This window comes from Mustelus asterias, chromosome 2 (assembly GCF_964213995.1).
Source record: "Mustelus asterias chromosome 2, sMusAst1.hap1.1, whole genome shotgun sequence".
Taxonomy (NCBI): Eukaryota; Metazoa; Chordata; class Chondrichthyes; order Carcharhiniformes; family Triakidae; genus Mustelus; species Mustelus asterias.
In genome coordinates this window covers 50,311,343-50,415,813 of record NC_135802.1, presented here as the reverse complement: position 1 = coordinate 50,415,813, position 104,471 = coordinate 50,311,343, and the positions used below count along the sequence as shown (strand labels likewise).

The window sequence follows — 104,471 nt, the reverse complement described above, 5'->3', positions numbered from 1 at the left end:
CAATGAGTATAGTCCCAATCTACTCAGTCTCTCCTCATATAAGCCAACACTCTTAACTCTGGAATCAACCTAGTGAATCCACTCTGCATCCCCTCCAATGCCAGTACATCCTTTCTTAAGTAGAGACCAAAACTGTACATAGTACTCCAGGTTTGGCCTCACCAGCACCTTATACAGCTGCAACATAACCTCCTCCCTTTTTAAACTCCATCCCTCTGGCAATGAAGGACAAAACTCCATTTGCCATCTTAATTTTAAAGCAACGATAGCCAAATCTTTGAACAGTAAAGGAATTAAGGATTATGGTGAGCGGGCGGGTAAGTGGAGCTGAGTCCATGAAAAGATAGCCATGATCTTTTGAATGGCGCTGCAGTCTCGAGGAGCCTGACGGCCTCCTCCTGCTCCTAGTTATTAATTACCTGCATGACAGCATGTCTTTTCTTTCGGTAATTAAAAATTCACTTGCACCTGAAAGCACAGGTCCTAATATTAGTCTGCATTATTAGTGGCTAATAAGTGATTACATGCAACATATGAGTATGAGGCTGCTGTAAGAGTAGAGCACATTGAACAGCAAATACCTCGTTCCTGCATGTAACTGCCCACTTGTAGATGCCGCAAATGGCTGTCTGACCCTGTTCCTTAGGGTGGGCATTGACAGCCTCATCCTTATCACGAAGTCAACCTAACTTACGCAGCAGTTATTTTTGCTGCTTTGAGACTGCTGGCAGTTCAAAGATATAATGTAGCCTTTGTTTATGTAAGGGTGACATGGTGGCTAGCACTGCCACCTCAGTGCAGGACTCGGGTTCAATTCCAGCCTTGGGTGACTGTGTGGAGTTTGCATGCTCTCTGTGTCTGCGTGGGTTTCCCCCTGGGTACTCCGGTTTCTTCCCACAATCCAAAGATGTGCAGGTTAGGTGGATTGGCCATGCTAAATTGCCCACTAGTGTCCCAAGATGTGTAGGTTGGGTGAATTCGCCATGGTAAATGCACAGGGCTCCACAATTTTGACCCAGCATCAGTGAAGGAATGGCAATATATTTCCAAGTCAGGGTAGTGAGTGACTTGGAGGGGATCTCCAGGTGGTAGTGTTCTCAGCTAGCTTCTGCCCTTGTCCTTCTCGATCAGGGGTCTCCAAACTACGGCCCGCGGGCCACATCCGGCCTGCAGCGGGCTACATCTGGCCCGCAGCCAGTGGGGCGGGACGGGATTCCCACTGCCGAAAACACTCCTGCGTCCAGAACCCCGCCGCTGACTCAGGATCCGGACGCGGGGACGGAAGCCACAGGCCGGACATTTGCTGCCGCTCCGCGCGGTGTCTGATGGACCCATGGGAATCCCCGCCCTCTTTACCGGCCTATTGTCCAATCAGAGCTGCCGTCCTGTGACAGTTCATCAAACGATTCAGCAATTGAGACATCTGTTATCCAATTGCCGTTCTGCATTGACTAAGTGACAGCTGCTTTATCCAATCCGTAAGCTCCATCTGTCTGAAATGAGCGAGAACAATGACAATGATGGCGGCAATTCAGTTATGGAAGGAAAAAAGAAAAGAAAAGTGGACAGTGAGTGCTGCCTGTTCAGTGAAGAATGGGGTGTAAAGTACTTCTTTGTACAAGCAGGTGCTAAAGCCTTGTGTGTCATATGCAATGAAACTGTTGCAGTTTTGAAGGAGTACAATGTACGTTGGCACTGAGACCAAACATGAACCAAGTTATTCCCAATTCACAGGAACACGGCATTCGGAAAAATTTGAATCAATGCAACGCAGGTTGCTTTCCCAACAAGCTTTTTTTACGCAGAAGATAACTGAAAATGAAGCTTTAACCAGGGCCAGTTGCAAACTAGCTTATGTGCTGGCTAAAAGAGGAAAGCCATTCGCCTATGGAGATCTCATCAAAGAGTGTATAATGGAAGCAGTGGTAGAGTTATGTCCAGAAAAAGCAAATCTGTTCAAAATCATCAGTCTTGTGCCAAATACTGTTGCTCGTAGAATTGAGGATATAGGGAGCAATATATTTAATCAAATTGCAGACAAAGCAAGAAATTTTCAGTTGTATTCTCTCGCACTTGATTAATCGACTGATGTACGTGACGCATCACAACTTCTAGTATTCATCCGTGGCGTCGACAGTGAATTTAATGAGACACAAGAATTAGCATCAGTGCATAGCATGCACAGCACAGTAACTGGAGAAGACATCTTCAAAGAATTACAAAAAACTGTGTTAGAATATAACCTGGAGTGGAATAAACTGCAATGTATGACAATTGATGGAGGAAAGAAAATGTCTGGGGTGAAGAAAGGTTTAGTTGGACAAATCACAAAAGCTTGTGAGGTTGGTCGATTCTCAAAGCCCATGTTTCTGCACTGCATTATCCATCAACAAGCATTGTGCGGAAAATATGTGGATATGTCTTGCATTCTGAAACCTGTTGTTTCAACAGTGAATTTCATTTGATCTCACGGGCTTAATCATCGCCAGTTTCGTGATTTTCTGAAAGAAACTGATTCTGAGTTCGGTGACTTACCTTTATTATACAGCAGTTTGATGGCTTAGTTGTGGAAAGGTTCTATCATGGTTCTTTCAGCTCAGAGAGGAAATTGATTCCTTTCTCACAACGAGTCAACCCGAACCACTTTTATCAAATAGACTGGCTTTGGAAATTGGCATCTTTTGCAGACGTGACAGGCTATATGAATCAATTGAATAGGACTCTTAAATTGGCCTCGCGGGTAGAGGTCGTTAAGAAGGCGTATGGTGTGCTGGCCTTCATCAATTGAGGGATTGAGTTTAGGAGTCGGGAGATAATGATGCAGCTTTATAAGACCCTCGTCAGACCCCACTGGAGTACTGTGCTCAGTTCTGATCGCCTCATTACAGGAGGGATGTGGAAATGATTGAAAGGGTGCGGAGAAGATTTACAAGGATGTTGCCTGGATTGGTTGGCATACCTTATGAGGATAGGTTGAGGGAGCTCGGTCTTTTCTCCTTGGAGAGACGAAGGATGAGAGGTGACCTGATAGAGGTGTACAAGATGTTGAGAGTTATAGATCGGGTGGATTCTCGGAGGCTTTTTCCCAGGGCTGAAATGGCTGCTACGAGAGGACACAGGTTTAAGGTGCTGGGAAGTAGGTACAGAGGAGATTCACTCGGGGTGGTGGGTGAGTGGAATCGGCTGCTGTCAGTGGTGGTGGAGACAAACTCGATAGGGTCATTTAAGAGACTTCTGGATGAGTACACGGGACTTAAAAGGATTGAGGGTTATAGGTAAGCCTATATATAAGCCTAGGTAGGTAGGGACATGACCGGCGCAACTTGTGGGCCGAAGGGCCTGTTTGTGTTGTATTTTTTCTATGTTCTATGAATCTGAAGTTGCAAGGTGAAACAAATTTGATTTGTGATCTATCCACGCATGTCAAGGCATTCAGGGCAAAACTGATGCTATTTCAAGGACAGCTGAAAGTTCATAACTTGGTTCATTTTCCATGTTGTGAAAAATTTCATGAAGAAAGTGAAGCAGAATTTCCTCCTTCATTTGCAACAGAAATCATTAAGGACTTGCAAAAACAATTTCAGGAACGATTTTCTGATCTTGATGGAAACACAGATGAAATAAAGCTGTTTCAAAATCCATTTGGCTGCAATGTTGAAACACTCCCAAGTCAGTTTCAAATGGAAATTATTGATCTCCAATCAGATGACATGCTGAAAGACAAGTATAAAGAAGGAAATCTGATCCAATTTTATAAATCTTTGCAGCCTGAGCAGTTTCCAAATTTGAAGCGATTTGCATCAGTTTTTGGTACAACGTACCTGTGTGAACAAACATTTTCAAAAATGAAGTATGTCAAGTCCAAATATCGAGCAAATTTATCTGATGAGCGTTTGAAGTCCATTCCAATAATTGGCTCCTCAAGCTTGAAACCTCAGTTCAGCAATATTTTGAAATTAAAAAAGCAGTTCCATCATTCCCATTAATCTTGTTGGTTACGATTGAAAACTCCAATTGCCAGAATTGTATAGAAAGGTGCAGACTGAATTTATTTTTGTTCGACCTTTATTAATGGTTCAAGTTTATTTTGAATTTCTTTGCTTTGTTTTACTGAAGTTCTTTCTTGGGGCGTGTTTATTTTTCTTATTGTGTGCCACAAAATTGGACAAATTCTCATTTCAAGTAAACATTTGTAAATTTTCAGTAAATAAAATTAATTTAAAAATGAATAGCCTGCTTTTCTCATCTGCAGTTAAGTAATTGATTATTTTCAGAGCATTTGCTAATGTTCGACATTTTTACTCATTATATATCATTTCTCAGTGTAAGCACGGCACTGTTTCTTTGTAATTGTCACATTTCTCTTTTGTTCTGAATCATATCATGCTGATTACAAAGATGATCCAAATAAAACTTATTCATTTAAATTTTATTCATTCATTTATAAAACTAATTTTTTTTCTTTGGCCCCCGAAAATGTGTAAAATATACGATGTGGCCCTCGTACTTAAAAGTTTGGAGACCCCTGTTCTAGATCGTAGTTCCATAAACATAGCCAAGCTGTCCCTGCCTTAAACTGTGCATTTTCCCAGCTTTCAAAATATAAAACTAGCAGAAATTATTCAAATTTCCTAGATTTCTCTGATACTTTCATGTCATCACTTTTTCCTGATAAATGCAGTGCCTTCTGTCTCATTCTTATCAAATTATGAATTATCAACAGAGTTCCTTTAGGATAGAAAGGTCAGAAAATTCACTTGGCTGAAAACATTTTTGATCATATCTGCTTCCTAAGTTCACAGGGCATTGGTATTCAATCTATAAATTACTAATTTGTTTAAAGTCTTTTAAAAATTAGCAAACTACATGGAAACCAATGTTTCAAGTTTGTGTAAAAATGGTCAAAAGCAGATCAGTTGCCTGTTAAATGCTTGGCCCTAATGGTACAGATGCAAGTGTGAAGTTAAGTTCTCCTGTTTACCCATAATGAGGAAAACTCATCATATTTCATTAGCAATTGTAATTATTCTAGTTGATCTGCATCTTAAGGCAGGATTTCCTCCATCTGTTAAAATGAGGTTAAATGACATCTCATTAGAAAGCAGGAGGGAGTAAGCCACTTCCTTGATTTGAACGACATGCCTGTCTGTTTTAACTGGGTGGCTTGGGTGAAAAATTAAGCCTTGGGTTTAAGCTGCGTTTATTTGTTACTTTGGCAGTAAAGCTACTTTTGTTATACCATAGATTCAGAATAGCGAGTGGAAATGAATAGTTTATTGATTTTAGATCATCATGTGGGCCCGGACTGCTTCAGTATCTGATTAGTTCTGAATGGTATACATCCCTATTTCTGGCCTTTGAGGAAGGTCACTGATGAGGCAGCTGAAGATGATTGGACCTTGGACACCTGAGGAATTCCCGCAGTGATGTCCTGAGACTGAGATAATTGGTCTCCAACAACCAGAATCATTATATTTTTGTACTAGGTGACTCCAACCAGTGTAAAGGTTTCCTCCTGATTCTCAATGACTTAATTTTTGCAGGACTCCTTGATGCCATGCTTGATCAAATACTGCCTTGATTTCAAAAGCACTGATTCCTCACTTCTAGAATTTGGCTGTTTCGTGCATGTTTGGACCAAGACTGTAATGAGATCTGAAACTGAGTGACCCTGGCACAACCTCACTGAGCTGCCATGAGCCGTTTATTGCTGAGTAAGTATTAACTAAGCACTGTCAACTAAATCTTCCATCGCTTATTTCATATATAAATTTTTCCTTTTCATATTCCAGTTCGCAGCAGGATACCAACTCCATTAAGACTGGGTGATATACCTTCCAAAGCATTGCTGCAGGCATTCAAACCTCTTTAAAATTGCAGGTAAATTCTTGTCATAGTTATTAGAATTATCACTTCAGGTTGATTTCAGCTAACAAATATTAGAAACAGGAGAGGACAAGTAACTTTTCCCATCTCCTCACTGACAACTCACTACTCTTCCCAGTCTACAAATTTTACACACTAATAATTGCTCTTTTAACTAGAATGAACTGCTTTTAGGAAGAAGGGAGACAATCACTTGAGTAGAAATGAAAGGATAAAAATTAATGAATTACTGAGACAAATATTTAAATTTGTATGTCACTAGGACCAAAAAATCTGTTCAGGTGTGCAGTGTTCATTTATTTAAAAAAGATAGTTATCAGAAACAAAAAAAATCACATTTTGTAACAAATTTCCACAAATTAATATTTACTGGACTCTGTTTCAGAAAATAATCTTCTTTGCTTATAAATTGTTCAATGAACAAACCACAACAATCTCACCAGACCATGAAATCTGCTGTTCTGGCAGCCGATTCATGGTCTACGTATAGTTAAGTAGTAGGATGGGTAATTTTCTATGTTAGTATTGCACTTTTTTCTACAGATGCATTTGAAACATCTGATTATGACAAAATACAACTTTAATATCCATTTCTTACCTCCCTTGGTTGTGAATCTTCATTGACAAATTTCCAATACTAAATAGGTAAATTGTTCCTATTGCTTTTCCTTCACATATCTTATTATTTCTATAGCTTTCACATCATTTTGGCTGGATCTTGGAATTTGAGTCACAATGGCAAACAAATTTTACAGCGACTTTATAAACAGTGGAAACAGAGTCAGACAAAGTTCTACAAAAAAAATCCTGTCCATTCATGAAATGTTTAATGTTCCAAGGTCTCTCCCGTATATAATGATGAGTAAGCCACGTTTGAAGTTTTCGTCTATTTGGCAAGAAATGAGTCTCCACATTTGATTTGTTCTTCAAACTCAGGTTGTATGAATTTTCTCAGCTGATGTCTGATTTCCAGCTTGCCTTCAGCTCCTGCTCTCGATTTATTTTACGAAAAAAGGATTTGCCATATTCATAGGAACTGATCATAATAGCACAAGCCGGTACTACCTTCATTAATCGAGGCAACAAACCTGGAGGAAGATAGATATTAGTTACTATTTTATGCACAGCCTTATGAAATAAATCTTTACTAAATTAGTTTAAATATTTATTTGCTGCTACAATTTCAATCAGGCTAATAAAAACAATACATTTTCAAATTTACATGACAGAATTTTGAAGACATTGATGATTAGAAAATACAAGTGCTGATTGTATTCAGTTGATTCTTCTTACTAGTACATGAGAGTTTGAGCACTTGCTATTTTTAACCAGATCAACCTTTTTGGGACTGTGATGAGAATGAAGAAAGATGACTTTCATCCTGCTTCATGGTTTGCAAAGACTACAATGGTAATAGGGATGCTTAGAACATATGTTCCACTATGCTAGAGGAAGATGGGACTTGAGGAAATTATTACTGAAAAATTATATCAAGAAGCTGGAAAGTGTTGGGGAAGGAGGTCAGAGACTCCAAGCTATATTATGAAGTTTGCATAGACCCCACTTTATTTGATTTTGGCATTAGTGCGAACACAGGATGTTTTGCTCCTGCTGTTTGTTTTATTCATTCATGGGACATGGGCGTTGCTGGCTGGCCAGCATTTATTGCCCATCCCTAGTTGTCCGAGGGCAGTTAAGAGTCAACGACATTGCTGTGGCTCTGAAGTCACCTGTTGGCCAGACCAGGTAAAGACGACAGATTTCCTTCCCTAAAAGGACATTAGTGAAGCAGATCGTTTTTTCCAACAATGGACAATAGTTTCATGGTCATAAGTAGATTCTTAATTCCAGGTTTTTATTGAATCCAAATTCTATATAATGAAGGACTTTGGTAGCAGCTATTGTGGGTGATTCTACTGACCTACTAAAGTTTTTATTAAAACAAACTTTATTTAACAACACGGTAAAAGTTATGTTGATTCTTTTTGTTATATTTTAACTCATTGAAATACTTAAACATGACTAGATATTATTCTTAATTGCTAGCTGTCTCTGTAGTTTCAATTTTTGAGTATAGTTTCAAAGACATACCTCTGCAAAATCAGTTAGCATAAAACATATAGGCTTATGTGGGTGCTAGGCCTCCAGCCTTTTAACACTTATGGACAGAAATACAGAAAGACTGCTGTCTTCTGACTCCCATACAGCAGCCTCCAGAGAAAGATCTATCTTCAAACAGCAGAACTGAAGAGAAAGAGACCTATTTTCTGGCAGGTCCCAGACTCCAATCTCCACAGGGAGACAGAGAGAGCTTCCTCTCTCTAAGTATGCCAAGCAGCAATCTCTTTGAGCTTAGGTCCACAAAGTCACATGATTTTTCCTGTCAATCAACATAATCAAACCTCACTCTGGAAAAACCCCAGGGTAAATACTAAAATAACCAAACTGCATTAACCCAGATTGAAACAAGCATTCAGGATTAATTATGCTTCTTCAGCAACATGTGGACTATGTTATAAGCAAAGCAGCATGGGGTAAATAGAACGGACTTCTAAAAAAAAATCCAGCACAAGAAACATGACAAATACATTTCTTAAAGGCATAGTATCATCACAATATCCAAATATGAATTTTGTGCCCAGTTTGATTGGGTTGCAGGGAGGCAAACACAAGCTGCTGGAAACTATAAAAAATGCATAACGTTATCAAATGAGTCTGGTTCAAGTTTTTGCACAAAACTGACAGCATATAAAAATGACTCCTCATGTGAAAACATTACGGACAATTAGAAGTCATTCTCCTATCAAAAATAAAATATACCGGGAATTTGTCTTCTAATGCTGAAATTAACCACAAAGCCAGACTGCAGTCTGATATTTCATCAATACAAAATTCTAGTTTGTGTGCTAAGTTTGTAGATACTTACCAACAAATAAACCTCCAAAACCAGATTCACGAACAACTCTTCTCATTATTTTCCAGGTAGAGGTTAAGGTTTTTCGTGACTCTGGAAAAGAAAATTTATCATGGAAACTCTCGATTCTGCCTTCATCAATTTGACGATTTTTCCTTGCTACAGGATACACATTTGATAGTTTGGAAAATTATGATGTCCATATTAGAAGGCAATAGAAACTAAGCATTAATGGTTTTCTGAAAGCCATTTGTAAACTCTGATATGGAGGTCTCCATATACAAGGTTGAAGAATTTAGCTAATAAGCACATTAACTTGAATTAGTTCATAGTGCACCATCAGTTTGATGACAGTAAAGAATGTGACTCCTGTGAATTCATGCAGGAGGCCTCCATACTCTAAAGCCTCTTGGCTAGAAAGTAGCAAGAAACAGGAATTGTTCAAGAAACAATCTATAGAGCTTTACATGCACCGTTCTGGCAAAGAACCAGCACAGGCACAATGGGCTGCAAGTCCACCTTCTGTGTTATATTATTCCATGATTCATAAAGTGGGGAAGACTGTCAGGAACGGCGGCAGGGTGACACAGTGGTTAACACTGCTGCCTCACAGCACCAGAGACCTGGGTTCAATTCCAGCCTTTGGTGACTGTGTGGAATTTGCATGTTCTCCTGTATTTGCACATCTTCAAAGATGTGCAGTTTAGGTTGACTGGCCATGTTAAATTGCCCCTCAGTGTCAGGGGCATTAGTGGGGATGAGGCCTGGGTGGGATTGTTGTTGGTGCAGACTCGATGGACCAAATGGCCTCCTTCTGCACTGTAGGGATTCTGTGAAGTCTAGCCTTTGACATGAAATGTAGAAGTCTGCTTAGCACATACACTCATAATTTAGGATCACTGTACAGTTAGAGTCATAGAGGTTTACGGCATGGAAACAGGCCCTTCGGCCCAACTTGTCCATGCCGCCCTTTTTTAAAAAACCCCTAAACTAATCCCAATTGCCCGCATTTGGCCCATATCCCTCTATACCCATCTTATCCATGTAACTATCTAAATGCTTTTTAAAAAACAACATTGTACCCACCTCTATTACTACCTCTGGCAGCTTGTTTCAGACACTCACCACCCTCTGTGTGAACAAATTGCCCCTCTGGACACTTTTATATCTCTCCCCTCTCACCTTAAACCTATGCCCTCTAATTTTAGACTCCCCTAATTTTGGGAAAAGATATTGACTATCTAGCTGATCTGTGCCCCTCATTATTTTCTAGACCTCTATAAAATCACCCTTCAGCCTCCTATGCTCCAGAGAAAAAAGTCCCAGTCTATCCAGCCTCTCCTATAACCCAAAGTCCCGGTAGCATTCTAGTAAATCTTTTCTGCACTTTTTCTAGTTTAATAATATCATTTCTGTAATAGGGTGACCAGAACTATGGTATCAGAGTTTACAAATGGCTTTCAGAAAACCATTAATGCTTAGTTTCTATTGCCTTCTAATATGGCCGTACCAATGTCTTGTATAACTTCAACAAGATGTCCCAACTCCTGTATTCAATGTTCTGACCGATGAAACCAAGCATGCCGAATGCCTTCTTCACCACTCTGTCTACCTGTGACTCCACTTTCAAGGAGCTATGAACATGTACCCCTAGATGTCTTTGTTCTGTAACTCTCCCCATGCCCTACCATTAACTGAGTAAGTCCTACCCCGGTTCAATCTACCAAAATGTATCACTACCAAAATGTATCACCTCGCATTTGTCTAAATTAAACTCCATCTGCCGTTCGTCAGCCCACTGGCCCAATTGATCAAGATCCCGTTGCAATCGAAGATAACTTTCTTCACTATCCACTATGCCACCAATCTTGGTGTCATCTGCAAACGTACTAACCATGCCTCCTATATTCTCATCCAAATCATTAATATAAATGACAAATAACAGTAGATCCAACATTGATCCCCGAGACGCACCGCGGGTCACAGGCCTCCAGTTTGAAAAACAACCCTCTACTACCACCCTCTGGCTTCTGTCAAGAAGCCAATTTTGTATCCATTTAGATACCTCACCCTGGATCCCGTGAGATTTAACCTTATGCAACAACCTACCATGCAGTACCTTGTCAAAGGCCTTGCTAAAGTCCACGTAGACAACGTCAACTGCACTGCCTTCATCTACCTTCTTGATTACCCCTTCAAAAAACTCAATCAAATTTGTGAGACATGAGTTTCAAACAAAACTTTAAAAAATGACATACGTGACATGCTCAGCTCTCCAAGTTCAATCTGTCTGCGAGTTTTCACCACATCAAATGGCAAGGTCAATACAGCTGCAATCTGAAAGAAATGGTCAAGTATTGGCAGCATACAATTGTACTCATTTCTATTTTCATACAGTTCAAGTAATGTTTGAACTATTTTGATGAGGAAAAGACACCAGATTGTGATTGGTTGTCTCTTATTACTCATAGATGATGAACAAAAATGTGCTGAAAATACATCATCTGCTGCAGATTATGGATATGTGTGGGGGTCACGGTAGTCGTCATGGGGGACTTTAACTTTCCAAATATTGATTGGAACCTTTGTAGGTCAAATAGTTTGGATGGGGCAGTTTTTGTGCAGTATGTGCAGGAGGGTTTCCTGACACAATATGTGGACAGGCCGACGAGGTGAGGCCACATTAGATTTGGTACTGGGAAATGAACGGGCCAAGTGTTAGATTTGGTTGTGGGAGAGCACTTTGGAGATAGTGACCACAATTCGGTGTCTTTTGTTATTGCAATGGAGAGGGATAGGGCCGTACGGCAGGGCAAGGTTTACAACTGGGGGAGAGGTAATTATGATGCGATTAGGCAGGAATTAGGGGGCAGAAGTTGGGAACAGAAACTGTCAGGGAAAGGCACTAATGAAAAGTGGAACTTTTTCAAGGAACAAATACTGGGTGTCCTTGATAGGTATGTCCCTGTCAGGCAGGGAGGAAATGGCCGAGTGAGGGAACCATGGTTCACGAAAGAGGTGGAATGTCTTGTGAAAAGGAAGAGGGAAGCTTATGTAGGGATGAGGAAACAAGGTTCAGATGGCTCGATTGAGGGTTACAAGTTAGCAAGGAATGAGCTGAAAAAGGGGCTTAGGAGAGCTAGGAGGGGACATGAGAAGTCCTTGGTGGGTCAGATCAAGGAAAACCCCAAGGCTTTTTACTCTTATGTGAGGAATAAAAGAATGACCAGGGTGAGGTTAGGGCCGGTCAAGGACAGTCGTGGGAACTTGTGTATGGAGTCAGTAGAGATAGGCGAGGTGATGAATGAATACTCTTCTTCAGTGTTCACCAAGGAGAGGGGCCATGTTTTTGAGGAAGAGAAGGTGTTACAGGCTAATAGGCTGGAGGAAATAGATGTTCGGAGGGAGGATGTCCTGGCAGTTTTGAATAAACTGAAGGTCGATAAGTCCCCTGGGCCTGATGCAATATATCCTAGGATTCTTTGGGAGGCAAGGGATGAGATTGCAGAGCCTTTGGCTTTGATCTTTGGGTCCTCACTGTCCATGGGGATGGTGCCAGAGGACTGGAGAGTGGCGAATGTTGTTCCTCTGTTTAAGAAAGGGAATAGAAATGACCCTGGTAATTATAGACCGGTTAGTCTTACTTCGGTGGTTGGTAAATTGATGGAAAGGGTCCTTAGGGATGGGATTTACGACCATTTAGAAAGATGCGGATTAATCCGAGATAGTCAGCACGGATTCGTGAAGGGCAAGTCGTGCCTCACAAACTTGATTGAATTTTTTGAGGAGGTAACTAAGTGTGTTGATGAAGGTAGGGCAGTTGATGTCATATACATGGATTTTAGTAAGGCGTTTGATAAGGTCCCCCATGGTCGGCTTATGATGAAAGTGAGGAGGTGTGGGATAGAGGGAAAGTTGGCCGATTGGATAGGCAACTGGCTGTCTGACCGAAGACAGAGGGTGGTGGTCGATGGAAAATTTTCGGATTGGAGGCAGGTTGCTAGCGGTGTGCCGCAGGGATCAGTGCTTGGTCCTCTGCTCTTTGTGATTTTTATTAATGACTTAGAGGAGGGGGCTGAAGGGTGGATCAGTAAATTTGCTGATGACACCAAGATTGGTGGAGTAGTGGATGAGGTGGAGGGCTGTTGTAGGCTGCAAAGAGACATAGATAGGATGCAAAGCTGGGCTGAAAAATGGCAAATGGAGTTTAACCCTGATAAATGTGAGGTGATTCATTTTGGTAGGACAAATTTAAATGTGGATTACAGGGTCAAAGGTAGGGTTCTGAAGACTGTGGAGGAACAGAGAGATCTTGGGGTCCATATCCACAGATCTCTAAAGGTTGCCAGTCAAGTGGATAGAGCTGTGAAGAAGGCCTATAGTGTGTTAGCTTTTATTAACAGGGGGTTGGAGTTTAAGAGCCGTGGGGTTATGCTGCAACTGTACAGGACCTTGGTGAGACCACATTTGGAATATTGTGTGCAGTTCTGGTCACCTCACTATAGGAAGGATGTGGAAGCGCTGGAAGGAGTGCAGAGGAGATTTACCAGGATGCTGCCTGGTTTGGAGGGTAGGTCATATGAGGAAAGGTTGAGGGAGCTAGGGCTGTTCTCTCTGGAGTGGAGGAGGCTGAGGGGAGACTTAATAGAGGTGTATAAAATGATGAAGGGGATAGATAGAGTGAACGTTCAAAGACTATTTCCTCGGGTGGATGGAGCTATTACAAGGGGGCATAACTATAGGGTTCGTGGTGGGAGATACAGGACGGATATCAGAGGTAGGTTCTTTACGCAGAGAGTGGTTGGGGTGTGGAATGGACTGCCTGCAGTGATAGTGGAGTCAGACACTTTAGAAACATTTAAGCGGTTATTGGATAGGCACATGGAGCACACCAGGATGATAGGGAGTGGGATAGCTTGATCTTGGTTTCAGATAAAGCTCGGCACAACATCGTGGGCCGAAGGGCCTGTTCTGTGCTGTACTGTTCTATGTTCTATTAGTGGAGTAGTGGATGAGGTGGAGGGCTGTTGTAGGCTGCAAAGAGACATAGATAGGATGCAAAGCTGGGCTGAAAAATGGCAAATGGAGTTTAACCCTGATAAATGTGAGGTGATTCATTTTGGTAGGACGAATTTAAATGTGGATTACAGGGTCAAAGGTAGGGTTCTGAAGACTGTGGAGGAACAGAGAGATCTTGGGGTCCATATCCACAGATCTCTAAAGGTTGCCAGTCAAGTGGATAGAGCTGTGAAGAAGGCCCATAGTGTGTTAGCTTTTATTAACAGGGGGTTGGAGTTTAAGAGCCGTGGGGTTATGCTGCAACTGTACAGGACCTTGGTGAGACCATATTTGGAATATTGTGTGCAGTTCTGGTCACCTCACTATAAGAAGGATGTGGAAGCGCTGGAAAGAGTGCAGAGGAGATTTACCAGGATGCTGCCTGGTTTGGAGGGTAGGTCTTATGAGGAAAGGTTGAGGGAGCTAGGGCTGTTCTCTCTGAAGCGGAGGAGGCTGAGGGGAGATTTAATAGAGGTTTATAAAATGATGAAGGGGATAGATAGAGTGAACGTTCAAAGACTATTTCCTCGGGTGGATGGTGCTATTACAAGGGGGCATAACTATAGGGTTCATGGTGGGAGATATAGGAAGGATATCAGTGGTAGGTTCTTTACGCAGAGAGTGGTTGGGGTGTGGAATGGACTGCCTGCAGTGATAGTGGAGTCAGACACTTTAGGAACATTTAAGCGGTTATTGGATAGGCACATGGAGCACACCAGGATGATGGGGAGTGGGATAGCTTGATCTTGGTTTCAGATAAAGCTCGGCACAACATCGTGGCCCGAAGGGCCTGTTCTGTGCTGTACTGCTCTATGTACTGTTCTATGCAAGGTGCAAACATCCAGCCTTCTAATACACCACTCTATAGCTAGCTGCTGAGAGATTCACTATTAGACACAGTAATAGCTTTCCTATGGCCTTTTCTGCCTTCATGAAGGCTTTATGCACAACTAAGGGGAATGGGTGTCCAATTTGCATTTCACCACCATTGTGAAGCATTATTGAGGCTCTGATTATTAGAAAATGGTTGCGCAGTTATACGAGTTTAACTGGCCACACATGCCTGGAGAATGCTCAGTTCCCAGGGGCATGCTGCATCAAATATTCATCTCCATTAACCTCTAGCAGGATTTCCTTAGCACCACCTGGTGAAGTAGGTGCCAATCCCAGCATAATCCTGAAAATAAGAAAGGAACACAAGAAGACGATGAACGTGGTGAATTGCAGGGTAGCTGTAGTCTGTCAAGAGACAGGTCTGTGTAGGTTTGGGGCTTGTAAAATGGTCCAGGCCAGAAAATACAAAAGGCATCTTTCCTCAAACATGTATCCCATTTGAGGTGTGCTATACTTAAGACATACATGGAGGAAAATTTACCACATTTCAGCACTGTAGATACCATACAACATAGGTTGTATGCGTAACTATATAGCGGTCCAATTTTAGAAATCGGATGGTAATCTCCAAATGTCCTATTTATGAATATTCTATTACATTCTGATCTACTGTGAAATGGTATCAGGCTTTGATTCATAGCTCCTTTGTAATGCACTAAGAGATAAGAAGTAGATTGAGACTGCTTGACCATTCAATTTGATCATGGCTGACATATCTCTCAATGTCACTTTCCAGCACAATCTCTATATCCTTTGATGTCATTGGTCTCCAGAAATCCATTGATTTCTGTTTTGAACATGCTCAATAAATGAGCTCCCATGGCCCTCTGGGGTAGGGAATTCCATGGATTCACCACACTCAATGAAGAAATTCCTCCTCAGCTCAGTCTTCAATGCCTACTGCTTATCCTGAGGTTTTGTCCCCTGGTTTTAGACTCACCAGCAAGGGGAAACATCTTATCTACAACCACCCTATAAGAATTGTATAAATTTCAAGGCCCAATCTCACCAATCTCTCCTCATACGACAATCCCAGGGATTAATCTGGTGAACCTCCATTGCACTCCTATGGCAAATATGCCCTTCCTTAGATAAGGGGGCCAAAACTGTGCATGAACTCGAGGCGAGGTCTCATTATAACTATATAAACTGCAACACGAGATGCTTCCTTCTGCACTCAAATCCCTTTGCAATGAAGGCCAATATACCATTTACCTTCCTAATTGGTTGTTGCTCTTGAATGCTTAGCTTTTAATGAAATAAGCAAAGAGCCATTTTTTAAGAAAACATCCCTTAGCACTGTTCTGAAGATACAGAAGTTAAAATACAGCATGCATACCTAAACCTACAGACCACTGCTCACTGTACAGCAATGTGACTTTTGAAGGGTTAAATTTGGTCAACTTTAAATTAGACTGCACCTTCTGATCTCAAATTGGTACAGGGGAAATGGTACAATGTAATATAAAGCACATAAACTCTTTAGAGTTAATTAAATGGCAACAAATGATATAGATTTTGAAAGCGTCTACATCTCAAGAATTAGAAGTAGGATCAATGGGTTGGATTTTATAGCCATCGGTAAAGTGGTGGCGCTCAGAGATGGCCTTGAGGAAAAGTGGCCATAATGGTCAAAAATCTCAGTGACATGGATTTTACTTGTCCTAATATTAAATTTGATTCTGGCATTAACTGTAGGAAACTTCTGGAGTCCAGTAATGATGTCATCAAGCAATCAATCACACTAAAGGATTCTCAGACAGCAACCAGGAAGAAAATGCACTGGTCATCCTTCATTTTTTAATCATTTTACAGTGAGAAATTAAGATGGCGACACATACATGGGATTAAGATAGTTCAAAATCATAAAAATAACATTAAAATCTTACAAAATTGGGGAATGATGGGGAAATTTGGCATTCCACAATAGAAAATTAAATTTTACAGGGCTAGAGAGGATATTCAGCAGTAATTATACCTTGGAACCCCATTAAAAATCCAGTTACACCTACTCAACCAGATGCAACATCTGGGGGGTTTTAGCAGCAAGATAAAGAGCATATAAGGTAGAGCTGTGTGTTGATTCAAGTGACTCCCATGTGCGGCGACTTCAATAGTATACCCTATGGAACAGCAGGGAATCACTGATAGCAACTTTTCGATTTCCATGTCAACTTCATAGCTAACAGTGGCAAATGCCAACTACAACTCCAAAATCCGGGCCAATTTATTTTTTAGATCTTGTATGTATAGATGGTGAGACCACATTTGTGAAACAGATTGTAATTTTGGATCTCCTAGTGTGGAATTTCCAATCTCCACTGTATCTTCAGCAGAAACACTGGAGAAAGAGTGTAAAAGGTTACTTCAGCCATTTCTCCAGAAGTTACAGCTATCATGGCACACAATCAAAAGAAATTTCATGAAAATTTCAGGTGCCTCTCGCTAGAGAGGCGTTAATTTCATTTGGCCATCAGGGTCAGGGGAGGAACCATAAAGGAGTGCAGCTTCAGAGAAATTTTGTATAACTTTCTCAGAACATGCCAGGCTTTCAATATTCATGGTAATGTTCAAAGTTAATAAAACTAATAGCATTTGAATACGAAAACAAATTGATTAGGCTATGAAGTACTAATGTAAAGGGGCATGTAAAATGTTTTAAATGATGAGTTATAATTTATTGTAATTAATTTTTTTTGATAGATAATAGTAATCTTGTTCTTGGTCAAATGTTTAACATTAACCACTTACTGTAAAAAAAAATCATTACGATTCAACATTTTAAAGATAAATTTAAAGATTTTGTCAACCGAGATTTAAGGAGAAAATGTTCTACCTAAAATTGCCTATTATACCTATGGGCAACGTTTATGTAACTAGAGTCAGACTTACTGCGCCTGATGATGCTCCTGAGGAAAAACTGATCGTTAATGTAGGTTCACTGACATTGTATCTCTTGCATAACTGGCTCTTCATCAGTTCATAATTAAACCAGTAAATTGCTGTGGGGACACATAGTTAAATTAAACATCTATTGCAAAACTCTCCCATTTGCAGGCAACACACCTTCTCATTACAGACCAATTATGCTTCTAATCAAAGTACAAATAGAATAATGTGCAAATCCACCAGTCATTTTCAATTCATTTTCAGGCAAATGCTCAGTATGATTTAATTGCTGAGGGGAAATTAAAACACCGGTGCGTTAAATCTTTTGTAAATGACTAACATTTAGTTACTTACACTACATTACTGGTCTAAATCAAACTATAACTTAGTGAACATCTGAGAACACAATCAATGCTGCCATTTCTCTTAGCAAAAATTAAGTTTAAGCCTTCCTGATGCAATCTGACAAATGTTCTTATTTTAAGAAGCTTTTGAGTTAGAGATCCCGAGTCATTTTTTAGATGAATCAAAGTTAGAGCATGAGAAATGAGACAAAGAAATTAGAAGATTCAGCACAGAGGTGTAAATAAGAAAATATACATTGTTCCATGTAACTTCAAGTGCCAGATCCTTGATGATAAATTAAATGTTCAAAAATACTGCTATCCCATTTTATTTGATCTACAAAAATCTGTTTTGGTGACACTGGTGATATATCTTTAAACTGTCCTGATGGAATGTAGCCATTAAGGTTTCATTTAAACAATTTCGCTGCAAAAGTTTCAAAAGAAGTAATATTTTTAGAAACTGAGTAAAATATATCAATTAATTTAAAATACCCACTTTCTTTTAAGTGGTTAATGTTGAGTATTTCTCCCAATGTGGCATCTTGCTTCGTCTCTTTCTGTTGGCGAAGTTCCGGAAGACTGGAGGGTGGCTAATGTTGTTCCGTTGTTTAAGAAGGGTAGCAAAGACAAGACGGGGAATTACAGGCCAGTGAGCCTGACATCAGTGGTGGGTAAGTTACTGGAGGGGATTCTGAGGAACAGGATCTACCAACATTTAGATAGTCAAGATCTGATTAGGGATAGTCAGCACAGCTTTGTGCGTGGGAAGTCATATCTGATGAATCTTTTAGAGTTTTTCAAAGAGATAACCAAAAGAATGGATGAGGACAGGGAAGTAGATGTTGTCTATATGAACTTTAGCAAGGCCTTTGACAAAGTCCCACATGGCAGGCTAGTTTGGAAGGTTGTTTCTCAGACTGGAGGCCTGTGACTAGTCGTGTGCCTCAGGTCGATGTTGGGACTCTAGTTATTGATTATTTATTTAAATGATTTGGATGTGAATTCTCAAGGCATGGTTAGTACGTTTGCAGATGATGCTAAATTAGGTGGTATCGCTGATAGTGAAGAAAGTTATCAAAAAATACAGGGGGATCTTGATCAGTTAGGGAGGTGGGCCGAGGATTGGCAAATGGATTTCAATACAGATAAGCGTGAGGTTGCATTTTGGAAGGTCAAACCACGGTAAGACTTATATAGTGAGTGGTAGGGCCCTGGGGTATGTTGAGGAACAGAAGGACCTAGGAATACAAGTACATAGTTCGTGGAAAGTGATGTCACAGGGAGACAGGGTGGTGAAGAAGACGTTTAGCACACTGGCCTTCATCAGTCAGGGCACGGAGTACAGGAATTGGGACATTATGTTACAGTTGTATAAATCGTTGGTGAGGCCGCACTGGAGTATTGTGTACCGTTTTGGTCACCCTGTTACAGTTCAAAGATTCACAAGGATGTTGCCAGGACTAGTGGGGTTGAGTTATAGGGAGAGGTTGGCTTGGCTAGGACTTTATTCCTTGGAACATAGGGGAATGAGGGGTGATCATTTTGAGGTGTATAAAATCATGAAGGGCATAGAAAGGATGAATGCAGTCTTTTTCCCAGGAAAGGGGATTTGAAAACTAGAGGGAATAGATTTAAGGTGAGAGGGGAAAGATTTGAAAGGAACATGAGGAGCAATTTCTTTACGTAGAGGGTGGTGCATATATGGAATGAGTTGCCAGAGAAAGTGGTTGAAGCAGGTACAATAGCAACATTTTAAAAATATTTGGATAACTACATGGATGGGAAAGGATTAGAGGAATATGGGCCAAACACAGGCAATTGGGACTAGTTCGGAGGGCACCATGGTCGGCGTGGACTGGTTGAGCCGAAGGGTCTGTTTCCATGCTGTATTACTCTATGACTCTATCTACCAGAAACGGTACGATGGAAGCCACCAGAGCTAGGATGATTGTGAGATGGTACGAACATCCTGAAGTTCTGCTTGATTACTTTTTTGGTGAAGTATTTATGATGTATTTTATATTAGGAAAATAAATAAATGGGATAGATTCTACCACAGGGAAGACTGGACAGAATGTAGAAGAATTAAGCCTGATAGACCACTAGCCTTTTCTCATCCCCCATGAAGTCTTGCATTCTTTATTTTTCAGTACTGCTACTTTTACCAAATAGCAGAAAAAAAGTTCTTTGGGGCAAAGAACATCATTTTACTTAAGGAACCAGAATTTATACCCATTATTCTCAATGGTTCCATGATTGCGTGAATTTCTTAGTTTACTTTGTTTGCTGTACATTTCTAGTAACAGAAAGTGAAAACTATTTCTAAAACAATAATTTAAAAAACCTCAATTTGAAAGATTAAAGATGTTTTGGTGGTCAAAAAAACAGGACGGCACAATGGTTAGCACTGTTGCCTCATAGCGCCAGGGGCTCGGTTTCAATTCTGGCCTCGGGTCACCGTCTGTGTGGAGTGTGCACGTTCTCTCTATGTCTGTGTAGGTTTCCTCCAGGTGCTCCAGTTTCTTCCCACAGTCCAAAGATGTGCGGGTTAGGTTAATTGGCCATGCTAAGTTTCCCCTTGGTCTCAGGGGGACTAGCAGGGTAAATGCTTGGGGTAGTGCTTGGGTGGGATTGTTGTCAGTGCAGGCTTGATGGGCCTAATGGCCTGCTTCAACACCGTAGGGCATCTGTGAATTCTGTGGAAGTGTTTTTGTTTTAATTACAGTTGTTTAAAGGACACAATCAATTTCCTACAATGCCTCACTTTTTATCAAAAGGACAAGAATATACTAAGAGGAATGGAAAAATTTAAACAGAAAGAAAACAGTTTTTTTTCCACACAACTGAATGTACTTTTAATTAGAGATCATTCGGATCTATCTCCGGAATCATTAGGTCTAAATAATAACAGCTTAACTTGAAACGCTGAAATAGTTTCATTGAGCAAATCTCTGTTTAAAACAAGTCTTCCTGTAGCAAATGAATTGAGCAGAACAATGGTATTGCTAAAGATTTCAATATTTGCCTTCACAAGTCACCACAGATTTGGATAAAAGCCAATTACTGTGGATGCTGGAATCTGAAAATAAAACAGGAAATACTAGAAAATCTCAGCAGGTTTGACAGGATCTGTGGAAAGAGAACAGAGCTAAAGTTTTGAGTCCGGATGACTCTTCATCAAATTCATAGATTTGGAATTTGACAATGGACAAATAATGCTAACTTTCCTTTCGACAGTTTTCTCTCCTTCTTCCTGCTCACCTGGAGTTGACTCTTGTTGGATAGTAACTCCATAAGCACCAGCTGCCCTCAACTATTTTCTTCATCTTTAATTACCATCAGAATGGCCAACCCAAGTATCACAGCAATAGTTTAGTTCAATTTTAATCTGATTACTTAGATGATACTTTAAACCAAGGTTCAATTGGATTCAAAAGATCCAATGACATGGTTAAAAAAAACAAGTTTTCCTGGTGACCTCATCAATATCCATTTCTGAACCAATATTACCAAATAGGTTTTCTGATCATTTATTTAATTTTGTTTGTGGAACTTTGCTGGAATTATTACTGTTAGATAAACTAGCTTGGAGTTGTTCTCTCGGTCTGGAATTAAGGTTCAAAACACAGTGTCTTTATTGTACATCATTTAAGAGGGAATGACACTTAAAGACAATATGCACAATGATACGAAGGTTGCAGAAGACCTCAAGTTACAGTTGCTGAAATTTTCTACTTCCAACCACTCTCCCTGGGTCTTCAATAACTTCCTTTTATGACTTCAACTACAGTCTCTGATCTAGTTTGCCTCGCCCCTGCTGCCAGCAAGAATGGAGAATTTGGCGCTCAGCCAAAGTGCCATTCACTGCTGTGGTACCGGAGAATCCCAGCCACAGGCGAAGTCAGAGGTTTCGTCAATAGAATCAACTCCACCATTGTTTTATAGCTAGCTTAAAGCACCAAGTCAGAATTTCAGAGAGTGGGGTTTAGAAATCATGTCAGACTTGAAAATGAGTGCACTAGGGTGTGGTGAGAAAAAAAAAACTTCCTTTGCAACTTCTATGCTGCCTGCTCATAATTTGGCCAGGCAGCCAACAAGGCTATACTATTCACTGTGCATCTATGTGGCAGAGGAGTCAAAGAACACTACCTAAGGTGAGCAAGCAAAGGAAGTAAATGGCTGAAGGAGGAACAAGGAAGGAGTCACCAAAGTTCTCTGATGCTGCACTAGAAGACTTGAAACAGGCAATGGAGATTGTTGAGTGAGTCAGTGACAGGAGAATCAAGAACATGGCTACAATACAAGGAAAGAAATTTAACGAATTAACTAAAGTTAAGGAAAGAAAACTGCTGACTTACTTTCTAAAGCTTCCAATCAATTACTTTATTACACAGATTTTCTCAGAAACGGTAATGCTCTGAGCACTTGATTTAAAAAAAAATTTTACACACGCACTCACGCACCTTTTACAAGACTAACCTGAGAATGGTACATCTCTAAGCACTGTTGGGGTCCAGCCCCTCCAGAGAGACAGCCAGCCATCTTGTGCTACTGCAACCCGAACAACGCTACCCAGCTCACTATATGTCAGCTTACGAGACTGACTCTTTGTTCTGATTAATTCCAAGGGGCTTATGACAGTAACTGCACCCACTGAAACACAAGAAAACACTGAAGGGTTATGAAAATGAAGTCTACTTGCTATACAAAATCAAGAGTAGTACCTTGGAACCATTTCAAATCTTCTTCAATTCCAAAGTTTTGATTATAATACAATTACTGTGAAATAATTTATCTACACTGCTTTTTATGTAAATCATACTCTATTACTTAAAATATAAACTCTCAGATCCTAGGCAACATTCCTACATAGGTATACAGAATTGTTGCGACTATAAACGCACATTTCATCAATTCAGCTGTGTGTTCCAATATTAAAACTTCCAAAAAAGCAAACAAACATAACTAAAATGACTGCAGACACCAGCAACATAGTACATATGTTAGAAACAGCATTATTAAAAAATACTATTCCTCACTGAAATATAGATCAAAAAACTACAGGCACCTGAATTTAGCAGCAAAAAAAAAAATCACACCAACTTAAAATGGTTCAATAATTTAAGTTTTGAACAATACAGTTCATTAAAGCAACAGAAGCTTTTGATGAAAGCAAATTACTGCAGATGCTGGAATCTGAAACAAAAACAGAATTTTGGAAAATCTCAGCAGGTCTAACAGCATCTGTGGAGAGAGGAGAGAGCCAATGTTTCAAGTCTGGATGACTCTTCAAAGCTTTTGATGCATCAGTTAGTTCTAACAATCTTCACTTTGTTGTGATGAAATGGTTTCAAAGCTTGTAAGTGTTTTTACCCCTAAATGAAAGAGAAACCAAATCCAGATTAAGTGGATTTCTAATAAATCAGCCTCTGGCTTAGGTTGTTAAGGAAATGGAAGCAGATTGGAAAAAAATACAAACACCAGGTTAGGAAGTCAAATTTCAGCCAGTGGTCCGAACAACTGTGAATACTGGGCGAGTAGTCCAGGCACACTGGATCTGGGTGCTTTTTTTAAAAAACAGAGGTAATCATATTTCTAGGGTATTACAGAGTGATTGGATGTGGGTGACTCTGGGGAAGCTATGCCTTTAGGACTGTCTTGAATCAAGTAAAGGAGGTTATGCAGAAGTGTGCCTTTTTGGTGATAATCTTTCCCGTGCAACTCAATGGAGTAAAGCTGTTGTCAGAGGCTAATTGGTGATCAAATCCTGGTGAAGAAGAGTGGACTGAGGAATAGTATTTTTTAAAATAATGGTATTATGTATTATGTTTCTGGTATCAACAGTAATTTTACTGTCTCATTCAGTTTGTTTATTTGTACTTTCAGTAGTTTTAATACTGAGATACTAAAGTCCTGAACTGATCTAATGTACGCTTATAGTTCAATAATTCTGTATATCTACATCAGAAAGTTGCCTAATAGCTGAGAATTTATGTTTTGAGAATAGGGTATGATTTAACTCAGATTCACAAAACAAGTGTGGAGAAAATATTTAATATTTATAGTAATTGCAATTACTCCACTGTATGTACGTAGTCCAAGTTTCTGAGCTGTACAGAAGAGGTGGGAGAACGACTGCCTTATACGTGTCAGCACGAATATTGCGGTCATCGAAGACTCTCATCCTGAGGCATCGCTCACAGACTGGATACGATATTGGGACTCCACATCGATATCAACCTTAGTTAAGAGGTGGTTTCCCAGATAGGGAAAATGTTCCATGTTTGGGAGGGTTGCTTCGATGATCTTGATGGATAGAGAGACCGGATCTTGCCCTGGACTTGAGTCTTGAGGTTGAAACCGAGACCGATTGTTTGGTATGCTTTCATGAGGGTGTCAAGCATGGCTTGAAGATTCTCTTCTGAGAGTGTGGAGATGGCGATGTCATCTACATAGTGAAGTTCCACAAGTGATATCAGTGATGTTTTCTTCTTGGATTTCAACCCTGATGAAATACCATCAATGCTGCCTGAGATGGATTCTTATCAGCTGGGACGACAGACGTGCTAACATCAGCATCCTTGAAGGAGCCAAGAGCACCAGCAACGAGGCCATGATCATCTGAAACCAACTCCGCTGGGCCGGCCATGTGCTTAGGATGTCAGAGTCCTGACTGCCAAAACAAATTTTCTTCGCACAGTTCAAGCAACGCTCCAGAACAAGAGGAGGACAAAGGAAACGCTTCAAAGATACCCTGAAGGCTTACCTCAAGAAATGCAACATGGATATCAATATCTGGACACCCTTGCTCAGAAGAGACCTAATTGGAGGAACCTTCTGACTGAAAGGACACAATTCTTCAAGGACACGCAATGTCAAAAGGAGGTCCGGAATAGGAGCCCGAGAAAGGAATACCAGTGATTGGAGTCTAGGTACCGAATCCACCTCCCAGAAACACCTACCAAGTGTGTGGTCTAAAATGCAGCTCTAGGATTGGCACGCAAGGACCCACAGGACCCATGACCAGTAGCACAGAGTTTCTTAAGTGGACAATCATATTTGTTAGCGAGTTATTGCCAAAGGAGAAGAAATTATTCCATTGGAGAAAGATAGATTTGTGAAGGAGTTTAGGGACTGCAAGTGGTGCCATAAGTGCTGGGGAAATGGCCAGTAAATCTGAGAGACTTATTTTTGTTGTGTCAGCTATTTATCGTGTAATTTATAGTTTCTATTGAATCCAATTTGCCTGTTAGTTCAAATTTAATTTTGGTTTAATTTGATTGTTACAGTAAAAGTAATTAAAGTGAAATCTTCTCCATCAGTTTCTTCACTGATTTCGTTTGGAAAGTTTGGTTCTTTTACACTATTGGTCTCCACTGGCACCATAGCACTTTTTAATTTAAAGCATGGTTAATTTTATAGTCAGGCCTCTACAATAAAAAGTCCAACTTCCTACTAGGAAAGTTTCCTAAGACATGTATGCTTTTAATAACCATTAAATAACTTCCAAAACTTTTAGATGAAAGTAACAAGTATTAATTTCTCAATTTTGGGGGGTGGATTTCAACTTTGAGTGATAGTCCAAAATGAGTGACAGTGAGTTGGCAGCCCATTTACTGACTACCAGTTTTACATTAGCATGAAGTTAATACTGCCACCCTGTGGCATTTTCATAACCAATGCCCAATTCATTTCTTTTAAGCCAAATCCTGGTCTCTCTGGTTCCCACACCAACTTTTTGGAGAACTACTTATAAAAAGTTCAGTTCAAACAATGTTCCAGCCCATCCCCATGGGAATAGGAAAATATCCTAGGGATTACTGTTCCCCCAGACTTCAAGCATACTGCATTAGGGAGGAACTTCATACTTTCAAGACATCATCTTTTTGTCAATGAGTTAACTGAATGCCATTTAACTTAGTTGTACACAAAATCCTTGCTTTATTTCTTTAAAAATAGCATTAAAACACATTAAGCTAATTATTAATTGCCTACCAACTGTCCTTGCCCTTCTTTGGAGGGTGGCAAATGTTGTGCCTTTGTTTAAAAAGGGCTGCAGGGAAAAGCCTGGGAACTACAGACAGTGAGCCTCACATCTGCGGTGGGTAAGCTGTTGGAAGGTATTTTGAGAGACAGGATCTACAGGCATATCGAGACGCAAAGACTGATTAGGGATAGTCAGCATGGCTTTCTGAGTGGAAAATCATGTCTCACAAATTTGATTGAGTTTTTTGAAGGGGTAACCAAGAAGGTAGATGAGGGCAGTGCAGTTGATGTTGTCTACATGGACTTTAGCAAGGCCTTTGACAAGGTACCACATGGTAGGTTGTTGCATAAGGTTAAATCTCACAAGATCCAGGGTGAGGTAGCCAAATGGATACAAAATTGGCTTGATGACAGAAGCCAGAGGGTGGTCGTAGAGGGTTGTTTTTCAAACTGGAGGCCTGTGACCAGCGGTGTGTCTCAGGGATCAGTGCTGGGTCCATTGTTTTTGTCATTTATATTAATGATTTGGATGAGAATATAGGAGGCATGGTTAGTACATTTGCAGATGACACCAAGATTGGTGGCATAGTGGACAGTGAAGAAGGTTATCTCGGATTGCAACGGTATCTTGATCAATTGGGCCAGTGGACTGACGAATGGCAGATGGAGTGTAATTTAGATAAATGTGAGGTGATGCATTTTGGTAGATTGAAGCAGGGCAGGACTTACTCAGTTAACGGTAGGGCATGGGGAGAGTTACAGAACAAAGAGATCTAGGGGTACAGGTTCATAGCTCCTTGAAAGTGGAGTCACAGGTGGACAGAGTGGTGAAGGCATTCAGCATGCTTGGTTTCATTGGTCAGAACATTGAATACAGGAGTTGGGATGTCTTGTTGAAGTTGTACAAGACATTGGTAAGGCCATACTTGGAATACTGTGTACCGTTCAGGTCACCCTATTGTAGAAAGGATATTATTAAACTAGAAAGAGTGCAGAAGGATGCTACCGGGACTTGATGGTTTGAGTTATAAGGAGAGGTTGGATAGACTGGGACTTTTTTCTCTGGAGCGTAGAAGGCTGAGGGGTGATCTTATAGAGGTCTATAAAATAATGAGGGGCATAGATCAGTTAGATAGTCAATATCTTTTACTAAAGGTAGGGGAGTCTAAAACTAAAGGGCATAGGTTTAAGATGAGAAGGGAGATACACAAAAGGGTCCAGAGGGGCAGTTTTTTCACACAGAGGGTGGAGAGTGTCTGGAACAAGCTGCCAGAGGTAGTAGTAGAGGCGGCTATAATTTTGTCTTTTACAAAGCGTTTAGACAGTTACATGGGTAAGATGGGTATAGAGGGATATGGGCCAAATGCGGGCAATTGGGACTAGCTTAGGCGTTTAAAAAAAAAAAGGGCTGAATGGACAAGTTGGGCCAAAGGGCCTGTTTCCATGCTGTAAAGCTCTATGGCTCTAGGTAGTGCTCCCATGCTTCTGTTGCCCTTGTCCTCCCAGGTGGTAGATGTCGCAGGGTTGGAACATAGGGCAACAAGTATCCCAATACAGCTCGTCAGCTCTAGGCTGGGAAAATGTTGGTTTGCAGCATCATTTCTGCTCTTCCTGGGCTCACAGTATAATTTTAATACTTACCTGTACAGGTCTCTTCTGGTATACTGACTGAAGCATCCACATCAGATCCTCGGTCATGTAGAGAGTTAAATTGGCAGTCAGGTCTTAAATATAATCAAAGAACAGGTGGCACGTTGGCACTGTGGTTGGCACTGTGGTTAGCACTGCTGCCTCACAGCATCAGAGACCCGGGTTTGATTCTCGGCTTGGGTCACTGACTGTGTGGAGTCTGCACGTTGTCCCCATGTCTGCGTGAGTTTCCTCTAGGTGCTCTGTTTCCTCCCACAGTCTGAAAGATGTGCTGGTTAGGTGCATTGGCCATCTAAATTCTCCCTCAGTGTACCTGAACAGTTGCTGGAATGTGGCAAATAAGTGGATTTTCACAGCAACTTCATTGCCGTGTTAAGGTAAGCCTACTTGTGACTAATAAATAAAGAACCTTAATTTGCATAGATAAACATCTGCCACCACCTTAATTTTATCTCCAGCTGTGGTACTATGAGAATCCACACACTTATGTTAGCATTTTACTTTAACTGTCTTTTGCAGAGTTGTAGTTAAATAATGCCAGGATTTCAAAATTAACAACAGTCTGCAATAAATAGACTTGATCCAAGATGGATCTTGGGTTGCAAAAGTACTGTTTTGTTTTTACAGCAATTAACAATGGTTTCATGGTCATCATTGGACTTTTAATTTCAAATGTCACCATCTGCCATAGTGGAATTTGAGCCTGGGTCACCAGATCATTGCCTTGGGCATCTGGATTATTAGTCCAGTGACGATAGATACCATTTTGCCACCACCTCCCCCGAGCCCATTATTAATTCTTGGCGGAGTTCCAAAAGCTGTTGAATGATTTATCTCAGAAAGGGGCTGTGTTCTCATTTGACAGTTTTAAGAGTTTATTAAAAGATTATCTGTATTTGATGTGGTAAGTGAATAAGTATTTATTTACTTTTGCAACAGACAGCAAAAATTTAAATTTTTTGAATGGTTTTAAATGAGTTCCTTTGCAGCACGAAATGTGTTTGAACAGCAGCACTATTAGTTTTTAATAAGTTCATTGTTTTCATCTCCATTTCAAAGACATTTTGATCTCTGGATGAGTGGTTATGGAGAATACACCAAGGGCACAGGGAATATGAGGTGGTATGAAGGGTTAAGAAGTTAGGTTCATGGAGCATTAGAACAATGTTGGGAGCTAGGCTGCTGTCTATGAGAAGCAAGAAGAATCTTCTAACCAGCCTGGTTCTGCACCCACATGACTTTCGCACTGCACAATGGCTTACAAAACCTGACCGCTCTCTGCCCACAAACCTGAGTGAAAAATATGGGGGAATGGTGTTTGATGGCGAGATGGCATTTTAAGTAGGCCTACAAAAAGATGCGAGAGATGTTGAATCTGCAACCTGTTGATTCATTTAGAACACAGCAATCACTGAGTCACTAGAAGAGATAGCTTGAAAGCTTACAGACTAATATTTATCCAGCTTCAGCAGAGTTGGGATGTTGAGGTCTGCCACATCAGCAGTTTTTTTTTTCTATTTATTCACTCACGGCATGTGGGCATTGTTGGCTAGGTCAACAATTTATTGCCCGTCTCTAATTGCCTTTGAAAAGGTGGTGATGAGCTACCTTCGGCAGACAAGGTGGTAAATGCATAATGGGTAGGTGCCATTTGTAACACGTATTAAATTAGACTTCCTTGCATAAGTTTTCTGAATATTAAACTATGGCATGAAGGTTCTATTCTGTACCAGATCACCACCAGAAACGTGCACAATACCATATTATTTCAGGCACTCTACAGGCTTTCCTGCTTTCAGTATAAAACAAGCATGATCACCCTTGAATAATGCTAGTAAGAGGTCTAATGCCTGTTTAGAATATCTTTCACAAATTAGTCACAAGGAATAGGCAGAGCTTGTATTATGAACTCTGATCAGTTTTTTCGGTTCTGCAGTGAACTTAAAAGGGGCTGCTGGAAACTAACAAACACTAGGCAAGTTTCAACCTTCAAACTTCATAAAACTTACTTGAATGTGGAGCCAAAAGAAACTCATTTAAAACCATTCAAAAAAATCTTCTGACCGCCTTCATCCAAGACCCACCTGAGGACCTGCCAACTTCACAACAACCTGAAATTCATCTGTGCTTCACTGCAAGAGACATGTTTATAGAAGGCATCCATAACTGTCCAGACTTAATGAAGATGTGGAGATGCCGGCGTTGGACTGGGGTAAACACAGTAAGAAGTTTAACAACACCAGGTTAAAGTCCAACAGGTTTATTTGATAGCAAAAGCCACACAAGCTTTCGGAGCTCCAAGCCCCTTCTTCAGGTGAGTGGTCCACTCACCTGAAGAAGGGGCTTGGAGCTCCGAAAGCTTGTGTGGCTTTTGCTACCAAATAAACCTGTTGGACTTTAACCTGGTGTTGTCAAACCTCTTACAGACTTAATGAAGCCAGATCCTTGTTATATTCACGAGACTTGAGCCGGGGTTGTGGTACAATTGTACAAAACTTTATTCAGCCTTCAACGTTACACGCTGGTATCATTTGTTGCTTTATTCTTCACAATACCTACAAATTTCACAACTTTTATAACTCCTCTCAGAGGCAGGGCTGAGGGAGTGTCAGTTCCTTACATGGATTGGTTGTAATATGCCACAGTGGGACGTTAACCCCACTGATTGGGTTTATATCTTAATCACATACAACCTATTATGTTTTCAGTGATGTCGGTTATTGAGTAACTGAACTAGTGTTGTTTTTCATGTATACTTTAACTTAGTTCCACAACACCACAGCAGTTGTCGACAATTAGCGGGATCCAGCAAGTCTCGTTGCAATGTGTTGAGACTCAAATCAAGTTTGAACATGTAGCTCAACAATTCTTTCACATCAGCAGTATAGCGCGCACACAGGTTTGGTTCCTCTTCTGATTGTTATATGCAAGCAGTTTTATACATTAATAACCATCTACTCCTACATACTCAATATCAATCATGCCTCAAGCCAACCTATTTTGAGGTAGAAATCATTCTATGCATCCAGTTCATATGGGGCAAGCACTGTGAATAGATTTCTACCCCATGAAATTTCTGACGAGAAAGAAAATACAGGAATCATGACCACTTCTGGACAAGGAAACATTTGGCACGTGGATTTGCAATTATCTGTTCAGCATTTGGTCAGGCATCGTGCAGGATTAAAAACACGTAATTTTGCTCTGTCCAGCAGAATTAATCCAAATGCCAGCTGATTTACAGAGCAACTTGGATATTGAAAGCAATGCTAGAGTCTAACCTATGCCTGTCACTAATTACTCTATTATCTTAGGTAGAGCATTGATAGAATTAACAAAAAGTTCAGTAATGTTCACATATAATTAAAACTTACCACGAGCTGAAGCTCCGGCTATCAATGGAATATAGATGCTATCATCTTCTAGCTGGTACTTCAGAAAGCCTCGTAATTGATCATAACAAGTGAAATAAATAACTGTTGCAGGCACCGCCATTATTCTGCAAGATAATTATAGTTTGCAAAAAATAATTAACCAGTCTGATGTTAAGAATGCCAATGTCATATTGCTATTCATTTTTCTTTATATTGTGATATTAACCCTTAACATTTGTCAAATATACAAGTATGGTATCTTAAAATAGCTATAAAAGCACAACGCTTTCAAGTTAGCGGCCACTAAAATTTTTGTACTGAGACAGCACTGTCAGATTCTAATATGAAGTAACCACTTGTTAATGAGAGATGCTAATAGGAGTCAACAGGTGAAAAAAGTAGCAAAGCACATCACAGAGAGAAAGATTCTCTCCCAAAGCAGTAAAGGAAATGAGATTTGTGGGCTCTACCTAAATGATTTTGACCCTGAATGGGAAAATAAGTAGAATATGCCTTTAACTTTAGTCGTGTTAAAGGTCGCAGCAACAGAACTGTTTGAAGGATGAGTTATTTTCATTTACATCAATTATCCTACCATGAATCGTGAGACACAAGCATAGAATATCTATGTAAAAAGCATTTTTAATTAGGAGCTTATAATCAAACTATTTAATTATACACAATTACAAACAGTTTCACTTGGTGAAACTTAATGCAACTGGAAATTAATGTGGGTTAGAAAACAGAAGTAGGAGTTATTCCTGGGACAGCAATAATACTGTTGCTACCTCTTAAAGTGGAACCAATGTACATGTTGAAAAATTATATATGCAAGGACACTAGGAAATGAGTGGATCTGTATTGCACTTGATATACCTCTTGCGGTTCCTGGATAAATGCATGGTTGTGATGTTTTGCAGAGTTCAATGGTTTCACCCTGAAGAATGACCTAATTACACGATAAAGGTTCATTGATGGAACCTGCTGGTTAGAATTTAACAGCAACAAAAAAAAATTTGAGGAAAAGGCACTGGGTATCTATCTGAGCTAAAAGTAAAGATTACTGCCCCTGCCTCCCGCCTCTGACTGAAACCTTATGATGGCTGTAAATTTTGACCATAAAATAATTATTTGTTTTGATTAAATCAGTAAATAAAAGATTACTTACAATTTGCTAAACTAATTATAAATGGTATAAAGGAGGTTACAGGTATTAGGAGTTCAATTTTGTTGGTAAAGCACAGCGTTGTTAACTCGTGTTCCTTGTTGTCCACATGGTAGCGATTGTAATATTGCTAATTAGTGTTTGGCAGGTTTGTAGATTAAAACTCCAGAATGAACAATTAAAAATGCTGTTTGAATCATAGGTGAAGGATCAAAAAGTGAGTTCTTCAGCCTTAAAGCACGAAATGTAGGATTAAGTTATTCTCATGATGAAAGTTTTTGCTTTCTTTTTATAGACAGCTAGAATAGCTATATTTTTTCTCTGCTGAACAGCAGAATGCATGATTTGTGCCTATTTTGCTGCTATATTGTGAAAAAAAAAGAAATTGAACACTGCGCCAAAATAATTAGTTGTACTCTTAAACAGATTGGCCATCTGAACGTTTTTGAAGACCTACCTCACTTCGCGTGGGGGAGGGGGGCCTTTAAAAAATTAGAGCTTCCCTTCATGAATTGTAGAGAGAATCAGGATTGGAAACATTAATGAAGGTTACCTCTCTACTCAGAGGGCAACTCTAGTCCACTAAAAATGCCCACTATTGTAGAATCATCCTGAATGCAAAGATAACCCAGGCTTCCTTTCTCAACTGCAGACCATTGTTCTAAATCTCTCTCCCCTGTTCCCTCCATACTCACCTTCAACAAATGATAGCAGCCCAGAGACTTCTTTGTCATGAAGATTTAGACAATCCAATCAGCTGCCTCCCTTCCACTTGCCCGCTTGGCCAAACTTTAATTCTCCTTGCTCCAGCCCTGAACTTGTAACTTTGTGGTTTTTTTCTATCTCCCTTATGCCCTCTCTGTGCTCATCTTGTTCATGAGATTCATCTATACTTCAACCAAACTGCTCATCATGCAACACCTCCTCCTGGCACACGTTAGCTGATATCACAAGTTCTCTCTTCAGGTGTTGTCCCTCTCTCCTTTAAATCAGCTGTCATCACACCCTCTCCCCATTTTAAAAAAAAATCAACATTGACCTCTCTGATCTTGTAATTTAGTGTCCCATCTCTAATTTCCCTTTCCTCTCCTTCAATGTGTTGACACCTCCCAAATATATTCCCAACTTTACTGGAACTCCATGTTTGAAACTCTCCAATCAGGCTAAATTATCATACTGTTCACCCAAAATCCAGTACGGGACGAGCAGAAATTTCCTCCAGTTGATCACTAGGAAGACTGGAGCCATTAATTTCAGTCTTCATTCCAGTCTCTGATCCCTAACTATAGACTCCATTCCTTTTCCTCACAGCAGTCCAAGATTATGCCAGTCTGTTGGGAATCTTGGGCCAGAATTTTACTGGCACGCATGCCCCGATTCTGGGGGTGGGCGAGGCTCGGAGAACAGCATTCTCTGTTGGCTTCGGGCGGGATCATACAAACCTCGGGCAGATGTGCCGGTAAAATCGCACCCTTGGTGTTAAATTTGATCCCGAGATGCTTCTGACCTCATATTCTCAATGTCTCTAAAACTGCCTATTTTTGTGTCAGTAATCCCTGCCTTCTCTCATCTGCTGGTGACACCCTCATCCATGCCTTAATTTCCTCTAGATCCATCAATTCCTTTATACTTCTGGCTGGTCTCTCACATACTACCCTCCCTAAACTTAAGGTCATCCATAACTTGGGTTGTAGCCATGTCTTCAGTTGTCCAGACTTCAAGCTCTGGAATTCCCGCTCTACAGCTCTCTTTCATACTTTAAAACAATTAGAACCACAGACATAGAAAATAGAAACTAGAAGCAGGGGCAGACCTGAGCGTGCTCCACCATTCATCTTGATCATCGAATTCAATATCCCAAACCACCCTTCCTCCCATATCCCTTAATCCCTTTAGCCCCAAGAGCTATATCTAATTTCTTCTTGAAATCAGACAATGTTTTGGCCTCAACTACATTTGGTGGTCATGAATTCCACACATTCACCACCCTCTGGGTAAATAAATTTCTCCTCACCTCAGTTCTAAAAGGTTTACCCCTTAAAATCTTCCTCTTTGACCAGGCTTTTAGTCATCTGATCTAATGGGCTGGCTTTTCACTGGGTCAGGATGGCTTGGGATGGGTTTTTTTATGAAAACGCATTCAAACTTTAAAAGGCTCTCAAGTATTTAATCTCTTATAAAACAAGCCAACTTGTATTCATAAGGCCACGTCAAAGACAGCTAATCCTTTAATATCATCTGAAATATCAATTAAACTATGAACTTACACGTCCCCTACTGGGATAATTGTAGGTTGAGGAAAGTAGCTGAGCGTTAATAATGATAAAATGATAATTCTTATGGTAATGTCTAACAGCCATTTTGTAAATGCTAGAACAGGTTATATTCAACACTCACTGACACAACAGGCTTTTTTCTAAAACGAAAAGGGCTGGGATTAAGTAACTTTATAGCTCGATAGTTCCACAGACCTTATCCAGTCTTCACATCTCCTTCATAAATGTGTGATTCTCACACCACAGCATACTATAATGAAAATGGGTTCTGCAGTTCAAATGGCCTGCCAAGTTTGGGTTTCCCTCATGTTGAGTCATGCCCCATCCCTTTCCTCTATCGGTGAAAATGGGATCAGTTGGAAATGATGGGATGGGGGCATCCAGATTTGGTCCTATCCACCATTTCTGAAGGTCTGTGGAGTGTTTAGGAGTGCGAAAATCCTGTGCATCAAAATTTTAATTTGCTTGACCAACGCAACATAGGCACCAGGAGTTGCAGTAATCACGAATTAAGCTGGAACTTAACTTTTTTTTCAAAAAGTCTTAATGTGCAATTTAAGAGGCAAGAAAATTCACTTTTTCAAAAAAGAGAGACAGAATGAATATAGGTTAAGTTTCAACAGGAAGAAAGGTAAACAAAGAAGAGGAGATTAAAAATAGTGGTGACACTGAAGATGATGGCAGAAACATTAGGTACAATCAGCAGTCTTTCCAGAATCCAGAGTGAGAATGAACCAATCAACAGTTTATGGTAGAGAAAAAAAAGGCTGAACAGAAAGTAATAGAAATAGGTCTTTATTAAAGCAATCAAAATTAGAATTAAAAGAGAAAAACCATCCAAAAATAACTTTGTCTTTAGAATTGTACAAATACTGTAGATCAGGAGAGGTAGAAATTAAGACAGACACTTTGGCTAGCAATCAGACACATATGTTGGAGAAGAAGACAACCTTTCTCAATAAGGTTATTTTTGCCAGCTCTGATGATGGATATACACAGATTACGTGGGAATACAGTTAACCCAAATGTCTTAAGATTGATTTAAGCAGTAGGCTTGAACACCAGAACATGGTAAAATTGACCCAAGATATAACAAACTTTTTTTTGATGTAAACGCAATAAAACTACCAACCAAGGTCAAGTACTTGACTTGATAGAATCACAGAATAGTACAGCACAGAAGGACACATTCAGCCTATTGAGTCTGCTCTGGCAGTTTTGAAAGTCAATCTAGCTAGTCATGTTCTTCCATCTCTTTGACTATGTCTTTTTTCCCCTTCATGTATTTATCCAATTCTCTTTTGAAAGTGACTAATACATCTATTTTTGCCGAACTATCAGGCGGTGCATTCTAAATCCAAACTACTGATTGCAAAATAAAATGTTGTTTTTCCTCATGTTGCCTCTGGTCCTTTTGCCAATCATCCTAAATCTGTTAACATTTGGTTATTGACTCTTCAGCCACTGGAAACAATTTCTCCATGTAAACCCTTCATGATCTTAAACAATTTGATTAAATTTCCTCCTAGTCTTCACTGCTCCAAGCACAAAATCCCCAGTTTCTCCAGTCCAAGTAACTGTAATCCCTCATCCCTGGAATTATTCAAGTAAAATCTATTTGCTCTGCCTCCAATGTCTTCATATCCTTTCTGTATCATGGTGCCTAGAATAGGGCACGATACTCCAGCTAAGGTCAAATTAGTTTTTTCTGCAAATTTAGCAATTCTTCCTTGCTTTTGTACACTCTGGGTGGAATTTAGTTTTGGAGAACCAATGGGAGCCCATGTTGTCTTTCCACAGGAGGCCTGATGCTATTTCAGTGCAGCATCAGGCCTCCAAACTGAATGATGGTTGAAGCAATGTGGAAACCCCTCTCCTGAGAGCTTCCAGCTAATCAGAAGTCAGTAACTCTGCAGAACTGGCAGTGCAAGCCACTGTCAGTATTGCACTGGGTCCTATGCAGAGAATTGGCAATGGATGCTCTGCAGTCAGCTAAATTGAACAAGATGGGTTTCCATGGAGGGTGGCACTGGATTGGGGGTGGATGAGGTCAACCAAAACTGACAGGGGATGGTTTCCTGTGAGAAAGCTCTTCACTTCCCGATGCTAGGTTCTTAAATAACGCACAGAATGCCTGAGAATTGAAGGACACCTCCTCAAGCCACCCAGGATGTAGGGACCCTGTGGTCGAATACCAGCAGTGGTAGGACGAGTTCGTTAAAAGTCCTCAGCTAGAGGCCGAAAGGCTGCCTGCAAGTCTTCCAATCCCAGACTTTATCAGAAGGATGGCAGTAGGTACTATACCTCATTGTTCCCACATCCATCATGTCCACTCTTCCACCTTTAAACTCACCTTCTTGGGGGAGGGCATTAAAGTCTGGCAATATCTCCAATTAAAATGCCCACATCGCTATATTAACTGCTTTATTAATCTGTAATGTACTACACCTCATTGTTCCCACATCCATCATGTCCACTCTTCCACCTTTAAACTCACCTTCTTGGGGGAGGGCATTAAAGTCTGGCAATAGCTCCAATTAAAATGCCCACATCGCTATATTAATCTGTAATGTTGCCATGTCTTTTGTTGTTTTTTAATAAAGTTATACCACTAAGCTTTATTCTACCTACCAAAATGTCTGATCTTATACTTTCCAGCGTTGATTTTTATCTGCCACATGTCTTACATTTACACAAGCCCCCTATTCTTTTGAAATCTATTACTAACTTTCCAAAATAATCCCAAACCAAAGTCACTCGAACTTCAGTCATTGAGCCCCAGCATGCAGATGATGTGTGTGAGGGTGCTCACTCACGAAACTGAGGTAGAGATTATTGTCAACACTTGCTCCGAAGCACATGAGAAACAACCACAGTTCCACAGCACAACACTTCCCAATGGCGAGATCCTAGAAAATGTGGACCATTTTCCAATTCTTGGGAGCATAAGACCATAAGACATAGGAGCAGAATTAGGCCACTCAGCCTGTCGATTCTGCTCTGCCATTCGATCATGGCTGATATTTCTCATCCCTATTCTCCTGCCTTTTCCCCATAACCGCTGATCCCCTTATTAATCAAGCATCCTCTTGACAAAGGCAGATACAAATTACAAAACACATCACCTCCAATGTGACAGTTCAGGCTTCAACCAACTGAGGAAAAGACCATTTTTCTCTTATCTTTTGTGGGATGTGAGCATCGATGGCATGGCCAACACTTGTTGCCCATCCCTAATTGCCCCTTGAACTGAGTACCTCGCTCGGCCATTTTAGAGTCAATTACATTGCTGTGGTCTGTACTCACATGTAGCCCAGACCAGGTAAAAATGCCAGATTTCCTTCCCTAAAAAGGTTGTTAGTGAAGCAGGTGGGATTGACAGCAATCAATGATGGCTATAATGGTCACTGTTACAGAGACTAGCTTTCAGTTCCAGGTTTATTAATTTAAATTCTACCTGCTGCTTCAGTGGGATTTGAACACATATCCCCAGAACATTATCCTGGCCTCTGGATTACTAGTCCAATGACATTACCACTATGCCACTATCTCCCCTTTGAGGGCTCGGCTATCAAACCCAAGATTGTCATGGTTTACTACTAGTCGGCAGTAATCCCCAACTCCTATATGCTTTAGAGACTTGGATAACCTATAGCAGACACCTCAAAGCACTGGAGAAGTGTTACCAGTTGTGCATTCCCAAGATCCTCCAAATCTGGTGGTAAAAAAGATAGTCCAACAGCAGCATCACCTTCCAAGTCAACATGCCCAATATCGAGGTGCTAATCACTTAAAACAAGCTTTGTTGGGCAGGGCAAGTTGTTCGTATACCTGACAACAGACCCAGAAGCAACTACTCTACTTGGACCAGAGAATTTTGTCTTTATCTTTGCTCTACTTGGAACTCGACAGTGACAGAAGACTCCCCAAAAGACAAATGGGATGTTTCAGGAATGTTTTGAGGACATCCCTAAAGAGGTCAAACATCCCTGGAATTCTCTGGTTTATGACCGGCCAAAGTTAAGATGGCTGATTCGGGAAGGCACAGAATATGTTGAGAGACTTCATTGGGAACATGCAACAGCAAAAATCAAGGCATCAGAGTGCGCACAAATAAGCAACTTATCTACTCGACCTTTCAAGTGCTACTTTCTCAGCACGTGGCAAAGTTTGCTGATCACATGTTGGACTTATCAGTCATCTGAGAACCTATTGAACTGGAGTGGAAGCAAGTCATTATGGATTCCAAGGGACTGCCTAAGACGTCTATCTTCCCACTGTTAAGTACACTTCCAAGTTTGTGTCACCTGTAAACTTGTGCCCTGTAGCCCAAGTCCAAGTCATTATTGTATAAAAAAACTGCTGTGGTCCTTGTTCTGAACCCTGAGGAACAACGTATAACTTCCTCCAGTCAAATTTCTCTTCCTTGCATCCAATTTGGTATCCATACTGCCCCTTTTATCCCATAGGCTTGTTGACAAAAAGTTAAAATCTATCAGGTAGCACTTCATCAAATACCATTTGTAAGTCTGTATACACAACAACTGATATACTTATGTAAGCTCTATACTACTTCATTAAAAATCAAGATGGTCAAACGATTCATCCTTAAAAATAATCAAAGTTGGCTTTCCCTTAGACAACCATTCTTGTTCAAGAAGCTGCTAACTTCCTCCCAGATAATTGTTTCTAAAGGCTTTTCTACCACCAGCATCAAACTGACTGGTCTGTAAGCATCAGGTTTAGCCAGATTTGTTGTTGCATACATTTGAAAATATTGCTATTTAAAGTGAGGTGGGCAAAGGCAGATTAGCATTATAGATGGAGGGTACTTCATTAGAGTACAAGTACCGTTACCGTCTGGTTGAGCTATTTCCCTTTTTAATGCTGGGGGACACCTGCTATACTTTATTCCACCTCATACCTTTTAAAGACAACTTATATGGCATCTTTAACAGAAGCATTATGAAATAAAATACGATACCAAGCCACAGAAAAAAAAATTAGGTCAGACGACCAGAAGTTTGGCCAAAAAGATAGGTTTTAAAGAGCACCATAAAAGGAGAAAGAGGCGTATACAGATGGAGGGAGGTTATTCAAGAGTTTGGGACCTCGGCAACTGAAGGCACTGCTGCCAATGGTGAAATCATTAAAATTGAAGATGCTCAAAAGGCTAGAATTAGAGGAACACAGATATCTTGGAGTGTTGTGGTGATGGAGAAGATTACCGAGGTTGGAAGGAGCATGGCCATGGAGGGATTTGGAAACAGATGAAAATTTTAAAAATCAAGATCTTGCTTGATCAGGAGTCAATGTAGGTCAGTGAGGACAGGGTGATAGGGAAACAGGACTTGCTGTGAGTAGATATGAGCAGCAAAGTTTTAGATGACTTCAACATTAGAGTAGAATGTAACCATTTTATTCAACTTTTATTATCATTGAAGTTGTGGCAGGTGTATAAAGAGTAGCTGTTCCAATACCACTGGTTTCATATTCCCCCGAAGCTTAAATTTTCAATGTTTTTATTCCACGACAGTTTCAATTTCATACTTGATCCACAGACTTTTCATGCTTTCATCTATTGCTTACATTTTCTTCTGGGATCTCAGGTCCTTATTATTCAATTTCTTCAATATTTATGTATTTTGCTTAATTGAAATTATGCAATATACTTTTCTGATTGTATTAATATGCCACTTATTTGCTCTTGAAGTCTTGAAGCATATCTCTCCAAAGATGCCAATTATATGTAGAGGTTAACGCAGAAACAGGTTGTACAGTCCAACCAGTGCATGTTGGTGATTACTCTCCGTTACTGAGGTAAGTGTGGATCACATTTATCTATTCTGTTCCCAAGCTCCTTCAACCACCTTTTCCCATCATTTATCTATCCAATTCAAACTGCAATGCCTTCAATATTTTGCCTTAATCATTAGCTCTGGACATTGATTCCACTCTCTGTAAAGAAGTTTACCTTCTATTCTAAATCCCTGCTATCCCTTCCTGTTATGATTTTCATTCCTTCTACAACATTGCCCCATAAACTGCACTGGTCTAAATGAAGACACAATTTTTGAAATTTTTCTTCATTTTTACATTTTTTCAGGTAAAATTCTACTCGACCTACATTTTACCCTCTCTAAAAGTCTTAATATCCCTACTATATGGTTTGGAGCTCAATATTGCATACAACAGTATTGAGCTGTCTGTGTGGAGTTTGCATGTTCTCCTTGTGTCTGCGTGGGTTTCCTCCGGGTGCTCCGGTTTCCTCCCACAGTCCAAAGATGTGCGGGTTAGGTTGATTGGCCAGGTTAAAAAATTGCCCCTTAGAATCCTAAAATGCGTAGGTTAGAGAGATTAGCGGGTAAATATGTGGGGGTAGGGCCTGGGTGGGATTGTGGTCGGTGCAGACTCGATGAGCCGAATGGCCTCCTTCTGCACTGTAGGGTTTCTATGATTCTAGCACTCTAACATATTAAGACTGTATAAAGAATTATTACCATTTAGCCATAATATTTTATTCTTCTCTAAATAAAACTTATTTACCCTCAAACCGATGACTCTGCCTTCTTCTCCTAACCAGTAACTGCTTATTGTTTCTAGTCTTTTCTGTTTTTGTTGTAGCCATTTTAAACGTTTGTTTTCAACAGACATTTGCCAAGGGTTTCCAAGGTAGAATGCAGTTCCTCACCAAATTAGTTCCTCACCAAATTGAAGCACAATTGAATGTTCCATTGCTTTTTAAAAAGGCAAGTTTGCAGGTAAAGTTTCTAATCTTATGACAGCATTATTTGAATAACCTTACAATGTTGGAGGAAGTCCACTCCAGAGTGACTTTATTCCCTCATTACGAACAATTTGAACAAATGCATCCTAGAACACAGAAATGGAAAAAAAAACTTGTTATGCCAAACAATGACTTAAAACGAAGCAAATTCAAGACAAATCTGTCACAACATCTGAAAGCATGCTGACTGCTTTTTCATTCATAAAAACTAAAACTAAAGTGGACATCTGGTGTAGTTGCTAAGGAATGCAGTAGCTACCAGACTTGACTCAGTGCTCCATTTGAAATGCCACATAAATAGTATGATGGAATGAAGTGTTACATGAAGTGTCAATCTGATAATAAATGTATACATATGCAAACAAATATCAGATATAATGGCTCATAATTTGTCACGGCAAAGAAATTGACAGTGTCTGCCATTACTTTGACTTGCCCTTTTTGGTTTAGGATTTTTAAACATTGTGTGGAACTTTGCCAAGAATGTAAGTTGAAAGATTAGATTGAGAGACCAAAAGGAAGAGTCAAAACAAAATTTAAATTTTACATATTAAACTCTAACAACAACTAAAACGCGAAGAAATGAGACACACATTTGTAGTAGCTAATTTTCACTGCCAGGGAAATAATTCACATCTACCACATGATTAATATACCAACCTGTCGGAAACAGATAAGACAACTTTCTATGTCAAATTAGCACATATCTACCATGCAAATAGAGCAAATTCTTGTCATTCAAAGCATTTCAGCAAGAAGCCACATTCATGAAGCCAACAGCAATTTTTGGATTGCCATGATAAACCAGACACCTATGCTCATCTGAAGTTACTGTAGCATTTCTCATAAATAATAGAGTATCATTAGCCTCATTGTTACTTTGACTGTAAATTATGGGCCACCATAAAATTTATATTTTTGTATAAAGTATTTATTATAAGTCCTACAGCATATTTGTATATCAACAATCTAAACAGTTTTTTTTAAACAAAAACAGAAAATGCTGGAAAATCTCAGCAGGTCTGACAGAGCCAACATTTGGAGTCTGGATGACTCTTCATCCTGACAGACTCAAAACATTGGCTCCATTCTTTTACCACAGATGCTGTCAGACCTGCTGAGATTTTTCAGCATTTTCTGCTTTTGTTTCAGATTCCAGCATCTGCAGTATTTTATCTTTATCTTAAAAGTTTTTAAGGTGACTATGGAGAAGGACAAAGAACAATTCGAAGTTAGAATAATTAACTGGGGAAAAGTCAACTTCAATAGGCTAAGAATAGAAGTGGGACAGATAAATTGGAATCAAAGGCTGTTAGGAAAAACAATAAGCTACAATTAAAGAGACAGTTTGTGCATGGTCAAGGAATATTTCCAAAAAAAGGGAAAGGTAGGGCAAACAAATCCAGTGCTCCTATGATGACAAAAGAGATGGAGATTAAGATGAAGAATAATTGTGCCTATGATAGATGTCAGGTGGATAGTACAACCAGAACCAGGCTGGATATAGATTAAACCTGGAAGTTAAAAAGCAAATAAGGGAAGTAACGGGAGAGCATGAAACGAGATCTGTAGCTAAAGTAATACGTTACCACAAGTGGAAGGATCAAGAATAAGTCACAGATTTAAAGTAATGGGCAAAAGAAGCAATGTAGACACGAGGAGAAACTTTTTCACAAAACTAGTAGTTTAAATCTGCAATGCACTGTCTTGAGTGAATCATAGAAACCCTACAGCACAGAAAGAGGCCATTCGGCCCATCGAGTCTGCACCGGCCACAATCCCACCCAGGCCCTATCCCATATCCCTACATATTTACCCACTAATCCCTCTAACTTACGCATCTCAGGACACTAAGGGGCAATTTTAGCATGGCCAATCAACCTAACCCACACATCTTTGGACTGTGGGAGGAAACCGGAGTACCCGGAGGAAACCCACGCAGACACGAGGAGAATGTGCAAACTCCACACAGTGTCTTCACACACACACACACACACACACACACACACACACACACACACACACACACACACACACACACACACACACAGAGTGTGGTGGAGACAAGTTCAATTGAGGCATTTAAGGAGGAATTGGATTATAAGAACATAAGAACTAGGAGCAGGAGTAGGCCATCTGGCCCCTCGAGCCTACCCTGCCATTCAATAAGATCATGGCTGGTCTTTTCATGGACTCAGCTCCACTTACCCGCCCTCTCACCGTAACCCTTAATTCCTTTACTGTTCAAAGATTTACCTATCCTTGCCTTAAAAACATTCAATGAGGTAGCCTCAACTGCTTCACTGGGCAGGGAATTCCACAGATTCACAACCCTTTGTGTGAAGAAGTTCCTCCTCAACTCAGTCCTAAATCTGTTTGACCTGAACCTTGGAGAGGCTACGAGGGCTCAAGAGTTAAGAAATCTTTTGTCTCTGCACTGTTCTCAAAGTTACCGTTCAGATATAGGTTATGATCAAAGATACTGAGGATGGGGAACTTGTTGGTAGTGGTGCCATCTTGGGGTTAGAGCTTTTGTCGAAGATTTTAGTATGTTGTCAGCCATTTATCAAGAAGGTAGAAATTAGGAACCACTGCTTGATAGAAGATTTTTAGAGAACTTCTGAATAAAATGCACTTTTAAATACAACTGGGGTAGGAGCAGAACAGAAGCCATGCAAAGGGATAAGGAAGCTCTACAGCATCACCTGGTGGTATGATAGGGCAATTGGGACAAGTAAATCTTTTTTATCATAGAAATCATAGAAACCCTACAGTACAGAAAGAGGCCATTCGGCCCATCGAGTCTGCATCGACCACAATCCCACCCAGGCCCTACCCCCATATCCCTACATATTTACCCACTAATCCCTCTAACCTACGCATCTCAGGACACTAAGGGCATTTTTTAGCACGGCCAATCAACCTAACCCACACATCTTTGGACTGTGGGAGGAAACCGGAGCACCCGGAGGAAACCCACGCAGACACGAGGAGAATATGCAAACTCCACACAGACAGTGACCCAAGCCGGGAATCGAACCCAGGTCCCTGGAGCTGTGAAGCAGCAGTGCTAACCACTGTGCTACCGTGCTCATTGGAATTCCCATGAAACTGTTTACAGAGAAGTTTACAATGTATTCCAGACAAGATTTTTAATAAATATTCCTTTTACCTCCCAGTATTAGTTTGCACCTTCCTTCCTTCCTTCAGTCTTGAATCTCTCCCTCCTTCCACACTATTGTTGACCTTCCTTTCTCCCGTTTCCACTGCCAACGCTTCTCCCCCCTTCCACACACGCACGCACCTTTCCTGCCTCTATGCTTGCTTGAAACCAGTTACATCTCTTAACTTTGTCCAGTTCTGATGAAAAGTCATTGACCTGAAATATTAACTTTCTCTTTTCACAAGATCTGCTGAGCATCTCCAGCATTATGTTTTTATTTCAGATTTCCCACATCTGCATTATTTTGGTTTTGTAGAAGACCAGGATTGGTCATTTACCATACCTACTCGAGATCCTAACGACTTCTGAGAAAAAAATAACATTGGTATAAAATTACTGTCTCTAATTATCCATACAGAATTACTCCTGTATTTGCAAGATATCTTAGACTTGCATTATAATGATTTACATGGAGGTGTGATACCAATTAGCAAATTCCTTTATGAGAATATTTTGTCATGAGTATTTGAATCTCGCTTGGGAGTGCATTCCATAAAGAAACTAGTATTCTTACCAATGTTCCTCTGAATTGCCCTGGTGCTTTATACCAAGCAGTCTTATTTCCATTTTCACAGATGCATACATGGTCCATCAGGCCATTGCAGTACAGAAAGCATTTCCCTATAATTATAAATATATACATTTAAAAATCAGGATAAATGTACAGGTTTCTGCCATATACAAAATGTTGATGTAAAAAAATCATGAAAAATACAAGGATTATACAATGCACTGGTAACACAGAATAAAATCAATTGTGCAACAAGTTTAATAGATTGGTAACCTGAAAGATGAATGAAATTCACTTCTGTCCATTTCAGTGGCACACATGTTACATTGGTAAACAACTCTAAATGCTCTAGTTTCAAACTACTTTTAGAAGTCTTGACAATTATTTTGGTAGATAAACAGCCCGAGACATGGTAATGCCCAATTACTCAATTAGGGAGATATGAAAAACTGTTATTCTAGTTTGCTTTTATTAAATATTTTCTTGTACTTCATTTAGCAATTACCTTTATGAAATGGAGTTATCTGTGCTTGCAGCCGTATTTTTATGACATCAAATGGAGTAACTGAAAAGAAAGAAAATTATTTTGAAGAGAATGTTCAAAATTATGGTCCATTATCAACAGATATCAAGCGCAACATTACATACAAAAATATGGCCTGATTCTCAAAGTCCCAATTATACACTGCATTTAAACAAGGCAGAAAACAGCTAAATTCAACAATCATTTGTGAGTGAATCCTGCTTATTCAACAACATACTTTGGCATTAAAAACAATTTCTAAAAACTAAAGTCTGTGATATAGAAATACTGTGTCCTACGTTAGCTTAAGGACAATGACATCTTCAATTCAAACTAAGCAAAGTTCATGAGGAAAAAGGGACAACTGACAATGTGCTATGACCATAAGAGCATATCATCCAAGCTTTTATCCAAGGAAGAGTACATACACATTGTAAGTTTTCTTGGAAATGGAAAAGGCTTTCAACAAAATTTGACAACATAATGTGATACAACATCCCTTACAAACTTTCATAATATTTGTTATACTCTACCTTTCTGTCATTTGGTTTCAATACTATACTCTCAATTTCCAAGTCCATACAGATACCATATTATAATTGAACTGAAATAAGTACAAATGCTTATACTTTAAACAAAAAAAAATCCCAAAAATATAAGTAAATGCACTTTCTTACCAATCAATGAAGTCATGAATGCACCAGAACATGAAGCTATCATTTGTTGGATCGGTGTGATTCCATTCGTACCAAGGTTTGACCGATGGGCAGCCATTTTGCCTTATTCTACTCTACAGAAAAAAAATGACATGAGATAGTGATTTTAAAATTTAAGAATAGTCCTGGCAATTCCAGATTTTTTACATTACTAGTAAAATTCTATTTAGTACTGGTCCCAGTCTCCACATCTTCTACTAGGTTTTTCATCACTTTTCCGAATACCTCCTTATGTCTCTTACTTTAAATTTCTATTCGATAACTGTATTGTGGAGTGCCTTGAGATATTTTGCTTTGTTAAAGAAGTGACACAACATCTCTTGCGAATTTGCCAGTCGTTGAAACTAAAATTTGTTTTACACAATGAGTTGACTGATTTGATCATCATAAAATCATTAGTTTAATCAAAGGGATCAATAGAGACTTGGGATGTTTAAAAATACCCATTAAGTGTTCTTGTGTCAATAAAAATGGTAAGTATTTATTTTATACTCAGCTATTAAATTATCTTCATCTGGAGCATATAGTCATTTGCCAGTTATTAGGAACATGCTCAGAAGGAACTGGATTGGGAATTTTCAAATTCATTTCCTGTAGGACCATTGCAGCTAACAGACATTAGGGAGTTTCATATCATCTGGGATGGATCTGAACCCTGGTCCCACAGCTGAAAGACCAATACTCATCCAATGAAAAACCCAGTTTCCAAATTCTTTCAATTAATTTTGTTGCAAAAACAAAATAGCCAATTGGAATATGACGCCACAGATCAGAGCAATATATGTCTTTTCCACAAAAAGCAGGGTAAATCCAAGCCCGTGTAGGTCTGCAAGCTCATGGGTGTAAGATGAACAGGACTTGTACACGACAACAAAGCAAAGTTTTGGATTATCTCAATTTTGTGAAAGATAAAAGGTGGGAGGTTGGCCAGGAGTTCTTTGGAATAATCAAATCTAAAAAAGGTAGCTGAGGCATGAATGAGGGCTGCACCAGCAAATATTCAGCCTCCAGTGACATTACAAAGGTGAAAATAAGCAGTCTGAGTGATGGCACAGATATGTTGCAAGTTGTTCATTTCAGGGTCAAATATGACACTCTCAGTACTTCTCTCACAGTTTTCAAACTTCCCCTTAAAACCTTCCTTCTCTAAAATTGATCCCTACACAAGCTTCTTTGCTGGTTCCAATTTTTTTGATGATGATGTGGTGAATGAGTGGCACATAAATCAAGAGATGGGAATGAGAGTAAAGCTCTTGGGTATGCCTTGAGTGACCATATGAAAGGAGAAGCTTTTGGCAGGAATGTAATATCTATTTTGTGACAGTTATAAGCCAAACCATGGGCAGCATGGTGACACAGTGGTTAGCACTGCTGTTTCACAGCGCCAGGGATCCAGGTCTGATTCTAGCCTTGGGGTGACTGACTTTGTGCAGTTTGCACAATCCCCCCTATCTATGCGGGTTTAGTTTCCTCCCACAGTCCAATGATGTGCAAGTTAGATGGATTGGCCATGGTGAATGCGCAGGGTTGCGGGAATAGGTGTGGTGGGAAAAAAGCATTGAAAGTGAAATTTTACCTACAAGAGAAAATCCACAGTTATATTAGGCATACTGATAGTATTTCATTCTTACTGTTGAAGCTTTCTGTTGTTTAAACAATTACAGATAAACAATTAAGTTTATCTGTACAGAAATCATAGATAGTCTCAATTGAAATGTTCAGTCCTACAAATAGGTCTCTGGATCACAGTTAATAACATGGCAATGTCATTGGACTAGTAATCCACAAGCTTCGGCTAATGCTTTGTGGATGTGGGTTCAAATCTCAACATGGCTGCTGGTGAAATTTAAATTCAATTAATAAATAAATCTGGAATTGAATTGGAATGGTAACCATAAAACCTTGTTTGTCTTCAAAACCCATCTGGTTCACTAAAATGCCGCCCTGACAAATTTCAATAGTCATGCGCATTCAACGAATAATACCTTTCAGCCAATGTCCTAGACTCCACTATCACTATCGCTGCTGTTCCGCAGCATAAACCCATACACAGTCAGGAGGGCCATGCCTGGGAATGCACAACCTTGATTCCAAACCCATGAAGTCTCATGGCATCTGGTCAACCAGTCAAGGAAACCCATCTGCTGATTACCACATACTACCCTCCCTCTGCTGATAGTCAGCACTATTCCATGTTGAACATCACTTGGGAAGAAATACTGAGGGTAGGGAGCAAGGGCACAATCATATTCTGGGCAGGAAGAATGCAATGATAATCGCCAAGAGTGGCTCAATAGCATCACTGATGATGTTGGCAAAGTCCCGATGGACTTCTTCACCAGACTGAGCCTGTGGCAGGTGGTGAGGGAACAAACAAGAGGGGGAAAAAAACAGCAGACCTTTGTCCTCACCAAGCTACTGATCACTGACACATCTGTCCATGACTGTACCGGTACGAGTGATCATCCCATTGTCCTTGTGATGACAAAGTCGTGCCTTCATATTGAAGATACTGTCCATCGTCTTGTGTGGCACCACCATTTAATAAATGGGATAGATTCAGAACAGATCCAGCAACTAAAAGCTGGGGATCCATGAAGCACTGTGGGCCATCAGAATTGTATTCAACCATAATCTACAGATTCTAGCTCAGTGACTGATGACCTTCCTCCCGCTACCACTGCCATCAAGTCTTGGGATCAACCCTGATTCCAAGAAGAGCGCAGGAGAGCAAGCCAGCAGCAGAACCTGACATCTAAAATGAGGTGTCAATCCGGTCAAACTACAACACAGGATTAGGAGCTGGCCATTCAGCCTCACGAACCTTCTCTGGCATTTGAAAACATCATTGTTGATTTGATTTCATCTGAAAGGGTTAATAATCACACAAGTTTAAAATCACATAAGCTGCTATGAGAGAAACCAGAGGTCTTTATTAAAGCTGACCCAGATAAGCATCAATGCCCTTAGTCTGAGAGAATTCATTAAATCAGACGTCTGGACATGGAAAGGGTGATTGATATCCACAAACACAGAACAGAAGCTGGAACATCAATGATAACTTGTAAAAAGAATGAATTAGGTCAGTTAACATGAATAAGTCTTCATGCTGATTGGATGTTATAATTAAGCAAACGCATGATGGTAGTGATTGGTGTTCAACATTTGTATCTTATGCATAATGTAACCTTAATCAATAGTTGAGTGGATAAAGATAACTCTTATACCTTTAATTGGGTAATATACTTGTAATCAAATCTGAAACTATATCTGCTTGGGTATTCCTGAATTCTGTACTCTGACTAACCATTAACTGGTTTCCCAGAGTCCTGTTGCTATAGAATAAACCACCATTGTGAAACACTCTGTGACTTTGTCTGGTTACTTGAAGGGAACAAAGTAGTAAATAAACCAACAGACGGAACATCAAAGAAAGCCCTGCAACAGTGTCCTCAACTCCACTTACCTGTTTGCCCAATATTCTTTGATTCCCTTATCGAATCAGCCTCCACTTACCTCTGAGGAAGAGCAACCCACAGACTAACTACCATGAGAGAAAATAAAATTCTCATCTCCATCTTAAATGGTAGATCCCTTATTTTTAAACTCGTCTACTAATTCTAATATTTCTCATGAGGGGAAACATCCTCTCAGCATTCACCTTGTCAAGTCCCCTCAAGATATTTTATGTTTCAATAAGATCACCTCTCATTCTTCTAAATTCCAATGGATGCAGGCCCAACATTTCCTAAGATAGCCCCTTCATACCAGGAATCAACTTTCTCTGAACTGCTTTTAATGCAATTATGTCCGTTCTTAAGTAAGGAGTCCAAAATTGTACACAGTATGTCAAGATATTTTCTCAATACCCTGCACAATGGTAGCAAAATTTCCCTACTTTTATATTCAATTGTCCTTGCAATAAAATACAACATTCAATTTGCCTTCCTAATCACTTGTTGTACCTGCATAAGAATTTTTTGTGATTCATGAACCAGGATACAAAGATCCCTCTGTACCTCAAAGTTCTGCAAGCTCTATTTAAATGATGTGCTACTTTTTTATTCTTCCTGACAAGTAGACAAATTCACATTTTCCCATATTATCCTTCACCTGCCCATTTTTTTGCCTACTCACTTAACCTATCTCTCTTTGTAGACTCTTTTATGTCCTCAAAATTTACTTTCCTATTGTTGTCTGTGTCATCAGCATATTTAGTGAACATAACTTCAGTCCTGTCATCTAAGTTACTAATATAGATTGTAGAGCTGAGGCCCCAACACTGATCCCTGTGGCACTCCACGAGTTACAACTTGCTAACCTAAAAATTGCCTTTTTATCCCAATGCTCTACTTCCTGTTAGCTAACCAATCCTCAATTCATGATAATATGTTACCCCCTACACCAGTGGTTCCCAAACATTTTCACTGGGCTGCACTTTTCGGAATAAACATTTGCTCGCGCCACGCCAAATTTTTTATTGATAAGAAATACATTCAAAAACAAAAAAAAAACAACTCCTAGCAGTGCTTGATTCATAACATAGAGCACAACTACTTTATAATATCATGGGACATCCAGAAAGTATAAAACAATGCTTGTTTAAACCATGTTTAAATGTTTGTTTGATTGTCCTTGAATCTTCCCACCACACTTGCCATCCTCTCTCGCCACACCAGTGTGGCGTGCCGCACCCTTTGGGAACCACTGCCCAACACCATGAGCTCGTTTTGTATAGTAACCTTTGATGTGGCACCTTATTAAACATCTTTTGGAAATCCAACTACACCACATCTACAGGTTCCCCTTTATCCACATTACCTATTACTATCTCAAAGAACTCTAATAAATTAGTCAAATACAATTCCTCTTTCACAAAACCATGTTGACTCTTCCAGATTGTATAAAGATTTTCTAAGTGTCCTGCTATAATCTTCTTAATAATAGATTCCAGCATATTCCCTATAGCAGATGTTACTCTAACTGGCCTGTTTGCTGTCTCCCTTCTTTATTAAATAGAGGAGTTACACTTGCTATTTTCCAATCTGACAGGATTTTCCGTCCCCGTCGTGGTGGGATCCGCAGCAGCAGATTCGACAGTTCAGTCAAAAGTCCACTGGCCTTCAGCTTGGGAGCAAACAATCCCAACGGCAGACAAGGCTGGAAAATCCCACCCTCTGAAAATCTAGAAAATTACAACCAACACATTTATTATCTCTGCAGCCACCTATTTTAGGACTCCAGTATGAAGTCTATCATGACCTCGAGACTTATCAAGCTTTAATTCTAATAGTTTTCTCAAGACCCTTTCTCTGGTGATTGTAATTGCATTAAGTTGCCACCTCCCTTTCATTTTGTGGTTTTCAAGTATTTCTGGGATGTTATTTGTCTTCCATAGAGAAGACAGACACAAATATCTGTTCAACAATTCCACCATTTCCTTATTTTCCATTTTTAATTCCCCAGACTAGAGGATCCAGTTAGTTACTTTTTCCTTTTTTAAATACTTCTGGAAATTTGTATAATCTGTTTTTATATTTCTAGCTCGCTTTGTCTCAGACTCTAATTTCTCTTTCCGTATCACTTTGTCAGTCATTCTTTGCTGCCAAACAGCAGAATCAGCATGCGATAAACAGAATTAAGCAATTCCACAAATGACGGATCAGATCAAAGTTCTGCAGCCCTGCCACATCCAGTCATGAATAGCAATGGACAGTTAAACAATTAAACAGATGAGGAAGCTCCACAAATATCCCCAACCTCAATGATGGAGGAGCCTAGCTTAGAACATCAGTGCATAAGACATGTCTGAAGCATTGCAACAATTTCAGCAGAAGTGCCAAGTGGATGATCAGTCCATGAAAATAATAATTTTTTTTTTTTTAAATCAGGTGAGTTGCAGCTACAGTCATTGCTGGGGCCTCAGGAACTGATGTGATAATCAACTATCCTGGAATGAAAGAGGTCAAATACTATTGTGTTTTGTGAGGGGTAAAACTGAGGAAAGCTGTTTACCAGATGATACAATATGAATCAGAACAAGATCAATATCTCAAAGTCACTTCCCAAGTCTCGCAGTCGAAGAAGAAATGTTTGTTGGCCAGAACAGATTCAAAATTCAAAAGGGATTAATCCCTTTTTATAACAACTGACTTATAATAGAGTAAAACTCTTGCTTAGTGCCAAAGTCAACATTCCTTCTAAAAGAGATCTTTCTTGAAAAAAAAACATATACAAATTCCTAATGAAAAACTGCCTGTATTTTGGTCAAAGATTAATTTACTTTGTGCTACATTGGAGTACATTCACAAACTTAAAAGTTGCCATACAGATAACATACAGTGGCTGGGAAAGATAAAAGAAAATCCACCTACTCCTGCATGAAAGGCGTGTCTTTTCGTTCAACAGTATGGTGTTGCTCTGCGTTTTATTTTTGCCACACAAACTGTAAAAGCAAATCAAGGTGACCTTGCCGATAGGAAACTATCTGTCTCATTCCATGTGTAAACTCTGAATGCCACCCAATGACTTTGTGATGCTATGGTAATTATTCACAGAATTGACGAGCGTGTTCTGTCAAAAAAACCCAACAAACTTGGCGTAGATTTTATGCTTACAGAACAGACTGCTTAAACGGGGCTACAGTTTACTTATTAGCTAGTCCCAGTTTGTGTGCCCTCTGATGACTCAGCAGATCAATCCTGGGACTATGGTCCTTGGGCCAAGAGTTATCTGAGAAAGCTGGGTTCTCAGCCAGGGCTCCACCCTCTCCCACCTTTCATATTCATTGCGTCTCAGTAGCAGAGTGTATGCAGTCAGTTTCCGACCATGGTGAGGATTGCTGGATGAGGTGTCTACCACACGGAAAGACAAATCATGAAGCCAGGGAGATGTTATTTTTGTTTCAAGGGACTAATGACAAGAATTCCTGGTTTAATAATCTTAAGAAAATGGCACTTAAAACATTGGCTTAGATTTTTTTTAAATTAAAACATTCAAGGAAAGCAATGTCAATATTGAGGAACTGAATATTTCAACACTTCCGGCACACATTATCAAAATCAGACATAGCACAATCTTGATTGGCAGACAGTAATGTCCCTGTACCCCAGTAATCATGCTGGGGCCAGCTCAGAGACAATGCAAACTGTGAAACAGAGCAGAAAAATATAGGATATAGGAATATAGGAAAATTAAATGCTTCAAAGTTAGATGCAATGTAAAATATAAGCTATTATACTTAGAACATGGTGGCAATGGTTAGCACTGCTGCTTCACAGCGCTAAGGACCCGAGTTCGATTCCCGGCCTGGGTCACTGTCTGTGTGAAGTCTGCACATTCGTCCCGTGGCTGCATGGGTTTCCTCCCACAGTCCAAAGGTGTGCGAATTAGGTGGATTGGCCGTGCTAAATTGCTCCTTAGTGTCAGGGGGACTAGCTAGGGTAAAGAACATAAGAACTAGGAGCAGGAGTAGGCAATCTGGCCCCTCGAATCTGCTCCGCCATTCAATAAGATCATGGCTGATCTTTTCGTGGAATCAGCTCCACTTACCCACCCGCTCACCATAACCCTTAATTCCTTTACTGTTCAAACATTTATCTAACCTTGCCTTAAAAACATTCAATGAAGTAGCTTCAACTGCTTCACTGGGTAGGGAATTCCAGAGATTCACAACCCTTTGTGTGAACAAGTTCCTCATCAACTCAGTCCCAAATCTGCTCCCCCTTATTTTGAGGCCATGCCCCCTAGCTCTACTTTCACCTGCCAGTGGAAACAACTTCCCTGCTTCTACCTTATCTATTCCCTTCATAATCTTATGTGTTTCTATGAGATCTCTCCTCATTCTTCTGGATTCCAATGAGTGTAGCCCCAGTCTACTCAGTCTTTCCTCATAAGCCAACCCTCTCAACTCCAGAATCAACCTAGTGAATCTTCTCTGCACTCCTTCCAGTGCCAGTATATCCTTTCTCAAGTAAGGAGACCAAAACTGTACACAGTACTCCAGGTGGCCTCATCAGCACCTTATACAGCTGCAACATAACCTCGCTGTTTTTAACTCCATCCCTCTAGCAATGAAGAACAAAATTCCATTCGCCTTTTTAATTACCTGCTGCACCTGCAAACCAACTTTTTATGATTCATGCACAAGGACACCCAGGTCCCTCTGCACAGCAGCATGCTGCAATTTTTTACCATTTAAATAATAGTCCATTTTGTTGTTATTCCTACCAAAATGGATGACCTCACATTTACCAACATTGTACTCCATCTGCCAAACCCTCGCCCACTCACTTAGACTATCTATATCCCTTTGCAGACTTGCAGCGTCCTCTGCACACTTTGCTCTGCCACTCATCTTAGTATCATCAGCGAATTTTGACACATTACGCTTGGTCCCCAACTCCAAATCATCTATGCAAATTGTAAACAATTGCGATCCCAACACTGATCCGAGGCACACCACTAGTCATTGATCACCAACCAGAAAAACACCGTTTACCCGCACTCTTTGCTTTCTTTTCGTTAACCAGTTCTCTATTCATGCTAATACATTACCCGTAACACTGCGCAACTTTATCTTATGCAGCAGCCTTTGGTGCGGCACTTTGTCAAATGCCTTCTGAAAATCCAGATACACCACATCCACAGGTTCCCCATTGTCCACTGCACATGTAATGTTCTCAAAAGAATTCCACCAAATTAGTCAAACATGACCTGCCTTTCATGAACACATGCTGTGTCTTCCCAATGGGACAATTTATATCCAGATGTCTCGCTATTTCTTCCTTGACGATAAATTCAAGCATTTTCCCTACTACAGAAGTTAAGCTAACCCATCTTTTGTCTACCCCTTTTTTTGTTTAAAGACGGTGGCGTCACATTTGCTGTTTTCTAATCTGCAGGAACCACCCCAGAGTCCAGTGAAGTTTGGTAAATTACCACTAATGCATTTGCTATTTCCCCCGCCATCTCATTTAGTACCCTGGGATGCATTCCATCAGGGCCAGGAGACTTGTCTACCTTTAGCCCCATTAGCTTACCCAATATTACCTCTTTCATGATGATAGTTTCTAGGTCCTCACCTGCCATAGCTTTCTTGTCATCAATTTTTGGCATATTATTTGTCTTCCACTGTGAAGAGCTAAACAAAATTCAATGTCTCAGCCATTTCCTCATTTCCAGTTATTGCATCCCCCTTCCCATCCTCTAAAGGAGCAATGTTTACTTTAGCCACTCTTTTTCATTTTATATATTTGTAGAAACTTGCATGGGGTAAATACAGACTCAATGCAGCGAATGGCCTCCTTCTGCAGTGTAGGATTCTATAGTTCTAACATAAGAAAATATCTGAAAAAGTGGGAGTGGTAGTTAAGAGCCAAAATATATATTCAACTATGTTAAGCCTAAAAGCCTGTAAAATATCCATTTGAAAGAAGAGAGTGGAATGGAGAATTAAAATAACAAAACAAAATCTAAACCATTCCTTTTAGACGTCCAATCAAATCAAGTAGTTTAATGCCTAAAGTATAATTTTAGGTGAAGCACACCTCAAAGCTGAATTCCCAATCCTGAACTTCAAATTCTTTTCATCTTTCACACTTCACTGGCCTCTTCAAGTCAGCACAAATTTATACTTATGTAACATTACGCAACTGTCACATAGAAAAAGGGATAGGAAAGAAATCACGTATAACCAATTTACATGCAAGGCATCAAATACATTTAAACAGATGACAATTGTAAATGTTTACTGCAATTACTGTCCTGTAAAACACTCGAGGCGTTTCTGAAAAAAGTGAAAAATGTGAATGAAGTTCTCCTCGTCAACATTACAGTGCCCAAGCTATTGCTGCAGAAATACCAAGATCGAGTCAGTAATTATTGCCTAAGTTAAAAAACTACTACAGCAATGAAATACAAACTTAAAATGTACTCATTTTATGTTATGTATAAACAAAAATACATGCGGCAGGCACCAGACCATTCTCTATTAGTTGGATAGCAAAAGTACTTGCATATTTCATTATCAAATCGATCTGTTCACTTAAAATTGCTTTATAGCAAAGATTTCCATTCCTGCACAGCAAGAGGAAACTCTTATTTTATATGACACATTACTCACAGTTTTGCAATTGGAATAATAGGAAAAACATAGTGTAATATCTTTTGAAGAGAAATACTCGCCTTAATCAAAAAGAACAGTAAACATATTTCTTCTAAATGCAGTGATACCAGAAGAACTTAACTGTTCAAATGATTGTACAACTTTTTAGTAAAGTGCTGAATCCTGGCAGTGATAAGATGGACGGTGCAAATTGTCCAGTATCGTAAGAAAGGCTCATTTCACCATACTCAGTTTGAGCGACAGCTGTCAGTTTAAGATACTCAAAATATAACAGACAGGGAATAAAATCCTCAAACCATAAGTTTTTGTTTACACCGTTATGAGTTAAACAGCGCTCACCCTCTAACGTGATCAGCAAACTGTTTTATGGTGGCGGTGAGTGGATCGATTGGGAAAGACCAGGCGCTCGCTGGTGGTGATGGTTCGCAGCCACTCTGGAGTGTGCTGGGCATTGCCCGCCTCCCCGCTTCACACCTCCCTCACCGGCTCGCACACATGCTCGGAAACTGTCAGCGGCGCGGACGGGCCTTGGTCCCGGTTCATTGCTGCGGCCTTGAGGCCCAGAGTTAGTTGGTGGCCGCGGTCCCCGAACTAACCGCCACCTCCCCCCTTCAACCGACCGACCGACCACCCACTCCACACACAAGGTCGGTCAGTCCAGGGCCCGGCGGCACATTCACTGTTTATTTTAACTGCACCGATTCGCTGATAAAGCCCCTCTATATCATCAGATTATTTCTCCGATTTTTTAAAAAGTCAAACAAGAAGCAGTTAATCGATTTTTGTTTTTTCTTGCCCCCCCCCAAATCTGACGCACGCGGTGCGTGTGGAAAGTGCTGAGAGGGTAACGCGGGTGGGTCTACTCACCTCGGCGCGATTGCGCGAGCGGCGGGAAAAAGGAAAAAAAAAACGGGAGAGAGAAAATCGGACGGCGGAGAGATAGAGAAAAGACCCGCTGTCGGTGAGTGTGGGGTCGGGGTTATTTAAACTGCGAGGGACCGTTTAAAGGAGATGGCGGCGGCCCGTTTATCCGAGACACACACACTCTCTCTCTCTCTCTCTCCAGCCATCCTGACCCCCATCACCTTTCACGCAGGGTTTAAAACTTGCATTGGGATCAGTTGTTGAACCCAATCCTCTCCCACCCCCGGCGGATTTAACCGATTCCTCGGCACCATTTCCAAGAAGAGCGAGTTAGCTTTGTGCCCTGCCCAATATCCCGTCCCTCAATCAACATAGAATCCCGACTGAAGGAAGCCATTCGGCCCATCGACCCTTCACGACTCCTCCACAACAATCCCACCCAGGCCCGGAACCGGAGTACCCGGAGGAAACCCACACAGACATGGGTAGAAAGTGCAGACTCCACACAGATAGTGACCCGAGGCTGGAATTGAAACTGAGTCCCTGGCGCAGCAGTGCTACCCACTGTGCTGCCTTATCACATCACAAAAATGAATTGACCTGGTTATTACCACATTTCTTTTTGTTTGTGAGAGCTTGCTGTGTACAAGTTGGCCTCTGAATTCCCCTCATTGCACTTTTAAAAGTATTTTGTTGTCTGTAATGCATTGTGATATCTGATGGTTGTAAAAGGTGCTATATAAATGAAATTATCATTGCAATATCACTGCTCTAAGAACAGGCCTCTTTTTCCTAAGCAGCTGTTAATTTGCCCAAATAAAGCCCTCAAAACTCTTGAGTAAATTTAAATACTTCTTTCTGGCTTTTAAAATTCTCTTTCTTGGACTGTAACATTTTCCTCTGGCATTATTTACAGTACAATATATTCATTCAGTGGATCTTTCCAAATGTAATGTTTTAATTGACCATTTATTCTGTCAACTGTCGAGATCAAAAAATTAGCTCACTAAATTGACCAAACCTACGTACTTGGATACAGTAAAGTCTGTGATGAGATTAAATATGCTCTGGCCACTGAATACTAACAGTTTATCTGAGTAAAATTTTTTTAAAAGCAAACTATGAAGATACTAGAAATCTAAAATAATAATTGAACATTCTGTAAATACACTCAACAAATCAGGCAACATCCGTGGGCAGTAAAACTGAGTTAAAATTTTTAGGTGAATAACCTTTACTCAAGTGAGTAATGTTACCTTTTAGTCAATACTGGTTGTTCGTATTTGTGAAGTTATCAGTATACACTTGGTATACTTCCGTAAATCCACTCTTCTGTGGCTATGCATTGGTATCCACTAAAATGGAAAAGACATAAGCTGGTATATAGTGTATTCTGCCTAACATCATCAACAAAATGGATCCTATTATGATTGGGCTAGTAAAGATTAAGTTTGGAGTAGTACTAATGCAATTGAACTGTGGCAAATGGTGGGGGCAATTGCTGATTGGCTGTAAGTGATGAACTGCTCATATTTGTCTCCTGCACAGCCAAAAGCAGCACCTAGAATCATAGAATCATGGGAGTGCAGAAGGAGGCCATTTGGCCCATCAAGTCTGTACTGACTCTCCGATATTTTAACCAGGCCCGCCCCGCATCCAATTCACGTAACCCAATGCATTTAATCCACTAATTTCCCCCAACCTACATATCTTTGGACACTAAGGGGCAATTTAGTATGGCCAATTCACCAAACCTGCACATCTTTGGACTATGGGAGGAAACTGAAACACCTGGAAGAAACCCACACAGACGTGGGGAGAATATGCAAATTCCACACAAACAGTCACCCAAGGCTGGAATCGAGCTCGGATCCCTGGCGCTGAGGCAGCAGTGCTAACCATTGTGCCACCGTACCTTGCTTATTGTTAACAGAGCAATTTGGAAACTCTAACCTAATCTTTTGAAGATATTGAACTCCTTTATCAGATCATCATTCCAACTTCTATGTCCAAGTAAATAAAATTTAGGTTGATGCAAATTATCTTCATAATTTAACTGTCTAAGCCTAGGTATCATTCTATTGAATTTGCACTGCACCCTCTCTGAGGTTAACAAAGAACAATACAGCACAGGAACAGGCCCTTCGGCCCTCCAAGCCCGCACCACTTCCTGGTCCAAACTAGACCATTCTTTTGTATCCCTCCATTCCCACTCCGTTCATGTGGCTATCTAGATAAGTCTTAAATGTTCCCAGTGTGTCCGCCTCCACCACCTTGCCCGGCAGCGCATTCCAGGCCCCCACCACCCTCTGTGTAAAATACGTCCTTCTGATATCCATGCTAAACCTCCCCCCGCCCCCCTCACCTTGAACCTATGACCTCTCGTGAACGTCACCACCGACCTGGGGAAAAGCTTCCCACCGTTCACCCTATCTATGCCTTTCATAATTTTATACACCTCTATTAGGTCACCCCTCATCCTCCGTCTTTCCAGTGAGAACAACCCCAGTTTACCCAATCTCTCCTCATAACTAAGCCCTTCCATACCAGGCAACATCCTGGTAAACCTCCTCTGCACTCTCTCTAAAGCCTCCATGTCCTTCTGGTAGTGTGGTGACCAGAACTGGGCGCAGTATTCCAAATGCGGTCGAACCAACGTTCTATGCAACCGCAACATCAGACCCCAACTTTCATACTCTATGCCCTGTCCTATAAAGGCAAGCATGCCATATGCCTTATTCACTGCCTTCTCCACCTATGACGTCACCTTCAAGGATCTGTGGACTTGCACACCCAGATCCCTCTGCGTATCTACACCCTTTATGGTTCTGCCATTTATCGTATAGCTCCCCCCCTACGTTAGTTCTACCAAAATGCATCACTTCGCATTTATCTGGATTGAACTTCATCTGCCATTTCTTTGCCCAAATTTCCAGCCTATCTATATCCTTCTGTAGCCTCTGACAATGTTCCTCACTATCTGCAAGTCCAGCCATTTTCGTGCCGTCCACAAATTTACTGATCACCCCAGTTACACCTTCTTCCAGATCGTTTATCTAAATCACAAACAGCAGAGGTCCCAATACAGAGCCCTGCGGAACACCACTAGTCACAGGCATCCAGCCGGAAAAAGACCCTTCCACTACCAGCCGGAAAAAGACCCTTCCACTACCACCCTCTGTCTTCTGTGACCAAGCCAGTTCTCCACCCATCTAGCCACCTCCCCCTTTATCCCATGAGATCCAACCTTTTGCACCAACCTACCATGAGGGACTTTGTCAAACGCTTTACTAAAGTCCATATAGACGACATCCACGGCCCTTCCCTCGTCAACCATTCTGGTCACTTCTTCAAAAAACTCCACCAGGTTAGTGAGGCATGACCTCCCTCTCACAAAACCATGCTGACTATCGTTAATGAGTTTATTCCTTTCTAAATGCGCATACATCCTATCTCTAAGAATCCTCTGCAACAACTTCCCTACCACGGACGTCAAGCTCACCGGCCTATAATTTCCCGGGTTATCCTTCCTACCCTTCTTAAATAATGGGACCACATTAGCTATCCTCCAATCCTCTGGGACCTCACCTGTGAGAAGCTTAACAACACCAGGTTAAAGTCCAACAGGTTTATTTGGTAGCAAAAGCCACACAAGCTTTCGAGGCTCTAAGCCCCTTCTTCAGGTGAGTGGGAATTCTGTTCACAAACAGAACTTATAAAGACACAGACTCAATGTCTTTATAAGTTCTGTTTGTGAACAGAATTCCCACTCACCTGAAGAAGGGGCTTAGAGCCTCGAAAGCTTGTGTGGCTTTTGCTACCAAATAAACCTGTTGGACTTTAACCTGGTGTTGTTAAACTTCTTACTGTGTTTACCCCAGTCCAACGCCGGCATCTCCACATCACCTCACCTGTGTCCAGTGACGAGACAAAAGATTTGCGTCAGAGGCCCAGCGATTTCATCTCTCGTCTCCCTGAGCAGCCTTGGGTAGATTCCATCAGGCCCTGGGGATTTGTCAGTCTTTATATTCCCTAAAAAACCTAACACTTCCTCCCTTGTAATGCAGATTTTCTCTAACGGGTCAGCACTCCCCTCCGAGACACTCCCAGTCAACACATCCCTCTCCTTTATGAATACCATCGCAAAGTATTCATTTAGGATCTCCCCTGCTTCTTTGGGCTCTAAGCATAATTCCCCACTTTTGTCCCCGAGAGGTCCGATTTTTTCCCTGACAACCCTTTTGTTCCTAACGTATGAATAAAATGCCTTTGGATTCTCCTTAATCCTGTCTGCCAAGGACATTTCGTGACCCCTTTTTGCCCTTCTAATTCCTCGTTTGAGTTCTTTCCTACTTTCTTTGTATTCCTCCAGAGCTCCCTCTGTTTTTAGCTGCCTGGACCTAACGTACGCCTCTCTTTTCTTTTTGACCAATCCCTCAATTTCCCTGGTTATCCACGGTTCTCGAATCCTACCCTTCCTATCCTTTTTTACAGGCACATGCCTATCTTGCAGCCCTAACAACTGTTCCTTAAAAGACTCCCACATGCCAGATGTGGATTTACCCTCAAACAGCCTCTCCCAATCAACAGCTGCCAATTTCTGCCTAATCTCACTAAAGTTAGCCTTCCCCCAATCCAACACCTTACCCTTGGGACACCACTCATCCTTTTCCATCACTATCCTAAAGCTAACAGAATTGTGGTCACTATTTGCCACATGTTCCCCTACCGAAACTTTGAAGACCTGACCGGGCTCATTCCCCAGTACTAAGTCCAGTATAGCCCGCTCTTTAGTCGGGCTATCTACATATTGTTCCAAAGAACCTTCCTGTATGCATTTTACAAATTCCTCCCCATTCAGATTCCCAGCCCTACGTGATTTCCAGTCTATACCAGGGAAATTGAAGTCTCCCTCCTATTTTTCCTGCACCTATCCATTATCTCCTGACATATCCGTTCTTCCACTTCCCTTGGGCTGTTGGGGGGCCTGTAGTATACCCCCAACATAGTGACTGCGCCCTTCCTGTTTCTGAGCTCCACCCACAGTGACTCGTTACACGACCAATCCTTAAGCAATCCTTCCTGAAATGATTGCCTAATACTGAATGCAGTATCCCAGATGGTGTCTGACCAAAGATTTATGCAATCGAAAGATTCATTTCTGTTCTCTTGCACTTCGTTCATAAACTCCATTAGTGAAATTTCACCCACTCACTTAATTTTTCTTTATCATTTGCAACTCCCTGCTCCCACCATCAGTACGTATTTAATAAAAGCCGAAAGCCATTTTGGTTCTTTCTAACAATTTTGCATTTGCTCATGCACTCGATTACTCTTTCCTTCATTAGTTAGAATAGAAACATAGAAGATAGGAGCAGGAAGGGGCCATTTGGCCCTTCGAGCCTGCTCCGCCATTCGTTAAGATCATGGCTGATCATCCAACTCAATAGACTAATCCTGCTTTTTCTCCATAACCTTTGATCCCATTTGCCCCAAATGCTCTATCCAGCCGCCTCTTGAATACATTCAATGTTTTGGCATCAACTATTTCCTGTGGTAATGAATTCCACAGGCTCACCACTCTTTGGGTGAAGAAATGTCTCCTCACCTCTGTCCTAAATGGTCTACCTAAACAGTCAGGCCCTGGGGATTTATCCACCTTCAATGGTCTATCCTCAGACTGTGACCCCTGGTTCTGGACTCCCCCACCATCGGGAACATCCTCCCTGCATCTATCCTGTCTAGACCTGTTAGAATTTTATAAGTCTCCATGAGATTCCCCCTCATTCGTCTGAACTCCAGCAAAAACAATCCTAACCTAGTCAATCTCTCCTCATATATCAGTCCCGCCATCCCCGGAATCAGCCCGGTAAACCTTTGCTGCACTCCCTCAAGAGTAAGAACATCCTTCCTCAGAAAAGGAGACCAAAACTGCACACAATACTCTGGGTGTGGCCTCACCAGGGTCCTGTATAGATGCAACAACACATCCCTGCTCCTGTACTCGAAACCTCTCACAATGAAGGCCAACATGCCATTTGCCTTCTTTATCGCCTGCTGCATCAGCATGCTTACCTTCAGTGACTGGTGCATAAGGACACCCAGGTCCCGCTGCACACTCCCCTCTCCCAATTTACAGCCATTCAGGTAGTAATCTGCTGCCTTGTTTTTGCTTCCAAAGTGAATAACCTCACACGTATCCAAATTATACTGCATCTGCCATTGATTAGCCCACTCCCCAACCTGTCCAGATCATTCTGAAGGATCTCTGCATCCTCGTCACAGTTCACCCTCCCACCCAATTTGGTATCATCTGCGAACTTTGAGATCTTACACTTTGTTTCCTCATCCAAATCATTAATATATATTGTGAATAGCTGGGGTCCCAGCACCCCACTAGTTACTGCCTGCCAATTTGAAAAGCACCCATTAATTCCTGCTCTTTGTTCCCTCTCTGCCAATCAGTTTTCTATCCATCTCAATACACTTCCCCCAATCCCGTGCGCTTTAATCTTGAACAATAATCTCTTGTGCGGGACTTTATCAAATGCTTTATGCAAGTCCAAATATACCACATTGACTGGTTCTCCCTTGTCAACTCTACCAGTTACATCTTCAAAGAATTCCAACAGATTTGTCAAGCATGATTTCCCCTTCATAAATCCATGCTGACTCTGTCTGATCCTGCCACTGCTTTCTAAATGCTCTGCGATAAGTTCCTTATAATGGATTCGAGAATTTTCCCCACTACCGATGTTAAGCTTACTGGTCTATAATTCCCTTTTTGAATATTGGAGTGACATTTGTTACCCTCCAATCTGCAGGGACTGTTCCAGAGTCTATAGAATCCTGGAAGATGACCACCAATGCATCCACTATTTCCAGAGCTACTTCCTGAAGTACTCTGGGACGTAGATTATCAGGCCCTGGGGATTTATCCGCCTTCAATCCCATCAATTTTCCCAGCACCATTTCTCTATTAATATTGATCTCCCTCAGCTCTTCCCTCTCACTAATTCTTGCTTTCTCCAACATTTCTGGTATCTGATCTTTTATGAAGATAGAACCAAAGTATGTATTCAGTTGCTCAGCCATTTCTTTGTCCCCTATTATACATTCCCCCGTTTCTGTCTGTCGGGGACTTACATTTTTCTTCACCAACCTCTTTCTCTTCACGTATCTATGGAAACTCTTAGTGTCAGTCTTTATGTTCACAGCAAGCTTACTTTCATACTGTATTTTCCCCTTCTTACTCAATCCCTTGGTCCTTCTTTGTTGAATTCTAAACTGCTCCCAATCCTCAGACCTATTATTTTTCTTCGCCAATCTGTATGCTTCTTCCTTAGATCGGATATTCTCTCTAATTTCCTTTATAAGCCATGGATTGACCTCTTACCCATTTTGCTTTTGTGCAAGACAGGAATAAACAGTTGCTGCAGTTCCCCCATGCGTCCCTTGAATGTTTGCCATTGCCTATCCACTGTCATCCCTTTAAGTAACTCTCCCCAATCTATCAAGGCCAACTCACACCTCATATCCTCTTAGTTTCCTTTATTAAGATTCAGCACCCTAGCCTCCGAATCAACGATTTCACTCACCATCTTGATAAAAAATTCTATCATGTTATGGTCGCTCATCCCCAAGGGTTCTCGTACAGCGAGATGGACAATGATTCCCTTCTCATTACATAGTACCCAGTCTAAGATGGCCTGCTCTCTAGTTGGTTCCTCTACATATTGGTTAAGAAAACCATCCCGTATACACTCCAGGAATTCCTCCTCTACGGCATTGTGGCCAATTTGATTTGCCCAATCTATGTGCAGATTAAAATCACCATGATCACCGATATTCCCTGATCACATGCATCACTAATTTCATATTTAATGCCATTCCCAACATCACCACTGCAGTTTGGGGGTCAAAAAGTGACACCCACTAATGTTTTTTGCAGCTTGGTATTTCTCAACTCTACCCATACAGACTCCACGTTGTCAGAGCCTTTTTCATTATTGTGTTAATTTACTCTTTAACCAAGTGCCACTCCACCACCTTTTCCGTTATGCCTGTCCTTCCTAAGTATTGAATATCCTGGGACAAGCAATTCCCACCCCTGGAATAATGAAGTGTAACTAATTGCAAAGCAAATAGTTCTTGAACATGTCCTGGAATCTTTGGATGTTTTGGATTTTACCTTGCTTATTGTTGAACTGTTTTAGGTTTGTAGATTGAATTCACAGTTTCTGAAGACATGAGCACTTTCATGTACTTTAGAAGATAGTCATTTGGTAGTACAGAACTTGAGTTTTGCTGTAATGAGACATGTTGTCAAAGCTTTTTGTCTTGGACTCATCAAGACAATCATAAGAATACTCGCCGGAATTCTACTGTCCCCCCCGCCACAGAATCGGAGCGGACAAGGATTAGACAATGTCCATTGACCTCGGGCAGGATTTACCAGTCTCAGATCAAGCAAGGCCATAAAATCCCACCAAATATGTCAGGAGAAGCAACTTTATATTATATGAGAAGAGGGTGCTGATTGGTTGGCAAGTGGACTCTGATTGGTAGAGGTGTTGCCATGGACTGCATCTGTTAATGGTGACTGACAGTTAACTGCTAAGCATTGTTTGTAAATTTAAGCCCGGCAGCTTGACCATTGATTGGTCAAGGCATTGCCCTGAGGAACGAACTACTGAATGGCTATCACATATTTTGTTTAGCTGAAACAAACTCAATATGTGTGCATGTTCTTTCAGTCTGCAAAGAAAAGGGCCTGTGTATTAATATATGTAGCTTCCTGTACACTCAAATGCATCATAATGCGAGCCTCATAATGATAATCTTGAATTGGTTATCAGTGTAATTTTTAGCACATTAAGGACTATTTAACAAATGTTGTCCAATCGCAGAATCACATCTAATGTTGGGCACTGTTTTGAGTTCTGCAAGCATGGGCTGGTTGGGTATGGTCTGTACCTTGCCAGTTGTGAACAGAGGTAGGGACATGCTGTTTGATATGATTTGCCAGTCTTTTGGACATACAGCCTAAATATCTTGCATTACATTGCTTTCTCCTCACCATTCACCTCACCAAGTTTTGTGTCATCAACAACCTTGGAAATATTACATTTGATTCCCTCATCCAAATCATTGATGTATATTGTGAATGTCTGGGGCTGAAGCACTGATCCCTGTGGGACCACACTAGGTACTGCCTGCCATTTTGAAAAATACGCATTTGTCCCTACTTTGTTTTCTATCTGCTAACTAATTCTCAATCTGTATGAACATATCATCCAAAGCTGGAATCGAACCCGGGTCTCTGCCGCTGTGAGGCAGAAGTGCTAACCACTGTGCCGCCAATTAATGTAATGTAATTAGCGGCACGGTGGCACAGTGGTTAGCACTTCTGCCTCACAGCTCCGGGGACCTGGGTTCAATTCCCGGCTTTGGCACTGCTTCTGTGGAGTTTGCACGTTCTCCCCGTGTCTGCATGGGTTTCTTCCCACAGTCCAAAGATGTGCGGGTTAGGTGCATTGGCCATGCTAAATTGCCCCTTAGTGTCCCGGAATGTGTAGGTTGGAGGGATTACAGGGTAAATATGTGGGATGTGGGGATAGGGCCTGGGTGGGATTGTTATTGGTGCAGACTCGATGGGCCGAATGGCCTTCTGCACTGTAGGGTTCTATAATTCTATACCGAATCAAATAAAGAACAAAGAAAATTACAGCACAGGAACAGGCCCTTCGGCCCTCCAAGCCTGCACCGACCATGCTGCCCGACTTAACTAAAACCCCTACCCTTCCGGGGACCATATCCCTCTATTCCCATCCTATTCACGTACTTGTCAAGACGCCCCTTAAAAGTCACTACCGTATCCGCTTCCACTACCTTCCCCGGCAACGAGTTCCAGGCACCCACTACTCTCTGTGTAAAAAAACGGCCTCGTACATCTCCTTTAAACCTTGCCCCTCGCACCTTAAGCCTATGCCCCCTAGTAATTGACTCTTCCACCCTGGGAAAAAGCTTCTGACTATCCACTCTGTCCATGCCTCTCAGAATCTTGTAGACTTCTATCAGGTCTCCCCTCAGCCTCCGTCACTCCAGTGAGAACAAACCAAGTTTCTCCAACCTCTCCTCATTGCTAATGCCCTCCATACCAGGCAACATCCTGGTAAATCTTTTCTGTACCCTCTCCAAAGCCTCCACATCCTTCTGGTAGTGTGGCGACCAGAATTGAACACTATATTCCAAGTGCGGCCTAACTAAGGTTCTATAAGGCTGCAACATGACTTGCCAGTTTTTAAACTCAATACCCCGGCTGATGAAGGCAAGCATGCTGTATGCCTTCTTGACTACCTTCTCCACCTGCATTGCCACTTTCAGTGACCTCAGTATCTGTACACCCAGATCCCTTTGCCTACCAATACTCTTAAGGGTTCTGTCATTTACTGTATATTTCCTATCTGTATTAGACCTTCCAAAATGCATTACCTCACATTTGTCCGGACTTAAACTCCATCTGCCATCTCTCCGCCCAAGTCTCCAACTGATCTATATCCTGCTGTATCCTCTGATGGTCCTCATCGCTATCCGCAAATCCACCAACCTTTGTGTCGTCTGCAAACTTACTAATCAATCCAGTTACATTTTCCTCCAAATCATTTATATATATATATATATTACAAACAGCAATGGTCCCAGCACTGATCCATGAGGAACACCACTTGTCACAGCCCTCCATTCAGGAACGCACCCTTCCACTGCTACCCTCTGTCTTCTTTGACCGAGCCAGTTTTGTATCCACCTTGCCAGCTCACCTCTGATCCCATGCGACTTCACCTTCGGCACCAGTCTGCCATGAGGGACCTTGTCAAAAGTTTTGCTGAAGTCCATGTCGACAACATCCACTGCCCTACCCTCATCAATCATCTTTGTCACTTCCTCGAAAAACTCGATCAAGTTCGTGAGACACGGCCTCCCCTTCACAAAACCAAAGAGATATTAAGAAGGGTGAAAAAAGTTTAGTCAAAGTATAGGGTTTTACAGGGGATCTTAAAGGTAGAGAGGGAACTGAAAAGGCTGACAGATTTATGGAGGAAATTCTAGAGACGAGAACCAAGGTAGGGAAGGCACAGCCATCAATGGTGGGTGAAGGGTGGGGCGAGGGTGGACAAAAGGCCAGAGCCAGAGAAGCTCTGTTTGGGGAGTGGGATGTTTGTAAGGCTGGGTGTGTTTCCAGAGATAAAGAGGGCTGAGTGTATGAAAGGATTTAAACATTAATTTTGCAGTGTTGAGCGATCCGGAGCCAATGTAAGTTTGCAAAAACTGCAAGGTATGTGAGTGGGCTGATGTGGGTTAAAACAGAGTGCAGCATGAGCTGAATTTCAGAGTGAAAGATAAGGAGGAGCCTGGTAACGATACAGTCTTAGATGTGCATTTCAGCAACAAATGGACTGACGTAAAGGCCACTGAATAGCCTCCTTCTGTACTGTAGGGATTCTATGGATTCTATTATTGTAGGATCTTGCTATGTGTAAATTGACTACCACAAATTGACTCCTGCATTACAACTGCGTACTGGGATTATGAAATGTACAATATAAATGCAAGTTCTTTTTGTGTCATCAAACAATAATTGAACCAGTCCTATGCACATCTGACATTATCTGGTACAGATTTGCCTAAAGTATACTTTTCTTTTTAAACGCAGCTTGTAAGGTCTTACCAGGTCATCAGGGACAACCCTGAGGTCATCATTTTCAGAATCTTTCTGTTTGTTGTCTTAAAAGCATGCAATTTTAAAAATGCTAATAAATACATTTTTTGCAATAGTATCTGTTTTTTTTAGTATGACACCTTTTTTTTCCAAAGTTATGATTATTGGATTGTCAGTATTTGCCAGACAGAAAAAATTGAACACTTTGAAGTTTTGTTCTTGTGCTGTGGGCACTTGAGGAAGGCTGTATTTATTGTCCATCCCTAATTGCTCTTTTGGTGGCAGCTCCCTACCCTAAAAGACATTTGCGATCCAGCTTATGGGTATTTTTTCATCTTAGCTCACAGCAATTTGTTGAATTCAGTTTTGTGATGTCCAATACCATAACCACCACACTGCTGTCTACAGCGTACAGCTTGAAATACTTTTACTAAACTTTGTCAGTTCATCATAAAATCTGTTCTCTTCTACGTGATCTTTTAGGGAATGAATTATGGTTAATGAGTTAAATCTCACGGGATCCAGGGTGAGGTATCTAAATGGATACAAAATTGGCTTCTTGACAGAAGCCAGAGGGTGGTTGTAGAGAGTTGTTTTTCAAACTGGAGGCCTGTGACCAGCGGTGTGCCTCAGGGATCAGTGCTGGGCCCACTGTTATTTGTCATTTATATTAATGATTGGGATGAGAATATAGGGGGCATGGTTAGTAAGTTTGCAGATGACACCAAGATTGGTGGCATAGTGGACAGTGAGGAAGGTTATCTCCAATTGCAGTGGGATCTTGATCAATTGGGCCAGTGGGCTGACGAATGGCAGATGGAGTTTAATTTAGACAAATGCGAGGTAATGCATTTTGGTAGATTGAACCAGGGCAGGACTTACTTAGTTAATGGTAGGGCGTTGGGGAGAGTTACAGAACAAAGAGATCTAGGGGTACATGTTCATAACTCCTTGAAAGTGGAGTCACAGGTGGACAAGAGTGGTGAAGAAGGCATTCGGCATGCTTGGTTTCATCGGTCAGAACATTGAATACAGGAGTTGGGACGTCTTGTTGAAGTTGCACAAGACATTGGTAAGGCCACACTTGGAATACTGTGTGTAATTCTGGTCACCCTATTATAGAAAGGATATTATTAAACTAGAAAGAGTGCAGAAAAGATTTACTAGGATGCTACTGGGGCTTGATGGATTGAGTTATAAGGAGAGGCTGAATAGACTGGGACTTTTTTCTCTGGAGCGTAGGAGGCTGAGGGGTGACCTTATAGAGGTCTATAAAACAATGAGGGGCACAGACAAGGTAGATAGTCAATATCTTTTCCCAAAGGTAGGGGAGTCTAAAACTAGAGGGCATAGGTTTAAGGTGAGAGGGGAGAGATGCAAAAGTGTCCAGAGGGGCAATTTTTTCACACACAGGATGGTGAGTATCTGGAACAAGCTGCCAGAGGTAGTAGTAGAGGCAGGTACAATTTTATCTTTTAAAAAGCATTTAGGTAGTTACATGGGTACGATGGGTATAGAGGGATATAGGCCAAATGCGGGCAATGGAATTAGTTTAGGGGTTTTAAAAAAAAGGGCGGCATGGACAAGTTGGGCCGAAGGGCCTGTTTCCATGCTGTAAACCACTATGACTCTATGGTTCATAATCCCCATTAGATATTACATTCAGTCTTTAGATTTTTTCCAATCCTTTTATAGTCACCAACTACTGTCATTCTGATCTATACAACAATCATTTACCTATATTAATTAGTTTTGTCTCTTTTTCTTCTTTTTAAGTTTGGATTATAGAGACCTGCAACTGAGCAGTTGGCTTTAATATTTTTCTCTCCCTATTATCTATTTAGCAACCGGCATGATCTGGAAAAAAATAAACACTGGAGCATGATGAAATTTGCAATTTCTCCCACTAAGTGCAGCAAATTTGTTTAGCAATTGCTTGCTCTCCTCAAAAATAAACATGGGTGTGAGGAAATTCACCCAACCATAATTGGCCATTAGTTAATTATTAACTTGTATCTTGATCCCATGTATGCATTGACTAAATATCAAATGTAAGATTTTCAAAAATGGGTATGGGCATTGAAGGCAAGGTTGATATTTATTGTCCATCCTTAGTTCCCTGAAAGGATGTTGCTGAACCATCTTCTTGAAGTGGTTTGCTACATCTGAGTGGTTTGCAAAGCCACAGCAGTGTGCAATTAAAGGTCATGGTGGCCAGATCCTTGTTTCTTCCTTGAATGATATTTGTGAGTCAGTTGGGTTTTTATAACCAATAGCTTCATGATCATTTTTCCTTTAAAAAGCTTTTTATTTTCATTTTTTAGAAACTGAATTCATATTCTCAAACTGCCGTGGGTTTGAACTCTTGTCTGGACTGCTAGTCCAGGATTAAGAGTTTACTAACATAATGACTATGCAATGCTATCCAATTTCAGCATTATATCACACTTTTTGTCCCAAGCTTTTGTATTTAACTCTAAATCTTGAAGAAAGCATTGATGTTCAGATGTCCCCAAAATTTGTTGTGTTTCAGTGACAACTGGTACTGCTGTTATCATCTGGTGACAGAGACCTTGTCTCTACCTCGCCATAATCATTTTAATCTATAAAAATGTTAACCTTTAAAACAAATACTAATTATATCGTCCATCAATGGTGTGCATGCTTTCCTAGCATTGCCTATTCAAACATGGAAAAAAAATGCTAAATTTCAAAAAGTCTTGCTTTTTTTATAGTTTTGAATACTGTATATATTTAGTCATGAATTCTGTGGAATGTGTTGGGGCAGTTTACCACATTAATGGTACTATATAAATGCAAATGATTATTGTTAAAGCTCGATAAATGTTTGGAAAAAACACGAGTTCAAGCAGATAATTGAGAAATGGGATTAGAACCAATGGCTCCTTTCTGCATTAAAATGCCTGTGGTTTTATTAGACAGGCTCAGCCCAAGTAAAATCCTAATTAGTGTTGCATAACATGCTTCTGTTAGTACCTAACCAAATTTATAGCTAATAATGATAATGAGGAACTTAATCACTATTTTTGTTACCAAATAACTTTTGATTACAATCCATTTGTTTCAATTGTACCTAACCTAACAAACAATATTTTCAGAGACCATTGAATTACTACTTGAATGGGATGTATGAACATCTTAATCAAGAAGCCATGAACAGAGGATACATATTGAGAACTGCTAGAAACAAAGGGGTCAGGCTTAATATATCTGTCTAGACTGAGGAAGAATTGCCAGTGATACATCCTTTTGTTCTTGATGTAAATATAGATGATTTAGACTTTGATCAGAGGAGCTTAAAGTGAAAATTTCTGTTGAATGTTTCACAAACTGCGAGAGAACTGTAAAAGACGGCAGGAGAATATTGTCAAGTTATCAAAATTGGCAAATGCAATTTAATAAGTTTGAAGCGAAAAATTTTAAGAGGGGAACTAAGGAATCAAAGTTTTCTTAAAACTTTGGGATGCAACTGGCTCTGGAATGGCCAGCATTTACTATTTATCCCTAGTTGCCCTTGAGAAGGTAAGTCTTGTTGAACCATTGCAGCCCAAGTGTTGAAAGAACCTCTGCAATTTTGCTGGATAGGGAATTCCAGCATTTTAACCAACAATGAAGGAAGAGTGATATGTATCCAGGTCAGATGGTGTTACTTGGCGATGATGTTCTCTTACACTTGCTGCATTGTTAGGTGGTGGACGCCATGAGTTTGGATGTGCCAGTGGAAAAACAGTGAAGGCAATGGATGAACATTGAGACTCAGTAGTTCAAATACACAATTCTTGAAAGACAAGAAAGTCATAAAAATGGCACTGGTCTTTTTGAGAGAATACAAGTAACTTTGTCCAAAGTTTCTGTGAAGCATAGGTTCACTCGAATAATTCTCAGGATGAGAATTATAAGACTAAATTTAAAATGCTGGGGCTACTTCCACTGGAGATGCATTGGTGAAGAAGATATATAAAAAGGATTTTAGTATTGTAGAGGATTGTGATGAGTGAATATGAAAAGCCTATTTCATCAGATTGAGGAAACGGTGACAAGGGATAATCAATACAAAATTATAACTGACTGATTAGAGAGATTATGTGAAATTTCTTTGCACACAGCTATTAAAGTTTGAAATACTTTGCTGCAGTGAGTTAAGACAGAGATCATTGTACCTTCAAGAGAAAAGTAGTTAAATATTTAAAGCAATTTGAGGGATAGAACTATTGAGAGAATAAGTAAGAAAAATTGACTAGCAAGGAGCTAATGCATACCTGAAGTGTAAAATGGTTATCTGCTGTGCAATCAACTCATGCGGTTCCATGTTTTAAGTTCAGAGTCTTAGGGTGGAATTTTCTCTTTTTTGACAGTGTCAAATCAGACAGGAAAAGGAGTGTAGCCCATCGGTCTCACTGCTGGCTTTTCCCTCCATATTATTTGGCACATTGTCAAAAGAAATCTTGGGGCAATGTCCAACAGCATTATAATCATAGCCAGCATAATCAAGGACCCCAACTCTCTTCCACCTTCTTCCGTCATGAAAAAGATACAAAAGTCTGAAGTCACATACCAACATATGGCAACAGGGAAGAACAGCTTCTTCCCTGTTGCCATAGATTTTTGAATGGATCTACCTTATATTAAATTGATATTTCTTTACACCCTAGCTATGACTGTAATACTACATTCTGCACCCTTTCCTTTCCTTCTCCCCTATGTACTCCATGAACAGAATGCTTTGTAAAGTGCGCAAGCAACACTTTGCACTGTATACTAACACATATGCCAATAATAAATCAAATCAAATCACGCTCCACCAGCAACCTCGGCTGCTGACAGATTGGGGCATCCTTTTTAAAGGGCACCCCAATCCGAAAACAAAAATAAAGGAGAACATAAATAACCCACAACACTGCCGCCACCCCCATCCTGAACCTCCCCAACAGAGGGCCCCTAGCAGTTGGCAGCGGCTGTGCCTGGGTACTGCCCAGACATAATCTTCTTCCTCATTGGGGGCTGTACTTACCTGTGCATCCTTCATGGGGACCATTCGCCCGGCCCCAATGTCCAGACCGGTTGTAAGCCCCGCTGAACTGATGCCATACTAGCAAGGAGGGGAAATCCTAAGCCCGCCAATGATACTTAAATGTATGGTAAGCGGGTTCCTGACCGTTTATGGCTTGAACCCCATTGTTGACATTGGTGGGAGAATGGGGACAATCGAGTGGAGAAATCCTGCTGGTGTGAAAGCTATTTTTGGACTCCTCCACAATTTTTCATTCCCCTACACCAAAAATTGGGGTGGAAAATCCCCCCCTTTGTGTCAGCTTGTTCTAAAACAAGTTTGTATTTGGATTGACAAGTGGGTGAATCACTATCCAGTGGAATGCTCTCTCTGACCTCTCACACTGAAGGAATACCAAATATGATGTAATCATTGCAGGTTTGTGAAGTGATCTGCAACCAATTGTAAGAAGGATCTGTCTAATATATATTCTAATACTTATCTGGTTAACCTTTTTCAGGTACTTCATAAACCAAAATGGTATAGAAAGAATGTGATTTTACTTGAAAATGAAACCTCGCACTAATACTGTAGATAGCAAATTACTGCCAAACCGTAAGTATAGTTTTAATGTTAAATCAAAAGCTTCTGTCTGTGCAAAGTTATGAAATAATTGTGTAAAAGGAGTGTGATCTTGTTTTTCAGGAAGCCAAGTAGGCAGCCAAAAAACTGTGACCCTGAAACATACATTGATATTACAATTAATAGAGTATTCCAGTTACTGTTCATTCCATTGCCATTTATTTTTCAATCTTTCTGTTTCATTATTACTTACAGGGTTATTAGTAAATGATCAGGAAAAATACTGAAGCAACACTTCGATCCTGTGCTATGCACTTCATCTTCGTTACTCAATATCTCAATATTCCCTCCAGCTGCAATCTAACTTTTGAAGTGCAAAATCTGTAGACTGGTTTTAGATGTTTTTGTTAAGGTTACTAAGATATAACATTAAAATTTTACCTGTCCACCTCGTGGCATCACTCATTTGCTTTGCTTTGCATAAGGAACCCCTTGTTCCTTATGCACCAGAACTGATTCACACTGACCAACCTTTACTTGTATGTAAACAAAACTTACCAAGTGCACAAGACCAAGGACTTCCCAAAAATGAGGCAGAATAACAAATCCAGTGCTTGGCGAATCTGCTTCAATGCTGTCTCATTAGTAATTTAACTATTTTTCATCTCCGATTGGTTAGATAATTTGTAAATACACTTTGGTTTTTGAAACCACAGCATTTTTCCGTGGAGAAATTATCAAAAAGATCTCAAACTGTTATACCTTCTACTTTGCAAAAATCCCAGTAATAAAGCTATTTCCCCTTCTGTCTGTCCTTTTTAATTTTCATTTTTTTTGCTTGTTCTAAACTATCCTATGTCTCTTGATCCTCTTTCTAACCAGCCATATTACATATGAACAAGGTTAGACCATTCAGTACAAGTTTGCTCCATTATTCAATTGGATCATGGCTGATATATACCTCAGATCCATTTATCCATTTCCTTTGGTATCCTTACCTAACAGACATGTCGTCATCGTACTCACGTGTTTTGTGGCAGAAAATTGAAGAGGTGTGCTACTTTGTTGGTAAAGAGCTTCCTAATTTCAATCCTGGCTAGTTTAATTCTAATTTTAACGCACTCCCCCAACACCATTGTTGTCCGTCTGGATGGGGCTGTTGTCATGTGGTACCATTCTTATTTATCTAATCATAGCCAGAGAGTCACTTGAAATGGCTTCCCTACCTGCTTGCACACAGTTACAGCTGGTATTGAACTGGTGCAATGACATTAATTTCTCCCTCGATGTTAACAAAACGAAGGAGATAGTCATCGACTTCAGGAAGCATAGTGGAGGACATGTTCCTGTCTATATCAATGGGAACGAAGTAGAAATGGTCGAGAGCTTTATGTTTTTAGGTGTCCAGATTGCCAACAATCTGATCTGGTCCCTCCATGCCAACACTATAGTTAAGAAAGCCCACCAATGCCTTTACTTTCGCAGAAGACTAAGGAAATTTGATATGTCAACTATAACTCTCACCAACTTTTACCATAGAAAGCATTCTTTCTAGTTGTATCACAGCTTGGTATGGCTCCTGCTCTGTCCAGAACTGCAAGAAACTACAAAGGCTCATGAATGAAGCCCAGTCCATCACTCCAACCAACCTCCCACCCATTGACACTTTTTTCAGTGGGAAATGTAGACACTCATTAAAACAATATTTGACCAAGCTTTTGGTCACCTGACCGAAATACTTCTGGTTTAATACTCCTGTGTAGCACCTTGGGACATTCCATTATGTTAAAGATGCTAAATAAGTCAAAGCAGTTGTAGTTGACTGAAGCTTAACTTCCTCTTTTTATTACAGGTCCCTTGAGATAAAGGTCAACATTCCATAACTTTTTTTTGATAACTGTCTTCTGCTAACTTTTAATGGCCTGTGTATGTGAACTCCCAAATCTCTTTGCTCCTTTATGGTTTCAGGAATTATTTGTATGCCACGAAATGTCTAGAAAATAAAACATCGATTCAAATGTATGCCTGTTAATTATTTTAAATACTTGACAGGTTAGATACTTGGTTAATACATATTTGCACTGTCAAATATGCACTGTCCAATTATCTGCCTTACAAAATGCTAACTACGAACATTTAGATAATTTTGAGCACAATGCCAGTGTAAAATGAGTGGAGGTGGGGTGTAGCCCTTCGACACTATATAATTCCAATTCTTCAGCTTGTTATTTGCCTTTAGCAAGATAGGGTAAGATAATTTAATGCAAACTTAGGATTCTCCTGCGTAGCACAGTTAATTACTATGGTGTAATACTGATTTTGTAATTGATTTTGTATGTTTCAGGGATGGAAGAGTGGAAGTTTATCTGTAAACTTGAGTAAACGATAATAATTACTTTCAGTTACCATATGGATGAAATTTTACTCCTTCACAGGTTGTTTTTAAGTAATAATTTTCCATACACCATTTTCTGAGTTAAGAGTGCAAGCAAGTGAAGGGTTCCTGACCCAACAGGGGGGTTCTCTGGCCTCCTTGCCTCTTGTTTCTTGTGGAGGAAGGCAACATGCTGTGGTGATGGGATCTTCTGGTTCCGCCATTGTCAAAGGGATTTCCCATTGACTGCTCCTCACACCCCCGGGAAACCCGGGGTGGGAATGCGCTGTCAACAGGACTAGAGGATCCCGCCAGCATGAACGGCCGGAGAATTATGGCCCAAGTTGTCGTTGAAAATAATTGAATTTGAAAGGCACTGGAATGGCCTTTTTAAGCTTGAACTGAGTGGGCTGCTAGGCCATTTTTGAGAACCATGAAGAGTCATCACATTGCTGTGTGTTTGGAGTTAAATATAGACCCAACCAGGTAAGGGTGGCAGATTTCTTTCCCTAAAGGACATTAGTGAACCAGATGGATTTTTACAGTAACTTATGATAGTTTTATGGTCGCCATTAGCTTTCAATTCCATATTTTTTATTAATTTAATTTAAATTCCACCAGCTGCCATGGTGGGATTTGAGCCCGTATCCCCAGAGCATTAGCCTGGATCTCTGGTTTACTGGTCCAGTGACACCTCATGTAGGGAATCATGGCATAGATCCACATTTTGTCATTGTGTTGATTCCATTTAACGTAATGATGTTTTTCTACTAAAGTGTTTTAATCAGTATTCGTTATTATAGGATTAACAATACATGGGAAATCCGGAAGAAGTAAAGGAACAGTAAAGGCATTACAGAGAGGAGTTAAACAAGCAGCAGATATCAAAGTAAAGCCTTTCAGTGGAAAAGTCTTTTACCTTGACCTACCATCCAATAAACATACTGAAAACTTAGAGAAGGATCTACAAGATCTAGGAGGGGTATGTTCACGATTACAAGAATAACCAGTTTTATTTTTTAACAAACTGAGGAATGCTATCTCCCTATTTGTATTGCAAATTAGTCACCATCTTTTAAAATGTTATTTTAGATATTTGCATACAAGTAAAGCAGCAGTGAAATCTACCTTTATTTTAAATTGTAAAGTTCAACCTAGTTTTACATACTTGACAAGTATTGGGATGGGGACTCCTCAGATTTCAGTGCTGACCAAAATTTAATTGCCAGTTCAATAATTTGCGGGTTTCCAATTGGTCAGTCCACTATGACACTTTTCATGACATTTTGGAGTAGAAGTTGCTATAAAGGGTCCCATAACAGTGTAGCACTGTACATTTGATCTGTGTGGACATTCACGCCTCTGCTAAATTTGTCTTTCATCCAACATCTTTGTGTTTGCTACTCTTCACAAGTTCTTGGTCTAACAATGCCTCAATTTTAAATTGTCATACTTATTTTCAAATCCCTCCATAGCTTTACCTCTCCCTAACTCTGCGGCCTTTTCTAAACCTGTAAATCTTAGTGATCTCTGTGTTCTTCCAAATCTGGTCCCTTGCAACTTCGATTTTATTTAGTCCATTGGAAGTTGTGCTTTCTGCTGCCTTGCCCCTAAGCCACTCCATCTCTCTACCTTCTGTTAAGAAAACCTACTAAATTGTTAAAACCTTAAAACTTACCTCTCAAATTGAGTGTCTTGGCCATCTGTCGTGTTATCTTCTTCTTTGACTTGAGTGCTTTTAAGCACTGTGGGACATTTTACAGCATTAAATGTGCTATGCAAATACAAGTTGCCTTTATCAAAATTTAACTAGGAACCAGGTGCCGATCATGCAAAGATTTAAAGTAAAGTTTATTTATTAGTCACAAGTAAGGCTTACATTAACACTGCAATGAACTTACTGTGAAATTCCCCTAGTCGCTACAGTTCGACACCTGTTCGGTCAATGCACCCTAACCAGCACGTCTTTCAGAATGTGGGAGGAAATCAGAGGAAACCCACGCAGACAAGGGGAGAACGTGCAGACTCCACACAGAGTGACCCAAGCCGAGAATCGAACCCGGGTGCCTGGCGCTGTGAAGCAGCAGTGCTAACCACTGTGCCACCGTGCTGCCCATTTATGAAGCGCTGGAAAGTGTGTTGTCTGCATAATTTTTTAAAATGCCCTTTCTAATCAATTTTTCTCTTGTGTTTTATTTAATACAGACAATTGAAAAGTTTCTCAGCAAAGATATTAACTACATCATTTCGAATAGAAGTGAGGCCAAATTTGCCCAAACTACAGGGAAAAACTCACCTGTACCAAGCCCAGATTCTGTTCAGAATGCTGGAAACACGTCTCCCCATCTGAGTAGTCGAAGAGAAAGTCATGAAGGAAGCCCACATAGAGCTTTGGAGATGGTATGCTTCAGTGTATATTATGCAAATACTGCAGAGGTTTACTGAACTTGAAACACTTCCAGTTTTCGTTATCCTGCAAATAACCTTGGTAACTTTATGACATTGCTTTTTTTGAGTACTAAATGTAATACTGCTATAGAATTCTAATTTAATTAATTTATTTATTTAGCTGATGTCATAATACCAGAATGGTAAACTAAATATCAAAACTTGGAGAAGTTAAAGTGGAAGCTTGCTGTAGTTCATTAAAAGAGGGAAAGTCTGGATGTGAGCCTGCATTTTGCAGTGACTAGTGAAATAATACCAGCCATTCATTAGATGTGCCCACAGCCTTTCTAAGGGCATTTATTCGTTTTAGTTTGACAGACAGAAAACTTTGTATCTCCTTAAAAAAAATCAGATTGAAGAATTCTTAATTAAGAACACAAGGTTTGAAACAGGAAGACTAAATTAGAACAGTTAATTTAACTCCGACTTTTAAAAGATTAATTTTTATAAGAAAATGTTCCAATGTGGAAACCCTGTAGTTTAGTCTTCCTCTCTATTGGCCTGCTCATTAGCACTAATTATGGAGATAGAACATTTTTCAGAGCAATGCCATGGAAGACAACGGGTGTGTGATTTTGACGCGTTAAAACTTCGATGACAGGAAAGTAAATGCTCCACAACAAGGAATGCAAATTCTGTTGCCTTTGCATCAGTTACAAGGGCTGGAATTGTCCCCAAAAAATTCTAAGTGTCGAATTTGCGTGAAAACTAGAGTAATTCACACTCTTTTTTCAGTGGAAGTTCAGAGAAGAAACTCCCACAATCTCTGCACTGCAGAGGTCACTAGCATGTATATCATTAAAATTCATGGGCGGGGCCTATTCCCGCTGGAGAGGCTGGCAGCACAGCACTGAGCGGGCCACTGCGCATATGCCGAGATCAGTGCATGTGCAGTAGCCCGCACTGCCGGCCTGCTGATTGCTGGCCACCTCAATTGCTAGCCAGCCCAGTGACCCCCGCATCGCTGCCGCCGCCCCTCCCCCACCACCACCACGCCGGCCCGATCACTGCCAGCTCCAAACGCACCTGATTGCCCACCCCAATTGCTGGCCTCCCTTTTTTCCTCACCGATCCTGTCTGCAGAGTGGCAATGGGGCCCCCCACCCCCATTGATCGCCCCATCCCCTTGGCACTGCCCCATGCCCAATGGGTAGTGCCAAGGTGCCCCCTAGGCATTGACACTTTGCCCCTTGGGCAGTGCCGGGGGCACAGGCTGGCACTGCCAGGGTGCCAATGCCCAGGGGAACCCACCGTCCGACTCTCTGGGGGGCCCTGATTGCTCCCCCTTCACTCCAGCAGGGTCAGGCTGCTAGTTCCCCGAAAGTATTGAGCTACTGTAATCCCCGCTGGAATGAACCACCTTAGAGTGGGGGAGGTTGCTAGCAGGCCCGGAGATTTTAGTCCCGGGTGTGCTAATCTCATTTAAATTATATGGAAATTAACATTTAAATGATTTCCACGCCTCCCTGCCGATTTCCGGCGTGGAGCTGATGCCACCGGAATTTTTTTTGATCAATTTGTGGGGCATGGGTGTCGCTGGCTGGCCAACATTTATTGCCCATCCCTAGTTGCCCTTGGAGGGCAGTTGAGAGTCAACCACATTGCTGTGGCTCTGGAGCCACATGTCGGCCGGACCGGGTAACAATGGCAGATTTCCTTCTATAAAGGACATGAGTGATCCAGATGGGTTTTTCTAATAATCGACAATGGTTTCATGGTCATCAATGAATCCTTATTTCTGGATATTTTTAATTGAATTTACATCCCACTATCTGCCACGGCGGGATTCGAATCTGGGTCCTCAGAACATTGGCTGAGTTTCTGGATTAATAGGCCATTGCCTCCCCAAATCCAGCGTTGGGAGACACTAGCGCAGCAAACGCAGGCACGGACCCTGTGAATTGGCCAACACGCGAATCTCCTGGCAGCAGGATGGGAGAATCGCGGCCAAGATTTCTAATTCTACTTTTGGCAATTGTCTCCCCATGCAGAGCTTTCAGCCATCGTGCTTCTAGTATTCGAAACTTACTGCATATGTCTCAGCATCTTTTGTGTGTATTTGCAGACCATCTCAAAACCCAAATTTTTGACAGCACTTGGTCACCTTTTGATGACTTGATGTCCATTCCTTTTATTTCTACTTTTTAAAAAACTTTCCTTTTCCCACTCAATGTAAATTGTTTTGGGATATTTTCTGGATTAACAGAATTACATGTTTTGATGTAGAAATGTTCTTGAATTTGCCAATGTATTGAAGCCAAATTAATTTGAATTTAAACCACCAATCAAATTGATTTTTTCAAAAATCTGTTTAAAGCTGACAGTGTTTCTGCTGACAGTTAATACTGAGATACAGGCTATTGGACTAGATGGGATTGAGGTTAATGAGGAGGAGGTGTTAGCAATTCTGGAAAGTGTGAAAATAGATATGTCCCCTGGGCCGGACGGGATTTATCCTAGGATTCTCTGGGAGGCTAGGGAGGAGATTGCAGAGCCTTTGGCTTTGATCTTTATATTGTCATTGTCTACAGGAATAGTGCCAGAAGACTGGAGGATAGCAAATGTTGTCCCTTGTTCAAGAAGGGGAGTAGAGACAAACCTGGTAATTATAGACCACTTCTGTTGTGGGCAAAGTTTTGGAAAGGATTATAAGAGATAGGATTTATAATCATCTAGAAAGGAATAATTTGATTAGGGATAGTCAACACAGTTTTGTGAAGGGTAGGTCGTGCCTCACAAACCTTATTGAGTTCTTTGAGAAGGTGACCAAAGAGGTGGATGAGGGTAAAGCAGTTGATGTAGTGCATGTGGATTTCAGTAAAGTATCTGATAAGGTTCCCCATGGTAAGCTATTGCAGAAGATACGGAGGCATGGGATTGAAGGTGATTTAGTGGTTTGGATCAGGAATTGGCTAGCTGTAAGAAGACAGAGTGTGGTGATTGATGGGAAATGTTCATTCTGGAGTTCAGTTACTAGTGGTGTACTGCAAGGATCTGTTTTGGGGCTACTGCTGTTTGTCATTTTTATAAATGAACTGGATGAGGGCGTAGAAGGATGGGTTAGTAAATTTGCGGATGACACTAAAGTCGGTGGAGTTGTGGACAGTGTGGAAGGTTGTTGCAGGTTACAGAGGGACATAGATAAGCTGCAGAGCTGGGCTGAGAGGTGGCAAATGGAGTTCAATGCGGGAAAAGTGTGAGGTGATTCACTTTGGAAGGAGTAACAGGAATACAGAGTACTGGGCTAATGGTAAGATACTTGGTAGTGTGGATGAACAGAGAGATCTGGGTGTCCATGTGCATAGATCCCTGAAAGTTGGCACCCAGGTTGATAGGGTTGTTAAGAAGGCGTACGGTGTGTTAGCTTTTATTGGTAGAGGGATTGAGTTTCGGAACCAGGAGGTCATGTTGCAGCTGTACAAAACTCTGGTGCGGCCGCACTTGGAGTATTGCGTACAGTTCTGGTCGCCACATTATAGGAAGGATGTGGAAGCATTGGAAAGGGTGCAGAAGAGATTTATCAGGATGTTGCCTGGTATGGTGGGACGGTCTTATGAGGAAAGGCTGAGGGACTTGAGGTTGTTTTCGTTAGAGAGAAGAAGGTTAAGAGGTGACTTAATAGAGGCATACAAGATGATCAGAGGATTAGATAGGGTGGATAGTGAGAGCCTTTTTCCTCGGATGGTGATAGCTAGCACGAGGGGACATAGCTTTAAATTGAGGGGTGATGGATATAGGACAGATGTCAGAGGTAGGTTCTTTACTCAGAGAGTAGTAAGGGCGTGGAATGCCCTGCCTGCAGCAGTAGTGGACTCGCCAACATTAAGGGTATTTAAATGGTCATTGGATAAACATATGGATGATATTGGAATAGTGTAAGTTAGATGGGCTTTAGATTGGTTTCACTGGTCGGCGCAACATCGAGGGCCGAAGGGCTTGTACTGCGCTGTTATGTTCTATGTTTCTTTCAGTCATCAAAAATGCAAAATCCTCTGCCTCAAAAAATGTTGATTTAATGTTTCTTTTTAATTAACAGGTAAGCAGAGGAAAAAGCTTTGTCAAAAAGGTTATCAAGGAACAGGTAAGTGTTTAATCAAGAAAACATGGGCAAAAGAAACTGAACATTCTTAGTTCTATTTTAATTCTAGAAGCTCAATGTTAAGTAGTGAATTTTGAATGATTACTCTTTTTGTTTTATTTTGTTTTATTTTTTGCTATTGCTGAATTTTAAATGTGTTCTCATTATTCATATGATACTATCAACAATACCAGTGGACTAAGTGCAACCTGATGTAATGAAGCCAGTCTTTTTGTCAAGCAAGGTGCTTAAACAAACAAGCAAATGACCGTAAATCATTTTGAATAATGTCTAGAATCACTGACCACAAGCATCCTAAAGTTGGAAGAAATTAAGTTTGATATAAAATTGAAACAATAATGGACACGATTTAAATTTAAACAATCATAAGTAATCTAGCACAACATTCTAGAAAAATATTAAAGATAAAACAGTTTACAAGAGCTAGTACAGACCCCCAAAAGCTGTAAAGGAAAGAATGGCCCTGATTATAGGTATAAGAGCTATGAAAATGAGTACAGCTTGCACCACTTATAGCGGGCACATTTGTCTCAACCCAATTTGTCTACTATACACAATGTTAAGTAGAATGTGGTAGCTATAGAGGGTAGTTTCAAATGTTCACAGACAGTAGCAGGATTCATACAGTAAGACTTTCCTATAGCATTGACGCATAAGTTTCATAATAAATCAGAAAAGGGTAACTTAGTTTGATTAGCTGGAGGCGATTTTCAGCCCACATGTTCGCCGTCAGGGAGAATGGCGATGCGAGCTGAAAATCAGGAGAGAATCGGGGAACTCCCCCTCACCGGTGATGCTGTGAGGTTCACGCCCACAAAGGGTGAGAACATTATTTAAACGGATTTTAATAGATTGAACTATAATTGCCCGGCCACATCCCTCTGCCATATTTCCTCCCCTCACCATATTTTCAAACTCACTGACATGACACCATGATGGTGAGATTTACAACAGATACACCCAGACATGAACCTGTTGTAGGGATTCCTCCGGGGCCACAAAAGTGAGTATATTCTCCGGGGGAAAGGGACATGCCCTGGCATTGGCCCCTGTTAGAAGTTGGCATTGTGTTGCCAGAATTTTTTTGATCAATTCTTTGAGCTGCTAAGTAGTGAGCAAGCATAGCTGTTTCTATCCAAAATACACAGAGTACTTAAGATGCTATAACCACCAACTTTGATATTGATGTTAATACACACTATAAATGTTAGCATTTTTTGGCTGACAAAAGTGGCTCTCGTAAATGTGAGTATTTTTGTGGTGGTGACTGTAGTTACTGTGAACTTGTAATTTAAGTTATAAGTTCCCAATGTCCCTTCACATTTATTGATTGTGGGGAAGGTTGGAAGGAGAAAAATGTAAGTATCTTTTTAAAAATTCATTTAAGGGATGTGGGTGTCACTAGCTAGGCCAGTATTTATTGCCCATCCCTAGTTTCCCTTCTGTCCTGCAGACCCTGAAGTGTAGGTATACTCACAGAGCTGTTAGGGATTCCAAGATTTTGACCCAGTGACAGTGGGTAACTTGGAGGGGAACCTCCAGGAGGTCATGTTCCCAGGACTCTGCTGCTCTTGTCCCTCTAGATGGTAGTGGTCGAGGGTTTTGAAGGTGTGGTTGGAGAGAGCCGCGGAACCCAAGACTCTGCTGGGCTTGTTAGTCCCGGGAAAGGTGGAGAAAGCTGCAGAGTTCAGGGCCGGAACTTTCCGCCATTCCCGCCGCCAGGATCGTCTGGTTCCACTGATGGCACAGACCTGCTGCAGGTTTCCCAGCGATGAGGGGTGCATTCAATGGGAAACCCTTTTGATAAAGGTGGTACCAAAGATCCCACCACTGGACAATGGTAGTCTGCCTCTGCTGCAGCAAAACATGCAGGAGGTTGCCTGGAAAATCCCACCCAGAACTCCATGGGGCTTGATAGTTTGTTTGTAGGTGAGGCAAGTTCCCGATGACCATCAGCTTCTCTCCCCTTTGAGGGGGAGAGCTGACTGGTGGTGATTTAACCTGAGGACCACCACATCTTAGGTGAGGAGCAAGGTTGAGAAGGTGGGGCCTTCGTGAATAACCTCAGGCAGTACAGGAATTGAACCCACGCTAATGGGTCACTCTGCTTCAAGAACCAGCCGTCCAGCCAACTGAGCTAAACTGACCCCTTTATTGCAAGGGTAATTGAATACAAAAGTAAGGAGATGATATTTCAGTTATACAGGGCATTAGTGAGACCAAATAAGGGGTCGTCTTATTTACAGAAGGATGTAAATGCATTGGAAACAGTTCAGAGAAGGTTTACCAGACTAATACTCGGAATAAGCAGGATGTCTTATGAGGAAAGGTTAGACAAGCTAGGATTGTATTCAATGGAGCTCAGAAGAATAAGAGATGATTTGATTGAAACATATAAGATGCTGAGGGTTCCTGACAGGATGGATGTGGATGCTTCCCCTTGTAGGAGAATCTAGAGCTAGGGGATCACTGTTTAAAAATAACAGGCCGCCCATTTAAGACCAAGATGAGGAGAATGGGGCAGTGAATTTTTGGCACACTCTTCCTCAAAAGGTGTTGGGAACAGAATCGTTGAATATTTTTAAAGCAGAGATCGATAGATTCTTAATGAGCAAGGGTTGTAAGGTTATTGGGGGGTTAGAAGAATGTGGAGTAAAGATTACAACCAGATCAGTCATGATCAAGTGGCCTACTCCTGTTAATTTCTATGTTCATACTCACTTGAAGTCTAATAGTTCCACCCATTTAAAGTGGCTTAGCAACAGTTACATTTCACTACAGATCATAAGAAATGCTGTAAATAAGATTCTTTGTGCCAAAACAAATTTGGACCTTTTTGTCTTCAGCCAGTCCAATCCATGTTAAGAGATCATTCCAATCATCTTTCTTTCTCCCCTTTTGCTCCTCTCTGTCCTTTCCACTCACTCGCCCAGACCCTTTTATCCATTACTGCCATTTCGACATGCGTTTTACTGAGAGAACAGCTAAGCAAATAATAAGAATCATAACAAAAACTGTTTATAATTTATTTAAATATTTGTTTCTTTAAACAAAATGCCTTCCTCATTCTCCTTCATTTAATGTTTTGTATTTGAAATGATCATTGAGGTTTATTACATGAATTTCATGCCCTTTTTTGTCTTGATCCCAGATGATTCTAGCATGCACTTAAAGAAAAGTTATGGCCATAACTCTTCACAAATGTTTTGACAATATTTGGGCCTCATTTAATGAATGTTTTTAAAAAATGATTATAGTATTCACTCCTATGGTACTGTTCCATTAAATATTTCTGATTGAGGTTTGATGTACTTTTTTCCCTTCCTCCTGCCCCTCAATATAGGAATTTGTCCCTGGAAACAACATCCTGTCAAACGCTCTGGCTTGGGGAGTACGAATACTTTACATAGATGGTATCCTTTCGGTTTTTTTTGCACTGTTTTAACCGGCATTTCAACAATATGAAATTGTTGCTTAAGTTATGGGAACTGACTGTACAAAGCATCCTTTACTCTTTACTCGATCATCAATATTTTGAAATGCTCAATTCGGTTATTCATTATAAACTGAAAAATCCACCAGCAAAGTATTTCCTACTATGTGTTGCATATATGAATCTGAGGTTTTAACAAAATGTGTGGTGGGTGCTTTAACAGACTAATTCTTGACATAATTGTGTTTCTGAATATCTATCCCCCTATTCATGCCAAAAAACAGTTGCCAAATGATTTCACTGAGAAAATATCATTTGTTTAAAGTTTAGTTATTAGTGTCACAAGTAGGCTTACATAAACACTGAAATGAAGTTACTGTGACAATCCCCTAGTCGTCACACTCCAGTTCCCGTTCGGCTACACTGAGGGAGAATTTAGCATAGCCAATGCACCTAACCAACACGTCTTTTGGACTGTGGGAGGAAACCGAAGCATTTGGAGGAAACCCACGCAGACACGGGGAGAATGTGCAGACTCCGCACAGACAGTGACCCAAGCCGGGAATCAAACTTGGTCCCTGGCACTGTGAGGCAGCATTCCTAGCCACCGTGCCACCCCATTTGGTTCATCAGATTGGCTTCTACTGACAGTCATACAATTTAAATTATGATGTGTTTTGTCCAAAGTATTTAATTTCCAGAAGGTCGTTGATCACCATAGCTAAAATTCCCATGATAAACAATTTCAATTCTGCTCCAATGATAAAAAAATAATGTTGGTGTAATGCTAAAATCTATCATTTTTAACTTTGACCAATTGCATCCATTGACCCAAAAGTACTTGAAACACAATTTTTTATGTACTATTTACTGACTTGGAGCTATACTTATTCTTCTAACCTTCAACCCTCCAGGTACCCTTTGTAGAATTATAAAGTTTGCTAAAGACACTATTTGATTTGATTTATTATTGTCACATGAAAAGTATTGTTCCTTGTGCGCTATACAGACAAAACATACCGTTCATAGAGAAGGAAACGAGAGAGTGCAGAATGTAGTGTTACAGTCATAGCTAGGGTGTAGAGAAAGATCAACTTCATGTGAGGTAGTCCATTCGAAAGTCTGACAGAAGCAGGGAAGAAGCTGTTCTTGAGTTGGGTTGGTATGTGACCTCAGACTTTTGTATCTTTTTCCCGAAGGAAGAAGGTGGAAGAGAGAATGTCCGGGGTGCGTGGGGTCCTTAATTATGCTGGCTGTTTTGCCAAGGCACCCCGAAGTGTAGACAGATTCAATGGATGGGAGGCTAGTTTGCGTGATGGATTGGGCTACATTCACGACCTTTTGTAGTTCCTTGCGGTCTTGGGCAGAGCAGGACCCATATCAAGCTGTAATTCACCCAGAAAGAATACTTTCTATGGTGCAGCTGTAAAAGTTGGTGAGAGTTGTAGCTGACATGCCAAATTTGCTTAGTCTTCTGAGAAAGTAGAGGCATTGGTTGGGTTTTCTTAACTATAGTGTCGGCATGGAGGGACCAGGACAGGTTGTTGGTGATCTGGACACCTAAAAGCTTGAAGCTCTCGACCCTTTCTACTTCCTCCCCATTGATGTAGGCAGGGGCTTGTTCTCCTTTACGCTTCCTGAAGTCGATGACAATCTCCTTCATTTTGTTGACACTGATGGAGAGATTATTGTTGCCGCACCAGTTCACCAGATTCTCTATCTTATTCCTGTACTCTGCCTCGTCATTGTTTCAAGTCCGACCCACTTCGGTGGTGTCATCAGCAAACTTGAAAATCGCATTGGAGGGGAATTTGGTCACACAGTCATAGGTGTATAAGGAGTATAGTAGGGGGCTATGTGATCATTTGAGAACCACAGGGGAGAGTGATAGCATTTGGAAGATTCTGAATCAAAAAGTTGTTGAACAATAGATAGAAACAACTAGACATGTTATTATATGCTGTCCCACCATGGGCAATTCTTTACTGAGTCTGAAGGTAAAAATACAATTTGAAAAATAATGTGCTGGATTTGCTCTAGTAATTAGTAAAGCAAATTAAAATAGTTTTGTTCTATCAGATTATGTTAAGTAATCATTCTCGAACACAATTTTTGCTTCTAAAATTGTTTCGTTATACTGTGACAAATGTGAAGCCATACTGGTTGATTTTGAAATTTCTAATGCTAGTTGTGTACAGACTATCAAGCTGATTCTTTTCTAATATTAAAAAAGTCATGGGGGCAATTTCCTCAAGTGTCGAATTCATGTGAAAACTGGAGTAAATCACGCTGTTTTTTCAGTGGGAGTTCCAAACTGAATCTCCCACACTGTGCACTGCAGAGTGCACTGGTGTAAATGGCGCGAAAAATCAGTGGACGGGGCCTATTCTCGCTTGGTAGGTCGGCAACATAGCGCTGAGCGGGCCATTGGGCATGTGCCAATCTGTCAGCGCCGAGATCGGCGCATGCGCTGAGGCCCCAGTCTGGCGGCTTCCCGATCGCCGGACAGCTTGATTGCTGGCCTCCCAAGCATATCCAGGCCGAGCTCTGCCCCCAGCACGCCTCGATCACTGCCCTTTCCCCATTCAACCTCCCATTCAAACCCCAACCCCAATGGCCAGCTCCGACCGCTGGCCTCACTCCCTGTGCTCGCGATCTGTATACAGAGTGGCGGTTGGACCCTCACCCCCACTGATTGCCCCCAGAGGCTCTACCCCCAATCGGGCCCCGCCTCTTGGCACTGCCCCTGATGGACAGTGCCATGGTGCTCCCTAGACATTGGCACTTTGCCCCTTGGCAGGGCTATAGGACACAGGCTGGCAGTGCTAGGGTGCCAATGCCCAGGGGGAACGCCACCTGCCCTTCTGGGAGCCTCGATTGCCTTGCCCCCACCCCCTTTACTCCAGTGGGATCAGACCACTAGCTCCCGAAAGTGGAGAGCTACTGTAAACCCGAGTGAAATACTCCTTGGGGGGGGGGGGGGGGAAGGAGAGAGAGAGAGAGAGGAAATGTGGGGAGAGAGGCTAGCGGGCCTGGAAACTTCAGTCCTGGGCCTGCTAATCATATTTAAATTATCATTTAAATAATATATGCGGCTCCCCCCCCCTCCATGAGTTGGGAGCTGATATATTTAAGCATGCATGTAAGATGTTATCCTTTGCCTGACTTAAGAGTGAAATAAATTCATGCTGTCGTCTTTCTGCACCTCAAAACTAGGCACATGAAGTGCGTTACACATGGAAAACTGCAATAATTTTGTTACAACATATCAGTATTCTGACCACAGTTCATTGTATTAAAAAAAGTCATGTGGTCAAAGTGGTTTTATGCAATGAGACCTTGCTCACCACCAGTATTTTGGTAATCTCATGCCAGCCTTGACTTTGACTTTTTTGTATTTTCATCTTTCTAATTCAATTAAATCTGAAACTTTTACATGACCTTAATATTATTTTTAGATGTGAAAGCTTATATTGCAAGAAGGAAGGAGGCATTTGTAACCACAAAATCTGTTGTTGTTGTCAAAGGGGTAAGTAAAACAATACCTTGCATCCTTGGTTTGCTCACCATGGTTAGAAAAAATTCTGCTCTCTTCAGTAGATGATGATGTCAGAAGTGAGTTCTAAAATAATGCTGTGGGTTAAGTTTGGACTACCCAAACTGCAACTGCAATTACAGGCATCAAGGAAAATAGAACAGCTAAGACTGGTATCTTTTTTTAAAAACTTTTAAAATTTTGATTCTTTGCCAAAGTTTTATCAAAAGTAAGTCGTCTGCTGTTCCTTTTCCATATTTCACAAATTTATATAATGCCCTCCCATCTGCTCTGTTTTAAAAAAAAAAATGTGTTTGGATTGAGGTGCACTCATTAGCATACAGCATGCAATGCAAAATAATGTTCTAAAGTGGGCTGCAGTGCGAGTGTTACACCTCTGATTTAAAATTGAAATCATTGCAATCACAGGAGGTCTGGGGAACCATAGAGCCTGACTGACGAATGGAGAATTGCACTTTGAGGTGCGAACAGTTGCTTGAACAGCTCAAAATAGTTTGCACGTGCAGTTTTATTGGCATCTATGTAACTGACACCTTTGACAGTGCCTACCTGTCTTTTATAGGTGGTTGTCCCAGGTAACTAGGGATGGTGTGGGAGGGACTGTATGGTGGTTGTTTATCTTTTTGGTTTTACTGCCACTGGGTATAGCAAGCAAGCCATGTTGATGCAGACATACCCAATAAATTGGGCTTTGAACAATAGTTGAATTTCTGCATTATTTAACTTTTTGGAAAATGATATTCATCACTTTTTTTGTTTTTGTTTAGGAGAAATGCAATCGAACTGTCCAATCTAATAGTCACAGAACAAAGGGTAGGTATTTTATATTAAATATTTTTTGCATAGGCTATATACAGAATTAATTATAGAGAAGGGAGGAGAAGGGACTTTTAAAAGGGCACTTTGAGACAAAATTGTAGGGATTTTATAAAATGCAAGCAGTAATACAGGGAAAGTTGGGCAGTTGGAGAAGAATTCTCAGGTAGAATGGATCAGCACTGTGGCAGGATTTGAAAAATGGATGAAGTACTTAAGACATCTGGAAACCAGTAAAGTTTTACTGAGAAAAGGGTATGAGAACGAACTCCTGCTAACTCTGGATTGCAAAGCTATGACACTGGCATCTACCCGGCAATGTGGGAAATTGTGCATAGGAAACAGTACAAATCCAACCCGACCAATTACCGCCCATCAGTCTACTCTCAATCATCAGCAAAGTGATGGACGAGGTCATCAACCATGCTATAAAGCGTGCTATATAACCTGCTCACGGATGCTCAGTGTGGGTTCTGCCAGGGTCACTCAGCTTCTGACCTCATTAAAGCCTTGGTTCAAACATGCACAAAAGAACTGAATGCCAGAGAGTGACTGTCCTTGATATCAAAGCAGCATTTGACAGAGTGTGGCATCAAGGAGCCCTAGCAAAGCTGAAGTCAGTGGGAATCAGGGGGAAAAACTCTCTGCTGGTTGGAGTCATACCTTGTACAAAGAAAGATGGTTGTTGGGATTGGAGGTCAATCATCTCCGTTGCAGGACATCACTGCAGGAGTTCCTCAGGGTCGTGTAATTTCTTCATCCAGAGAGTGGTGAATCTGTGGAACTCTTTGCTGTAGAAGGCTGTGGAGGCCAAGTCATTGAGTGTCTTTAAGACAGAGATAGATAGGTTCTTGATTAATCAGGGGATATGGGGAAAAGGCAGGAGAATGGGGGTGAGAAAAATATCAGCCATGATTGAATGGCGGGGCAGACTCGATGGGCCGAGTGGCCTAATTCTGGTCTTATGGTGTCCTAGTCCCAACCATCTTCAGCTGCTTCATCAATGACTTCCCCTTCATCATAAGGTCAGAAGTTGTGGTGTTCACAGATGACTGCATGCTCAGTCCATTCGCAACTCCTCAGATACTAAGCTGATATGTATTACATGTCCTATGTTTCACCTACCTATATTCTAATTTCTGTAATTAATACAGCAGGAAAACTGAAGAAACCTTTTATCAAAGTTGAAGCAATAAGCCGGTAAGATAATTGTACCTAGATTAAAATTGGTTCTTAATACAGATGCTTCTCAGTAGCTGGTTGGCATTGCATAGCTTAAAAACTTTGTTTTATTTTTAAATTTTTTAACTTAAGTGAATTGTTTTTAAGAATCAAATGAATTTATATTGTGTTAGCAAGTTCTAACAGTTCACCTAAAAGTAGAATAAACAATGCTAAAGTGGATATGTAGATAAATGACTAAAATATGTATAATGTATATTTGAAAGAAGCATTACCAAAATTACTCAACCTGGAATCATCTAGAATCATTGGCCTTAATTTTTATGGGGGAGTAGAAGGAATTTGAAGTCTGCGCATATGACCATTAGGAGTTCACCCCCTGCTGCCCACATAGAGGGGCTTCAGTGTTTCATTAGAAAGTTGACACTTCCGATGGTGTAGTGCTTTGTGCAGCCTCGGTTTTTGTCTCTGGAGTATGACTTGAAACCATAACCCTCTGCCCAGAGACGGGAGTACTACCACTGAGCTAAAAACCTTTTTGGTCCTGTTCTAGCCAGTCAGCTCCTCCAACCATGTTGTTGCTTCTGGGCATTATGAAACACCCTGTCTGGACCTTCCATGTTATCAGGCTGCAACCTTTCAATCTTGAGGAGGCCTCCATCTGTTTTTTATAGGAGTCTCGTCCAGGGAGTTGCCATGGAGTTGGAGGTGGAATTGTGATTTTAAAATTGTAGATCTTTCACCTGACCTTTTCCTACCTGTTAAAATCGGGACTATAGACTAATACAGCATAGAATGAAACCTTTTTGGCCCTTTGTGTCTCTATCAGCTTTTTAGAAGAGCTGTCCAATTAGTCCCACCAACTGACAAATATTTCTTTTTTCAAATGTGTGTTCAACTACTTTTTGAAAATTAATATTGAATCTGCATCCAGTGTATTGAAGATCATCATAATCTGTTGCAGGAAATAATTCTCTTCTCCCCTGATTCTTTGCCATTTATCTTAAACCTGTATCCTCCTGGTTGTTGATCCTCCCGCCCAATGGAAACAAAATATCAAAACTATTTGAATACATCTATTAAATTTCTCCTTGATTTTCTCTGTGCTAAGGAGGTCCAAATATTGGTGAATAAGTCAAGGAGCCTGACCCCTGGTTTTTTGGAAAGTCTGTGCTCTAACTGCTTGATCCTTATGTTAAAAGGGATTTTAAAACTCTGAACTGCTGTCAGTTGCTACTTGTGAAGATGCCAACTATTAATGAATATAAAAATGTTAAAGTTTCTGCTTTATTTAGCCATTACAGACCATTGTATATACAGTTGGATTGCTATCCGGAGATCAACTACCGTGGTCCAAACCCCTGGAGTCCTTTTGATATTGACAAGAAAAGCAAGGCCAATGATAAACAAATTAAAGGAAAGGCTAGGTATGTGGACATTTTGCTTTCAATTCATTTTCTGCACAAATATGCAGTAGCATAAAGGCCTGGATCTTCCTAGGAGCAGCAATCACTGTCAGTTTGTAGTTCCACTCTTACTTTTCTGCGCCATGATGGAGCTCTGCATTTTTGACTGGGTCTTCTGATCCCATCTTCTTCAGAAATGTGGAGTGATCTTCCATTGAATTGCTTTCTTGTAGTGCTGGATTGTCAGGAGGTATACCAAACTATGCCTCATTTTTACCATGCTAGCTGCCTATTCTAATAAATGTTCACTAACAACAAAAAGCGTTGGGATATTTAAACAGCTTTTCAGTATGTTTGTTTATGGCTGAGTGGATAGACGAAGTAAGTGAGCAAGTAGGTAGGGTGGCAGCTGTGTTGAGTGAGTTCCCTTTAGTTGGGTTAGGAGCAGTGGAGTTGCAGAGTCAGAGGGGAGTCGGGCCTGGTCAGGTCCGGTTGGTGGGGATGGGGGGGATATTGAGGTCAGAATCTGAGTTGTTAGTTGTATAGTTACCCAGGAGTGAGACAAATATTTTTCTGTCTAACATTTCCTGGGTAACTGTTTAGATCGATAAGTCAGAGCTGTCAGAAATCTCTGACTACTCTTAGAAGGGTCCACCAAGCGGGGGGATTGTCTGTCGGAAATTGAAATCTCCCAGGCAATTCACAACAGAGTCAATTCATCAGGATCTCCACAGGGTTCTGAAGCCCATCTTGTGGGGTGCATCTGCTCTGACAATCCAGAAGATCCTGGGCCTTTGATTTTAGCTAGATTTTTAATGCACAATCAGGAACTCTTGGGATGACAATTTTTGGTTTTTGCAGTTTTCCTCTGGTTGCTTTAGGAATATGTGTCTTTACTTAATATCTGGGTAAATATAGTGAGCCTGGAAATCGGAGAATCCATGTATTTCACTTTAACGATATGTTGCATCCTTAAATTGGGAACATGGAAACATAACTCTCTGTCAGAGTGTTGATTCAGCTGTGAATTACAGCAGAGTTTTATTGAATGTTGAAGAGGTATTATTACATAAAAGCAAAATACTGAGGATGCTGGAATCTGAAACAAAAACAGAAAATCTCAGCAGGTCTGACAGCATCTGTGGAGAGAGAGTGGAGCCAGTGTTCCGAGTCTGGGTGACCCTTTGTCAGAGCTGCTCTGACGAATTATTACATTATTGAAATCAAAGAGTAGAATTATGGTTATTGCTGATTAATTTGCTTGAATTTTTGCAAACAAGAAAGATTCTTCTTCTGCCCTGGCAGTATGGTGATTTGTTACTCTAGAGTTTCTAGCCTCCTGGTCATAATTGGCTTTAGATTTATTGAATTCAAACTCCACAGTTGCTATGGTGGGATTTGAAACCTGATCACCAGAGCATTGCCCTGCTTTCTGGATTACTAGTCCAGTTACAATAAAATTACTTGGGTGAAGGCTGCCAGTTAATCTGTTAATTGTAAAAATTAAGGTTAAGTGTGTTTAGGAGGGGGGGGGGGGGGCACTCATGGATAATTGTGCACATATTGTGAGACACTTGGAGTGGTTCTTAATTGTTTTTAGTTTGCTCAAAAGAATATCATGAGACAATTATTGACACTGGCAGTTGGTTGGAGAGTTGGAAACTATATTTGCAGTGTTTCAATTTGAGAATTATTATAAAACTGAGTAAAGATTGACTTCTGGTCTCCTCTCTCGCCAACTGGCTATCAGACATTTAACAATAAGCCTGGTAAGCTTTTTGCTCCAGAGTTGATTAAGCAGACGACAGTTAATTAGAGCTATACCCCACATGGATGTGATTTGGGTCTTCCTTTAATTCTGATGGCAAAACAAATGTTAAAATCTGCTATTTTACAATAATATCTCTCATTGTGACATAAAAATTGATGTTTGAATTTTTTCTGTTCATTTTTCTTTACCATTTTTATTGTTGAAACTGCTTATAAGGGGTTAAATTTAAAATATTCAAGATATTGGATCAAAGGAAAATTTATGAGCTCAACTATCAGGTGGAAGGTTTCATAAGATTCAGATTGCATGAAGGTAGTCTTTAAGATCATTCTTGCTGTAGTCATACATCAATATTGAAAAGGGAAATATAGCCTTTATTTCAATATGGCTTCAATAGATGCTGGCAGTTAAACACTCAGCTTCAGTTTTAAAGTTCAGTGTTTAAAATTGTGTCCATCAGCAGAGAGATTATTGTAACTAGTATGTTTCATCGTTTAAGAGCTAGACTTCTTAGAATCTTAGAATCCCTACAGCACAGAAAGAGGCCATTCGGCCCATCGAGTCTGCACCGACCAGAATCCCACCCAGGCCCTACCCCCATATCCCTACATATTTACCCACTAATCCCTCTAACCTACGCATCCCAGAACACTGAGGGCAATTTTTTAGCTTGGCCAATCAACTTAACCCGCACATCTTTGGACTGTGGGAGGAAACCGGAGCACCCGGAGGAAACCCACGCAGACACGAGGAGAATGTGCAAACTCCACACAGACAGTGACCCAAGCCGGGAATCGAACCCAGGTCCCTGGAGCTGTGAAGCAGCAGTGCTAACCACTGTGCTACCGTGCCGCCCTGTTTTAAATTAATTTATGCACAGATAGAAAATGACAAGCATTTTATGTATATTGGCACCATATCCATTCCAACCTGGCAGTGCCAACCTAAGCCAAGGGGTGGGCACCAGTGGGAACCGCATGGGGGAGAGGGATTCATTTAGTTGTGGTTCTGGCGGGGGTAGACAGAGGAGCTGAGGATGCCAACGATGGCCGTTGGGCGGTGGTGGAGATGGATGCCGGCTCAGATTGTGGGGGGAGTGAGAGTTGATAGAGAAGGGGTTGATGATCAGGGGTGGGGAGGAAGGGGCCTGGCTGGAGAAGTGTCGACTCCGATCGGGGGCTGGTGGGGTGGGGAATCCCTGAGACCTCAGTGGTGGGGTGGAGCGGAGGTTTATATAGGTCATGATCAGGGCACCCTATAAAGATGGTGCCCCGATCTCTGCAGCTGGATTTTGCTGGCATATATAGGCCCCGCCCTCCTGTATGAGGGTGTGAAACACGCCCCATTGATTTTTTTTGGCAGTGTTGTAAGATCTGGAGAGAAAACTGGCTGGTTTCTCTGGGGAGAAACATGCCGGTTTTCTTGCTGAAAACAATGCTCTGCCATTTTTGGTAAGATTTAATAACCTGTCTAGTTGAGAGCGTTATTCTTACAAGGGTACTCTTGAGATCTCTGGGCCTCAATGCCACTTAACTCGATATTGGACAGGAAATGGGACACTATAGGGGGATACAAGGTTTGCTTATAGGCGATGAAACTGAATCTAAGAAAATATTTTGTGGACAAAACCAAAAATGTGATGCTGACTGCAGTGTGTATCTAACCAAACTGTACAAAATGGTGCCTAAGCACATAGGGGCTGGGAAATATTCCTGAGGACAGAATCTTATGAAGTATAATCTCTGACTTGCAGAAGTGGTTAGAAATATCTCTGATTTAAATAACTGCCAGAGTGTGTGCAAAAATATAAAAGCAACTTTTATTCTTTGGAAATATGACACAAATTCCCTGTCACATGGGGTTCTTTTTATTTTTTGGAAGCAGAAGTAAAGGCCATAAAATGGCATTCAGTGAAAAAAACTGCAAAATGGAGACAAAAATCATGGAAACGTTAAAAGAGAAGAAAAAGAAGGGTTACTGTGAATGCTGTATGATGAAGTATGACGATTTAAAAATTGTAAGTGTTAACTTCACGCTATTTTCATTATTTTTGCGTACCTTTCACTACTTGTATTATAGCAGATTTGCACCAATAGGATATGCACTTGTTCAATAGTTTCTGGAAAAAAGATTGAACAGAAGAGTGGAATGAAGGGGAAAACTAGTTATATTTTTCAAGCAACATCTTTAGAAGTGTCAAAAATAGTGTGGCAATTAAATGATGGCAACAAAAAAAATCTGCTACAATGGTTATAGACTGCATATTAACCAAATACTTTAAGACATTTCTTGGTAATATGATAGGTAAAACTACCAAATGCCTGCTCAAAACGAGTCATCTGTTCATATTCAACTTGGCCACTGAAATGAACCTGAAAAGTTGAGTAGGTTAAATTTACTCTTTGATTATACATTGTGTTAAAGATGTAGCATTAATTTAAATATGAAAACTCAGTTCACTTCTAAACCATCAACAGCTCCAAAGAAATTTGCTGTAGAAGTAACAAGGCACAATTAGTCAATTATCTGAGACAGAAGGTAAGCCTGTATTTGCTCAGAACTTGAGTATTGTGGAGAAAAGAGACATGCTGTAATTTTGCATCTTGCGCTCATCAGGACAGATGCAAGAATGCCAAATTTCAAAGAGAGCAACAATTTATTCTGCATTAGAAAAGGGTGCTGATTGGTTGGTTGAGATGTGGCTGTGGAGAAGGAACTATTGCCCTCACACTTCTGTTAATTCAAAAAGGGCACAACAGCTGGACATATTATTTTTACCGATAGAGGACTCGTCCCTGTATATGAATATATGTAACTACTAGCCACATTGCAAGCCTGACTGATGATGGTTGTTAGTACAATTCTTAATATGCTCAAAATTGTTCAGCAAGTACTGTCCAATCACAGAATCACATCTAAGTTAGCCATTATGGCCAGAATTCTTCAGCCGTTCACGCCAGCGGGGTTCTCTGGTCCCACCGGCAGTGCATTCCTGCCACAGTGGGGTGACGTCAGGGGGAATTCTGATCAGCCAGGCGTCACTGGGGAGAGGCCGCCCAGCAAGAATAGGAGGAGGACGACAATGACGAGCAACACCACCCAGGTGCTGGAGGGCCAGTGGCAGCAAGGATCAGGCATGAGAGGGAGGCCCTGATCACCACGTGCTTTGGTCACTAGGGGCCTGTGTTGCCTCACATGGGTTCCATTTCCTCTCTCTCTCTCTCTCTCTCTCTCTCTCCCCCCCCCCCCCCCCCCCCCCCGCCTCTCTCCGGAGTCCTACAATCTCCTGCAACATTGTAACACCAGAATGGTGCAAGGGAGGGAGAGGAATCTGGGCTGCATGCAACTTGCTTGTGATTTCTCCAGCAAGTGGAGGATTGCCAGGTGCTCACCTCTATGCTCCAGCCCGGCCATGCTGTCTCTAATGGTCCACAAGCTCCAGGTCCCGCTCCCCAAAGTAGGTGAGGACTGGTTCTCAGGCACGCCACCCCTGTCTTCGCCCTCTCCCGGCGATTATGGGTTTTCTTCTTCTGTGAAGACAGAAGGAGCAAGATGGCACGAGTTCTGCAGTGTTTCAGGGGGTGGTCCTCAAGAGAGCAAAGGTTGTGATACTCTTGGGTGGGAGAAGGGAGATGCTTGGGGGTCAGGGGCTGAAAACATGCAGAATGCTGGCGGTGGGGGGATCTGGGGCTCATTTAGGGGGAAGATGCTAGATAACATCGTTTAAGACTTACCTGGATCGTCACATGAGCAGCCTGGGAATGGAGGGATACAAACGATTGGTCTAGTTGGACCAAGGAGCGGCACAGGCTTGGAGGGCCGAAGGGCCTGTTTCCTGTGCTGTATTGTTCTTTGTTCTTAAGGTAAAACACTCACCCTTGCTGCCCGGGTTAGGTCATTCAGCTTTTTTGTGGCACTTCTTCCCGGTTCTCCTGGACAGTGCCCTAGCATTAACGTATACTATCACTGCCTCCCAGGCTGCATTTCCAACCCTTCCTCTGGGACTGCATCCTGCTTGGGGGGGAAGAGGATGTCCTGCCTTGCCTCCACTGCCTCCAGCAACCTGGCCATTGTCTCTGCAATGATCGGGGACAGGGGAGAGAAAGGGTCATGTCAGTCAGCCATCGCCGGGGGGGGGGTGGGGGGGGGTGGGAGGGGCGGAATGGGGGGCATGTGCCGGGGGGGTGGGGATGGACCTACTTTCCTTCAATTCTGAAGCAGTCATATTCATCTCAAAATATTAACTCTGTTTCTCTCTTCACAGATGCTGCCGAGCTGCTGAGTTTTTCTAGCACATTCTGCTTTTATTTACGACATCTGCAGTATTTTGCTTTTAACTTGATTCTTCTTTTTTTCAGCATCTGAAAAGTGAACATCATAAGAAATTTTCTGAGAGCACAGAATTTAATGTTGTGGATAAAATAATTTCCCAGTTTGATTATGACTTTGTCGAATTCCAGAGAGATAAGATGAAACGGTAAAAATATTATTTTCCTAAATAATAAGTTACTTGAAAATATGGCATGAGCCTCAATCATATTCTTAAAGGCGGGTTTCCATCCTGATCATGCTTTTCTCATTTTTCAAATGCATCCTTTATTTTATAGAGAGGATTACACGTGCACTTGCAAGTATGTTTTTACTGCTTTGTAAAACCATAGAATGGCCACAATGTAAAAGGAAGCCATTTGACCCTTTGAGTCCATTCTGGATTTCTGAAAGAGCAACTCAACTAGTCCCACTGCCCTGTCCTTTTGCCCTAACCCCAGAGGGTTGTGGATGCTTCAGCGTTGAACATATTTAAGGCTGAGATAGACAGATTTTTGGTGTCTCGAGGAATTAAGGAATATGGGGAAACAGGTGAGAAAGTAGAGATGAAGATCAGCCGTGATTGTATTGAATGGAGGAGCAGGCTCATTCCACCCTATGGTGTACCCCTCCTATTTCTTGTTATTATGTTCTCATTTCCCCATGCCCTTCAATCATTATCGTCTGTTGCTTCTCTATGAAGAAATCTTTCTAAATTAAAGATGCTATAAAATATAATTTTTAATTCTAGGGCATCTTCTGTATGGTTCCACTATCAGATACATTTGAATTTCTTGAGTTCTTCATGAAGCAGAATTTAGTGACCCATTTAAAAGATTGGGAAGAGTTGTTATACAGAACTGAGTTTTGGTGGGGAGTTTCTTTCTCTGATAATATGAACCCTCAAAACTATGTGATTAAAACACCCGTGCTAAATGACTGCTGTTGTCATTTGTCCATGGTCGTCTTTTGTATTGACTGATGTGAAATTTTTTTTTTAAACAGATCTTGCAATCAAATTTTGTCCTTAAAGAGCCTATATAATCTCTAACTCTCATAGACTTAATTAATAACTTTAATTTCTTGCTACTGTCTGCACTCTCTTTTTGTACTCCTTGTAGCTCCTTCTAACACTGGTTATGGTTGCCAAAAAAATGCTGGAATTACATAGCATATAAACCTAGGTCATTTTGATTGCCTTTATATGATTTTGCATTTATCACAGTAGATGTTGTTGCCACTTTTTTAAGAAGTCATTTTATGTTCAGTGGTATCCAAATATTCATAATTGGGTATCTTGTTTATGCCAATAAGATTATTTAAAGGTAGAAACTTAGTTCAGCCACTATTTATCTGAAAAAATACCTAGCTTTTTAATGAAATTATGCATTTCACAAATTGTGAAAACTAGACTATCAGAAGTAGGCTTTTCATAATTGTAATGTGCTTAACTTTTTTAAGGAATATCATATTTCACCTGACCTCGTCAGAGGCCTTCCATGCCAAACACTATTGTAGCTAACAGACCAGATGTGCGTCTTCCCCCCATTGTGAATTTGACACAATCCTAAAATTGGTTAGATACCTACCCTTCTCTGTGTGCCTTTCACAGTGGAATACTTCTGCTTTGGCGATTTGGTTATAAATCAACATGCCATTTTCCATGAATATTGAATTTGCTACTAAATAATAAAGGAATTGGAAAATTGAAATATAATTTTAATGAAAGGATTTTGTTTATGTTTAGGACAAAGTGCAGCATTGGTGTAAACACCCATGATTTCACCCAGATAAGTATTGCAGGAGTGCATGAAGAATTTCAAAGACCACATAAAGAGCATGAGGAAGGAAACAGATCTGCAGTAATGTGGAGTGCAAAGAATAACGAATGTGTCAGTGGATGGGAAAACAAACCAAGTAGTTTGTCTTTCCAAGGAAAAGAAATTGTATCTTCGGGTACCCTGAATTCACCTAGCCAGATGTTGCCTTTGTCTACACCAAGTCACGTTAGCATTTCTGAAATGCTAATTTTATCCACTTTTATTAATAACAAATCCCCTGGAGAAGGCGTGGTTAATTTTGAAAATCAGAAAAAAGACACAACTCTGCATAGTTTATCTTTGTGCCAAGGAGAGGAACATAGTTCCATTATTTCAAAGGTCTGTATATCAGAACAGTTGCAGTTGCATCATATTGGAAGATTACCAGCTGAGAGATCTCATTCTTTTGCTGAAGAGTCATCACAAAAGCATCGATTTGATGAGGACGTGTTTGGAAGTAGGCCACAGCCAGATACTGCTGTATGTTCTGACAGTGGCGAAAGCAAAACTAGGCTACTTGAGTTGTCAAAGAATAATTTACAACAAAAGCGCAAGGAACAGGAAAATACAATCGTTCGTGTTCCCAAACATTCTCGGATAACAGATACTGCAGCAGCTCCTGTTGAAAATCCATGTAGCCCTCTGCTAACTCAAGTGGTTTTTGGCCAAAGCAGGAGTGAAGAACTGATGCCTGAAATAATAACACCTTCATTTAATATCACTGCACATGAAAGCACTGAATTGAACATGATTCCTCAAACTGAATTCACTTCTTCACCCTGTATGAAACTACACAGGAAAGTGAGATTTTCTGCTGTTTATGGAAGAAATAAAAAGAAGGCTGAGGATCATGGAATGGAAATAAATACACTTGCAAAGGAAAGGTGTTTGACAGAGGGAAGTGAGGCTCCCAGCTTGCCATTGAAAAATTTGCTGGAGTTATTTCAAACTAGTGAAGATAGCGGTTCGGACTTTTCGGGTTTTACAGATCATTCATCACAGAAAATGTCAGAGATGTGGGATGACGATCAACCAGCGAATATCCTGTCACTGTTTGCCCAATCGTCGTCATTGTCATCTTTTCTTGGTTTCTAGTGCAATGCTCAAATGACAATGTTTGTTTTAAAAAACACAACGTGAGAGGACTAGAACTTTATTCCTGTTCCGGTTTCACCATAGCTCCAGTCTGGTTACATACAGTTTTTTTTTCAATTTCATCACTTTAATGTGACTTTTAGGTTTGAGAATGAATATTAAATGCCATGTACCTACTGCTTTAAGAACAATGAGTCTGATTTAGAATTTTTTCCAGTTTTCTATTTAACCATTTATTTTTAACCAATAGTATGATCAATTAGGCCTAAATTTTGGTCTAAAAGTACCAACCTTTGTCAGTAAAATCCAACAGTAACAAAAATGTTGCATTTTGCCTTGCTGCAACATTTTTAAGGATAAGTGGGTAACCATTGATTTGTTTAATTTATTCACTGAACAACTCAAAACCAAGCATAGTTATTTAGCTTCATTGCATAAAAGTGAATCCTCATTTTAACAGTGTTAACCAATCATTAATTTTTTTAAATATCCACATCTTTTTGACAACATAGAACTAGATTACGTAGTGTCAGCCCCTATCTTATTAGACAGTGCAGAACTTGGCAATCTCACTTGTATGAAGAACATAATGAAATGGGAAGTTGTAAATGTCACATTGATATTGAATGGAGTTGTTCTTTGTGGGAAAGTTAAGTGACATAGTTTGTGTGTGGACACCTTTCAATTTGCATCTAACCTTTACTACATCTGACCTCGGAAGAGTTTGGTGACACTGAATACTTAAAATATGGAATAATCCCCTTCCCAATGTTAATATCCCTAATCTGTGAGCATTTAAAATAATTAGGAAGGGAACCCCTATCAGAACCTTTAATAGAGAACAACTGCATAAAAGGGCATGAAAAGACATAACGACCAATTGTAATTTGCATTCATATGCCACCTCTTAACATAGTAAAATGTGCCAAGGAACATCGGTACACAAAATTTGAAGCCGAGCCACAAGAGGGGACATTAGGATAGACGATCAAAGGGGCTTCTCAGAGGGCAAGGAAGTGGAAATTTTAGGGAGGACATTTCGGAGCTTAGAGCCTAGACAGCAATATTCTAAATATAGAGGCTACAAGATTCCCAGTTGGGTTCCTATTCTGAGTTACCAAATCTCATCTTGGGCATTAATTGGGCCTCTGTGTCAGGAAGGAGAATAAAATTTGCCAGAATCCCTCCTGGTTACTATACAGGTAGCTTAGGCTAAATGTGAGAGAACTGTATCTCATTTGGTTGCGCAGCCCTGCTAATACTCGGTTTGAATGCATAAAAAATAACAATGGATGAGTTACCAGAGCTCATGGAACCGTAACCAGCAAGATCAGAGTGAGACACAGATTGCAAAGGAGAAAAAAAGAGAAAAAGATGAGATTGTTGCATATTGGGAATAACTTTTAATGCTCTAACCTCAGTCTTTAAGTGTGTTAGTTCAAATAAATGAAAGTTTCCCTTGTAGAAATCCGGATTTCAAGTCTACTTTAGGTTTTTGAGTGTTTTGCATGGTGCCCTTTAATTCCACAGCTAATGTAGTAAATTCCTAAATTTAAAAAAAAAAGCTCAATAGGTCAGGCAGCAGTTATGGAGAGAAACAGAGTTAACATTTCAGGTGATGAAAATAACTGTTTCTCTGCACAGGTGCTACCTGGCCTGCTG

At 40.8% G+C, this 104,471-nt stretch overlaps 2 protein-coding genes across 12 annotated transcripts; one reads left to right on the top strand and one right to left on the bottom strand.

Moving 5' to 3' along the window:
* Nucleotides 1-6,158: 6,158 nt before the first annotated feature.
* LOC144507734 (mitochondrial glutathione transporter SLC25A40-like) lies at nucleotides 6,159-56,943 on the bottom strand. 4 transcript variants are annotated; one of them, XM_078235001.1, is made up of 11 exons: nucleotides 56,665-56,943; nucleotides 46,161-46,268; nucleotides 45,466-45,525; nucleotides 44,964-45,070; nucleotides 41,245-41,312; nucleotides 30,999-31,123; nucleotides 22,468-22,641; nucleotides 17,645-17,754; nucleotides 11,059-11,137; nucleotides 8,813-8,893; nucleotides 6,159-6,974 (listed from the first exon to the last, which is right to left on the bottom strand). In XM_078235001.1, the coding sequence occupies exons 2-11, from the start codon at nucleotides 46,255-46,257 to the stop codon at nucleotides 6,838-6,840; spliced, it is 1,038 nt and encodes a 345-aa protein (XP_078091127.1). In that variant the 5' UTR covers nucleotides 46,258-46,268; nucleotides 56,665-56,943; the 3' UTR covers nucleotides 6,159-6,837. The 4 variants fall into 4 exon arrangements, with proteins under 4 accessions (XP_078091127.1, XP_078091144.1, XP_078091117.1 ...); XM_078235018.1 differs by having other exon boundaries at nucleotides 46,161-46,273; nucleotides 56,447-56,936; XM_078234991.1 differs by having other exon boundaries at nucleotides 46,161-46,273; nucleotides 56,665-56,907.
* On the top strand, nucleotides 56,821-104,268 carry dbf4 (DBF4-CDC7 kinase regulatory subunit). Of its 8 annotated transcripts, none has more exons than XM_078234922.1 (13): nucleotides 56,821-57,286; nucleotides 74,440-74,534; nucleotides 77,679-77,857; nucleotides 79,081-79,275; nucleotides 83,360-83,404; nucleotides 86,766-86,835; nucleotides 90,314-90,384; nucleotides 91,179-91,224; nucleotides 92,382-92,427; nucleotides 93,705-93,836; nucleotides 97,471-97,603; nucleotides 99,945-100,063; nucleotides 101,642-104,268. In XM_078234922.1, the coding sequence occupies exons 2-13, from the start codon at nucleotides 74,489-74,491 to the stop codon at nucleotides 102,807-102,809; spliced, it is 2,250 nt and encodes a 749-aa protein (XP_078091048.1). In that variant the 5' UTR covers nucleotides 56,821-57,286; nucleotides 74,440-74,488; the 3' UTR covers nucleotides 102,810-104,268. The 8 variants fall into 8 exon arrangements, with proteins under 8 accessions (XP_078091048.1, XP_078091076.1, XP_078091066.1 ...); XM_078234950.1 differs by having other exon boundaries at nucleotides 57,000-57,286; nucleotides 93,714-93,836; XM_078234940.1 differs by having other exon boundaries at nucleotides 57,164-57,286; nucleotides 92,385-92,427.
* The last annotated feature ends 203 nt before the right edge of the window (nucleotides 104,269-104,471 follow it).

Excerpts from the sequence above, each read along its gene's own strand:
- dbf4 (XM_078234915.1), top strand. The coding sequence starts at position 74,489 with ATGAAACCTCGCACTAATACTGTAGATAGCAAATTACTGCCAAACC. Across the intron at positions 74,535-77,678 it reads TAGCAAATTACTGCCAAACC|GATTAACAATACATGGGAAA; the intron begins GTAAGTATAGTT and ends TCGTTATTATAG. Across the intron at positions 86,836-90,313 it reads ACGAATACTTTACATAGATG|ATGTGAAAGCTTATATTGCA; the intron begins GTATCCTTTCGG and ends TATTATTTTTAG.
- LOC144507734 (XM_078235001.1), bottom strand. The coding sequence starts at position 46,257 with ATGGCTGCCCATCGGTCAAACCTTGGTACGAATGGAATCACACCGATC. Across the intron at positions 22,642-30,998 it reads AGCCGGAGCTTCAGCTCGTG|TGGGTGCAGTTACTGTCATA; the intron begins GTAAGTTTTAAT and ends CTTGTGTTTCAG. Across the intron at positions 17,755-22,467 it reads TAGAGATGTACCATTCTCAG|CAATTTACTGGTTTAATTAT; the intron begins GTTAGTCTTGTA and ends GTGTCCCCACAG.